We start from the raw sequence: 119,092 nt of genomic DNA, 5'->3' as shown, positions 1-119,092 counted from the left end.
TTAGAAGAGAGAGAGGATGCTGGATTACAGATATTGATGTTATTGAACTAGGTGGGTACTATACACATGTTTTTCCAAGACGTACTGGGAAAGGAAGCGCAGTTTTACATGTAAGAACTATTTAAAAATGTATTTTGTTCAGTTGAAAATATTGTGAATTGTATCTTTTGGGTAAAACTTAACTATGATGAAAAGTCTATATTTTTATGTTTTTGCTATTTCCCTCCAGAAAATTATTTATTTATAAAAATTGTGATGTTCATATTATTGTGCTCTTGAAGTGTCAATTAGCCGTTACAAAACCAATGGAAATGTACATGTTACCGGCGACTGTAATGCTAGAACAGGGACTAGATCGGATTTTATAGTAAATGATGGCCTCAATAACAACATGATAGATTCTATTTATTACAGTAATGATTAAAATATTTAAAATCGTAGTAACATTGATACAATTGTTAACACTTCTGGCCGAAATTTACTTTCATTGTGTAAAACTACAAGTATGGGTGTAGTAAGCGGCCGTTATATAGGTGAAAAAACTTACTCTTTGTTGTAACAATTGCACAAGACTTATTGATTACTCATTAGTTGACTCAGAGACGTATATAACACATGTGATATATACGTCTCTGGTTGACTCTAATGATATTTTAAAGTTATAAACTTAAGCACGGGTAGCTTTAATACCCTTTTGACCACTCACCCTTAGATTTGTCCGTCAATACCAGGACATGTAGCTATAGTACTACGGATGGCTAGAATGGTGTGTCATATACAGGTAAGACATTTAAACATGTAAGATAATGTACATAAAATATGTAATGGCCTTAATGTAATAGCTGAAGAACTCCTTGAAATGTGTGATATGCCGTTACGTACTCCAGAAGCATTTCATCCTGTGAATGTGGTCATCCTTTTGAGAATGTCTTTCACTATTTTATTCAAGGTTCAACGTTTCTCGAACGAAATGCGTATTTTAGTTTAAAATTAAATAATCGGAACGATGTGTTAGATAAAGAAATTCTTTTGTTTGGCAATTCTCAATTTTCTGTGGACCTTAATGCAAACATTTTTAAATCTGTGCAAAACAATATTAAATCCAGCAAGAGATTTTGATGCCAATGTGTAACAATAATTGTATATTTGTATTGTCATGATTGTAATGTCATTTATAATGTATATTGGGAGAAGGCGTTGATAAGTTGTAATAACTTGTGCTTAATCCTTTGGCAATAAATATATTTAAACTAAAGAATTTGATAGATTTGGAGCAAGCTTTTGTAGTGATATAAATGACGTAGCTTTACCTAACTGTGACGTTAAAATATCAAAAGGCACAACACATTATCCCCGTCAACATAAGGTGGAGAGAGAGGACAACCCGTGGTTTACCTTACTGTTACGTTAAAATATCAAAAGGCACAACACATTATCCCCGTCAACATAAGGTGGAGAGAGAGGACAACCCGTGGTTTACCTTACTGTTACGTTAAAATATCAAAAGGCACAACACATTATCCCCGTCAACATAAGGTGGAGACAGATAACAAACCGTGGTTTACTGAAGAATGTAAAGTAAGGTATAGCCAGTATGAAAATGCATTGTTTAATTTAATGCTTCTAAATACAGTGATAAACTACTTATAAGTAAAACCCGGGTTTACACAAAGTTAGCATATAGACTCAAACGACAATATCAACGACAGGAAGGCGATATGGTTGAGTTTCTTAGAAAGAATAATCTGAAGGAGTTTTATAAATATTTTTCAAATTGTAAAAATAGAACATCCCAATCTAAAATTAGTATCGATGAATTTTCCAAATATTTTAAAAGCGTTAGCGGTAACACTGGTGATATTGATGTTATACTATACAGGATGCATACGACGACATAGATTTATGTTATACTATACAGGATGCATACGACTACATAGATTTATGTTATACTATACAGGATGCATACGACGACATAGATTTAACAATATTTGAAGCGTTAGAACAAAATTACAGAACATGAAGTTCATTTCGCAACCAGAAATCTGAAAAGAGATGAAAGCTGTAGTGAAGATTTGATTTTAAATCAAATTTTAATGGATTGAGAAGACATTTTTTAACTCCTCGTATCGCATAGCTTTTCAGCCATATATTTGAATCAGGTCTCTTTCCGGAAGTGTAGTCATGTGGCTGTATTGTCCTTGTACACAGCTGTATGGGCAAACTTTTCACTGCAGTTTTAAACAGAAGACTTGTACAATGGGACAGAGAACATTTGATTATTACTGATGTGTAGTTTGATGTTAAAGCTGATCGCTCCACTGTAGATTATTTGTAATTAACTCATTAATTAAAAGATCTCTAAGTAAAACGAAAAGGTTAACTGTTGTTCCGTTGATTACAAAAAGGCTTTCAAAGCTTGTCCTTAATGTAGAAAAAAATAAAATTGTAGTTTTCAGGAATGTTGGTATTGTAAAACATGACAAGAAATGGTTTTAGGACAATAGCGAAGTAGAGGTTGATACTGAATTCAATTATCTTGTTATGCTTTTTAATTTTAACGGAAAATTTTATAAAAATCAACAAGTAGAAGAAAATGGAAGGAAAGCCTATTTTGTATTATCAAGTAAATTAAAGAACAACAAATTTACTGCTGTATTATTACGTTCTGTAGAGGCACCACGTTTAGTTCAACAACACATCTAATGAACCTAGTGTTTTTTTTATTAAAATGATCCTGATTCCGAATCACTATAGCTGCTATCACATATTGGACCATTCCTTGGCTAAAGATTGAAACCAATCCTTAACATTTACTGCAAAATTGGACAAAATCTGCCTGGAACCATTCCTGGACATAAACAAAATGGTTATATTCACTTTTCTTGAATTGCACGAGGTTTTAGTCATATATAACGTGCTGGTTATAAACTTTCCCACTAGATGTTTATGCCAATTGAGAAAATCTCCAATGTATTACTTTATAATGAGACAAGACAAGATTCTTAACCGCGTGTGTCGCTTCCCTGTCGAAATCAACAGTTCCGCTAATTTTGTGATAGATTTACAAGAACTTCTGGGGGAAAATGACCGATAGTGAGATAGAGATTAAAAAGGCAATACAAGCATCGAGAAGGTGACATGATAGAATATCTAAGAAAGTCTAATCCAAAAACATTTTATAAATATTTTTCAAAGGGTTGAAGCAGTGTACCGAAGTCAAATCTAAACTTGAAAGATTTTGTAGAACATTTCAAAGACTTGGGAGATGGTAATATGAATAATATTGACAATCCAAGTATGTTATCGGTAAACGTTGATTCTGCTGTATTCGAAGAACTAGATAAGCCATTCACAGAAGACGAAGTACGTATTGCCATTCGTAAGCTGAAACGAGATCAAAGTTGTAGCGAAGATTGTATTTTTAATGAACTTTTCATAGACTTTGAGGAAATTTTGCTTCCTTGCATTACAAGACTCTTTGGAAAATTATTTGATTCTGGATTTTTCCCAGAAATGTGATCACGTGGTTGCGTAATACCAATCTACAAAAATGGCGACGCTAACGACACAGGTAATTATAGAGGCATAACTTTGGTTAGTTGCATGGGTAAATTGTTTACATCTGTTCTTAATAGAAGACTTCTGAATTGGGACAAAGACAATAACATTATTTCTGACGTTCAATTTGGTTTCAAGGAGGGTAGTTCAACTGTAGATGCAATATTTGCACTCCAGTCATTGATCAATAAAACTTTAAAAAATAAACGAAGATTATATTGCTGTTTTGTAGACTATAAAAAAGCCTTTGACCACATCGATAGAAGTAGTTTATGGAGTAAGCTAATAGAACAAGGAATTCAAGGGAAGTTATTAAATATCATAAAATCATTGTACGATAATGTCGAATCTTGTGTCAAATATAAAGGTCATATTTCAGAATATCATCCTAACAGAATCGGTCTCTTTCAAGGGGAAATTTTATCGCCAATTTTGTATAGTCTTTATGTAAACGATTGTGAAATCAATTTCATTAACCAAAGTTGTCCATCTATTGAATTAGGTATGATATCTATATTTTTACTGATGTACGCTGATGACTCGGTTCTCATAGCTGAATCACCAAGCGGGTTGCAATCAATGCTCGATGCACTGCTTATTTATAATGATAAATGGAAACTTCAACTTAATGTACTTAAAACAAAAATAGTAATTTTTCGAAATGGCGGGCGCATTAAAGATGATGAAAAATGGTATTACAACGATGTTGAAATTGAAGTTGTGAACAAATTTAATTATCTGGGTATGCTTTTCAATTTTAATGGTAAATTTAAAGCCCCAATATACGTAAAAATCACTATAAAAACAAACTTTATCTTATTTTCCCCGTAATATATGTAACAAAACAAATACCTTCCTTTAATTAAACAAAATAAAACGGACTGTTTTCAATTGAAATAAAAATTGAAAAAATCGGAAAATAAACAATGTGGGACCCACAATAATTCATACATTACCGCTCGTAGCGATGACATTGTGCATGCGCATATTCCGCGTGTAAACATGGCAGACACAATACAGACGTCCACCAGTCGCTTCCTTTCTTTCCAATCATACATCAGGCCAGTTCTGAATTCTTACGTTATAATTGTGCGTCGTATCGTTTCTAAACTAATTATTCCTTCTAATAATTTCCCAAAAAACTGAATGTTTATCACAGGAATACCTCAAGTCTACGACAAGACTTCGCAAACAATGTTTGTAAACAAAAACTTACCGTAGACATATCTGCATGTGCTTCCTCTATAAGTAGAAACCTCAACTCTCGCGAGATCAGGTCATGAACTTTCCGACGTGTGCGACAACAATCGTAATTTCGATGGCGGCGTGTTTAAAATGGAGGTGTGTTTACAAATAGCGAGTTTCAACTGCTCATATATCAATACTTTATGCACAAAGTCATGGTAACTATTGTTTGAATAACTTAATTTTAACTACATCTTAGAGACTATCTCAATAATTATGTGTAATTCTACACTAAAGTTTTGGTGAATGTTACGTATATTGGGGCTTTAACAAACGCAGCAACATGCCACAGAAAAGGGGAGAAAATCGTATTTTAGACTGCCAAACAAAATGAAAAATCATAACTTTAATGTTGAAACGTTATGCTCAGTTTTTGATACTTATGTCAGTAGTGTATTAACATATGCAAGTGAAGTGTGGGGATTCCATAAAGCTACTGATATTGAAAAAGTACATTCACATTTTTGTAAAAATATTTTAGGTGTTGCGAAAAGTACATATCATGATTTAGTTTATTTTGAATTAGGAAGATTACCAATGTATATTGTGAGAAAATTGAAAATAATGAAATACTGGACTAAAATCAAAGATACAGATAATTGTGTGTTGAAAGCATGCTATGAACAAAGATTATTAGATAATGATGAGTGGATTGTAAATATTAAGTTAGAACTAGATAAATTAGGATTAGGGTACTTATGGAACAGCAGTCTTGACAGAAAACTAGTATACAAGTTAATTGAGTGTAAGTTTCAAGAAATTCATATATTTATATCAGCATTTGATAGACAATTTTGGGCTGCAGTTTCATTTAAGGAAACCTATCGACTATCGATTCAAGAAATGTATATCAAAAATAAGATTATCATCACATCAGCTCAATATTGAAAGTTGTAGATATTTGAACGTAGCCAGAGAAAATAGGATCTGTACACTATGTAATAATAGAGATATTGAAGACGAATTCTATTTTATTTTAAAATGTCCCTTTTATGTAGATTTCCGAACTACATATTTGAAATCATATTATTTTCGCACACCTAGTGTGTTCAAATTAATTCAGCTTTTAAGTATAAACAATGTAAAGAAATTAGATAACCTCGGAAAATTTATTCATTATGCATTTAAACGACGATCTGAAGTATTATAAGCATATTATAAGCAAAACCATTATTAGATTTGATTTGTAAGGAGTTCAGTTTTTCATACACAACATTGTTTACTCCATTGATTGACTTAGTTGATAATTCTGAAAGATAAGGGGTATGTGCGGATTCGCACGTAAGTGAGTGAGTACTGGAGTGTTTTCACTTAAGCAAGTGTGCTTACATGTATGTGAACATGTGAGGGTGTGTGTGATTATTGTTATTAGGGATTAACGACCATAATAGAGGACGTTGGTTCCAAACAATAATTAAAATAATAGTAATAGGTGTGTGTGAGAACGTACTTTATGATTTGTTTACGTTCTGGATATGTATTTATGTGAAGTTGTACATGTTTATTATACATTATTAAGCATACTCGTCAAGGGAGGTCACTCTCCATATACATTATATGGCAATTATAACATATTTATGAATGTATGCATAATATTCATGTAAACCTATAGGCTGTAAGGTTGGGGGGGGGGTGATGATGTGTGATGGTGTGTGTGTGTGTGAGGGTGAGGGTGGATGTGGTAGTGCGTATGAGTGTATGCTAAATGGATGTATTACATATTATATATATTTACGTATATGTTCTACTTTTGTGCCTATGAGTCGTAAGGCTCGGGGCTAATAAAGAAAGAAAGAAAGATGGCGTAGTGTGCTGTTTGCACATTATCATGTTTTCAAAAGTGTTTGCCGTTGTCTAAATATCGTTAGAAACAACAGATATACAAGTTTGAAATGGACACCTACCTTTTGCTGATTGAACCCGCCGCCATCTTCAATAAAAACATTCCTTGGCGGGTACACGACAGTGAGTGTGTCCTGACCATATAACAAAATATGCGTCAGGGACATATTTTTTTATCGCAGTTTTAAAAATATTTATTTTGTCACCTTCATTTTTTAACCATAACAATTTCTTTTTTATTATATTGGTGCACAGATTAGTTTCAATATGTGTTCTATCACCAGGTAAGATTTGAAAGGAAATGAAATCATCTGAAGTAGTTTTCCAACTACTTGAAGTATACTAATAGTGCATAATTTTGGGATTGAAGAAAAAAAATCAAATTTGTATTGGTATGTGGTTATACAAATATTTTAAGGTAGAAAACGTTGGGATTTTCTGTATTTTCGGAACCAGGCTAACTCCGAAGATATACAAACTTGATATGGTACAAGTTTTGTCCATCATTTTGATATACTTAAAATTTAGTTTAATTGTTGAATTAAACATATGTTATTGCAAAAATTATTACAACAGGATACGGTACAAGTTATTACAACTTATGAAACATGTGTTCTGTCAGCTGTTGAAATTTGAAGTTGTTTTATCACTACTTAAACGCTAATTGTGCATATTTTTGGATTTAAAGAATTGTCTACAGTTTATAAAAAAAATCACCTTATTATTTTGATTTTTTCTAAAAATTACCCATGTGTACAGAGGATACATATAACGTAGTTTTGAAATGATTTTAAATCGTGGACAAAAATTGAGATCTGATCAATTGAAAAAAATACTCCTTTTTCTCCCTCTAATTGACTTATCATTCCAGAATGATAATTATTGATGTAGACATGAAGTATCAACAGAGTAAAAATATGTCCTAAAATGAAGAGAATGTGCATCTTTACAACACTTAATGATATATAATGGAAAATTACCAGATCTGTGCACTTACATTTCACAGCTGGTAAAGGAATGATTCAGGCATCGATTAGAAATTCTCATCAAACCACCATTGTTGATAACTACTTTGTCATTAATGAAGGTGAATATTGTCGTGACACTGAACTGTGTTATTCTATTGACATGACCAACTCCAAAAAATGTTCATAAACATTTTTAGGTTGGTTTTATTGTACTTTAAATGAGGGAAGTTCTAAAAAATTCGGAGGGCGTTGGTTTTTGGAACTCTATCTGTGCATCTCATAGTATTGACCACAATGCAATGGTTCTCAGTCAGAGCCTATTTCTTCATATCAACGTTGTGTTATTAGTTTTTATTTTGAGTGACTGTACACGTCATGTAGGGTTAGAGAAAAAAATATGAGGTCAGAGGCCAACAGACGTAGATGTCAATTTTACGGTTTAGTTCAGTAAACACCAAGTTCATCTATTGAAACACATGACATTCTCTTAAATACGTTATTTACAACAGATTTTCTTCCAAGAGGAGGAATGTACCAAGTGGCGTGGTCGTGCTGTACCAAGTGGGCAGGGGACCACGTGCCCCAAGCATTTCACCTTTCCCGCTCAAACTGGAAACCTTCCTGCGCATGGCGAAGATACCATATATGGTAAGAGTATATTTTTACTATTGTTATAAATGGTTTTTTGTTGCTGACCATCCCAAGTATGGCAGATAATATAAATTAGAGTTGTCTCCCTTTACTTAGAATGATCACTCGTCCAAGTTCTCCACGAAGCAGAAAACGCCGTGGATGGAGTACAATGGCATATCTGTGGCAGACTCGCAGTTTTGTATAGAGTATCTGAAGAGGGAGACAGGCAAGAACGTCAATAGTCATCTTACCCCTGCCCAAGAGGGCGTGGCCAGGGCTTTCCTGAAACTAACTGAGGAAAATCTTTACTGGTAAGTCAAATAATAATGTTCTGTCTGTCAAACACCAACGAGGACAACTTCATACCGTAATGTCTCCATGTACTTAGCTATACTTAGATAAAATGACTATATTTACATATTCACCTGTTTGATAAACGAAATCCCGATTGCTATAATAATTGCATTTTCTTTCGTTCACGTTTGGTCGATACAAATCGTTTTCACAACCCTAGTAGAATTACACGCCGGTCCCGAGATATCACACCATGAGATTCAAAACCACTAATAGAACATGACCAAGACGTTTTCAACGAATCCATTCTTTCATTCTACCTCAAGAACAATCATTTTAAAAAATAAAGCAGGGGAAATTTGTAAAATATCAACATTGAAGAAAGCATATATTTCCTTCACCACATCCTAAACGCAATAAAATGTCGTCATGTGAAATAATGTAAAATTTTATCTCAAATCTGTATACGTCACCATCATATGTTACCTAATGACAGGACGATGTGTTCGGAGATGTTTGGAGCTGACACGACAGCCGTTAAATCAGTTATTCCTTATCGGGGTCTTAAATTATGGCTGCTCCTGTCTTTCCTCCGCCGCGTGCTGCGTAAGGAGATGTGGGGACACGGGATCGGACGTCATACCCCAGATGAGATCTGGTCTATAGCGGTAGGGGACATGAAGGCTCTGTCACACTTCATAGGTAAGTCTTGGCTCTGCTTCCTGGCCCGTGAGGTTGTACAAAAGACACAAGTGAATGACAACTTTCAATACCAATTTAGAATTAGATATGGGAGCCCCAAAAACTGAATTACACCCACTACAATTATTTGACACCAAACCTACTGCTGTTGGGATTAAGTCAAGAGACGTAGATAATTAAACAAATTGCGAAAACAAATTTAGAAGTTTGACGGATGAGAAATTTCTCTTTTTGGGAGGAGAGGGGTAAATGACCCCGTTTAGAGTCGAACTCTCATGACTTCATATACTAGTCGGGTGCTCTTCCGAGTGTTCATATAATGTTATATAGTTCATCATCGTCATAAACACTCTTTATGCATTTTTTATTACCAGGAAGCTTTATTACAAATAATTTCAAATCTGCTCACTTTGTAAAAGGAAATATGTGCTTTTTGTAGGTGACAAGGCGTTCCTGTTGGGAGACGAGCCGTGCGAGGCGGACTGTGCTGTATTCGGGATGCTGGCAATGATGATTGAACATATGCCTACTTCACGACACGAGCGACTAATCAAAGGTACCTAAATGAATACTCTTACACTTAAGAATACTGAAACTGTTAAACGTCTTCTTGTCCATCATCATATTCCACTAATTTCTTCTAAGTATTTTTGTAAAACACGCGGTAAATTCCTCCCAATCCATAAAGGTAAGCAGCAATACAAAGCTGCCCAGAATAGTATCGGGTTGCATGTAGTGTTGATCTTCGGTAAGTCGCGAGTTCGAATCGTGGTCTTCCCGAACACATTTCCTTAATTTACGTATTAGTGTTATTGTTTTTAATGCTTTTTAATGTTGTAGATGAGCTGACTAACCTAGTTTCCTACTGTGATCGGATGAAGGCCCGATATTGGCCCGACTGGGACCAGTGTGTCCTTACCGGTAAAGGTTACGTCGATGATAGTGGCAAGATCTACAGGTTTGACAACTAAGTACGTGACGTCACAGGATCTACAGGTTTGACAACTAAGTACGTGACGTCACAGGATCTACAGGTTTGACAACTAAGTACGTGACGTCACAGGGTCTACAGGTTTGACAACTAAGTATGTGACGTCACAGGATCTACAGGTTTGACAACTTGGTACGTGACGTCACAGGATCTACAGGTTTGACAATTAAGTACATGACGTCACAAGATCTACAGGTTTGACAACTAAGTAAGTGACGTCACAGGATCTACAGAGTTGAAAACTAAGTAAGTGACGTCACAGGATCTACAGAGTTGAAAACTAAGTAAGTGATGTCACAGGATCTACAGAGTTGAAAACTAAAGGAGGTGACATCAATGAAGTGGCATTATTTGCTGGTTTGACAACTAAAGAAAGTGACAACGATACTGGCGAGTTCTATAGATTTAAAAACTAATGGGAATGACGTGTATGTAAGAGGCAAAATCTGCTGCTTTCACAACTAAAGGAACTGACGTTTGTGGCAGATTCTAGAAGAAAGAGAGTGGAACTACTAAAGTTCACAATGTAATCCACATCTTGACGACGTTGTTAAGAGATGGATGGAAATCATGGATGCACGGCAGGCTAAGTTGTTATTTACTTAACGGGAAATGTCGATCTGAAATCACATAATATAATTTCTTATATATTTGTTTTAGATATCTCATACGCTTCACGTCTTCAAAGTATATATATACCACATAACGGGTGTTATTCAACTCTCAAGGCACCAATGGTTCATTCCAACTGTTGTATATATGTTATACCAATTAGCATGTTTTAATTGGCTGACAGGATGAACTTTGACGTTTCACGCACTCGGAGAATGCATCCATTATATTACGAGTATTTGTTGATGATTTAAATTTTGTTCGAATTTTTTTCCTTTTTTCGTTTGAAGATAAAAACCGTTTTATTTTCTAGGCATAATTTTTATTGTGTAATATATCTCGATGTGTTCCTGAAATTGTCAGTTATGCAATTAATTAGCGACATGTCACTGAAGGTCGTATCAATACGTTCAAACTGATGACGTAAACAAAACCTGGGTGCAGAATATGTCAATTCAACTTGAGCAGTTTTTTTATTATGATAGGAACAGGTCACACCAACTCGTGGCTATGTTAGTATTTCTTTCACTCTCGTTAGTTATTTTCATGAAGGTACTTTTTAGCTTTTGAATAAAACTCGTGTGAAAGAAATACAATATACCACGATCACACCTTGTGTAACCTGTCTTTATCACACAAGAACGCTTATATGATTAAGTGGAGCTATGAGAAATTACATGGTTTCCACTATGACCTCAAAACGCCATGGCGTCGTATGCATCGAGAAATTCGCGAACTCATGTCATCAATCTCATATGGATGAAAACACTGTAGGTACCCAATGTATTTCATCAATTTTTCCCTTCAGGTGTGTAAATAACGAATCGTTTATCTTTATTTTGAGTGTTGTTCGTAATCAACGAGAAACAAAATACCTGTGTACACAATATGAAATGTAATATTGAAGATACAAAATTTAGCTAATTAATACTGATCCTTGAATTCTCACTTGACAACCTAGTTTCATGATAAAACTCTTACTTTTTGAGCTCTGTCAATATTTTGGAAGTCATGTTGATGTCGACGGACTATTCCGGGTAGTGATTGGGTAGGCCTCGGTCTTAATGATAAACGGACTATTCCGGGTAGTGATTGGGTAGGCCTCGGTCTTAATGATAGACGGACTATTCCGGGTAGTGATTGGGTAGGCCTCGGTCTTAATGATAGACGGACTATTTCGGGTAGTGATTGGGTAGGTCTCGGTCTTAATGATAGACGGACTATTCCGGGTAGTGATTGGGTAGGTCTCGGTCTTAATGATAGACGGACTATTCCGGGTAGTGATTGGGTAGGTCTCGGTCTTAATGATAGACGGACTATTCCGGGTAGTGATTGGGTAGGCCTCGGTCTTAATGATAAACGGACTATTCCGGGTAGTGATTGGGTAGGCCTCGGTCTTAATGATAGACTGACTATTCCGGGTAGTGATTGGGTAGGCCTCGGTCTTAATGATAGACGGACTATTCCGGGTAGTGTGTGTGTAGGCCTCGGTCTTAATGATAGACGGACTATTCCGGGTAGTGTTTGGGTAGGCCTCGGCCATAATGATAGACGCACTATTCCGGGAAGTGACAGGGTAGGCATCGGTAATGATAGACGGACTATTCCGGGTAGTGATTGGGTAGGCCTCGGTCTTAATGATAGACGGACTATTCCGGGTAGTGATTGGGTAGGCCTCGGTCTTAATGATAGACGGACTATTTCGGGTAGTGATTGGGTAGGCCTCGGTCTTAATGATAGACGGACTATTCCGGGTATTGATTGGGTAGGCCTCGGTCTTAATGATAGACGGATTATTCCGGGTAGTGTTTGGGTAGGCCTCGGTCTTAATGATAGACGGACTATTCCGGGTAGTGATTGGGTAGGCCTCGGTCTTAATGATAGACTGACTATTCCGGGTAGTGATTGGGTAGGCCTCGGTCTTAATGATAGACGGACTATTCCGGGTAGTGATTGGGTAGGCCTAGGTTGGGTAGGCCTCGGTCTTAATGATAGACGGACTATTCCGGGTAGTGATTGGGTAGGCCTCGGTCTTAATGATAGACGGACTATTCCGGGTAGTGATTGGGTAGGCCTCGGTCTTAATGATAGACGGACTATTCCGGGTAGTGATTGGGTAGGCCTCGGTCTTAATGATAGACTGACTATTCCGGGTAGTGATTGGGTAGGTCTCGGTCTTAATGATAGACGGACTATTCCGGGTAGTGATTGGATAGGCCTCGGTTGGGTAGGCCTCGGTCTTAATGATAGACGGATTATTCCGGGTAGTGATTGGGTAGGCCTCGGTCTTATTGATAGACGGACTATTCCGGGAAGTGATTGGGTAGGCCTCGGTTGGGTAGGCCTCGGTCTTAATGATAGACGGACTATTCCGGGTAGTGTTTGGGTAGGCCTCGGCCATAATGATAGACGGACTATTCCGGGTAGTGATTGGGTAGGCCTCGGTTTGGTAGGCCTCGGTCTTAATGATGGACGGACTATTCCGGGTAGTGATTGGGTAGGCCTCGGTTGGGTAGGCCTCGGTCTTAATGATAGACGGACTATTCCGGGTAGTGATTGGGTAGGCCTCGGTCTTAATGATAGACGGACTATTCCGGGTAGTGATTGGGTAGGCCTCGGTCTTCCGGGTAATGATAGACGGACTATCCCGGGTAGTGATTGGGTAGGCCTCGGTTGGGTACGCCTCGGTCTTAATGATAGACGGACTATTCCGGGTAGTGATTGGGTAGGCCTCGGTCTTAATGATAGACGGACTATTTCGGGTAGTGATTGGGTAGGCCTCGGTCTTAATGATAGACGGATTATTCCGGGTAGTGATTGGGTAGGCCTCGGTCTTATTGATAGACGGACTATTCCGGGAAGTGATTGGGTAGGCCTCGGTCTTAATGATAGACGGACTATTCCGGGTAGTGATTGGGTAGGCCTCGGCCTTGATGATAGACGGACTATTCCGGGTAGTGATTGGGTAGGCCTCTGCCTTAATGATCGCACTATTCCGGGCAGTGACAGGGTAGGCATCGGTTGGGTAGGTCTCGGTCTTAATGATCGACGGAATATCCCGGGTAGTGATTGGGTAGGCCTCGGTTGGGTAGGCCTCGGTCTTAATGATAGACGGAATATTCCGGGTAGTGATTGGGTAGGCCTCGGTCTTAATGATAGACGGACTATTCCGGGTAGTGATTGGGTAGGCCTCGGTCTTAATGATAGACGGACTATTCCGGGTAGTGATTGGGTAGGCCTCGGTCTTAATGATAGACGGACTATTCCGGGTAGTGATTGGGTAGGCCTCGGTTGGGTAGGCCTCGGTCTTAATGATGGACGGACTATTCCGGGTAGTGATTGGGTAGGCCTCGGTTGGGTAGGCCTCAGTCTTAATGATAGACGGACTATTCCGGGTAGTGATTGGGTAGGCCTCGGTCTTAATGATAGACGGACTATTCTGGGTAGTGATTGGGTAGGCCTCGGTCTTAATGATGGACGGACTATTCCGGGTAGTGATTGGGTAGGCCTCGGTTGGGTAGGCCTCGGTCTTAATGATAGACGGACTATTCCGGGTAGTGATTGGGTAGGCCTCGGTCTTAATGATAGACGGACTATTCCGGGAAGAGATTGGGTAGGCCTCGGACTTAATGATAGACTGACTATTCCGGGTAGTGATTGGGTAGGCCTCGGTTGGGTAGGCCTCGGTCTTAATGATAGACGGACTATTCTGGGTAGTGATTTGGTAGGCCTCGGTCTTAATGATGGACGGAATATCCCGGGTAATGATTGGGTAGGCCTCGGTTGGGTAGGCCTCGGTCTTAATGATAGACGGACTATTCTGGGTAGTGATTGGGTAGGCCTCGGTCTTAATGATAGACGGACTATTCCGGGTAGTGATTGGGTAGGCCTCGGTCTTAATGATAGACGGACTATTCCGGGTAGTGATTGGGTAGGCCTCGGTCTTAATGTTTGGGTAGGCCTCGGTCTTAATGATAGACTGACTATTCCGGGTAGTGATTGGGTAGGCCTCGGTCTTAATGATAGACGGACTATTCCGGGTAGTGATTGGGTAGGCCTCGGTCTTAATGATGGACGGACTATTCCGGGTAGTGATTGGGTAGGCCTCGGTCTTAATGATGGACGGAATATCCCGGGTAATGATTGGGTAGGCCTCGGTTGGGTAGGACTCGGTCTTAATGATAGACGGACTATTCTGGGTAGTGATTGGGTAGGCCTCGGTCTTAATGATAGACGGACTATTCTGGGTAGTGATTGGGTAGGTCTCGGTCTTAATGATAGACGGACTATTCCGGGCAGTGATTGGGTAGGCCTCGGTCTTAATGATCGATTTTTACATGAAATCTGTTCATTGTTTCTTAGGAGCGTTTATCTCCATCTAATATCAATTTTAGAACAAAAAAAATCCGGTTGATCGTTGAATATAGATGGTTAAAGTTCACTATGATTAGTTCCCGAAGGTCCTAGGCTCGATGGATCGATCTTTCTCAAGTTTAAAATCAGTATTTCAAGGCTTCCATTACCTTGTCAGGTCCCATTACATTGTCAGGTCCACTTTGGAGACTGATCAGCTGATTAAAATGGCCGACATATTAGATTTTGGTCGTACAAATTTCTTATTTTTTGCTGTTTCTCAGAAAGTGACTCAGGATGGATTGTTGAATAATTTTTTAGTTAATATTTAATTTTGTATATGAAAGGTGGTGACGATGTATCTAGGAATTAGACGTTTTTGAAGTATAGCAGTACCAGTTGTATTAACTTTGTGGATGGCTTATTGTCATATTTTATTGGTAGATGTTCCTTGTTGAATGATGATGCAGATCATGATTATTTATGTCAATAGAAATTATAAAGAGGAAATGAGAGAAAAGAAGATATAGAATCAATAACGATCATACAAATGTGGTGCCAGGATCCCTCTGTATGATGTCATACCTTAGGTAGGATAGTACAAGGTGCGTGACTAGACAATGGTGGTGCCAGGATCCCTCTGTATGATGTCATACCTTAGGTAGGATAGTACAAGGTGCGTGACTAGACAATGGTGGTGCCAGGATCCCTCTGTATGATGTCATACCTTAGGTAGGATAGTACAAGGTGCGTGACTAGACAATGGTGGTGCCAGGATCCCTCTGTATGATGTCATACCTTAGGTAGGATAGCACAAGGTGTGTGACTAGACAATGGTAGTGCCAGGATCCCTCTATATGATGTCATATGGTAGGATAGCACAAGGTGAGTGACTAGACAATGGTAGTGCCAGGATCCCTCTATATGATGTCATATGGTAGGATAGCACAAGGTGCGTGACTAGACAATGGTGGTGCCAGGATCCCTCTGTATGATGTCATACCTTAGGTAGGATAGTACAAGGTGCGTGACTAGACAATGGTGGTGCCAGGATCCCTCTGTATGATGTCATACCTTAGGTAGGATAGTACAAGGTGCGTGACTAGACAATGGTGGTGCCAGGATCCCTCTGTATGATGTCATACCTTAGGTAGGATAGCACAAGGTGTGTGACTAGACAATGGTAGTGCCAGGATCCCTCTATATGATGTCATATGGTAGGATAGCACAAGGTGAGTGACTAGACAATGGTAGTGCCAGGATCCCTCTATATGATGTCATATGGTAGGATAGCACAAGGTGCGTGACTAGACAATTGTGACTAGACAATTGTGCAACAATCATAATACTCAGTAGTTTTATTTATTTAGAAGAATTATTGTGAAAGTTATTTTTACATAATAACCAAAGACGTTAATAAAAACAATGTATTTTCTCCGGAGTTTCTTCTCGATTATTTGTAAAACCACATCTAATACAACCAACATTTAATTACCATGGATATTGATAGAGTGATAAATCCCAGCAAGCAACTTCACGCGCGCACTTTATCAAGTTTTCAAAGACATGAGTGTTCATGGATGACTATAAATAATGGTAGTTATTGTGTTATCACGAAGTGTGAGATAATCATTAACTTGTCAGGAGCTCCAGAATTAGACGTCAAATGGACATGGGGTTAACGAAGCAGGACATACCGGAATAGGGACTGACAGAGCAGGATATACCGGGATAGGGACTGACAGAGCAGGATATACCGGGATAGGTAGCTGACGGAGAAGGATATACCGGGATAGGGGGCTGACGGAGAAGGATATACCGGGATAGGGGGCTGACGGAGAAGAATATACCGGGATAGGGGCTGACGGAGTAGGATATAAGGGGATAGGGGGCTGACGGAGAAGGGTATACCGGGATAGGGACTGACAGAGCAGGATATACCGGGATAGGAGGCTGACAGAGCAGGATATACCGGATAGGAGGCTGACAGAGCAGGATATACCGGATAGGGACTGACAGAGCAGGATATACCGGGATAGGTAGCTGACGGAGGATATACCGGGATAGGGGGCTGATGGAGAAGAATATACCGGGATAGGGACTGACGGAGTAGGATATACCGGGATAGGGGGCTGATGGAGAAGAATATACCGGGATAGGGGCTGACGGAGTAGGATATACCGGGATAGGAGCTGACGGAGAAGGATATACCGCGATAGGGGGCTGACGGAGCAGGATATACCGGATAGGAGGCTGACAGAGCAGGATATACCGGGATAGGGACTGACAGAGCAGGATATACCGGGATAGGTAGCTGACTGAGAAGGATATACCGGGATAGGGACTGACAGAGAAGGATATACCGGATAGGAGGCTGACAGAGCAGGATATACCGGGATAGGGACTGACAGAGCAGGATATACCGGGATAGGTAGCTGACTGAGAAGGATATACCGGGATAGGGACTGACAGAGCAGGATATACCGGGATAGACGGCCGACAGAGAAGGGTACACCGGGATAGGGGGCTGATGGAGCAGGATATACCGGGATAGGGGGCTGACGGAGAACGGTATACCGGGATAGGGACTGACAGAGCAGGATATACCGGATAGAGACTGACAGAGCAGGATATACCGGGATAGGTAGCTGACGGAGGATATACCGGGATAGGGGCTGACGGAGGATATACCGGGATAGGGGGCTGATGGAGAAGAATATACCGGGATAGGGACTGACGGAGTAGGATATACCGGGATAGGGGGCTGATGGAGAAGAATATACCGGGATAGGGGCTGACGGAGTAGGATATACAGGGATAGGAGCTGACGGAGAAGGATATACCGCGATAGGGGGCTGACGGAGCAGGATATACCGGATAGGTAGCTGACTGAGAAGGATATACCGGGATAGGGACTGACAGAGAAGGATATACCGGATAGGAGGCTGACAGAGCAGGATATACCGGGATAGGGACTGACAGAAGGATATACCGGGATAGGGACTGACAGAGCAGGATATACCGGTATAGGTAGCTGACTGAGAAGGATATACCGGGATAGGGACTAACAGAGAAGCATATACCGGATAGGAGGCTGACAGAGCAGGATATACCGGGATAGGGACTGACGGAGCAGGATATACCGGGATAGGAGGCTGACAGAGCAGGATATACCGGGATAGGGACTGACAGCAGGATATACCGGGATAGGAGGCTGACAGAGCAGGATATACCGGGATAGGGACTGACAGAGCAGGATATACCGGGATAGGTAGCTGACGGAGGATATACCGGGATAGGGGCTGACGGAGGATATACCGGGATAGGGGGCTGATGGAGAAGAATATACCGGGATAGGGACTGACGGAGTAGGATATACCGGGATAGGGGGCTGATGGAGAAGAATATACCGGGATAGGGACTGACGGAGTAGGATATACCGGGATAGGGGGCTGATGGAGAAGGATATACCGCGATAGGGGGCTGACGGAGCAGGATATACCGGATAGGAGGCTGACAGAGCAGGATATACCGGGATAGGGACTGACAGCAGGATATACCGGGATAGGGACTGACAGAGCAGGATGTACCGGGATAGGTAGCTGACTGAGAAGGATATACCGGGATAGGGACTAACAGAGAAGGATATACCGGATAGGAGGCTGACAGAGCAGGATATACCGGGAAAGGGACCGACAGAGTAGGATATACCGGGATAGGTAGCTGACAGAGCAGGATATACCGGGATAGGTAGCTGACGGAGGATATACCGGGATAGGGGCTGACGGAGGATATACCGGGATAGGGGGCTGATGGAGAAGAATATACCGGGATAGGGACTGACGGAGTAGGATATACCGGGATAGGGGGCTGATGGAGAAGAATATACCGGGATAGGGGCTGACGGAGTAGGCTATACCGGGATAGGAGCTGACGGAGAAGGATATACCGCGATAGGGGGCTGACGGAGCAGGATATACCGGATAGGAGGCTGACAGAGCAGGATATACCGGGATAGGTAGCTGACTGAGAAGGATATACCGGGATAGGGACTGACAGAGAAGGATATACCGGATAGGAGGCTGACAGAGCAGGATATACCGGGATAGGGACTGACAGAGAAGGATATACCGGATAGGGACTGACAGAGCAGGGTATACCGCGATAGGGGGCTGACGGAGCAGGATATACCGGGATAGGAGGTTGACAGAGCAGGATATACCGGGATAGGGACTGACAGCAGGATATACCGGGATAGGAGGCTGACAGAGCAGGATATACCGGGATAGGGACTGACAGAGCAGGATATACCGGGATAGGTAGCTGACTGAGCAGGATATACCGGGATAGGGACTGACAGAGCAGGACATACCGGGATAGGGACTGACAGAGCAGGATATACCGGGATAGGGGGCTGACGGAGCAGGATATACCGGGATAGGAGGCTGACAGAGCAGGATATACCGGGATAGGGACTGACAGAAGGATATACCGGGATAGGAGGCTGACAGAGCAGGATATACCGGGATAGGGACTGACAGAGCAGGATATCCCGGGATAGGTAGCTGACTGAGAAGGTTATACCGGGATAGGGACTGACAGAGCAGGATATACCGGGATAGGGGGCTGACGGAGCAGGATATACCGGGATAGGAGGCTGACAGAGCAGGATATACCGGGATAGGGACTGACAGCAGGATATACCGGGATAGGAGGCTGACAGAGCAGGATATACCGGGATAGGGACTGACAGAGCAGGATATACCGGGATAGGTAGCTGACAAAGCTTGGAAACGAGTAGGGGTATCCCAGGTTATGAAAGCTTGGAACCTGTCAAGCGGGTTATAGTCCGGCGGACGGTGGCCGTGTGAGGACTGTCCACTCTCGCACGCTCAAGATCCCACTGTTGCTTTTCGAAATGGAGCAAGCGTGTTAATGCCGGTCCAGGGGCTTAGGGATACTGTAAGGTTAAACAATTTTTGAAGGCATTAGACGGACCCCACCTAAACCAAATCTATGTAAGCCCTCATTTCTTCATTTCCTTTTCGAGGCATGTTTCAGACTGCTCGAATTAGGATAAGGCATTATTAGATCATGGAGCCGTTTTACTGAAACTAGCATAACCAAACATTCACCGCTACAGACGGTACGATCACTCCGATGGTGATGCAGGTCGCCCCCTCACGTCGCCAGAACGCTGACGTTCGTCGGTGAGACGATATACGGCAATGGGAGGAGTCATGGAGACGAAAAACCTGCCAACCAACCAATCAAACCGGTTATTGTTTCAACATTAGCCGCCCGAAATGAAACTCACCTGTATATTATGATAACACTTACACGTGACCAATAAAATGTGCACTGACCTTAGAACCTTAAAGTTACGTGAAAGTGATCAGTACTTCTCAGCTATCCAAAACAATATTTTTTAAAAATATATATATAATGAAACTGAAAATACAGCAACTCCCTACAGTCCATCTCATGTCTTCTGTAACACGTGCATGAGCACTAAACTCTAGACACGACCAATTTTACTATGTCAATGAAGCGCTTTAAATATTCCGTAGACCCAATCTTGGTCGTGTAAGTGCTTTACTATTGAAAAGCATACCAATTTTTACCTGTCGTAGACTGTGTTGTAAAATTTGACCAGGAACTTTTTTTCAGAACCAAATAAACGGAAATAGTAAAGGTTATAATACGGAAATTTTGTTTCTGTACACTGGAAGAACAAGGTAGGTGTTCAAATGGAAGCAAATGTTCCTATGTAATCTATCTGTCTATGTATGTAAATAGATTAGTCGCATAACGCCGTCATTGAAATAATAACTGGTTTGACAGGTGTCATGCCTTTTTTCACTAGCAAAGCTTGGACTAAAATATCTGCCATTTTCTTAGATACGATGTCCGAGAGATATCATTTACCAAGGGAAAGAAATAAGGGGTGGAGGGGGTAGTTTCGCGAAGTATTCTAAAACCTTTTTGTTAACTCTCAAAATTGACATTTTGCATTGTCAGTTTTAAGCAATGAATGTAATTATGTAATGCTATCGCTGACAAACGAAAAAAGACTCTAAGTGCATAAAACATTCGTTGTTTATGCTCAAGTTTTATGGGATTGTAATCACTATCAACTTATATACATATATCGGTCTGGAAGTGAGGGAAATAAGCGACTCGTGGCATTCAAACAATCATTGTTTCTATACTAGACATTAAATTAGGCAATACCATTCACAGGACGTAAACTTGCTCTACCTAACTTCGAACTAGTTTTGTGTTTGTCCTTCTTCAAACAACGTTTGCTATCCATCAATTGTTTATTTCATTCAAGATTTAAAAAGAGAGAGAACTACCGAAGATCACTAAAGTGTTTTAGAGTTTGAAGCTTTTATTTTCGTCTGGGTTATTTTTGTAATAAACATTTCATAAATTTGGTAAATACCCTGGGTATCGCGATATCTCTTTAAACCACCACGTTGAAAAGTTCATCACCAAATTTTCCGTTCTAACACTCATCAACTCCAGACTCACAGACTGATATAAAAATGAAGTCGATAGAGCCCCGGAATAATTCGGACTTAATCTTTATTATTATTTTTAGACTAACGCTGCGGTTTTCATACTGACTCCGGCGTGCGGAGATTTCGAGCAGCCAGGTTAGAGTGGTCACAATGAGATCGATGACGTAATCAGGGGACCACAGGTTGTTGACAGATAATTGATTGAACGTTGATGATGTTTAACATGATAATGCCGAAATCGTTTATCATTCATAAACACAGCTTCGTCCTCTCGTTGATATATAAAACATCTCCATTCTTCATAAACTAAACGAACAACTCAAACATTACAAATCTCCATTGCTTTATACATCACTCATAGAAATGTTTCCAGATTTACAGTAATATCAAATAATGTCATTTTAACACCAATTATCGCACAACCAAATCTGATTAAATTACAACACATATGTACGATGTGTTTACGTGTTTATGCAATCGTCACAACTCCATTTACTATAAGATAAGTTTGCTTGTGGTATACACATGTAAAATGATATAAATCCCACTGTGAAGTTCAAATTATGTGTATATATATATATATATAGCTTATATACAGATAACGGTGATATGCTTTCAAACGTCAACAGAGTACCAGAATAAGTTCAGGTTCACACAGACACTGGCGTTAGAGATCCATCAATAATGTAAAAAAAGGTGTTTGAAGAGGTCATAGATACATTTACAAGACATTCCTGCAATGGCGCGTTTACTAGAGTCAGAGGTGGAGTTATCTACCCTACCGCGTATAAAATGTGTAAGCAGTTTGCACCTATGAAACGTCTATCAGACAGTACAAATTCTAGTGCTGTATTAGCAAATTAATAATTACTCGAACTTCACGATAATTCAAAATTTTGATTTAGTGGATATGATATTCAGTCCCCTCTCCCAAATTTTTCGTTCTCCCTCTCTCCAACTTCCTTTCGCTCAATCTCATCCTTCCTTCAGCCATTCTCTCTCTTTTGTCTCAACTCTCTCTCTAATGGAATGTCATGTGGCAGCTAGAACGTCGAACCACGTTGGCAAAAGGTCATAAAAAGCACCGACAATGCTATTTGATACAGGCAGCTGACTATACTATCTCATTAACTTAATTTTTCAATTACATACTTGTGTAATTTATATAAAAAGCAAGAGATTATCATTTTGATATTCAAAGTCTACAGGTCTACATTTACTGAATTAGCATCGTCATGTAACAATCGGGGACACGCCAAATATTAGCGGCGTCAGACATCCATCTACGACACTCAAACTAATACCGACGTCAGGTAACCACCAACAGTACGCCAACTAATACCGACGTCAGGTAACCACCGACAGCACGCCGACTAATATCGTCATCAGGTAACCACCAACAACACGCCGACTAATATCGTCATCAGGTAACCACCAACAGCACGCCAACTGATACCGACGTCAGGTAACCACCGACAGCACGTCATCTAATATCGTCATCAGGTAACCACCACCAACACGCCGACTAATACCAACGTCAGGTAACCACCAACAGCACGCCAACTATTACCGACGTCAGGTAACCACCAACAGCACGCCAACTGATACCGACGGCAGGTAACCACCGACAGCACGCCATCTAATATCGTCATCAGGTAACCACCAACAACACGCCGACTAATACCGACGTCAGGTAACCACCAACAGCACGCCAACGAATACCGATGCCAGGTAATCACCGACAGCACGCCATCTAATATCGTCATCAGGTAACCACCAACAACACGCCGACTAATACCGACGTCAGGTAACCACCAACAGCACGCCAACGAATACCGATGCCAGGTAACCACCGACAGCACGCCATCTCATATCGTCATCAGGTACCGGTAACCACCAACAACACACCGACTAATACCAGCGTCAGGTAACCACCAACAGCACGCCAACTATTAACGACGTCAGGTAACCACCAACAGCAAGCCAACTGATACCGACGTCAGGTAACCACCGACAGCACGCCATCTAATATCGTCATCAGGTAATCACCAACAATAGGCCAACTAATTCCGACGCCAGTTAACCACCAACAGCACGCCAACTAATACCGACGTCAGGTAATCACCCACAACACGTCGACTAATACCGACGTAAGGTAACCGCCAACAACACATCAACAAATACCAACATAAGGTAACCACCGACAGCACGCCAACTGATATCGTCATCAGGTAACCACCAACAACACGCCGACTAATACCAACGTCAGGTAACCACCAACAGCACGCCGACGAATACCGACGCCAGGTAACCACCGACAGCACGCCATCTAATATCGTCATCAGGTAACCACCAACAGCACGCCAACTGATACCGACGTCAGGTAACCACCAAGAGCACGCCATTTAATGCCGAAGTCAGGTTACCGCGAACAACACGCCAACTAATATCGACATCAGGTAACCGCCAACTAATACCGACGTCTAGTAAGCACCAGCAACACGCCAACTAATACCGACGTCAGGTAACCACCGACAACACGCCAACTGATATCGTCATCAGGTAACCACCAACAACACGCCGACTAATACCAACGTCAGGTAACCACCAACAGCACGCCAACTGATACCGACGTCAGGTAACCAACAAGACCACGCCAACTGATACCGACGTCAGGTTACCACTGACAGCACGCCACTTAATACCGACGATAGGTAACCGCCAACAACACACCAAGTAATACCGACGTCAGGTAACTACCGACAGATCGCCATTTAATGCCGATGTCAGGTTACCGCGAACAACACGCCAACTAATATCGACATCAGGTAACCGCCAACTAATACCGACGTCTAGTAACCAACAGCAACACACCAACTAATACCGACGTCAGGTAACCACCGACAACACGCCAACTAATACCGACGCCAGGTAACCATCGGTAGCACGCAATTTAATACCCACGTCAGGTAATCACCAACAACACGCAAACTTTTGCCGACGTCAGGTAATCACCAACAACACCCCAAATTCAGTCGGCGTCAGATAACCACCGACGACACACTAAATATTTGCAGCGTCAGACATCAAACAAGTTTCAAAAGTTCTGAAGATCGTTACAGACAAATATTTCCGGAAATAATATTAGTTTTATCCTTGAAAGTTTACATTATGAAATTCAATATATTACATTTCCATAATCCGTTACAGAGGCGTTCGATTATCGTGGAATATTGACGTGCCATCATGACCGTTTCAACCAGTTTACGTGAAAACAGATGCAGGCATTGAGATTCTCTGCAAAGGCTTTAAAAAAAAATTGGGAACACTATTCTCGTCTTTATTTCATTACAACCGGTTAACTGGTTGGACTAAAGTAAACGAAATCGACCCAGACAGCTGAAATAGGTACAATGTGAGAGTTCTGATAATTTCAATGTCGCTAAATAGATTAAAAGTTTTGAAGGAAAAGAAATTTGTCAAGATGATAAATTACTTTCAGCACATATATTCCCTTCCCGGCCCCATTATATATATACAGGCACCAATTCGTGATAGGCGCCATTAAAGATTATCTCACAAACAAAACCCTCTTGTCACTGCCTTTACCATCCTCGATACTCCAAGGGTTACGATCACTTAAGCTTTTTGCACCATTGAACAATGTCATGACAAAATTGAAGGTTCCATGTGCGACTCCTTGTGGACAAGACGAACAGACGTTTGATCCTTTGATGTACATCAAATGAATCTCGAGGTCGCATAACGTATATCGTAATGACTTTGATGTTGCGTAATCTTTGTAATCTTTCCCCTTCAACGTTGCCATGACATGTTCCAAGGGTGCAGAGAGCGAAAGCGACTGTAACCCGTGGAGTATCGAGGGCGTGTCTTTACTATCAAATCCTCGAAAACTGTTATATCTTGGCGATATCCGTGTTGCTGTCTGGGGCTTTCATCACCACTTCCGTTTCCGTTTTGTCGAGTGTGTTTGTTTTACTGGCGGGTTTGGAAGGGTGTAGACCCGTGTTTGTTGTGTCCGAAACGTCATAATCATTCGTGCTGTCTGTTGTCCGCAAACTGTCTGTCTTTAAGGCGTGGATTAAGCGCTGTGGAAATAAACATACAAAATTTGTTGTATAATGCATTAATACAATTTAGAACTCATGGAACAGAACAATTACGTACACTCTTTAACCACAAATCTCTCCCAGAGTGCATTTGGGTACTCTACTATAAGGAACCACAACTCTGGTAAACATTGTATTGTCCCGTTATCAAAGACACCTACCTGACGTAGCGTGCCCTTCTCGTTAAAGACGGCATGTAATGCCCCGAAGATGAGTCCCAGTATGATGGGCGCGGCGGCAATGCACCATCCCACCGTTTCAGCTTTCCGCTGGTCATACCCCACGACCGGGAATGGGTAAACGTACACCGCGAAGTAGTAAATCAGCATTGCCTGTAATATACAGTATACAATAATCAGCGTCATCGTCTGTAATACAGTATAGAATCAGTGTCGGCACCGTCTGTAATACAGTATAGAATCAGTGTCGGCATCGTCTGTAATACAGTATAAGATCAGTGTCGGCATCGTCTGTAATATAGTATAGAATCAGTGTCGGCATCGTCTGTAATATAGTATAGAATCAGCGTCGGCATCGTCTGTAATATAGTATAGAATCAGCGTCGGCATCGTCTGTAATATAGTATAGAATCAGCGTCGGCATCGTCTGTAATATAGTATAGAATCAGTGTCGGCATCGTCTGTAATATAGTATAGAATCAGTGTCGGCACCGTCTGTAATACAGTACAGAATCAGTGTCGGCATCGCCTGTAATACAGTACAGAATCAGTGTCGGCATCGCCTGTAATACAGTATAGAATCAGTGTCGGCACTGCCTGTAATACAGTATAGAATATCAGTGTCGGCACCGTCTGTACTGCAGTATAGAATCAGTGTCGGTATTGTCTGTAATACAGTATAAAATCAGTGTCGGCATCGCCTGTAATGCAATGGAGTATCGGCATCGCCTGGACATATGGTCGGACAGGGGGTCGAACGGATGAAACGCGCGTGCGCTACTATGAATGTATCATCCAACGATCCACTCACAAGGGCACCAGCTTCGCTGCCGTAGATCCGTTAAGGAATGGTCTATCCGAGAGGAAAACGATCATGAAAGGTAGTTGCTCACTTTAAGCTAAAAGTTCAGTGGTTAATGAAAGTACCATGCTAAACTCAGAAGCAATTGAAATTTGATATGAACAAAAGCCTGAACGACGAATTCAGCCTCGATGCCAAATTCAACAGTTCGCTCAACTGTACGAAGGGCTTGAAACAATTTCTAAATTAAACAGCAACAAAGAGATACTGTAATACAAATTTCGAGTGTTTCTGAGTTGGGCTTGGTACTTGGCCAGGTTAGATTGTATTTATAAATCAGTGGTTTTGTAAGGTGAGCACCTGCTTTTTGTAACAGCCTTCCTCCGTCGTCTTTGAAAAGCCGTTCCTTATCGGGTACACGACCGTGAGCTTAGAAGCTCAAAAAGGGAGTTAGAGTTGATAATTCACAAACCTAAAATGGGAACTAGAAATGATAATTCACAAACTTTCCCAAGAAACTAGAAATGATAATTCACAAACCAGAGAACTAGAGAAGATAATTCACAAACTCTGATGATTATTAAAAAACTTACAGAGGGAACTAGTGAATATAATTCACAAATTTACCACGGGAACTAGAAATGATCATTCACATAGAGATGCTATACTTACGGAAGGAACCAGGGAGGATAATCCGTACCACAGACTCATACAGGCGCGCTCTACTGGCAGATACAGGCACTCCTGTTTAACTGTTCAAGGAAGACAACACATTTCAAAATGTTGTTACAAAAATAGAACAATAGAAAACCTGTGTTATATAGAATGCATCAACGTTTCACCCATACTGACATCTATGTTATTTCGTCACATAAAATATAAAATTTGGGGAAGCAAATGAAATACTTTTCTCCTACGACGTTCTTTTGTTCTAAGAAAATTTTGCCTTTAATTTATTTTTGACTGTTTCAGAAGCAAAACCTATCGGCCTATCATATATTGATACTACATACAAGGTTCTTAAATTAGATCCAATTTTGAATTGTTCTTTTGTGGTTACTGTAAGTAGCCTGGTATCTTACTTACTGTAGCCAGTGATGAACGGCACCATGCTGATGATAATAAGGGTGAAAATGAGACGGTCGACGTAGCTGTTAACGACCATGTAGATAAAAATTCCGGCCTATAAACACAGCATAAACACCATCAATGTACTCGTAGCATTAATGTCAACATCTCGTAAACCTGCATTTTATCATCAATTTTTTTTCTTCCTGCACGACTCCATCGTTCGTCAACCAGACAGAACATTAAACAGGTGGATGTTTAAAGATAAAAACTTGATTGAAACATCTTTTAATTTGCGCTTGCAGATTTAAAAAAAAAAAAACAACGTTTACATATAAACATTTTCCTGAAGGCGCTATCCTGCACAAATTCAGCAAACCATTTGTAAGGTTAGATATGTCAAATGTAAAAACATATATACATGTCCTACCTGTGACGCGAACGGTAGACTTATAAGCATGGAGACAACACAAGCGATGGCAACGAGACACTCCCGTCGTCTAACGATCCTCATAACCGGAAGTGGAATGACGGGCAGGAGAGTTTCCCAGATCGTTACTAAATGTACCGCCTGGTGGACCACTCCGAAAAGGAAGGAGATCAGATATACGCTAAATGCAACGAACGGTAGGTGGCGCAACTTGGCGTACATCCCCACCAACAGATGTGAAAGCCCTGGATACAGAGACAGAACATGGTTCCATTATTACCATACATCCATCGTTCCGCTACAGAATATCTAACTAAACCGTATGAATGAACCATGTTTAAATTGTATTGTACCCGACAATTATCTTAATTTTGACGATGGTAAACTTTTGTGTACGCTCCTGGTTTCCCTTACCTTCATAGGCCAGTTTGAAAATTACTAGGTTTGACCACTACGTTCCTGTGCTTACCTGATTTGACCGCGTTATACCTGGTTTGCACGTTACTTACCTGGTTTGACCGCTATACCTGGTTTGGACGTTACTTACCTGATTTGACCGCTATATACCTTGTTTGGACGTTACTTACCTGATTTGACCGCGTTATACCTGGTTTGCACGTTACTTACCTGATTTGACCGCTATATACCTTGTTTGGACGTTACTTACCTGGTTTGACCGCTATATACCTGGTTTGGACGTTACTTACCTGATTTGACAGCTATATACCTTGTTTGGACGTTACTTACCTGATTTGACCGCTATATACCTTGTTTGGACGGTGCTTACCTGATTTGACCGCTATATACCTGGTTTGGACGTTACTTACCTGATTTGACAGCTATATACCTTGTTTGGACGTTACTTCCCTGATTTGACCGCTATATACCTTGTTTGGACGGTGCTTACCTGATTTGACCGCTATATACCTTGTTTGGACGGTGCTTACCTGATTTGACCGCTATATACCTGGTTTGAACGTTACTTACCTGATTTGACCGCTATATACCTGGTTTGAACGTTACTTACCTGATTTGACCGCTATATACCTTGTTTGGACGTTACTTACCTGATCTAACCGCTATATACCTGGTTTGAACGTTACTTACCTGATTTGACCGCTATATACCTTGTTTGGACGTTACTTACCAGATTTGACCGCTATATACCTGGTCTGGGCGTTACGTACCTGGTTTGACTCCATTGGCCACTGCTATGAAGCCAGAGTTACTGGCTGCTTGGAAAAACTGATCAAACGCCAACATGACAAGGACCGGAAGTGTACCGTAGATTGCCAACAAAATGATCCACGATCTACGGAAAGGAAAAACAATACCTAGATACAAATGATCATTATGAGCCTTATTGTCGGAGGACGTGAGAAAGGATACGTGCACGTTTTATTGTTTGACGAAAGGTATCTCAAGACAGACAGATGATTTCATTTTGTCAGGACACTGAACAACTTTGATAGTGTTATGCGAGTATTGCAAGTTAGTGGACTACTAAGGTATATCACCTATGTAAAATGTAGGCCTCTAGCCGATGGCACCATCAACATCAGTTACTGATTCACGGAATTTGGAAAAGATTTGTTGTAATTCCATAAACTTGGAATAAGGAACTACGGATAACGGACATCTGATCGTGTTTCATGGTAAGGTTTAGACATCCACAACTTACGCGTTGATGATCTTCTTGCTGTTGTACAACTGCGCTCCCAGGGACGGTAGGATCCCGGCCCACAACCCCACACTACTCATGTGTATCAGAAGGGCGCTTACCCACGGCTGTAACAACGATAAGCAACGATGTCATTCCACGACATAAACGCAGATATTGATCTATCAAGATCTACTTACTGCAACATATTCTGCAGATTTTTAACTGTAGTGAGAAACTGACTTCCTGATGTATTTTCTATGTTTGACTGATATTACAAACCTTTGGATGAGCTAGATCTGACAAAGTTCTTGTCTCACTGGGATCCTCTTCCACTATGACGTCACTTGTGTTAACTTTTGATGGGATCACGCGATAATGACGAAACTCCCGTGGGATGTCTAATTGATGCGGCCCGGCGATGAATGCATACATGAAAACGACAAAGGCTAAGACGAGACCCACGGGAATCAGTCCATAAACAATCTGAAAAGATATACACTCAAGCTCATTATTCCAACACTTCGGACAGGAAAGAACAACATAATTTGATATATATTCAGTAAACCTTTACAAAACCCAGCCGGCCCATTTTTAGCAATTTAAGGTTCTCAACCCTAATAAAGTTTCAGTATCCAAAATGAGAAAAGAGAAAGTCTGCGTTACAGGTCGTCAGGTAAATAGTATACAAGAGGTACGTCCAGACAAGTGATTCTTTGTAAACAAAGTGCCATAACTCTGTTAATAGATACTCACTTACAAATTCTGACACCATTTTGAAGTCACTGACGTTTTGTAATTTTGGTCCAAATAATCGGTAGAGACATTTTCCGTGTTCTATCCGAATCAAGAACTAACTTATTTTAAACTTCAGTTTTGAGATAAAGCGATGTAATTTAATAGAACTTTGAAGTATGTTTCGTAACAGAATCACCATGACCGTCCCTAAAGTGTCTATGTAAATGGTCACCATGTCCAGCCTCTGAAGTGTCTGGTGTAACAAACCCACCTTGTCCAGTCACTGAAGTATTTGGTAAAACAAATTTATCCTGCCAAGCCACAGAAGTGTTTGGTGTAACAAACTCACCCTGCCTAGCCTCTGAAGTGTTTGGTATAACAAACTCACCCTGCCCAGCCTCTGAAGTGTTTGGTATAACAAACTCACCTCGTCCAGCCCTTGAAGTGTCTGGAGTAACAGACTCACCCTTTCGAGCCCCAGTAGTGTTTAGTGTACTAAACTTACCTTTCCCAGTCCCTGGAATCCTTTGAATGTCATAAGATACGTAACCGTCCATGTAGCCAAGAGACAGAGGGCGATATACCAGACCACGTGACCACCCTGGCCAATATGTTGGGAACGTTGCAGAAACCGTTCACTGGAACACCGCAAATGTATATTGTTGTCGTAAATCATTTTACACATTTACTGATCTTTGAATTCATCATCTTAAAATTATCTTTTTTCATTATCAGTAAAGCCTTCTAACAGTAACCGTGTGAAATCTGCGAGTCTTAAGGCATCCTTAAACTGTGTAACGACAGAAATTTGCATCATTTTCATGTTAACTGATGTTCTCGTTATCGTTGAAACCCCTCCCAATAGTTCTATATCAGTCCTGTTGTAAGCCTGTAACCGTATCCTGTGGTATCTTACACCAGTTCTGTTATAGACCTACAGAATATAACTTAAAATCGTTCATTATATTTGAAAGTGGCCGTAATAGATAGTAATCGTTTGGTAGGTAATGTCGCATTGATTTTAATAAAATGACAATACTTACTGAAAGAGTATCGATGCGTAGTTTGGATTGTCGTCTCGTACACTATAAATACAAACATACTCTCATTAGAATTAGTATTCACATTTCTGCTTGCTGCCCATACGGAATCTCGGGGTTTATTTGTTCGAGAGAGCTAAAACAATAATAGGACAAGTTATTTCGTGATATTGTAACAGATAAAGATTAAAATTAAGATGCTCTAGGGATGATTCATCACAGTACGAAAACGAGGTAAATATTTCTCAGTTGTAATTCAACGAAGCAACGTTTCTTTTTTTCTTTTTAAAAATGAAAAAAATCCGACTTCGTCCAGAATTTCAAAAACAAAGACCAATAACATATTCGGACAACGTGAAGGTCAAAGGGACGTATAATTTTACACTGCTAGCATCAAACCTCATTAACAATTTACATGAGATATGATTTTAACGCGTGCAATAAGATATCACGCGAACATATCAAACTGTGTGGTTAAGAGACTGAAGGCGTTACCTAAGGCTACTAAAACTCCCAAACTGAGAAGGACACAAATAATACTTACCCCAGAGAATCGTTCTTGAACGCCGCAAACATGTAATAAAGGGTATAGCTGAGTTCAAGGCCGTTCACGAGGGACCGGATATACGTCATCAATAATATGGCCACTGCTGAACCTAAATTTAAGAACAAGGACATGATAGCATGCATTGGTGAGTTAGGGGCGATTTGTCGATGATGAAAATGGAAATGTTATAGGAAGCTGTCAAGAATATGCCGATGGTTATGTTTGTAAAAGATCAAAATAAAGACGAAAATCACCTGATGCTGATAAGCTCAGCATCAAAAACCAAACTCACGCGACAAGGAAACGCGATTTACATATTTAGATTAAAGCTGTCTCCGGTCCACGCAAGATATATACATATGGGTCCGTTATCAAATGACATTTTCCCATTAAGATGAAACTGCATTCTCTCTGTAATATTTGTACCACAGTCTGGCTACTAATGGACGGAATACACTGGAGATCTGTTTTTTCCGCCAATAATTCGGTCGTGTGTCGTGATCCCGATTTGATCAACTAGCCGACAAACCATTTTGTCGATCTGAATTGTTGTCAAGCCCATTCGTGGAAGGGAATATGCCTTGTATGTAGCAGGACCTCTTACAGACTTGAAGTTTCTGTGATCTGACACAGGTCTATACGATAGATATTAACACTATATTGGAGCGTTGCATTCTGATCAAACAGTATTGATCTATGATATGATTCAATCGTGAAACGTGCTGCATCTGAAGTGCCATTGGAAACTAGGTTCCGAAAAAAACAACAATAAAGAAGTTTTTATCATTTCATTCGTGCTGTGCCGTCGATACAATTAATCTGATACCACGGTTTAATGACGAACCTGAGTAAGTGACAACATCCATAACGATTAAGATATTTGGTGTAAATGGATTGTAGATGGCCCTCTCACATTTGGGTAAATCTTGCGCTAAGTTACATGTTTCCATACAATAATTCTAATGCTAAAGATTAAGATATCATTTATCCTTGAGAGTTTCCGCCGTACTTAACAACATTTGGTCTGCTTCTGAACATTCCAAAAAGACAAAACACTTTATCAACAATACATTGTATGCTGAATTGTTATATAAAACGGTGAAATCAACAAGTTTCGATTTTGTTTATTACTACTTTATTCGCTGGTAGCATAGTTTCATGACAAACTCACCTTTGAGAATCGGGACAAGATGGCTGAAGATACCCACAATGCCCCGCCGATAGATGGCGCCTAATTTGATTTGTACGTAGCAGACGGGTATACATATCAGGATCAACAATACGTAGTAGGCAATCAGGAATACCTCTGTAATTATACAATGTAATCATATACTTAGGAACACTTCTGTAATTATACAATGTAATCATACACTTAGGAATACCTCTGTAATTATACAATGTAATCATATACTTAGGAACACTTCTGTAATTATACAATGTAATCATACACTTAGGAATACCTCTGTAATTATACAATGTAATCATATACTTAGGAACACTTCTGTAATTATACAATGTAATCATACACTTAGGAACACCTCTATAATTATACACTGTAATCATACACTTAGGAACACTTCTGTAATTATACACTGTAATCATACACTTAGAAACACTTCTGTAATTATACACTGTAATCATACACCTAGGAACACTTCTGTAATTATACAATGTAATCATACACTTAGGAACACTTCTGTAGTTATACAATGTAATCATACTAGGAACACCTCTGTAATTATACAATGTAATCATACTAGGAACACCTCTGTAATTATACAATGTAATCATACACTTAGGAACACTTCTGTAGTTATACAATGTAATCATATACTTAGGAACATTTCTGTAATTATACAATGTAATCATACACTTAGCAACACCTCTCTAATTATACACTGTAATCATACACTTAGGAACACTTCTGTAATTATACACTGTAATCATACACTTAGGAACACTTCTGTAATTATACACTGTAATCATACACTTAGGAACACTTCTGTAATTATATACTGTAATCATACACCTAGGAACACTTCTGTAATTATACAATGTAATCATACACTTAGGAACACTTCTGTAGTTATACAATGTAATCATACACTTAGGAACACTTCTGTAATTATACAATGTAATCATACACTTAGGAACACCTCTGTAATTATACAATGTAATCATACTAGGAACACCTCTGTAATTATACAATGTAATCATACTAGGAACACTTCTGTAATTATACATTAATCATAGGAACACCTCTGTAATTATACAATGTAATCATACACTTAGGAACACTTCTGTAATTATACAATGTAATCATATACACTTAGGAACACTTCTGTAATTATACAATGTAATCATACACTTAGGAACACTTCTCTAATTATATACTGTAATCATACACTTAGGAACACTTCTGTAATTATACACTGTAATCATACACTTAGGAACACTTCTGTAATTATACACTGTAATCATACACTTAGGAACACTTCTGTAATTATACACTGTAATCATACACTTAGGAACACTTCTGTAATTATACACTGTAATCATACACTTAGGAACACTTCTGTAATTATTCACTGTAATCATACACTTAGGAACACTTCTGTAATTATACATTTAAGAACACTTCTGTAACTATACAATGTAATCATACACTTAGGAACACTTCTGTAATTATATACTTAGGAACACTTCTGTAATTATACACTTAGGAACACTTCTGTAATTAAACAATGTAATCATACTAGGAACACCTCTGTAATTATACAATGTAATCGTACACTTAGGAACACTTCTATAATTATACAATGTAATACAATGTAATCATACACCTAGGAACACTTCTGTAATTATACAATGTAATCATACACTTAGGAACACATCTGTAATTATACGATGTAATCATACACTTAGGAACATTTCTGTAATTATACACGTAGGAACACTTCTGTAATTATACAATGTAATTATACACTTAGGAACACCTCTGTAATTATACAATGTAATCATACACTTAGGAACACTTCTGTAATTATACAATGTAATCATACACTTAGGAACACTTCTGTAATTATACACTGTAATCATACACTTAGGAACACTTCTGTAATTATACAATGTAATCATACACTTAGGAACACTTCTGTAATTATACATTTATGAACACTTCTGTAATTATACAATGTAATCATACACTTAGGAACACTTCTGTAATTATACAATGTAATCATACACTTAGGAACACTTCTGTAATTATACAATGTAATAATACACTTAAGAACACTTCTGTAATTATACACTTAGGAACACTTCTGTAATCATACACTTAGGAACACTTCTGCAATTATACACTTAGGAACACTTCTGTAATTATACACTTAGGAACACTTCTGTAATTATACAATGTAATCATACACTTAGGAACATTTCTGTAATTATACACTTAGGAACACTTCTGTAATTATACAATGTAATCATACACTTAGGAACATTTCTGTAATTATACACTGTAATCATACACTTAGGAACACTTCTGTAATTATTCACTGTAATCATACACTTAGGAACACTTCTGTAATTATACAATGTAATCATACACTTAGGAACACTTCTCTTATTATACAATGTAATCATACACCTAGGAACACTTCTGTAATTATACAATGTAATCATACACTTAGGAACACATCTGTAATTATACAATGTAATCATACACTTAGGAACACTTCTGTAATTATACATTTAGGAACACTTCTGTAATTTTACAATGTAATCATACACTTAGAAACACTTCTGTAATTATACAATGTAATCATACACTTAGGAACACTTCTGTAATTATACAATGTAATAATACTAGGAACACTTCTGTAATTATACAATGTAATCATACACTTAGGAACACTTCTGTAATTATACACTTAGGAACACTTCTGTAATTATACAATGTAATTATACACTTAAGAACACTTCTGTAATTATACACTTAGGAACACTTCTGTAATTATACAATGTAATCATACACTTAGGGACATTTCTGTAATTATACACTTAGGAACACTTCTGTAATTATACAATGTAATCATACACTTAGGAACATTTCTGTAATTATACACTTAGGAACACCTCTGTAATTTTACAATGTAATCATACACTTAGGAACACTTCTGTAATTATACAATGTAATCATACACTTAGGAACACTTCTGTAATTATACAATGTAATCATACACTTAGGAACACTTCTGTTATTATACAATGTAATCATACACTTAGGAACACTTCTGTAATCATACACTTAGGAACACCTCTGTAATTATTACAATGTAATCATACACTTAGGAACACTTCTGTAATTATACAATGTAATCATACACTTAGGAACACTTCTGTATTATACAATGTAATCATACACTTAGGAACACTTCTGTAATTATACACTTAGGAACACCTCTGTAATTTTACAATGTAATCATACACTTAGGAACACTTCTGTAATTATACACTTAGGAACACTTCTGTAATTATACACTTAGGAACACTTCTGTAATTACACAATGTAATCATACACTTAGGAACACTTCTGTAATTATACAATGTAATCATACACTTAGGAACACTTCTGTAATTATATACTTAGGAACACTTCTGTAATTATACACTTAGGAACACTTCTGTAATTATACACTGTAATCATACACTTAGGAACACTTCTGTAATTATACACTGTAATCATACACTTAGGAACACTTCTGTAATTATTCACTGTAATCATACACTTAGGAACACTTCTGTAATTATACATTTAAGAACACTTCTGTAACTATACAATGTAATCATACACTTAGGAACACTTCTGTAATTATACACTTAGGAACACTTCTGTAATTATACAATGTAATCATACACTTAGGAACATTTCTGTAATTATACACGTAGGAACACTTCTGTAATTATACAATGTAATTATACACTTAGGAACACCTCTGTAATTATACAATGTAATCATACACTTAGGAACACTTCTGTAATTATACAATGTAATCATACACTTAGGAACATTTCTGTAATTATACACTTAGGAACACTTCTGTAATTATACAATGTAATCATACACTTAGGAACACTTCTGTTATTATACAATGTAATCATACACTTAGGAACACTTCTGTAATTATACATTTAGGAACACTTCTGTAATTTTACAATGTAATCATACACTTAGGAACACTTCTGTAATTATACAATGTAATCATACACTTAGGAACACTTCTGTAATTATACATTTAGGAACACTTCTGTAATTTTACAATGTAATCATACACTTAGGAACACCTCTGTAATTATACAATGTAATAATACTAGGAACACTTCTGTAATTATACACTCAGGAACACTTCTGTAATTATACACTTAGGAACACTTCTGTAATTATACAATGTAATCATACACTTAGGAACATTTCTGTAATTATACACTTAGGAACACTTCTGTAATTATACAATGTAATCATACACTTAGGAACATTTCTGTAATTATACACTTAGGAACACCTCTGTAATTTTACAATGTAATCATACACTTAGGAACATTTCTGTAATTATACACTTAGGAACACCTCTGTAATTTTACAATGTAATCATACACTTAGGAACACTTCTGTAATTATACAAGGTAATCATACACTTAGGAACACTTCTGTAATTATACAATGTAATCATACACTTAGGAACACTTCTGTTATTATACAATGTAATCATACACTTAGGAACACTTCTGTAATCATACACTTAGGAACACCTCTGTAATTTTACAATGTAATCATACACTTAGGAACACTTCTGTAATTATACACTGTAATCATACACTTAGGAACACTTCTGCAATTATACACTTAGGAACACTTCTGTAATTATACACTTAGGAACACTTCTGTAATTACTTAGGAACACCTCTGTAATTATACAATGTAATCATACTAGGAACACCTCTGTAATTATACAATGTAATCATACTAGGAACACCTCTGTAATTATACAATGTAATCATACTAGGAACACCTCTGTAATTATACAATGTAATCATACACTTAGGAACACTTCTATAATTATACAATAAGGAACACTTCTCTTATTATAGAATGTAATCATACACTTAGAAACACTTCTGTAATTATACAATGTAATCATACACTTAGGAACACCTCTGTAATTATACACTTAGGAATACTTCTGTAATTATACAATGTAATCATACACTTAGGAACACTTCTGTAATCATACACTTAGGAACACTTCTGTAATTATACAATGTAATCATACACTTAGGAACACTTCTGTAATTATATAATGTAATCATACACTTAGGAACACCTCTGTAATTATACAATCATGATCACCTCTGTATATATATATCAGGAACACCACAGTTATTATACAATTAATTTTACAATTCTATCGTTACATAAATAGTTATTACTAGCAGTAATTATTTGATAACAAAGGTCTTCATTTGAATTAAAAAATTAAAATACTATTCTCTGGTACTAACGGCTCTTTTTTTTTTTACCACGGAACCATTTTTGTCATTTACGGTTTGAAAGTCTAATATTAGTGGTGTTTGGTAAATAGTTTTTTAGTCCACATTCAAGGTTCTTTGCCCAAAATCACAAATTTCTTTTGGCGGACAACTAAGGCTCTTGCGCACGTTCACTGCTCTTAGCCCACAAATACGGCCCTCAGGATCACCGCTTTGGCCTACGATCACTGTTCTTGACCATGTTAACTGCTATTGGTCCGTATTCATTGCTCATTGTTGTTAGTATTATTGAAATAGGGACGGGGCAATTTCATTTTTCAAGTGACGTATTTGATTGGTCAATGAATAAAAGCGACCAATTATATATATCCATCGAAAAATCGCCCCGTTTCTATTTATATAATGTTAACAACATCGGCAGCTGATTTGATTTGAATGAAGTACTATACGAACAGAAATCTGTTTTCTGAGACAATTTTTTTTATCTGGATACTTGTCATAGGGTTCGTGATTTGTAAATGCATATATGTAACCAGGAGATATCACCAGAAACCGAGTTAAATACATGCCACCTGCGTTTTCATGTGATACTAGCCTTATTTGACTTAGATTTCAGCGGACAGACAAAGCTACATCGGGGAATTCACCGATCTTGTTTCGCATTCACAGTTAGCAAGATGTGTACACATTTAGTCTGTTTTATTTCAAATTGTGTTTTCCAAGTATGTGATTTATTTGTAATCATTTTGGTACCAGAGCAATAAAGAAATTAACAGTATTTGGCTGATGAATTTCTCTCTGGTATTTCGTTGGTTCCGTGCAGTAGTTATAGTCTACCATACAAACCCTCACCCTACAGAAACATTGCTACAGACCCGCGTAGGTTTATACATCGTTAACTGACAGTATTTTTGCGTCACTAAGCCGTTTATTTCCTCTTTCTGTTTCCTGTCACAGACAGCTTTAAGTTGTTGTTACCTCCAGTCTAGATGGGAGGTTGAAAGTAAGGAAATAAACAACGGTAATAAACACCTAAAAACTGACTTGTTGAATCTTGAATGTATCCCTCAGAATAGTAAAATATCGACCCGTCTACCGTAACACACTGCATATCACATATTGATGTGCCTGCAAATTAGGTCTAAATCGAATCTCTTCGGTTTCATTAATAAGTCATGAATATGCCTTAGCGGAGCATGAAAGTGATTAATCGACTCGATGAAAGTACTATTTATGACCTTGCGGGCTAATCAGTGTGACAGAGATGAAAGAATTGACCGATTTTTAAACATTCGTACCGTACTTTTTGTAAATTGAAATAACGCCGGTAAATATGTAATTTGCATTTTAGCTTTATAGCCATTAAGTATCTATATGTACATACTGAGATATACGATATCAGTCGACATCCTTTGTTATCACTTATGTCGGTTTCTTTCGGTAGTGTTTGAAAAAAAGGCCAAAAATGGAGCCTGTAGTTGGTTCCCAGTTCCTAGTTCCATTTTAGAAAAACGAAACTGTGAACCAAAATGGAAGCGGGTTAAGAGATTCTAGTTCTGTTTAAGTGATTATGTGTCAACACTAACTTTTTTATTAAACGGAACTAGGGTCTGGTTCCCAGTTCCGTTAAACCTTAAACGAAACTAGAGTTCCGTGTTAGAACAATTCCCAATATAAAAGCTATGGTAATCGTAATTTCTATCTGAAAGGTTGTGGTTTCGATTCCTTATTGGACTTAACTGGGAACCATGTTCAGGCTCCCAAAAATATGGTATGGTTATATTGCGTTCATACTCTCAAGAATGTTTTGAAGTACAGAGCGTTGTTAGCGGTTGACACCAGCCTTCTCATTATAACCTTATCAATAAATGTATGAGTTTCGAATGTCCCTATGTGACGTGCAAGCCCGAGACGCCATTCCTCTCGTGATAGCTGCACGTGCATATTTGTCGACATATAAATAACACATAAACATACCCAGAAGTTTTGGAAATTCAACTATTAAGGAAATCATAGATCACGTTTTGTCAACACATTTTTTGTTCAAACAAACCTCAACCGAACCAGCAATTTACAAACACCTTTACTCACGAGAAGGTACCAACTGATTCAGAAAGCAAGCAAGCAAATACAGACATCCTGTCCAGCTCGATATAGTTTATTTTAAAGGTATTGTCAATCCGACACCAAATTGGTAGAGAGAAAGCCATAAAATATTGAAGGAGAGGACGGTGAAGTAATCCGTTATTGGTTTAGTAAACCACTTATCTGAGTTGAGCGGAAACTAGTCCGACTTGAAAATAGTTTGTATTGATCGAGAGAAGTGAATTTTAAAAACAAATGCTTATGACAAGGATCGTCGAAGAAAATGTTACAGTTTTTAAGAAAACGATCTACAATTTCATAGATCCTGTTCAGTTCTTTAGACCTGCTTTCACTGCCCTTTGCAGATATCAAACAGAAAACCTTCATGTCTAGACAACAACCAAATATGGTCAGGATAAATTAACGTTCATCACTATTGACGACATGCTCAAGTGATCACGTGCTTACTACATTCCAATAGAAACGGGGCTTTCTCAAATGGGAATAATTTTTCTTTTCAACACTTTCAACACAAACGTCAACGGCCAAATATACAATAGCTCGTCGGTGACTTTTCATCATCATTTATGTCTGTCAATGATAAGTGTACAAGTGGAAGTTTATGTGATAATTTTACTTGCATCAAAGATGTATGCGACACGCTCTAGATCACTTGTTGTTTGGTAAAACTAGGGTGAAGGTTAAATGTTGGTGACAATGGAGATCATCTACTCCAGTCAAGGGTTACGACCTGTCTAAACGTTAGTAAATTCTAAAGATGCAATATGTGTTGGTTGCGTCCAATCAGAACATACCTTTCAGTCAATTTCGAACCAATCTATGAAAAAGGGAACTGTTAACAGTATTGGTACGTGTACATCGCAGTTTATGTTACAAATATTTGCTGTTACAGAACGATAATCTTCGATACAACGTCTAACAGTTTTCACTAGGGACACCCGTCATTGCGAATGGACAGTGGTTGGTCAAACGTGCACTGCCTGGCTGAATGATTACAATGCAATGACGAATTACCGTCGACCGTCATGGACGATCAGTTATAGCAAAGCAGTGTTGTCATAAGACGGTCCCTCAAGAAATCATAATTTCTTGATAAACACAGTCCCCCGATCAAACGACTAGTAGAAAACAAATTAGAAGTTTTGATCTTGTTGGTAATGTTCAGGATGTCACAGCGAAATACTGGTATAGTTCGATCCGCCATGCAATCCATAACATTGGTTCTTATAATCAAAGAAAGATCTGGTGAACGTTTCCATCGTATTAAGTATACAGTCAGCATTGCCTTAGCCAAGTTTGTAGAAGTTTAGAAAGAATAGAGAAAAGATTTCTGTTGTGGATGCAGTATATATCATCAACAACGATTATTGAAGAAAGAGCAGTGATTTGTTTGTAGATAATCTACCTGGCTCAGTAACGATGATTCTGTCATTTTTATGATGAAACCTTAACATTGATCATTTCTTGATATAAAAGATTTAAACGGTGTGATGCACTATAAAACATTTAAATGGTGTGATACGTGAAAAAACATTAAAATGACGTGTTACGTCATAAAACATTTGAATGATGTCTTACGTCATAAAAAACATTAAAATGACGTGTTACGTCACACCACATTTAAATGATGTGTTAAGTCATAAAACATTGAAATGATGTGTAACGATATAAAAAAAAATTAAATGACGTGTTACGTCACACAAGATTTAAATGTGTTATGTCATAAACATTTAAATGATGTGTTACGTCAGAAAACATTTACATAATGTGTTACGTCAGAAAACATTGAAATGATGTGTAACGACATAAAAAATTTAATGATGTGTTACGTCATTAAACATTTAATTGATGTGTTACGTCATATAATATTGAAATATTGTGTTACGTCAGAAAACATTAAAATATTGTGTTACGTCAGAAAACGGTAAAATATTGTGTTACATCAGAAAACAATAAAATATTGTGTTACGTCAGAAAACGGTAAAATATTGTGTTACATCAGAAAACATTAAAATATTGTGTTACGTCAGAAAACATTAAAATATCGTGTTACGTCAGAAAACGTTATAATAGTGTGTGACACCTTTAATGGGTTTCCTATTTTATAGCGCATCGTTTCCTGTTTTCTTATCGTTTTTCCGTAGAAACCCATCACAGTGCAGTTTTGACATGACAAGTCGTAATCTTGTTTCCAGAAACAACAGTGTGTTTGTACGGCCACCAAATGCAATGGTTTACACAATTTTGTAGAATGCTGCCTATAAACAAAGCCGTTGGGGACCATCTGTCTGCCATACATACTCGTCCCTAACAAAACGTTATGGCCCTCCGTATCGATCGGAGAACCCCTCAACCTGACATGTAAGTTTCTTTTCCTCCCAAACACCTCCACACATGACTATTGATCGTCATGATGTCGAACTCGTTGCTCTTGTCTATTAAATTCCATTCCGACATGCATCTCAATATGGCGATCGATCCTGAGTCTTGGCATAATATCAGGAGTATCACCAATAAACTGCTTCAATAATCCAAAAATGAGTAATATCTACATACTCGTAAAGAATTGAGCTTATATTTAATTTTTTTTCATATTCATACCAGTATATATAAGTGAGTAATAATTTCAAAATCACGCCCACCTACCACCCTAACAATGGAACCCAGTCTACCAAGAAGGCATTGTGAAACGCTGTTGTTCATACACGGGATGAAATTATGATACACTTTGTCCCTCCTATAATATAATTTCAGTATATACATACCATTACAACTATTTCTTTCTATTCCATTCCCAGAGTATCTACAATTCCCGATATCATTGTGAGCACCGTGCCTCGTGTATCGATCTGGTATCGATCATTTTCATTTCATATGACTCATCCTCTCCAATACTGTCAGTGTCATTTTGCTCTTATTGATACTTCGGAGTTCTCGAGATCGTCATCAGATAACTAAAACCAACAGTTCGGAACATCCAGCTCTTTTAAGTCAATATCATAATTCCTCCCCGTATGATATGTCAGAATGGCCTTGTCCGTTACCTGGGTAACCTCGCAAGTTGTGACGAGTAATCTATATAATCTCATACAAGTGATGTATCTAATTTACATACTGTTGCGTTTGGGGCTGTCTTCTGATTTCTGAAACGTTAATCGGTTTTCTGGGGTAACAACGAGTCACGAGATACGTTTTAAGATATAAACATAAATATATATTTGGTGACTGCAAGATTAGATATGTAGTATCAAAACTGTAAATGTCAGTTTGTCAACCTTATATTGTATCGTAAAATGTGAAACGTTAGACGAGAAAGGGAGGCCATACAGTATTTTATAATACGACCCATTGATGGATATAGAAGACTTTGTCGAGTTAAAATCGTTTCCCCGAGGTCAGCGGCGTCCCCGCTATACAAACACTTCGTTTCTAAGAAATCTTGATAACAATGATTAGTCAACAGAAAAATTGGCGAGGTTCTCCGGCGAGCTAATTACATGAATGGTTCACGTTTTCATTCATCTGCTCTACATTTAAAAGTAAGAACAGATAATCGATATTTCTTTCACACACTGACAGGCTATGTACCAGGTTGGTGATGCTTTATATCTACTAGTGAGTTAAAAAAAATCGTACAACTGTATCTCAGTCATCACAGCTAAGTATATCAGGTTTACATTCACAATCAATCGATCGATCGATCCATAAATCGATCAACCAACCATTCAATCAATCAATGAATCGATCAATTAATTAATCAATAAATCAATCAATCAGTTTTTTGTCTTTAATCTTGAAGATTAAACAAAGAAATACATCTGTACCTCACGTAGATGTAAAGCGTTGTAGGAGGATGATTTATTATAATGATAAGCTCTTGAAACCTGATGTTGATTCGGATATTTGGTCATTGGAATGGCGAGAAGCACTGACCATGTCCTGTCGGAAATCACATGATCACGCGGTATGGTAACGCGTAACATGCTCAGATCTGTAGAGTCATCTCATAAATATTGAACATGTCATTTGTCAAGGAAAACATCAACCAAGATAATTCTACATCGAGCTTACTCGCCTCCATGTTAAAACCGGCGTCAACACTAGTGTCATAGTCACAACGGTAACAAAACACAGACAATGTCCACGTGTCATAGTCATAGGGGTCACAAAACATAGACAATGATCCACGTGTCATAGTCATAGGGGTCACAATACAACGGCAATAATCCACGTGTCATAGTCATAGGGGTCACAATACAACGGCAATGATCCACGTGTCATAGTCATAGGGGTCACAAAACAACGGCAATGATCCACGTGTCATAGTCATAGGGGTCACAAACAACGACAAAGTCCACGTGTCATAGTCATAGGGGTCACAAAACATACAACGGCAATGATCACACAACGTGTCGTGTCATAGTCATAGGGGTCACAATACAACGGCAATGATCCACGTGTCATAGTCATAGGGGTCACAATACAACGGCAATGATCCACGTGTCATAGTCATAGGGGTCACAAAACATAGACAATGATCCACGTGTCATAGTCATAGGGGTCACAAAACAACGGCAATGATCCACGTGTCATAGTCATAGGGGTCACAAAACATAGACAATGATCCACGTGTCATAGTCATAGGGGTCACAATACAACGGCAATGATCCACGTGTCATAGTCATAGGGGTCACAATACAACGGCAATGATCCACGTGCCATAGTCATAGGGGTCACAAAACATAGACAATGTCCACGTGTCATAGTCATAGGGATCACAATACAACGGCAATGATCCACGTGTCATAGTCATAGGGGTCACAAAACATAGACAATGATCCACGTGTCATAGTCATAGGGGTCACAAAACAACGGCAATGATCAACGTGTCATAGTCATAGGGGTCACAAAACAACGGCAATGATCCACGTGTCATAGTCATAGGGGTCACAAAACAACGGCAATGATCCACGTGTCATAGTCATAGGGGTCACAAAACAATAGTCGGCAATGATCCACGTGTCATAGTCATAGGGGTCACAATACAACGGCAATGATCCACGTGTCATAGTCATAGGGGTCACAATACAACGGCAATGATCCACGTGCCATAGTCATAGGGGTCACAATACAACGACAATGATCCACGTGTCATAGTCATAGGGGTCACAAAACAACGGCAATGATCAACGTGTCATAGTCATAGGGGTCACAATACAACGGCAATGATCCACGTGTCATAGTCATAGGGGTCACAAAACATAGACAATGTCCACGTGTCATAGTCATAGGGGTCACAAAACAACGGCAATGATCCACGTGTCATAGTCATAGGGATCACAATACAACGGCAATGATCCACGTGTCATAGTCATAGGGGTCACAATACAACGGCAATGATCCACGTGTCATAGTCATAGGGGTCACAATACAACGGCAATGATCCACGTGTCATAGTCATAGGGGTCACAAAACAACAATGATCCACGTGTCATAGTCATAGGGGTACAACATAGGCAATGATCCACGTGTCATAGTCATAGGGGTCACAAAACATAGACAATGATCCACGTGTCATAGTCATAGGGGTCACAAAACAACGGCAATGATCCACGTGTCATAGTCATAGGGGTCACAATACAACGGCAATGATCCACGTGTCATAGTCATCAACACAATGTCCACGTGTCATAGTCATAGGGGTCACAAAACAACGGCAATGATCGACGTGTCATAGTCATAGGGGTCACAATACAACGGCAATGATCGACGTGTCATAGCCATAGGGGTCACAATACAACGGCAATGATCCACGTGTCATAGTCATAATACAACGGGGTCACAAAACATACAATAGTCATAGGGGTCACAAAACAACGGCAATGACATAGGGGTCACAAAACAACGCAATGATCCACGTGTCATAGTCATAGGGGTCACAAAACAACGGCAATGATCCACGTGTCATAGTCATAGGGGTCACAAAACAACGGCAATGATCCACGTGTCATAGTCATAGGGGTCACAATACAACGGCAATGATCCACGTGTCATAGTCATAGGGGTCACAAAACAACGGCAATGATCCACGTGTCATAGTCATAGGGGTCACAAAACAACGGCAATGATCCACGTGTCATAGTCATAGGGGTCACAATACAACGGCAATGATCCACGTGTCATAGTCATAGGGGTCACAATACATAGTCACGGCAATGATCCACGTGTCATAGTCATAGGGGTCACAATCATCCACGTGGTCATAGGGGTCACAAAACAACGGCAATGATCCACGTGTCATAGTCATAGGGGTCACAATACAACGGCAATGATCCACGTGTCATAGTCATAGGGGTCAACATAAAAAGGCAATAATCCATGTGTCATAGTCATAGGGGTCACAATACAACGGGTCACAAGGGGTACAACAATGACAATGATCCACGTGTCAATGACAATCCACGTGTCATAGTCATAGGGGTCACAAAACAACGGCAATGATCCACGTGTCATAGTCATATAGTCATAGGGGTCACAAAACAACGGCAATGATCCACGTGTCATAGTCATAGGGGTCACAATCAACGGCAATGATCCACGTGTCATAGTCATAGGGGTCACAATACAACGGCAATGATCCACGGCAATGATCCACGCAATGATCCACGTGTCATAGTCATAGGGGTCACAAGACAATGATCCACGTGTCATAGTCATAGGGGTCACAAAACAACGGCAATGATCCACGTGTCATAGTCATAGGGGTCACAATACAACGGCAATGATCCACGTGTCATAGTCATAGGGGTCACAATACAACGGCAATGATCCACGTGTCATAGTCATAGGGGTCACAAAACAACGGCAATGATCCACGTGTCATAGTCATAGGGGTCACAATACAACGGCAATGATCCACGTGTCATAGTCATAGGGGTCACAAAACATAGACAATGTCCACGTGTCATAGGCATAGGGGTCACAAAACAACGGCAATGATCCATGTGTCATAGTCATAAGGGTCACAATACAACGACAAAGTCCACGTGTCATAGTCATAGGGGTCACAAAACATAGACAATGATCCACGTGTCATAGTCATAGGGATCACAATACAACGGCAATGATCCACGTGTCATAGTCATAGGGGTCACAATACAACGGCAATGATCCACGTGTCATAGTCATAGGGGTCACAATACAACGACAATGATCCACGTGTCATAGTCATAGGGGTCACAATACAACGGCAATGATCCACGTGTCATAGTCATAGGGGTCACAATACAACGGCAATGATCCACGTGTCATAGTCATAGGGGTCACAATACAACGGCAATGATCCACGTGTCATAGTCATAGGGGTCACAAAACAACGGCACGGTGACGTAAGCCAATTAGGTGAGGTGAATGGAGGACGTGGGGTCAATGAAGTAAGGTCAGTGACGTAAAGCCAATAAGGTAAGGTGAAGGACGCGGGGTCAATAAAGTAAGGTCAGTGACGTAAAGCCAATAAGGTAAGGTGAAGGACATGGGGTCAATGAAGTAAGGTCAGTGACGTAAGCCAATTAGGTAAGGTGAAGGACGCGGGGTCAATAAAGTAAGGTCAGTGACGTAAAGCCAATAAGGTAAGGTGAAGGACATGGGGTCAATTAAGTAAGGTCAGTGATGTAAAGTCAATTAGGTAAGGTGAAGGACGGGAGGTCAATTAAGTAAGGTCACTGACTTAAAACCAATTAGTTAAGGTGAAGGAATTGAAGTCAGTGAGGTAAAATCATGTGATCGAACGGTCAGAAGAGGAAGTCAACGATAGTTACGTGCCTCTAAAAGATGTTATAGTATTTAACTGAAATGTTTCGTGTGTAACCAAACAGGCTATTATCAAATGGTCATATGTAGGTCCTGGAGCACGTGCCTTACCTGTGTGAATAAAGGAGAAGTGGGGGAGACTAGTCGTGCCATGTATCCCGACCGTAAAACAACATACTAGTGAGAACTGTAATAAATTCCAGCGGCTCCCTGTATTAGCCGGTTCCGATAGAACTGTGTCCGTCATTTTTCCACTAAAAAATAATTTCCTTTTACTATAATCCACCCGGAATGGAGCACAATCTCACCACTCAACCAACCGGACTGGTTTACAGCTTCGAAGTTACGTCTACCCGTAACCCGCACTTTGCTCTTAGCGCTAGGTACACTGTCGCTCCTGATGTATCAGTGTATGGCTCATACTAGGCTCACGGCCACTGAATCATGCTTAGTCTGCTTCTCTCATCCACTACGCATGCTCACAGGCAGGATCCGACCGCAAATCCTACGGGACACGCGTGTTCATGCACGAAGCAATGTCATTTACTTCGGTGGGGGAGTATCGATAAAAGACTTGATGGCCTCAAGGTGAGACCTCAGCAGCACTGCTGTATGATTAATCATGGTACACACAAAAGTGACAAAAGACTTCAAACATGCAGCAGAGCAGTAGAGAAAATATATACATAAACTAAAGTGTGTTATACCTCCACTGATTTCTGCTCTTTGAAAGTAAAATAAACTAACTAAAGCACAAGATAGTACATTACTGAAAAAGAATCTTGACTCTCACACCTCGCAGTGTGTAGTTTACCTACATTGCTCTGGATAGCATGTGATGGATCTTCCCCATGTTGTTCAGCGAGGTAGTCAAAAGAAACATGGTAAATTTAATGCATTATCTGCCATATCACTCACAAATCGGTAGGGAAATTGATATATAAACAAAGGCTTTGTTGACGAAGAAAAGAAAGAAAAGTTTATATGTGTGAACAAGCTACAGCGTTTCCACTTAGGTGTTTACGACTGTAGCTCTCAGTGGAACTCGTCCTTTGCATAAACGAATATTTGTTCTCAGAACAGCGTGATTCCTAAAAATTATACATAGTTATGCATAGAATGACAATGGAAATACATGCTGAATTTCACGTAATTTATACGTAATGTTTTTGTCGAATTTATCTTTGTTATTAACAAATGTTACCTTTGTTCTGGCAATAAACTGAGTTTCATTCTTGTATGTTTACAAACATCCATGTACTTTTATAAATATAGTGTAATTGGTAATAGGAATTTAAAAAAAAATAAAAAGTGTCCTCCCCGGCGGGGAATTGAACCCCGGTCTCCCGCGTGACAGGCGGGGATACTTACCACTATACTACCGAGGACGTTGCAGAAATTGCCGATAATTTTTATAATGCACATGAAATGCATAAATGTGTGATTAATTAGATGACGCAATGTTGAACCAACACAATACGTTATTCTGACAAAATGTTTCGAAAAACTAGTATAACGTATACTTTTCAATTAACAGGAAGAATATTTTCTCATACAAACAGCTTGACTAAAACGAAAGATACCAAGAGTTATTCCCCGTCGCCTACAACGTAATAGAACGTAATGCTACAGTGCATACTTCGACAAGCAATCTCAAAACCGGTCTCCACGATTGTGACCAAATGTAATGATAAATTTATTGAGATAAAAATTCACTTTTTAATAGTATGAAAAAAGGGTCACTTCACATATGTAACACGAAGCGCCCAAACTTAAATACATGATTATGCATGAATAATCCGACTCGTTAGAGCAACTCCCCAATTAGATCTCGATATCTCTCATTTCATTTTGGATTTTTATTAGAATTAAATTTTAGACTGTATGATCAGGAACGTATTACCTAGATATAATATACGTTCATGGTATGATGCAGTTTAATTAGTATTATTTGTCTCTACTGTAGACTGATTCTAAACTTGTATTCATTTACAACATGTCTATTGTTCGGTTTTATGTAGTCTAATTTTCCCTTTGTTCGTTTTAGTTCCCAATACAGCGATCAGTAATAGGTTTATTAACGAGATCAACATTTTGTTATTATTCATCGTACTTAATAGGCAATAAATTTATATAGATACCAAGTGTGAATTTAATGTATTTTAACTGGTAATCTGTGTATTTAAACATAGGTCTGAAAGTCTACAATAGCATTGGACATGTTTTTCACGTGTTACTCTTCAACTAAGGAATGCTTCGTATAAGACTTTGACTCACACCAAGTACTTTTGTTAAAGCATACAAAAAATTAAGGGTTGTCCATCGTTTCCCTGGCGCACAGTCTCATAAAATCTTACACTTATTGTTTACAGCAATTTTTTTTATTTGTGTTGTGCACTGTAAAAACAAGAAAATATATTACTATGTATATTGGCTTACTATCAAATTAAATGACAACGGAAATTCACGAATATTTAACAACTGATGGTCGTTGACTGTCGAATGACTGTAAATCTGAGAAAACATTACAAAATAGTTCGGTTTCATCATCTGGTAAAATAGTCTGTATTAAAACATATACACAAAGGGATGACATAAAAATGTAGATGTTTAAACTCAAGGATTGAAATTATTTTTTATTCGCTTGTGAGTTGGAATTCTCGCCCGATATGTCTGGTACCCTCTCTCTCTCTCTCTCTCTCTCTCTCTCAAGTGATGTCATAATTCAGTGAATTTGAATAATTCGGAAACGAAACACCGTTGAATTTATGAAATTCTGTTAATATAATGTACGAGAAAAAAATCTTTTATCCGTACATGTTCGATATCGATTAATCTTAATTTGGGGCTGACATTTGTACATCTCAACCACGGCTTTCCCTCGAATCAAATTTGGTTACAGAAAGTCAGCCTTCGACTGGCATTTATACAATATTTCCCTAGCTCTAGGACAGAGAGCCTTCAACCGCGGGGAGATTCTTGACCGTCTAAACCGAGACTTTACCATGGTTAGACAGTCTCTTCAAATGGCAAACATTTCTCTATCTAACTATTAGGTGTTGGAAGAATCAATTTACTATCCCATTTCCCCATATATCATGAAAAATACAACATTTGGACACTTGTGAGTTCTACAAATAACGATTTTGTTTTGTGACTGATGTGTCAATATTTGTATTATGATAAGGAATTCCTCAATTACTACAGAGATGTTACACAGCATGTAATTACAATTATTCAATGAAAATAATGGTATACCTACGATATGACGTCAGCAATTTTCTCACTAATTATGAAATCCGGATAGCGATTGTCAATGACGTCAATTTCCACTCTCAAAGTCACAACTAAAAATGGTCACAAATGAAAATGCCACACCGGTTTTGGAGTTGACATTTAACGTCTTGGCGTGTGTTTGCTAATCACAAGACGAAGCCTAGGGATAATGCGATAGTGCGATAAAAATAACTGAACCAATTTCTTAACAGTAAACTGAGTGCCTAACTTTTATGAAATGTGTTTTCTACAATCTATAAATGACTATGTGGAAGATATGTTTCTGTACCAAGTTTTACGTTGGAGAAAGTATAATGGGTCTATTTTCGATATCAATTGATCATAGTCTGAATACAACACCAGGTTTGTAGGTTAACTGACCCTTTTTTTTCGTCATACGTCGTCCGTTAGCTTTTCATATTTTTATCTTCTCACAAACCGCTGAGCCGATTCAAACCAAACGCGGTCACTGCATCCATACCCCGCAGGGACAGAATTGGTGTTCCCCATCTTCTGGAGTTTACAGCGCGGGTCAAATACAGTTATACATTCTATTTTAATCATCTCTCCTCAAGACAAATAATTTCTTTATCTAGTACTTAATATGGTTGTGATGTCAAAAAACAGCTCGCGCAAAATAGTCACGTGATTGTCTTGATGTAACATTTAGTCTCCAGGAATGGAGGATTTTTTTTGGACGAAGCCAATATACTGAAATAGCATAAAAATTCCAATTCGTTTGAAAATCGTCAGCTTTTCGTATAAGCACATGCTTTGAAAGTTTTAGGAAGTAATGCAAAGATTTTGTTCGTCAAGCTGTATGGTCACCTGGTCAAAAGCTATCAACATTTCTTTCTAAAATCTTCAACATTTTGTATAAGCCTTAATCAACACCTTTGCCTGTGTGCCACATGATGGTTAGGTATGGGTATAACAGTTTAAGGTTTCTAGGAAACCCGACTACCCTGAAAAACCTACATGGAGACGTTGGGATTTTAACTATCTGCCTTTTCTTATTCTGCTTTTATCACATATCACTAAGATATCTTGTCGTCTTCATTCATAAGTTTAATAATATTACTGATTCATTCATTACTTATTGTAAAGGAGAAATACGATTCCAACGTCGAAATGATATTAAAGATATTCTGCCAACTATCCTGCCCTAAAACTGTTAGGGATCAATGATACTTCTACTGTATACAGTCTCTCGGAAAATCCGCTTTGTCTTTGGTTTGGCGGTAGAGGTACATTTACATCTACATTACTGTACATGTTTTATGAGGAAAATTTGGTACTGAACTTTCTATTTCATCAGTACCGACAATGTGTAAATGAAGTATCATTATTATTGGTACAGGAACTTATTTAGACTGGACTTCTATATATTCCGAAGAGCGTTCAGAAATAACGTTTAATACGTGTAACTGACAACAAATAAACAGTCTTAAAATAACATGAATTTTGTGTCTTTTGACATGTTTTCGTTCTTGTTTTCAACCCGCGATATTCACGTTTTTTTCTCTTTCATTTGAACTTGTGCCAGATCCTTTCGTCACTGTTTTGGCAAATACATGAATATCTATCATAATAAATTAACGGGAAATAACTCTGAATATCCTTACTTTCCTCGTGTGTTTACAGGTATATTTTGTGCTGGAGGTACAAATTGCAATATACTGATCTCCTTTTAAAGACTTTATTTTCATATTTCGCGCGAAAAATGAACTTTTTACTTTCATAGTCCATAACATTTAGATGCTCGAAAAAGGAAAAGCATATCGTATCATAAATACAAACTTGTATCAGAAAACGAGTTTGTAGTACTCTTCTTAAAATCTATATGAAGTTTCACCATAGATGATAACTTCAAAATTCTTCAACTAACCCTATATGCAGTGTCAACAAAAAAAAGCTATAATGAAATGCATTTTTGTGGTTTTGTGGAGTCCAATGGTGATGATGCTGTTGAGTTAGTGTAGTGATGGCATTGAAATCCAACTTCAGATTTACATGTTTATTTTAGCATGTATATATACATATCTTTACAAAGAACATCCATGTATTTACAAATTACATTCTGATATACTTCAGATAAAAAAGCCAGAGTGAGCGGCCGCCCCGCCTCTCATCCGTCTTTCCTGTGTGGCATTCCCTCTTCTAGTTGATCAAGAGTGTTCTATTCATACCAAACGCTTGACAGACACATATGTTAAATGTGGCAAACTAGGCAATAATTTGGTTTTAAGAGATGAGATGAAATCAAATATCGGTTTTAATTGATCTTACATGAACAATGTATATGTACTTCGTCAGTACAACCAAGCCTCAAGCATATTAGATAAAAAAATATGACAGTTAACTTAATGATCATGTTAATGTAATATTTCAAATTTCTAAAAAGGGTTTTAACTCAGATAAATAATATAAACATTTTTATAGGTCGAAGTGTAGAAAAATATTATTTGAAAAGAGACGGGAAAAGTTATCTGTATCATAACCATCCATTTGTTGTATTGGAGAGACAGAGAGCTAAAGGTTGTTATACATGTAGAATGAAAAATATCTAGGATAAGTTGATAAAATTTGGAAAGAGAAAATGAAGAGTTTCTCTTTCGTGTACACGTCTTTTCAATATTGTTTTTTAATACTTGATTAATTCGCCTTTCTAACATGCGTATTACAGGATGGCATGTGTCGAAATTTCTGCTAAATATTACTGGAGAACATAGTTAAATGAGCCGAAAGGTCCAGAGGAAAGATAGGATAAATGCGGCAAGACAAAGAACACCTTAATGGAAGTCACAACTCATTGAGAAAGATGATGACGAGAATGTAAATCCATCTACATAGATGGCGTCATTACTCAAATCACATACAAGCGGTAAAGATGTCGAGTTTCTTCCCTTTTCGTTTAAGCACGCGGAGACAACAGTTTATAGATTAAATATAACTGCTCATTTCGGGGGTGGAGAACCAATGGCGAGCAAACGTTTAGAACATATAACGTTTAATTTAGCTCCACAACAAAGAAGTATGGCACGTAACAGCCTCAGTCGGCCGAAATGTCACGAACATTGAAAGGAGGGGCTTTTCTGTCTTTTTTCCGTATATATGTATTTTTTTTTATTTTAACAATCTTGATGAGACATATCCGGGTAATTATCAGAAATCATATGTCGTTTGTTTTTTCACAAGATTTTCAAAGTTGCAACCTTGAGCAATTGAAATGCTTTTTCTGCACACATGTTCCAACTTTTAAAAACTGAATTTAATCCATGCAGTATGATAAGAAAACACGTAGAGTGTACCCAGAGTGAAAACATTAATTAATATATTATCATTTATGATCCTAAATCAAAAAGGTTGAAACCCGCATCAAACTCAGCTATCCTCAAAAATTGACACAAGCGTGCGCAAATATCGGAAAATTAGATTGGACTAAAATATATCGAGTTTATGCTTTCCATCTGGAATTAAGAATTAAAATGAGAATGGTTTCTTTATTCCTCTATACCATAGGTAATAAGACGTGTGTCGTGTTTTATCGAATCACACGTTAGTTTGTCTACTTTTATTTCATTTTAATACACCTCTTTTATGAACTCATTCTAGTAGCAAGTTGATTGGATTTGATACAAGTCGCAGCGCCTATCTACCACGACCTTATTTTCTCCGATGATTGAGTTGTATGATGGTGCTAGTGTTAAAGAATCCTAATAAATGAATAGTGTTGGAGACGTGGAAAAATATCCTCTTTAAGATTACTCGTATTTAAAACGTCACACAAATAATATTTTTACATTTTCTTGTACTTTTCCCAGTTTAGACATAATATTGACAGAGTCATACACGGTACATGTTCTGTTATTCCAAAAGTTGAGTCTGAAAGCACTTTTACCTGTCATTAATACTATATTTTACTTCAACTGAAACAAGTGCTCCAAATTAAGTAACGCCATACCTCTTTACCGTATAAACTGGGAAAAATAAAGTACTTTCAAGTAGTGTAACGATGAAATAATCTACGACTGAACCACAATTGTGGGTACCACAAAAGTTTATTCTTCAATCTGCTACATAACATATATCAATGTGTTACAAATATCATCTGGGGCGTAGGGTGAACAGTATGGTTGTGAAGGGTGTGTGTTGTGAAGGGTGCGTGTTGTGAAGGGTGTGCGTTGTGAAGGGTGCGTGTTGTGAAGGGTGTGCGTTGTGAAGGGTGTGCGTTGTGAAGGGTGACCGTTGTGAAGGGTGTGTGTTGTGAAGGGTACGTGTTGTGAATGGTTTTCGTTATGAACGATGAGCTGTTAAGGGTGCGTAATTTGATGTGTGTTGTGAAGGGTGACCGTTGTGAAGGGTGTGTGTTGTGAAGGGTTATCCCCAATATGGTCACTTAGCTCAGTTGCAACTATAAACAGGACGGACATCTAGTTGGTGAGGTTTTTTAATCGGTTTTTATAGTAGGTTTTGCATATCTGTTTGATTTTCTACCAGTGTTTCTCTTGGCCACTTTGCACGGTGTTTGGGTATGACCTAGTGTGGTAATGAATACCTTTCGGGGACATGGTATAAAGTAATAATATCACGTGTTCAGTAGCACAGACCCAGGTGTGCGAATTCTATTAACCAATTCCGTCACACTTTGACTTCAGCACCCCGAAAGGATGTGGTGCTTTTGTTATCCTGATTTCTTCACAGCTTTTATACAGGTAAATGTAGAGCCCACAAAGGACACACAAAAACAAATATACAACACTTTGCTGTGGAAACGAATTCATCCTGATGCTTACAACAGAACACCGACATTGCTTATATTTCTTGAAAAAGACAAATCCACAGCGCCCCCAGATGGACACTTATGTACCAGGATTTCGATAATTACATCAGCACAGAAAGATATAAACTGATTTTCTACTCCCCCGAGTGGACATATATCGTCACTTACTAACCGGTTTAAAATATCATATCATGTCTAAGTATCAATATATACGCCACATCGTAGTGTCGTTCCAAATCGAGGCACCAGGAAGCTACCTGTATAGCTGCCAAAGCGCAATTCCAATATGAACGCAATGATCACTTATCGGACCCAAAGTGAACAGCCACCCCGGCATTATATATCACAAATAACACTCCTTCTTCATTCTTAACACTCGGGTAAATAGCACTCCTTTATAGCACTAGATGCTGTTATCCAAAAGTAATAATCCTCCTTTATGACTTAAGACGCTGTACTCTGATGATAACTTTCGATTATTGTTCTACGCGGTGAAGTAACCCTCCGTGTTGCTTCTAGACATTGAACTCCGGTTAAGACACTGTCGTGAATCTAGATGTTGTAATCCTTTGGGACACTGGATTCTTTACTCCGATAAAAGTCCTCCTTTATGGTTCTAGAAGTTGTACATTGACGTTGTACACCGGTGACATTCATTGTGGTTCTAGACACTATACTCTAGAAGAGAGGAAAAGCGACTCTGTTCTACATCGTAGCTCGCCACTAGAACGATCCTGGATGGAGCTTCCTGGTTAGGAACGAGTTCTACTTTGCCTTCCCATACTCCGGAATCGTCCTGGTCAAGGCGAGTCCAGTCTTGGTCCACCACAACCGCCACTGTGAACGCTTTTGGAATCCGTACACGGAATGGAATTAGCTCCGTTTCCGTCTTGGGTGGGATGGCTAGTGGCTCCCACATGTAGCAACCCTCCTTCCAGTAGCCGAACTGTTTTGGGTAGCGCACCACTGGGGCGGTAAGCTGTTTACAATGTATCAGGTAGTTATATAAACCTGGTATCTGCTGACTGTTGTCCTCGAATAGGTTACCATGGATACATAAAGCAAAGAAGCCTTCTTGCGGAAGGAGCACGCATAGACGGATTCCTTCACTAATAGACTGTATAAATATGAACTCGGAACATTCCCGTTTTGTTTCAATTTCGTTCATGCTGGAGGTGAAGCGCATGCCCTTTGACGTGTGAAACTCTATTTCGACGTAATTTCCGTCGAGATGCATGATGGGATCTGGATGAGTAGCAGGGATGATTCCGTGTTTAACCAACATCGGCTGCTCTCCGAGGAAACCTGACGGAAGACGGGGCAGTTGCATAGGCTTGACTTCTTCATCACAGACGACAAGATACTGTGCTACATGACGCATCTTCTTGGAGTCTATATCCGGGTCTTTGGCATATATTTCGAAACCATACTCACCACGTCCCGGGGCTGTGATAGAGAATTTGGTCGCGTTACCAGATGTTCGGTGAATGACATAACCCTCAAAATCAGTTGCGTCCTGGAACTGAACCAGCCTCGTTCTGTACTGCATGATCTTAGGCGTGGTAACGATTAGAGTGGCCTGTCCTTGTTGAGTTGAGATGATAGCGTTTGTGTGCTCAGTAAACATGCCGAATAGGTAGAATGCAGACCCAGGTCCCCAACTTTGGTAGGCACACGGAGGGTAAGGCTTGGCAACCGGTGACAGAACCTCCTCTTGGATAATCTTATACTCACACACCTGGGCGAACATGCTGTCTTTTTTCTCTGGTGAGTCTTCTTTAGCATAAACAAAGAACGTATACGAACCCGTCTCTGGTAGACGAAGCCTAAAGGTGATTATACCATCATGTGCTTCAAGCATACCATAGCGATTCAATTTTTGACCCTCGCCCTCGTCGTTCTTCACATCAGGTTGTATGCTGAAGGTGAAGTGGAATGGAGGACAGTTGGTGGGGTAACGTAATGTGATGGTTGTCTCTCCTTTACTGATAACTTGGTAAGTATCGTGACTGAAGATGTCGAGACCGAGGAGGAAAAAATGTGGGGTCATGACTGGCATGTTTGAGAACTCCTCCATGGTAACATGCGGTTCCAGTAGCTGCCACTGTTGATCATCAGGGAAGTGAGTGTATATAAACCTAGAGGGAATAGTTAGGAAGAAATGGTCGTCCAGACCGTGCTGGATGTCACCTGATGTCGTTAGGTTACTGATGATTGGTCGCCGGGCAAACCGAATGTCAACAAAGTACCAATGACCGTCCACGTTAACGACGTTCCACGTGTGGAAGTTTGAGCCTGGTCCGCCCATGGTCTGTCCGGGCTTGTAGTCTGTACCTTTCGCCTGGCCGGTCAAAACTCGGGAGGGGATTCCACTGTACCTGGTGACGCAAAATAGATAGGAAATAATTACCTGCATTTTAAACTTTTCATTACCAATATCTATTTTTATAATATTAGCTAAATCTTGTTTATTATTATATATGAATTATAAATAGTTGAACAATATTTTAAATCTGGAGGACATCTACTCTCACACCTTACTTCAACTACAAGGGAAATGTATGTAATCAAAATATGGATTGGGTGCTTCTCTTGTATATAACATCATCTTGAAAAGGCTCTCAATATCCGACTTTTTAAGTATAGAGTATAGAACAGCTACATATCTATGTATCAGTCCTGTCTTTCTCGTCTACAACTTGTCAACAGGGCAGATTCATGCGAGGTTTTACCTGCATAGGGTATGAAAAGCCATGGCGTACGTGGTTCGGCCCGTGTGTAGACAGTGGAGTGTCTCCTCCGGACTTCCCTCTGTGACATCTTCAAACGTGATGTCCTGCACTTTCTTGGTAGCCAGCCACAGGTACAGGATTCTTGAAGAGTAAAGCACATTCAGGACCTCATTGGGAAGTAAGAGCATAAACCTGTATGTACTTAATATAATCTTCATCAAATACAAAGATACAAGGTCAACACAAAAGGACAATTAGAGCTATGGAGACACGTAGCGAAACCAGAAAATATGGAGACACGAAATCATAACAGGAAGCAAAGAGGCAGGGAATGACAACATAAACTATAGACGCACGTAAAGGTAACAAGACATATCATCACACGAAAGGACAACTGGAAGTAAGGTAACATGAAACGGCTACTGGAACTGTGGTAAGATGAACGGGCAGCGGACAATATGGAGACATAACAGGACAAAAGAACATTGGAAACATGAAAACACAGAAAGACTTTTATAGATAGAAAATAACGAGGGAATTACATAGATACGAAGACATAAATGGGAACTTTGGAAATGAATAGAAACAATACAGCTTATAGAAGCATATAAATACAACAGATACGTGAGACTTGTTATTGGATTTTGGAGAAACGAATTCATGTAGGACATATTTATATATAGCACGACATTTAAAATAAGTATGATGGATAACATAAAGGAATCTTATATCAAGAAAATTTGTAGACGGGTTTTAATTAAATCACACTTAAATCTACTTCTTTTACAACCCAAATCGTATTAGTTTTGACTTTCGATTCCATGCGTCTGCGTATTTTGTTTATCTTAGCATGTACAGCCAATTTGTTACACAAACCACTTTCAAAACACTAGTGCATGTCTACCTGGTTAAGTGGCGAATGCTTTGTTTGAATCACGTGTAGAAGTGTCTAGCTCCTATGAAACGCCCGAGTAAAGAACAGTGTAAATAAAATACAACATCTTGGAAACAGGCTATTTATACCATTACATCCGCTTCAACAATTACCGATAAGTACTGTATATTTACAAAAGAATATAACAGTTCTCACCCAAACATAGAGTTAGGTGCTTGACCCCACATTCACTACCCTCTCAATGTGTCTCGGGACTTTAAAAAATCTCCTCTACCTTTGTGCATATACCTAACTAATCTAGTGTCTCACATGCTGTATTTGTAACGTTCTTGACCCGGCATGTACTTGATATAGTGTCTCCGGCTAACATTATATATATCGTGTTACGTCCTGGACCCGACATGTACCTGATATAGTGTCTCAGGCTAACATTATATCGTGTAACGTCCTTGACCCGACATGTACCTAATATATTGTCTCAGGCTAACATTATATCGTGTAACGTCCTGGACCCGACATGTACCTGATATTGCGTCTCCGGCTAACATTATATCTTGTAACGTCCTGGACCCGACATGTACCTGATATATTGTCTCAGGCAAACGTTATATCGTGTAACGTCCTTGACCCGACATGTACCTGATATAGTGTTTCCGGCTAACGTTATATCGTGTAACGTCCTTGACTAGACATGTACCTGATATAGTGTCTCAGGCTAACGTTATATCGTGTAACGTCCTTGACCCGACATGTACCTAATATATTGTCTCAGGCTAACATTATATCGTGTAACGTCCTTGACCCGACATGTACCTGATATAGTGTCTCATGCTAACGTTATATCGTGTAACGTCCTTGACCCGACATGCACCTGATAGTGTCTCAGGCTAACGTTATATCGTGTAACGTCCTTGACCCGACAATTGTACCTAATATATTGTCTCAGGCTAACATTATATCGTGTAACGTCCTTGACCCGACATGTACCTGATATAGTGTCTCATGCTAACGTTATATCGTGTAACGTCCTTGACCCGACATGTACCTGATATTGCGTCTCCGGCTAACATTATATCGTGTAACGTCCTTGACCCGACATGTACCTGATATTGCGTCTCCGGCTAACGTTATATCGTGTAACGTCCTTGACCCGACATGTACCTGATATATTGTCTCAGACAAACGTTATATCGTGTAACGTCCTTGACCCGACATGTACCTGATACAGTGTTTCCGGCTAACGTTATATCGTGTAACGTCCTTGACTAGACATGTACCTGATATAGTGTCTCGGGCTAACGTTATATCGTGTAACGTCCTTGACCCGACATGTACCTAATATATTGTCTCAGGCTAACATTATATCGTGTAACGTCCTTGACCCGACATGTACCTGATATAGTGTCTCATGCTAACGTTATATCGTGTAACGTCCTTGACCCGACATGCACCTGATAGTGTCTCAGGCTAACGTTATATCGTGTAACGTCCTTGACCCGACAATTGTACCTAATATATTGTCTCAGGCTAACATTATATCGTGTAACGTCCTTGACCCGACATGTACCTGATATAGTGCCTCATGCTAACGTTATATCGTGTAACGTCCTTGACCCGACATGTACCTAATATATTGTCTCATGCTTACGTTATATCGTGTAACGTTCTTGACCCGACATGTACCTGATATAGTGTCTCAGGCTAACGTTATATCTGTAACGTTCGTGACACCACACATACCTTATCTTGAGTGACACACCAATTTTATATCCCTAAGGTCTATCTCTTTCATACTAACCTAATGTCGTGTCTCCAGCACGTCATATTGTGTAATATCTTTGACCCGATACCTATTTGATCGTGTGACATCAATGTCATACAACTTGTGACATCCTTAACTGGCCATCTACTGAATCTAGTGTCTCACGCAAATGTTATATATATAATGTCCTTAACGCTGTACCAACTTAATCGCGCGTCTCAGCGGCGTTTAATCGTGTAACGTCCTTGACCCGACACCTACGTAATCCAGTCTTTCACAGAAATGTTACGCATCGTGTAACGTCCTTGACCCAACACCTACCTAATCCAGTCTTTCACAGAAATGTTACGCATTATGTAACGTCCTTGACCTGACACATACCTAATCTAGAATCAGACTAACGTTATATCGTGTGATGTCTCTGAACCAGCGACTACTTAATCTAGTCTCTCACAATGACGTAAATCATCACGTGACGTCCTTTACCCAACACCTACCTGACCTTGGTAAACGGATCCTCTACAGGTTTACAAGACAGCAGATCCCACAACAGGTCTCGGAATGTCGCGTGGTGTTTTTCACAGACCTATGCAAAAATCGATCAGTTATCGCATACATTTGTCCACATATATTATACTATAGAGATAGTGATAATGACGGGGCCAATTCAAATATGGTTTTATACATAAGGTCACCATCGTTTCTGTAAAAACATACAATTGGTAGATAATGGGGTGTTAACTAATGCATAAAAAGCGAAAATCGGTTTTTTCTTCTTCTATTTTAATTCCTAACTGCTGGAGGTTTTATTACCGACATATCCGAATGTCACTTAAATATATATCTTCTCATATGCAATGTACGTGAATCCATGATGTAAGTAACATATACAGGTGTACACAACACGTGAAGACACGTGTTGCACATTGTTTAGAAGCATGCGCATGTTACATCGTAACTTGGCAAAGCTAAACAGATCTACACCAGATGCGCACCTCTAAGTAAACGAATTGCAAAAAATGAAGGTATGAGAAATTAGGACGAGCCTACAACCAAAGGATAAATATTTTCTTCTTCTGTAGAATATCAAATAAAAAGTCAGCTATCTACTTAATTATAACGCACAGATACAAACGAATAAAGACTTTAAATGCTACTGAGATTGTAACATGTTATACTGTTAGAACATGTTTGTAGACCATAATAGTGACATTGGAAGAGTGATTTCGGTTTCCCTGTAGTGAAATTTCCATTTCTAGATAGTAATACACTAATATTGCAACTGATGTTCACGGACTTGTTCCCAATACATGTATACCGTGTAAGATACCAGATAAAACCATAATGGGTGCATGTTGATTAAGATTGTAGGGAAGTATTGTAACCCAGATAAAATCATAATGGGTGCAGGTTGATTAAGATTGTAGGGAGTTGTAACTCAAATAAAACCATAATTAGTGCAGGTTGATTTCGGTAAGGTTACACTATAGACTATCTACACAACGGGGAAACATTGCCATATATGCTGTACCGCCGTTTTCATTTGTTATGTAGTCAGTTACTGACCCGCTTTGTGGCAACAGATGATCACTAAGATTTATAGGGGGCGAATATGGAGCCTGAACACGTTCTTAGAACATTGACGTTCGTATATAAAACAAAACCTGGTAATAGAAGGAGTCAGGAAGCTGGGAGCCGTAACCTATATACACACCTCTCTAGCATATCCGTCCATTTCGCGCATGCTCTCCTTATGTTTGTCCAGTATAATTGTATAATCGGCTGATGACACCGTAACCGGAAGTGTACCATCTAATTCATCGTCAGTCACAGGTTTGGGATCAAAGGTGGATGGTGCTTCGCCAGGATTCGATACTTCCGGGCCTCCATTAGTCTGTAATAGAGGAAAAGAAACGTTATGCACCAGATATATTCAAAAGTTAGTGAAGTGTGCTGACTTCCTGATTCTTGAGTCTCTTTTCTCCACATAGAATTTGAACGCGATGACATATAAATACAAAATGAAATGTGGATTTCAGAATCAATAAAACTATGATTTTATAATTTGGGCATGTCACCATGAATCCGAAACTTATACATTTAACTTCTACAAATAAAAGAAAGACCTTCTGACTATTACAGGCTGGCATGTGTGAAAATTTTCCCTCGAAACTTTTAAGGACAAATATGCAAATTTGTTAAGCAGACGATCAAAGGAAACTAATAACCATTATGTAATATATTCAATTCAGATATAGTCCCGATTTGTAAATTCCTAACATTTTAATGTAAATTAATATATACTGTAAAACAATAGGTATATTGATATCAGTCTTCCTACTCTGTTAATGACACCCATGTGACAATGTAAGCAATTTCCGAACACCTGAAATGATTTTTAAATGTATGAAGCAAGTTCTACACCTCCACAACCGTATGTCAGAACCGTGACTGCCACTGATCCAGCGTCAGAATTGCGTCTGTTACCCAACCAGTGCCAGAGCAGTGCGTGCCATACAACCAGTGCTGGAACTTTTGATTAGAACCAACCCAGTTTACCGGCCCTCTGCCAGTATCATTCTTGCCACACATTCAGTGCAAGAATCGCGCCTGTCAACCAACCCGTGTACCAGACTTAGCCTTAAAGAATCAAGAATCGCCTTATCTCGTATCTAACTAATCAATATATATATATATATATAAGGAAAACAGTTATCATACCATTGGCTTGTCTGCGATCTGCATAGGTGGTCGTTTGTCGTTCCGGACAAGAAATTTTTCTATTACGGAGTCGTCCAATTCTTCATCTCTCCTCTGACAGGAAATGAAATACTGACATATGTGAGTATAAGCTACTTCCGGTTTAGAAGGTATAAAAGCATAAAGTTCAAGTCCGTATTCTCCCGCCATGGGTAAAGTGATCGAAACGTAAGCTTTTGTGTCGTTGTCCTGGACAACTTTTACACATTTCTGCAGTTCCGAATCCTTCCAGCCATTCCGACAGAACCGGTAGAGTAGATGAACTGGTCTAGTTTTGTTGATTTCTAAGTTGATAGATTTTTCACTTGTAGTAATGTTACCACGTTTCTGAACAGGGTAGATACAGAATCGTTCTGTCCTCTCCCCCGGACCCCATGTGTGATCCCAGCATCTTGGTAGAGGATCGTCTTCGATACAAGATTTGTCTATCTGAACCTTGTATTCCAGAACCTCAAGAAACCGACTCCGATTTATGGACCTTTCTTCTTGGCGCTTGGCAAACAGTTTTAAGTAATATGTACCCGGAAGGGGAGACCTGAGTATGAAACTAGCACGGCCATTCTGGATTTCGTGGAATATAAAATCCTTCAAGTTAACATCACCACACTGCTCCTGACGAGTCTCGGAGGATACGAGTTTATACGAGAACTTGACTGGGGTTCCCAGACCGATGTCCCATTTCACCTGCCCCCGACGTGTCTCAATGACTGCCTTCACGTTTGATATAAAATTGAGTCCACACTTGAAGAAGTGGGGCTTAACAAAGGGTAAATGTTCAAATTCAGACGAACTGATTGGACGATCGACTAGCTGCCAGCTGGGTACATCTGACCAATGACTCAGCTGTAGTTGGTCCGGGTCAGTCAGGAAATAGAAATCACTGTAACTATCCGATCTCTCCTGCGATGAAAAAAAAAAACATTTGCTAAACAAAGTTCACAGCTCAATCAAGTATCGCACAAAAAAATCCGGTTTAACAGACATCTGGGGAGAATACACATATTCACAGACTTTTGTGATCTACAGATATAAGTTTGGTGTGCTTGACGAGAAGAGGAAAAAAAATATGGCGAATAGATATGAGCGGAGTGCTTTATTTTAAAGCATTCTCTTTCTTACGTTTGACACTTGACGGCTTCCCCATTTCGCATCAACAGGAAACCAGTTTTCTTTGATGAACACCACATTCCAGCAATGCCGGAACTTGTCGAGAGCGCATGCTTGACCAGGAAAATAGTCCTTACCCTTAGCAACACCCGTGACAACTTTGCAGTATATACCAGAATACCTAGAAAGTGTAGAAAGAGGCATGTGTAACGATAGCAAAGTTCATATTACAACGTCGATACAGTGTTTCCTTTCAAAACAAAACACCGTGTCAACAAACATTATATTTTGTAAAACAAAAGACAGTCCATATCAAAACCTTAACGAAATATGGTTTATGTTGTGCTCACGATAAACGCCATATATATATATATAGATAGATATCTAATTGCTGTGTGGAAGGGGGATACCTCCTGTATTACACACATACAACACTAGAGAAAAATCCAGACTTCTATGCCCGCTAGAATCACACACACACATAAAATATTGTAGAAAGTATGTTGCATACATCTGTATCGTTACCTCTTATGTGAAACTTATATGTATTAACAAAGTGTAGTATGAATTGTTCGCCCACATGTAGACAGAGCACATCATTTCAGCTTGAAAGTGACATGGTGTATGTGTCTATGTAGATTACAGCATAAAACAATAATTGTACAAAAAACACACAAGTGAATACAGTAGACCCCAACGGTGAATCAAACTGCATTATACCGCTAGTTTGCTCTTCTAGGATTCGTCAGTGATGCTATGGGCCTAAATGTTTAAAGCCAAGGAGGTGACTGAGGAAAATCCAAAATGACAGGAAGAAAAGTCTAAATCTAAACGGAGAGGTGCAGCAGCCCCATAATTAAATACATTTCGTAATTTTCATATATCAGATAATTTTAGAACAACGCCAAGTACATGTATGTATTCTGAACCTAGCCACTATACGAATTTTTCACTGGACTAAAGGCATGTGCATAAGATTGTGAAGACTGGCACAACGGGCCAAACCCAATCAACTCTACAATATCTGGCGCTTTCATATATATTTCTCATGCAATGAATACAAAATTGGAGTTTTTCTTTGTAGAAATGGATTATAGCCTGCGGGGAGATTCTCCTGTATTTACATTGGTCTGAGAAATAGCATGAGACAACGTGATGGAACAATACACGTACAGACAAATTATCTGGAAAATCTGTGCATGAGTTCTCTGTCCTTGCTGAAACTCTTTCATAATGTATTCCACGGTGTTGTTAGCCGTTTCTTCTGTGAAAAACGGGCGGTTGAGATCCCGTAGAGTTAGCCATTGGAATATTGCCCTGAAATAGAGAGGAATCCCGTATAAACATTATACCACCATAAAGAGTGAAATAGTAACCCTTTGAGCTCGACACGTCTGACCGTGAATTAAAGTTTATGCCAGACTCACGCGCAGCAAGAGGACAACACGAGTACACTGTAAACATCACTTAGTTGTGTCAGTTTACTTAAGTTACCAGCGATCAATACAATGCCATTTCCGCCATTACGATACCAAATAACCAATGCCGATTTCCCGGCACCTGGCCTCCTTTCCGTTATTTGGCTAGACTTGTTACTCTATTTGTATTGATAATTCCATGGTGCCCTGAATAAAGATTATAGCAAGTCCATAAATCCATAGACGGTTTTAAATGTAGTATAATCATTTAGTTTCGGGTTTGTCGAATCATTGATATTTTTTGTCACGATAAATTATTTTTTGCTTTAGCATGGTTCTCATGGTGGTGCTAACACATGTAAATTTATGAGAAAAAAAACGGAAATCGTCCACAATCTGAGTGTCAAATAGTGTCACCTGGTGTGATGCTGAAACTACCGGAGGTTGATTGTATCTACAAAAGCGACAAAATTACAGTCACCTGCGTATTAAAATCCCTCCTCATATTCAATGTGCGTGTCTGTGTGTGTGTGGGAGTTGGGGGGGGGGGGGGGGGGGGGGGGGGGGGGGGGGGTTGTTGCAATACTCCGGAAGACATTCAAGACACCAGGTTTTAGCTGATTGCTGAAACTTCGATGGAAGTGCCTTTTTTCTGACAATTAATGACCCTGTTGAGAATAGGAGAATGTTTCACGAGACATACTAACGACATTGTATCAAATCTCAGTGCTTGTCCACCATACGGTCCACAATTAAAACGGATTTTTTAACAATGTCACAATATATCTAAAAACCAGGATTAATTTTGTGTAAGATGGCAATGATTAATTGCACAATTTAATTTTATTTCTTATATATTTATAATTTCATTAATCATATGTATATCTAAAGTAATCTATCTTGTTTTTTCACATACAATTCGTAGAAATTGGGACTGTATAAGAGCAGTAGATGACAGTACCTGCAGGGTATATAAACATATGTGGAAATGATAAAAATATCCATTATGCAGCTAACTGCTAAATCAACGCTATTTTAATTGAGTCAACGACGACTTTCCGTCCTCATAATGTAAATATATTGCAATGATAAAACATATAACCATAATTTGTCATGGTAACAGCTGATAGAATCGTAGTACACAACACCAGCTGTGATGGTAAATGGGATGTGAATTTGTAAGATAAGCTATAAGCTTAATCTGAATCCAAGGAGTCCTTCGCCATTTCCTACGAAATAATGTAGGTACATGGCAGCTGTATTATTTGACGTGTTTACGACATTATTATAACATTCGGTATCTGCCAAATCACTCTTAAATAACATTGATTAAAGATATCCTAGGTGTGTGTACAACTGATGACAACAAAGGAATCGAGATGAGTGACCATACCTGAATTTGTTATTATAAATTCATATATTTTCATAGCGCTCAATGTCGTAAAAAATCTCTTTCGTGGTGATTTGATTTCGTGGATAAATATAACACAATAAATCTACTTGTACTAGTTTAATATAGTTCTAGACATACAAGTTCGTGGATTAAGAAAACCGATAATATCAACAACAACGAAAATTAATGTTTTTACAGTATAAGAAATCGTATACCTGACTTTGTCCAAGTCTGTTTTAACAGCCGCACAACTGTGGATGAGCTGCCAGATCAACTCGCGGAAGAATCGATGGGTGGAGCCAGCAACCTAAAAATACAGAAATGTGACGGCTTGCACGTGACTCCTGTTGACATTGTTATCTATCTAGTGGTAACAATACCTTCACAATAGATGTACAGAAATGTTTTATTAGATCATATAAATAAAATACAGGTAAATTGATAATTAAATAGACCAATAACCGTACCCTAAGTAGGTCAAACACCTACAACATCCTAACTACGCTCAATTTTGTTAATCCCAATATTTTGGCCGACTCGATCAGATATTCTCAGCAAAGGGTTGAAAGTTATTCCATCATCGGCCAAGCAGTAATTCAAGTTTTTTTTACAGGAACATGATGGCATGTACCTCTATATTTAGATAGTGTGTGGGCAAACAAAGCACATTTTAAACCATTACACTGCTATCAATTGTTAGTAAACGTATATTAAACATAGGGTGGCTGTTGAAGGCCTGCCATTTATCGTGTAATCCACAGGGGTATCTTTGTTACCAATACAGAGGCTCTTCTGATAACGTTAAGGTGCAGTGGTCATAATGACACATCTAAAAAGAAAAAAACCCATGCTGGTGATTTAATATGTATACGATATCAAGACCTAGATAAATTTAGTCCTAGATAAAAATACCTCCTGACTATTAAATCCCAGACAAACTCAGTCCCAAACAAAGCCAGTCCCAGACAAACCCAGTCCCAGACAAAGCCAGTCCCAGACAAAGCCAATCCCAGACAAACCCAGTCCCAAACAAAGCCAGTCCCAGACAAACCCAGTCCCAGACAAAGCCAGTCCCAAACAAAGCTAGTCCCAGACAAACCCCGTCATAGACAAAGTCAGTCTCAGATAAACCCCGTCCCAGACAAACCCCGTCCTAGACAAAGCCAGTCCCAGACAAACCCAGTCTCAGACAAAGCCAGTCCCAGACAAACCCCGTCCCGCACAAAGCCAGTCCTAGACAAACCCCGTCCCAGACAAACCCAGTTCCAGACAAACCCAGTCTCAGATAAGGGGACCTTATTGGTCATCTGAAATAACATCAGCAGCAGTAGTGGGAACATTTGTTAAATAATTGTAACAGTTCAAAATATGTTAAATAATTGTAACAGTTCAAAATATCTTATCAGTGAAGGCAAAAAAGAAAAGAAAACAACAACATTCTTCAATTTAATTTCTCAACATTCCAACAAAATTACCGCTCAATGGTACATGGAGGAAAGTTTATTAGAAAGCGAAAATGGTGGTCATGACGACTATACTGAATTTCGAATCAACCCGAAAAACACTTGCTTGGAACCATCTCAGAATCGTCACAGGTAAGCTTCAGCTGAATTTGTCGAACTTGAGAAGAAGAAGAAGAACCTTAAAATATAAACAAAAATGCACGGCGCACGACGCCATGCGAAACACGATGGCTATTGGTCATCTTGACCGGGTCAGATCAAATGACCAAACGAATGTTATTAATGGTAAGTATCGTCCAGCATACTGAACCGAGCTATTTAGTAGTAGTGTCATATTGTCAGGTATAAGAAAAGCTGATTTTACCTTTGATATAATATCGCGAAAAAAAACCAGACAAAACAAAATAACAACGTGGTTTTCGCTAAGGGTATATGTGTCATGTTAATTTTACATGTTTCTGTTCATATTCTGTCGTGCTGTTATTTCTATGTCGCTAGCATTACAAACATTTTGTAGCACGTTTCCGTGTAATGTTTCCGTTGCTATATTTATAACGTCATCATAAAATGATGTCATTATTATAGTATACTGTACACATTCCCATGGATAATGCATCCATGATGTCAGCCTTACACAACAAGTTCCCGTAAGTGGTTTATCTGTGACGTCAGTATTACCAATCGCTGCTGCAATATCCATGGAAATATGCATGTTCTTGTCTGAAGTAGCAAAGCCTAAATGAACCACTTTCTTCAAATGTCAGAGCTAAATCGTTTATTATCACAACGTATTTAGCCATTAGGTTACACACTATCGTTTGATCAACACGAAAGAGTGTGATTCTGCCAGAGTTATCTCCCTTCACATCAAAAGATGGCGCTGAGTTAGGAATGTGGGGTACGGAACACTGCAATGCCATATACAAAACTACCAATATAATCAAGCTGTCGGTTACGCCAGTGTATAAAGGTATCAAGAGATTTTTTACATTTTGATTCAATATTCACAGTAGATCTATGTTGCTGGTGGAGCTAGTGAGCACAAACAAACGTCGGATTCTTTTCATTAGAGCGCTTCAGATGTAAGCGTCCTCTGTAGCGGCCGTAACCTAAGAAGACTTTTTGTTGGTGAAGGTCTTTATAATTACGGAGGCTGTATCGTACGTAGAATTAAGGTGTAATGGGTAAATCGTATATGGGTTACCATAACTTATTAATACGCCATATCTATCTGCCGAGTTGTTTGATGTACGGCTGTCGGAGCCCTGTAGCATATTCCGTTTTAATGAGGTGGATGTTCAATCATTTTTACAAGAAATAATGAACGAAAAGTATAGCGATCAGCATAGCAGGCAGGGATCCGACCCAGAAATCTTGGCATAATTATACCCTTGGTGTGTTTAATCACAACTAGAACGACAAAGAGAAACCTCTATTATAACGGCAATGAAAAAGCATATGAAATCAGTTGCTGATAAATAAAGGTAGATGTGAATAGTTCTATTGTCAACAATCTGATCCTGGTATGATGATACGGTATGATTACACTTGTGTTCATTCTAGCCTGCTCGTAGATCGTGTTGGTCCTAGCTATTATGATGTAAAGCATGCGTGTTCTTATCCTGATTTGACTGCCGTGTACGCTTGAATACGCTTCAGCTAATCCTAGTATGTTTATAGAATACGCTAGAGCTAATCCTAGTATGTTTATAGAATACTCTAGAGCTAATCCTAGTATGTTAATAGAATACTCTAGAGCTAATCCTAGTATGTTTATAGAATACTCTAGAGCTAATCCTGGTATGTTAATAGAATACTCTAGAGCTAATCCTAGTATGTTTATAGAATACGCTAGAGCTAATCCTAGTATGTTTATAGAATACGCTAGAGCTAATCCTAGTATGTTTATAGAATACTCTAGAGCTAATCCTAGTATGTTAATAGAACACTCTAGAGCTAATCCTAGTATGTTTATAGAATACTCTAGAGCTAATCCTGGTATGTTAATAGAATACTCTAGAGCTAATCCTAGTATGTTTATAGAATACTCTAAAGCTAACCCTAGCATGTTTATAGAATACGCCAGATCTAATCCTAGCATGTTTATAGAATAAGCTAGAGCTAATCCTAGTATGTTTATAGAATACGTTAATGCTAATCCTAATATGTTTATAGAATACTCTAATGCTAATCCTAGTATGTTAATAGAATACTCTAGAACTAATTCTAATATGTTTATAGAATGAGCTAGAGCTAATCCAAGTATGTTTATAGAATATGCTAGTGCTAATCCTAATATGTTTATAGAATGAGCTAAAGCTAATCCTAGTATGTCTATAGAATATGTTTGTACTATTTCTGGTAAAATTATAAAATAGCTGGTACTTATCCTAGTATCATTATCGCAAGAAACCTTGTGACAATCCTAGCAATAAAATAGAGTTCACTCGTGCTAATCCTATCATACTCACCGAGTACGCTCGTGCTAATCCTATCATACTCGCCGAGTACGCTCGTGCAAATCCTATCATACTCGCCGAGTACGCTCGTGCTAATCCTATCATACTCGCCGAGTACGCTCGTGATAATCCTATCATACTTGCCGAGTACGCTCGTGCTAATCCTATCATACTCGCCGAGTACGCTCGTGCTAATCCTATCATACTCGCCGAGTACGCTAGTGATAATCCTATCATACTCGCCGAGTACGCTCGTGATAATCCTATCATACTCGCCGAGTACGCTCGTGATAATCCTATCATACTCGCCGAGTACGCTCGTGATAATACTTACATTAAGATATATTAGGCTATAGCTTATCCTGTTACGATGACCGAGTTTACGATAGTGTGTATCCTACATGTGTAAATGACCGATACGCTGCTGTTTGGTTTCCGTACTCTGTATAACTACAACTGTCGATTTTATGAGATGTAATTGACTTTATTCAAGTTATATTCACTTTAAGCAATTTCCTCAATTTTACAGACATGCATGGATTTTCCAGACGCGTGCTGGAATTTGTCAGAGAAATATCGGCAAGTGATCCATCCATTTTGCAACGTCGCGGAGACAGACAGACCTAATGGTTCGCCGCCGGTTTACTCTGTAATAAGGCTAGTGTAAAAATGGCTTTAATGTACGCATTTTACAGGACAGATAAACAAAGTGAATTACAATTCGAGCATGTGAATGCCATCGTATTCATCCCAAGAGGAATTCCAACTATTCCGATAACGGACACATTACTACAACATAGCAATTTGATGTGATATACGTAACAACCCTTGGCATGTCCTTCACAGAGCTGCAAGTTCAATACATGCTGTTCACTTAATCATTATCATAACTTTATCTTACCTTAGCCGCATGCTCGTCGACATCTTTGAACTTGGACACGTCTTGAATGAGCTCACATTTCCGGATCCGGGGTTTCTTTGGGTGAGGCAACGGTCCCTTCTCCTGGAGGATATTCTTCAGCTCAAACGTACCGGGAACAATAAGTTTCTTCGTCATAGTGTGGATGTTTGTGTTAGTCCAGTGTCATTCTCGACTGAAAAATAAACAAATTCGGTAAGAAACTGTTCAAATACTACTGAGTATTTATGTAAGAAGTTTTATATACTTAATTACTGTCCATCTGTATGGACTAGATTACTTATCGATAACGAATAATACCGTCACACTTACGTTGTTTGCTGTTCATTTAAGTAATCTAAAGTTAAACTCTATCAATATTGTGAATAAAAGACAGGAAGCAAATATTTTAGTATCTTACTATTGGATACAATAGTTACCAGATACACAATGTCACGATAGTTTCTGTATAACAATGTTTAATAACCTGATTCGGTGACCAGTAATGTCAGAACCTGACCAATCAGTGATCTTGATGGTCAATTTCTCTTTGACCGTACCAATATAATGCTGTATTCCAGATTTATATGCGGAACTGTGGATTGTGTTGATTGCCACATCGCACTGCTATCGGTATGCTGCTCACGTTAAGATACAGACTCTGTCAACTGTGCGTCGTGGTTATTCATGACACTACAGAAATGCTGTACAATACTATCAAAGATTAAACGCCGGTATTAACAGTCAACAACAAACTCACAACCTAACTACAACTTCAAACGTCCAATCGACAGCCATACAGAAATTTTCAAGCACCAAATTGTCAACCATACCGAAACTTCAAGCATCATATTGACAACCCTACAGAAACTTCAACCACCTAATTGACATCCATAAATCGACTTCAATCATCAAATCGACAAACCTACGTCAACTTTACACTTAAAAACAAATTCACACGAAGGTTTGATATTGAGCAATTAGTTAAAACAAAACATATTCATATAAATAAAAATGAATGCTGGGGCAGTTCAAATTTGTAAATGACAACCAAAAATCAAATCGGCAGCACTTGAATGGTTTTGATGACATTGCCACCTAAGCAAATACTCACTTGACCTTGACTTGAACCCCAACTTACAGTTTTCGGTACGCTTATTAACGTTGCTACAATACCTCTTCTTCTTAGAAAGAACCTTCTGTCGGTCGACCATTCATAAATGAACGACTTAATCGCTAATCCAAATGTCAGAATATTCACAATGTATTTTTCCTTGTGTGCACGTGAACCCAAGGTCATTAACCGCCGTACCGGAAGTGCAATACAATATACACCTCCCTTGTACATAAACAATACCTGTGCCATACACTTGTCTCCCTACCGACAGCTTCTGTCATAGCCTGTCAGATCCAAACCAAACCAACGGTTAAGCATTCCTGTCATCTGGCAGGGTGACATAGTGTAGGATTGGTGTTAAATACAGGTTTGGACCAAGGGAACTAACTACAGAAACATGTGTTAACTTTGGGACCAGGAAAGCATCAGAGTTAGGTTCGATGTAGCTACAAGCCACGATCGCGAGAACTATAGTATTCCGCCAGGAACTACCGGTAAGGACAGAAGATGTTTTCTGTGTTCCGCCAGGAACGTAGCCTAATTACCAGACAGGACCGAGATAGATTTCAGCATTCCGCAATCATCGTTCCGCCCGTTCAATATTTCGAACCATTCTTTCTTTACTCGACATTTCATTATTTCTCATAATCAGCTATACTAATAAAAACGTGTTTAGTGAACGGTAGTCACTGTAAAGAATTTCATTTAGAAATACGATAACTTAAAACAGTGTTAGGGAGTGTCGAGAAACATTAAGTAGTTACGAACAATGTTGCCCCGAATTCTCTTGATATTACTGAAACTCGAATACTTAAAAATGTTTCGAATTATTTTGATAATATGGGAAATTTAATGCAGTCTCGAATTATCGTGTTATTGTGGCAGAGTGTTATTTCTATAACAACAGCTGTTTTTGTTTCGCTGTCATCTTTATGAAGTCCTATGAGAATCACATGGGACCCAGCACGGTATGGTGTGTTGCTCTCTGTTATAGCCTCGATCTTCCAACATGAGGTAATGACTCTCGCAGATCCACAGTTAGGAGTTTATTATTTACATCACTTGGCGTGTTAAATAAACAAAACCCCAGACAAAGCCAGTATATTTTTAAATAGTCCGCGATCAGACAACTGATTACACATCAGGAAGTGTGTTTTATTTCACGACTGTTGGTGACTTTACAATGCTTCAGATACATCGCCAATAGTGCAAAACATGACAACACTGAGAGTATAGTCAAGTTGATGGTGGTTCAGGAATTCACACAAACAAAACCAAGAAAGGGAAAGCATACATACTTTGTTCAACAGTACCACAACATTATACTATTGATAACTTTTTCATAACGAAGTTGGATATGAGTTCTATCTATCTAACCAAGTTTACCATACACAACAATGGCGGGCTGGAGTCCTTAAAGTACAGTGTTCTGAAACATAGGATGGCGTTGTCCGTTATTGGTAGGTTTGTCGTAAACTAAGAGCTATCTACACAGCGGGAAATGAGGGAAAATACCACAATTGTGTCGATGTCCTAGCGTGACCGTGAACTTTGTGTATATCGCTGTGCGTTTTGATTATGTATATTATTATGTATTGATTTGTGGCTGTGACAAATATCCAGAAAGCGTTGGAAGAAGGTGCACAGTAAACAGAGGCAGATTGTACATGACATGTGAGCTTTATCACTCACGGCAGGACACATATAGGAGACCTATCTTAAAAGTACATCTGGCTTCACAAGTCCACTGTTTAGAAGGAATAACAACGTATTTACACCGAACAGTTTTATGATACGATCTCGAAAAACAAAAAAACTATTGTAGAAAATAGAGGTTATAGAGGCTGTTAGTGCTACCCAGACCTACAGATACCGGGACTGTGAATGATATCCAGACCTACAGATACCGGGACTGTGAGTGATATTCAGACCTACAGATACCGGGACTGTGAGTGCTTCCCAGACCTACAGATACCGGGACTGTGAATGATATCCAGACCTACAGATACCGGGACTGTGAGTGATATTCAGACCTACAGATACCGGGACTGTGAGTGCTTCCCAGACCTACAGATACCGGGACTGTGAGTGATATCCAGACCTACAGATACCGGGACTGTGAGTGCTACCCAGACCTACAGATACCGGGACTGTGAGTGCTACCCAGACCTACAGATACCGGGACTGTGAGTGATATCCAGACCTACAGATACCGGGACTGTGAGTGCTACCCAGACCTACAGATACCGGGACTGTGAGTGCTACCCAGACCTACAGATACCGGGACTGTGAGTGATATCCAGACCTACAGATACCGGGACTGTGAGTGCTACCCAGACCTACAGATACCGGGACTGTGAGTGCTTCCCAGACCTACAGATACCGGGACTGTGAGTGATATCCAGACCTACAGATACCGGGACTGTGAGTGCTACCCAGACCTACAGATACCGGGACTGTGAGTGCTACCCAGACCTACAGATACCGGGACTGTGAGTGATATCCAGACCTACAGATACCGGGACTGTGAGTGCTACCCAGACCTACAGATACCGGGACTGTGAGTGATATCCAGACCTACAGATACTGGGACTGCGAGTGATATTCAGACCTACAGATACTGGGACTGCGAGTGATATTCAGACCTACAGATACTGGGACTGCGAGTGATATCTAGACCTACAGATACTGGGACTGGGAGTGATATCCAGACCCACAGATACTGGGACTGTGAGTGATATCCAGACCTACAGATACGGGGACTGTGAGTGCTACCCAGACCTACAGATACTGGGACTGCGAGTGATATCCAGACCTACAGATACTGGGACTGCGAGTGATATTCAGACCTACAGATACTGGGACTGCGAGTGATATTCAGACCTACAGATACTGGGACTGCGAGTGATATCTAGACCTACAGATACTGGGACTGGGAGTGATATCCAGACCCACAGATACTGGGACTGTGAGTGATATCCAGACCTACAGATGCGGGGACTGTGAGTGATACCCAGACCTACAGATACTGGGACTGTGAGTGATATCCAGACCTAAAGATACTGGGACTGGGAGTGATATCCCGACCTACAGATACTGGGACTGTGAGTGATATCCAGACCTACAGATACTGGGACTGCGAGTGATATCCAGACCTACAGATACGGGGACTGGGAGTGATATCCAGACCTACAGATACTGGGACTGCGAGTGATATCCAGACCTACAGATACTGGGACTGGGAGTGATATCCAGACGCACAGATACTGGAACTGTGAGTGATATCCATACGTACAGATACTGGGACTATGAGTGATATCCATACCTACAGATACTGGGACTGTGAGTGATATCCAGACCTAAAGATACTGGTACTGGGAGTGATATCCAGACCTACAGATACTGGGACTGGGAGTGATATCCAGACCTACAGATACTGGGACTGCGAGTGATATCCAGACCTACAGATACGGGGACTGTGAGTGATACCCAGACCTGTGAATGAAAAGACTTGAAGCATTACCCAGACCTGTAAAAATACATACAGGGCTGGGAGTGGTATCCAGATCTGCAGAGAGGAATGCTTGATACCCAGACCTGTATAGACAGGGAGGTTGGGGTGGTACCCAGACCTGTAGATACGGAGGTTGGGGGCGGTACCCAGAACTGTATATACGAAGGTTGGGGCCGGTACCCAGACCTGTAGATACAAAAGTTGGGGCGCTACCCAGACCTGTAGACATTGAGGTTGGAGGCGGTATCCAGACCAGTAGATACGGGGGTTGGGGTTGGTATCCAGACCTGTAGATACGGAGGTTGGGGTGGTATCCAGACCGGTAGACACGGAGGTTGGGGGCGGTACCCAGACCTGTAGATACGGAGGTTAGGGGCGGTACCCAGACATGTAGACGGGGAGGTTGGGGCGGTACCCAGACCTGTAGATACGAAGGCTTAAAGTGGTACCTAGACTTGTAAATACAAAAGTTGGAGTAGTACCCCAGACCTGCAGACACGGAGGTTGGGGGCGGTACCCAGACCTTGTAGACACGGAGGTTGGTGGAGGTACCCAGACCTGTAGACAGGGAGGTTGGGGTGGTACCCAGACCTGTAGACACGGAGGTTGGTGGAGGTACCCAGACCTGTAGACAGGGAGGTTGGGGTGGTACCCAGACCTGTAGACAGGGAGGTTGGTGGAGGTACCCAGACCTGTAGACAAGGAGGTTGGTGGAGGTACCCAGACCTGTAGACACGGAGGTTGGTGGAGGTACCCAGACCTGTAGACAGGGAGGTTGGGGTGGTACCCAGACCTGTAGACACGGAGGTTGGTGGAGGTACCCAGACCTGTAGACAGGGAGGTTGGGGTGGTACCCAGACCTGTAGACACGGAGGTTGGTGGAGGTACCCAGACCTGTAGACAGGGAGGTTGGGGTGGTACCCAGACCTGTAGACAGGGAGGTTGGTGGAGGTACCCAGACCTGTAGACAAGGAGGTTGGTGGAGGTACCCAGACCTGTAGACACGGAGGTTGGTGGAGGTACCCAGACCTGTAGACAGGGAGGTTGGGGTGGTACCCAGACCTGTAGACACGGAGGTTGGTGGAGGTACCCAGACCTGTAGACAGGGAGGTTGGGGTGGTACCCAGACCTGTAAATACGGATGCTGGGAGCGGTACCCCAACCGACAGATACGGGCGGTATCCTGACCTGTAGATAAGGAGAATGGAAGCGATTTCCAGGCCTGGAGGCGATGAGCCTGCGAGTGGAACGCAGACCTGTATATACGGAGGCTGGTGGCGGTAATAGACCTGTAGACACGGAGGCATGGGTGGAACCCAGACCTGTAGATACGGAGGTTGGGTGGTACCCAGGCCTGTAGACAGGGAGGTTTGGGGCGGTGCCCAGACCTGTAGACACCCAGGTATGTCGATTTAAAGGCTAGGTGCAGTAATTACGTAAGCTGGGACTGAGGTATCCACACCTTAACCTGATGATAGGGAAACTGTTAACAGTAACCAGATCTACAGACCCGGAGGCAGGGACTGTGGTACCCAGACCTGATGATAGGGAAACTGTGAACAGTAATCATATCTACAGACCCGGAGGCAGGGACTGTGGTACCCAGACCTGATGATAGGGAAACTGTGAACAGTAACCAGATCTACAGACCCGGAGGCAGGGACTGTGGTACCCAGACCTGATGATAGGCAAGCTAGAACTGTGGCTCCCAGATCTATAGACCCTGAGGCTGGGACTGTGGTACCCAGACCTAATGATAGGGAAACTGTGAACAGTAACCAGATCTACAGACCCGGAGGCAGGGACTGTGGTACCCAGACCTGATGATAGGCAAGCTAGAACTGTGGCTCCCAGATCTATAGACCCTGAGGCTGGGACTGTGGTACCCAGACCTAATGATAGGGAAACTGTGAACAGTAACCAGATCTACAGACCCGGAGGCAGGGACTGTGGTACCCAGACCTAATGATAGGGAAACTGTGAACAGTAACCAGATCTACAGACCCGGAGGCAGGGACTGTGGTACCCAGACATAATGATAGGGAAACTGTGAACAGTAACCAGATCTACAGACCCGGAGGCAGGGACTGTGGTACCCAGACCTGATGATAGGCAAGCTATAACTGTGGCTCCCATATCTAAAGACCCGGAGGCTGGGACTGTGGCACACAGGCTTGTAGATACGGTGGCTGGGATAGGTTACACAGGTGTAACAGGTGGCTGTACCATATGGTGACACTTGACTGCTATTAGTGCGAAGAAAATAAAAATGTTGATGATGCGAAGTTGATGATAAAGCCTGATACACGGGGTGTAAGTAACCGGAAGTTTTACTACAGCTGTACCCAACAACCGGTCACATGTCAATACACGTTATAACAAAGAGAAATACTTCGTCGGTTTCTACAGGTCTCGTGTTTCTATGATAAACGTATCTTTTTCAAAATTAAGTGAGAGGTGGTATACGTGTTCGTAGGAAACTATCGTCAGTCGAGTTCAGTACATTTATCGTTTACTTGGCAGAAATCTATACACCTAATACGTTTACTTCATGTATATCATCAAAAATAAGACAAAATAGGACCAAATTCTCTTGCTTTTACATCAAATCTACGTATGTTATTTATGTCATGTACATAATATTGGCAGTAAATGAGAAACAAGACCGTATAACGTCTACACCATAACGCTGTTCTATACTATATATAATATCAAAGTACTCTGGGAAGCATTTAGCCAGATGGGCCGATAGTAAACACTTCAGCTTCCATGAGATATTGGAAAGCTAGAACAGACTAGACAACATTCTTGACTTTTCTTACTTACCGCTATCGCCTCGATATATAAGAAATTCCGTCTTTGAAATTTGATAAAACACACAATCCCTTTTAATAACAGCTTATCCGTTGGAGAAAACAAACGCTGGTGTTGCTATATCCTTTCTGTTTTAACTTTCACAACAATCTGTTTTTGTTTTCATGTTGCTGTCTTGTCTACCATATTGCAAACCGGAAGTGTGCCATTCCTAGACGTCGTCTGTCGATCAAATATGCACGTGCTACTGGTGTTGATTTCTGAGTCATGTGACAAACGTTAACGACCGTGTCATGCTGCTTTGTAAAAACTGTAAATAAATCCAGTATGTGAAGCAACAAGATTAGCTGATCTTCCTCAAACAAATTGCTAACATTTTGTTTATGCACTGTAACTTTAAGTGAAATCAACATTTTCTACACTGCAGTGCATTTCGTTTACAAGCGCAATTAAACAGATTAACACGATACATATCGTTGGTTTGACACTGAAGTGGTAGCATACCTATCGCCATGCACTTACGACACCGTATCCGACCTGTTGATAAGGACGGCCATTCTTCAAGAATCCGTGAATGAAATTAACGATAAGAACAGACACCTAATCCCACGGGACTATGAACGGACAGGAAATAGTTAACAGTGACTGTTGGAAAAATATCCCAACCACACGCCACATGGAACAGAAACGAAGCTCTCATCCCGCCCAAGTACACCCTGCTGAACAGGACTCCACAGGCGCTAGTGCTAGCGAACCGCGGCGAACCCTGCTATCAGCACTGATTGAACGGTTGTACATGTATTTCCAGTGAAGCGAGGGAAGGTTCCTGGGTAACATATACGTATGGTTGGAGAGAAATAAACACACACCAGTAAAAAGTGAACCATATATAACATTATCGTTCTAATGATAACTTGTTTTAAAAGGCGCAATCATAACCATCTGTGATACGTTACGTCAAAGTTCGACATCTTTGTCGATGGTTTTGTCATTAAAACCACGTGTTTCTGCCCGACCAACTGTTGGTAACTTACTGGATTTTACGACTCGCGATAAACATTCACCGGTATTTAATATCAAATCGTACAATAAAATTGACTTGGCAAAATGCTTCTATAAAGATTATATTTGTTTTATAGATAACTTAAGTTATCAACGGAAGCCTTCTTCAGTTTTTAATTGGTTTGGCTGATACAAGGTTTTGACAGCAGTCATTCTGGTTCTTCTGTATGCATTGACTGTACCGAGATGATTGGAACGAGTTTACATGTAGATATATAGTGATATAATTCCCCTAGCCAGGTCCAAAAGGTCAGGTGACACATCGGATGTTGAGAGAGCACGGACAGGTCTGCCGGGGACACACAGGAAGTCTTGAGAGTAGGGGCATGTCTGGCCTGGTCAGAAAGGCCCTATGACCATCGAAAGTTGTGAGAACATGAACAGGTCTAGCCGGGTCAGAAAAGCTGTGACACATCGGAAGTTGTAAAAGCACGGACAGGTCTGCCGGGTCCGAAAGGCTGTGACACATCGGAAGTTGTAAAAGCACGGACAGGTCTGCCGGGTCCGAAAGGCTGTGACACATCGGAAGTTGTAACAGCACGGACAGGTCTGCCGGGTCCGAAAGGCTGTGACACATCGGAAGTTGTAACAGCACGGACAGGTCTGCCGGGTCCGAAAGGCTGTGACACATCGGAAGTTGTAACAGCACGGACAGGTCTGCCGGGTCCGAAAGGCTGTGACACATCGGAAGTTGTAACAGCACGGACAGGTCTGCCGGGTCCGAAAGGCTGTGACACATCGGAAGTTGTAACAGCACGGACAGGTCTGCCGGGTCCGAAAGGCTGTGACACATCGGAAGTTGTAACAGCACGGACATGTTATTTGGCTCTAGAGACGAAGGGTGTTTTAAGGCGACAAGTTCCTGTTTGTTTGAGAATAACTAAATCAAGCTCCCGTACAATTCCTTTCTTCTATTACCGAGAACAAGACTTGAATATCTATATCAAATTCAAGGAAGGGTTTTTGATTATGTTCTATAAGACTTTATGTTTATATAGAGGTTACACAATAAACCGTTGTCGTATAATGTTGTTGTATGTCACCCTCGTTTGTTATTTTCCATTATGCCTTGGGAGTCGATTAATAAACACCGCCCCCCCCCCACCCTCGCCCCTGCCCCCTGCCCCCTGCTGTTGAGGTAGGAATCACATAGCTTGCTTATGTCTATATAAAGATGTTTATGGTCTGTGATACTCTTTGTCTACATCCAGTTAACAACCGAGAACGGTCCTATTGTTGTCACCCAAAGACCTCCCCTGTTACGGCACACACGAGTAGCTGACGGTCATGACGCTTCCCTTTAAAAAGGCTAACCAATACATAACTGAGCTCAAAACGTGGGACATCTATTTCTAGATATTTCTATATGTAGATGGGCGTTTTGGTTGTTTCTATCTTACCTTTACAACAAGTATTGAATCAGTGTACGGGTTTGTAAAATGTTTGGTGGTAAAGGAAACCATGTGCGAGCTAAAGATTTCCATTAATACTATTTTGAACCATTCTTACATTTTCAAGAAAAATGGCCGATCCCGACAATTACGATCGACACATTTAGATCGAAAGACTACACGTGAACGATGACTCTATGTAGTTACGATGACAAAGCGATAAAGCTAGGCGGTGTTACGTACCTGTTTGTTGGTTTAGACCAAATCCTGGAATTATATAAGCAGTTTATCAACTCTCACATCTGTACATTCTGCTTTCTGTTCTATATATATGTCTACAAACACCACAGCCACCAAGACAAATAAGTATTTTTAGACAATAGATTTTTGGCAGATTTCGAAATATAGATAAAGCAAAACTTGTTGTTTGATGAGACGATGTATCTATTTTAAGCTGCAGATGTTTTATGATTTGTAAGATGGATACAAACCTAATTACTTACAACAGTATAAGTGTACATACAACGTTTCGCTTACTGCAGTGACGAATTGGGGAGAGGTAGCTACTGTCGGTTGTCATTCTCCCGACAGTGCTAAGACAACATGATGGAGAAACAGTTGTTTTACACTTCCGGGTGGTAGTAGCATTAGGTATGACAAGCTACTTAAATTGCATTTAACAAACTCTGCAGATTCGCTGACATTTCGACATGTTGAAACTTTTGGAATATTTAGAAGTCATGGGCGCAGATAAGAAAATAGTAATGGCCCGATTTAATGTCTGCCCAGAACGTCTTAACGATGGGAGGGACCTACAGTTTGATGTCGACACGCTTCCAGTAATACAGGTTTTATACATGGTATGTTTCCAGGATTAGTTGTATAGGGAACAGATCAGTGTCAAGCTCTGTTGTCTTTGATGACGTAGTGCACAAAATACGTCGTGCTTTAATTAATTTGGGATGATTAAATCAAGGGCGATAACTGTAGTACCCATGTACAGTAGTTTACACACTGTAAACGTTAGACCAACACTAGCGGTCGACAGCTATAACATCAACCTTGAAGGGATCCGATAACTGCCAAGTTATGTAATATGGAAGGTGACCGACAAGAATATAAACAGATAAACCCATCATCTTTTATCTATAATCTAAACAAAGACTTTCCGTGAACTTTTTACTCTATAAACAAACCAACAGCTCTTAAGCCTGACAAACTTAAAAATACGTTCCATTGATTTCGCTACACTATCGACATTAATTTTAGATAAATATTAAACTGAATGTAATAAAATACGCCATAAACGTCTATAAAACGTACTAAGAAACACTCGCATAAATTTGATACTATCACCTTATAATCAGAATCAGTTATATAAACAAATCAACCTTATCACGGCCCGTCCCTGTAATACAACACTAAATGCTGTGTACATATGGCAGACATTGTGTTGATGTAATATCGGGAGCATGCCATTTCTTGGTATAATAATATATACCGGTAGGCCGGGAAAACATGCACGTGTACCCTTGACCGGATATGGCTTTAATGCACGTGCTGGTGCTGTGGTATATTTGTGGCGGACGCTCAAGTTAATAAGATAAAAAAGTAAATATAGAAGTACTATTTACCGTTAAACAAATTAAGGAACTCTTGGATCTCGTGTGCGTGATTTCCGCGTCCTTGTGGGAGTTTTACAAGTGATGATCAGTTCCTGACAAACACCACTCAAAATCCTTAAAGAGATGATTACATATCTTATTAGTTACCACTCTGTTCCGGTGTTCGTACTGTGGTTGCTCTCGGTCATTGAGCTGCTGTATTGGCACATAAACTTTGTGTACACAACACACAGACCAAATGATCACAGAAAGCACACGAGGAAGTCACAGGCAAGAAAGAACATTTAAAACAGACACAAGAGAAATCTTGGGATGACCCGACATCACTTCGGAACCTCTTTTGATATAATGACTGATTGGTCGGTCAAAAAAACAATAATGAACATGTAACACAGCATAATTCCTTCACTTTCTTTGTGTTCGTGTCCGATTGTTTTTTAGGTCATTAGCTGATGGAAGAGATATGGTCATTATTTGATCGGTGAGCTGTGTTCACTACCCATTTACCAAGTTTCAAGTTTTCAAGTCTTATTATATCCTAATGCAATACAGCATATAGGTACAAGTACATTATATACGTAATTAAATGATCAAAATTCATGTATGTACCGTACAAATGACAAGACATGTGACAAGACATGTGACAATGTTTTTAGACCTCTTCAAAGCATTGCCCCAAACTACCACCCACCACTGCCAACAGGTGTTATGTATACCCTCCCGTTTGCCTGTCCCCTGTGTGAGATATGTCTCTTTTTCCCAACCAATACTCAATACAACGGGTTGCTGGATTATAACGCATTAACATAAAGTTAGTTATCTTGTCCCGCGAGATCAAAAGCCGTCCGCGCCTGGAATTTCTATGTGCTGCCAACTGCGTGAAACTCCATCAATCCGTGACATTCTAGCTATGCTGGGGAACTTTTGCAGTCGAATAGTTATACAATTACCCGTATTGAAAAGCCGTGTTTGTAATTTTAGACTATATTTGTAAGTTTATAACACGATTAAAATTACACACCAACATTTTATTCTAGTTTCCATCTGATCTGCCTCGTCAGTAAGGCAAATGTGTAGTGAGTTCTCTCAAGAAAAACTACGAAATTGTATAAAATGAGTTCTCCCTCGATGATACCTCGCCTTAAACCAAAACGTGTACACAAGTTCTCCCCGATACATCAAAATGTGTACTCAATGAGTTTTATCATGATAAGCCAAGAAATGGTATACATAAAATTTTCCATCAATATATACCAATACAATATCAACAAGGAGCTCTCATTGGATGAACAAAAAACGTAAACAATGAGTTATCATTTGATAACGAAAATGTTAACAATGAACTCTCCCTCAACATACCACAAAATTATAACAATGAATTCTCCATCGATACGCTAATACATTTATAAAATAAGTCCTCCCTCAATATACCAAAGCGTGTAAACAATGATTCCTCCCTAAATATACCAAAGCGTGTAAACACTGATTCCTCCCTCAATATATCAAAACGTGTAAACAATGATTCCTCCCTCAATATACCAAAGCGTGTAAACACTGATTCCCCCCTCAATATACCAAAACGTGTAAACACTGATTCCTCCCTAAATATATCAAAACGTGTAAACAATGATTCCCCCCTCAATATACCAAAACGTGTAAACACTGATTCCTCCCTAAATATATCAAAACGTGTAAACAATGAGTTATCCCTCAATATACCAAAGAGTGTAAACACTGATTCCTCCTTAAATATATATAAAAAGTGTAAACAATGATTCCTCCCTCAATATACCAAAGCGTGTAAACACTGATTCCCCCCTCAATATACCAAAACGTGTAAACACTGATTCCTCCCTCAATATACCAAAACGTGTAAACACTGATTCCTCCCTCAATATACCAAAACGTGTAAACACTGATTCCCCCCTCAATATACCAAAACGTGTAAACACTGATTCCTCCCTCAATATACCAAAACGTGTAAACACTGATTCCTCCCTCAATATACCAAAACGTGTAAACACTGATTCCTCCCTTGACCTACCAAAGCGTGTAAACACTGATTCCTCCCTCAATATACCAAAACGTGTAAACACTGATTCCCCCTCAATATACCAAAACGTGTAAACACTGATTCCTCCCTAAATATATCAAAACGTGTAAACAATGATTCCTCCCTCAATATACCAAAGCGTGTAAACACTGATTCCTCCCTTAATATATCAAAACGTGTAAACAATGATTCCTCCCTCAATATACCAAAACGTGTAAACACTGATTCCTCCCTTGACCTACCAAAGCGTGTAAACACTGATTCCTCCCTCAATATACCAAAACGTGTAAACACTGATTCCCCCCTCAATATACCAAAACGTTTAAACACTGATTCCCCCCTCAATATATCAAAACGTGTAAACACTGATCCCCCCTCAATATACCAAAACGTGTAAACACTGATTCCCCCCTCAATATACCAAAGCGTGTAAACACTGATTCCTCCCTAAATATATCAAAACGTGTAAACAATGATTCCTCCCTCAATATACCAAAGCGTGTAAACACTGATTCCTCCCTAAATATATCAAAACGTGTAAACAATGATTCCTCCCTCAATATACCAAAACGTGTAAACACTGATTCCTCCCTTGACCTACCAAAGCGTGTAAACACTGATTCCTCCCTTGACCTACCAAAGCGTGTAAACACTGATTCCTCCCTCAATATACCAAAACGTGTAAACACTGATTCCCCCCCTCAATCTACCAAAACGTGTTAACACTGATTCCCCCCTCAATATACCAAAACGTGTAAACACTGATTCCTCCCTAAATATATCAAAACGTGTAACCAATGATTCCTCCCTCAATATACCAAAGCGTGTAAACACTGATTCCCCCCTCAATATATCAAAACGTGTAAACACTGATTCCTCCCTCAATATATCAAAACGTGTAAACACTGATTCCTCCCTCAATATACCAAAACGTGTAAACACTAATTCCTCCCTTGACCTACCAAAGCGTGTAAACACTGATTCCTCCCTTGACCTACCAAAGCGTGTAAACACTAATTCCTCCCTCAATATACCAAAACGTGTAAACACTGATTCCTCCCTTGACCTACCAAAGCGTGTAAACACTGATTCCTCCCTTGACCTACCAAAGCGTGTAAACAATGATTCCTCCCTCAATATACCAAAACGTGTAAACACTGATTCCCTCCTCAATCTACCAAAACGTGTTAACACTGATTCCCTCCTCAATATACCAAAACGTGTATACATTGAGTTATCCCTCAATATACCTAAACGTGTATACATTGAGTTATCCCTCAATCTACCAAAACGTGTATACATTGAGTTATCCCTCAATCTACCAAAACGTAATTCCTCGATTCATCAAAATGTGTATACATTGAGTTACCCCTTCATCTACAAAAACGTGTATACATTGAGTTATCTCCAGATGTTCCAAAACGTGTATACATTGAGTTACCCCTTCATCTACAAAAACATGTATACATTGAGTTATCCCTCAATCTACCAAAACGTAATTCCTCGATTCATCAAAATGTGTATACATTGAGTTACCCCTTCATCTACAAAAACGTGTATACATTGAGTTATCTCCAGATGTTCCAAAACGTGTATACATTGAGTTACCCCTTCATCTACAAAAACATGTATACATTGAGTTATCTCCCGATGTTCCAAAACGTGTATATATTGAGTTATCCCTTCATCTACAAAAACATGTATACACTGAGTTATCTTCCAATGTTCCAAAACATGTATACATTGAGTTATCCCTCAATCTACCAAAACGTTTATACATTGAGTTATCTCCCGATGTTCCAAAACGTGTATATATTGAGTTACCCCTTCATCTACAAAAACATGTATACATTGAGTTATCTCCCGATGTTCCAAAACGTGTATACATTGAGTTATCCCTCAATCTACCAAAACGTGTATACATTGAGTTACCCCTTCATCTACAAAAACATGTATACACCGAGTTATCTCCCGATGTTCCAAAACGTGTATACATTGAGTTACCCCTCAATCTACTAAAACGTGTATACATTGAGTTACCCATCGATCTTGTTCTCCCTTCAGTGTCCAGGGTAGTAAAATACATTTTCTTTCGCCACACAAGTTCAGTGACTTTCGGTGACTTGTTGTCAGTCATGTCACAGCTTTTATGTTAAAACAAACCTACCCAGTAATATGTTGTGCCAATAGAACAAATACGATCCAAAGAGACATGAACATGTTGTTTTACGTAAACGAGCCCACAATCCAAACCAATACCTTAATAAAACATATATTAGATACCTTACCGACTGTTAAGTTTATCAGATTTAGAGTGACGGGTCAGGACATCTATTGACACTAACGCTCGACAAATATTTGAATTTCAATTCGAATCCGTTTACTTGTGTGTGTCTGTTCATACGTGTCAACTTGTATATATAAATAGCCAGTCGAAGTATTAATTAAATGCAGTATACAAATGGGTTTCTTAAGCAATTCAAGCCCTCTCACTCTGTTTGTCGATATAGAGAACATCTCCGTTCTGACTAGCGATGACGTGTCAGTATTAACATTTATAACTTCGTGAGCTTCTAAACGTTCCCTATGCTCTTAACAAAAAATCTGTTTCTGTTTTTAACAAGTCAAAAAGGAAAGGAGAAGTCTCCTATTTAAAGTTTTCATTATAAGAAATGTTTTCTTCTATGTCACAAACAGTGTCATAACACAACCCCAATCACCTATTGACACGTGTCTGCTCACGTGATCAGTCATGAAAGCTTGTATTTTGAAACCTAAAACAAATAAAATGGTGTGCACACCTCGTTTTGGTCCAATCATATTTTTGGAACATATCGACAAAACCAAGAAATGTAATATCTGGATGTGTTAAAGGGGAGATGAGTGCAGGCTGTTTTGTTGCAAAAGAGCCAAACACTAACCCGATTTGACCTACTGAAATGCTTCTAGTGACTGGCAGACATTGCAGGGACGAACCAAAGCGCCTTTATATTTTCTTTACAGTTCTATAAAGCGAAATAGTGGATGAAATCGGTAAATCTAACAAACGTTGTACTTATCCCTGTCTTAACTATCATCGATCACACAGATACAAGATAACAACATATACAATATGAAGCCATGAGACCTGGGATGTCAGTTTCATCAGCAAACCAGCTGTGAACGTTTGTTGAAGCCAAAATTAGCACGAGATTGCACCAGCGTTGTTTGATCAACAATAGCACTTTGTATACCTGTGCGCTCATGTTACGTATATACACACAATAAAAATCTCCTTGTCTTAATTGGCTCCATGTATTTAAAACCATACCCAATTACCGACAGTCCCGTCTACACAAGTATTACCATTTAAATCAAGAAGGTAATGTTGTAGCTATTTATTACTTAATCAAACCACATTTCTTCATCCGTGCCGTATAACTTAAGACCTGAGGCGAAACTTCTTTCTCTTTTTCTCGCCGGAACAATCGTTTAATTCTCGTCTATGCGTGATTTACAGTCGATTATTCGTGTGCATTATCCGGTAGTGGTAAATCGATGTTGGATTTTATCACAGGAACAATGCTGATAACTCGACTTAACCAATACTCTTGTAATAGGGCTGGGATATTAAAGACGGGCTCGTTAAACTGGTTTATTATTAACAGTTGTATTCCGAGTGACGCCGGGCGTCGGGAAACCCTGTCGGGAGATTAGGACAGTAATCTACATATTGGATTTGTGAGATAAGTTTTTGATGTATTTACACATCAAGCTTCTGGTATAATAGCTGAAGCGGCAGGCAAGTGTTTGTGATCATACTCCCATTACTGGTGATATATCAGTACAGTTATTCCGGAGACAGCCACTGAAAGACGAGGAGTTCCGAATGTTAATGGGTAGAAACTTTAAGTGACCATACTTCCTATCACTTGTCGGGTCAGAGTAATGTAAACCATTGAAGAGACTGTGGTTGGTTGGGTGGTTGACAGGTTTTCGTCTCCGCGACTCCCGGGTCCGAGTTTATCGTCTCAACAACGAATTTCAGTGTTTTGGCGACGTAAGGGGGCGACCTACATCCCCCTCAGTGGGATGGAACCGTCTGTAGCGTTTGTGTTACGGCAATTTTGAAGTCCGTCTCAATGACTTAAAATTATATAGTCTGACACTATCCCAAGACCGGCGTTATCACGCCTACTCTTTTTACGAAAAGTCACAGGTGTACCTCTAGTGTATGAGAGTGGACAATCCTCACACGGGCCGAGACAGTTGTAATGATGTGCAGTATTCATCATGATACCTGGTTGTTTGTTAAAGAGTTCTTACGACAACTAACACTGATTGCAAAATACCGGAAGTAAAGCTAGTTTAGGTAGGAGTACATTGTATCTGGTCAGGGTATTGCCGAAATATCTTCCTTGTATAATAAAACACGACCGAGAAGCTAGTACCCGTAAAACAAGCGCCAAGTTGCAGTTTTATACAGCTGGTAACATTTACAAGCGTTTTTTTCATAAATGAAAAGCAAATTTTCGCTATCACGTAAACACGAAAAATACATCGCCTCGGAAGTAACCGGTTAATGGTAACGATTTTTTAAACATTCTATAAAAAGTGTAAAAAACTTCGCCAGTGCAGGGAAGTATTTGAAAGCATTGTTATCTCGGCACGCATCGCGAGATCTAACGAGCGATGAAAAGGCAGGTTGATGAACTTCAAGTGTCACAAGAGGGCAACGTATCAGTAGAGTTGTCTTCACTGTTTTCATTGGGGGAAGGGTTGGGGATGGATGTCACCTGCAGAAGCATCACACAAGCTTGCAAAATGTTTAGAAATATTTCTTGGCAATCCGGTCATTGTTGAACATTTTTGTTATTTCTGATGGAACAACATTATCTTACCATTCAATAGAGACAAAACTTGAACCAAGTTAGGATAAAAAACATCTGTTGGTGTTATGCGGACCACTTTCTGATGTCTACCGTCCCTATTACATAATAAGTAAACTCCGCGTCAGGCGTGACATTAGAAAATAGTGGCGGAGTGCATCATGCTAATGATAAACGGTCGCTATTTATTTTTGGTATGATTACCGTGGAGGCCAGTGTCGTGAACCGTGAGAATTACTCTGTACATAGATGTCAGCCATTTGTAGTCAGTCAAAACACATACATAACGGGGAGATTCGGTAATTGGCATTTTATCGTAATGCCAGATAATGACGAACATTAATGGGTGTGCAAGCCTCCAAAAACATCTAATGACGTCACCGTGACATTTTAGTATTCATAATCAGTGAATATGTGTATATTTCAAAGTGCATTCCCGTAATTATGTATCAGCACAGAGGACATATTAGAGAAGTCATACACCACTGTGTATCGTTATATACACTCCAATCAGCGCATATTAACTCAATTAATCTTGTGTGTAGACTTAATGCCAGCAGGAAATCGTCCATGTACCTGCACCTAAACAAAATATCAGTATACAACTAAACCTTACAAATGAGACTTGACAGACACGCAAGAATATATATCTACATAGTACTCACATAAATAATTACAGAAAATATCTATAAAGTGACTGGTGGTGGAGACTGGCATGTACATGCGTGCACATTGTACCAATAATATTTAATCTTCTAGATAATTACAAAAACGAGACAGAAATCAAAGGAAAGAGTTGTGATAATAGAAATAAGAAAGAAACAAGATTGCTGAAAACAAGCGACATGAAGAGAAGATCGTCGAAATTTCCAAAACATGGATTTCAAATGAATTAACATTTTCGATAATGTAGCTAGACAGTAAATGACTGCTTAAAAGATGTTGTACTTTTTTCTAGGAAGTGTTCAGCAAAAATATTATTACATTGTTGAATTCTAGTCTCAATGTAAACCGTTCTCGCACGATATGATGGCTACTTGTCTTCTATTGTGCGGTTAATGCAGTACAAACATCGCAAAACAGATTTGTTTAATAATTTTTCAACATTATTGGATCGGAAAATTTAGCACACCTTCGGTGACTTTCAGACTATAATCTATGTCATTGACGGAACGAACCAAAATCGTATTCAAATATGACCTCGGAATGACCTAGAGCACGAGACTGGACCAAGCCGGTGAAACTGCGTTCTGATATCAACAACGGCAATGTCCTATCGATCTCTTCCTGTAGGGGTATTTAAATGACAGCTGTATGCTCTCGATTCTACTTTGTAGAACTTTAAAACGTTTAATGGCAACTTGTCGACGATAAAGATAAATCGTTTTAATTTTATGCGTTTTTTTAGAATCTAACAAGATTCGCCGGCTACGTTCATTCAGGGTTCAAACTGGGATTTGATTGCGATCACTATTTACACAAAAATTACGTTTTCATAACATCATGTACAATAATGAGACGGGTAGTGTGAACAGTTTTCCCAGCAGTGTATGTGTATCACTCTACAGACAGAAAAGCAAACGATATCATGTAAATTTCAACAAAAATATAATCTTGCCATGGTGGTCATCACGGATTTCGGAATGACTAAATAATACATTGAGTACGATCATTGCAGTAGTGAAAAAGTGAGACTAAACACTATAAGTATACTTAAGTATTTCAAAATGGCCGTCATAGATCGATTGATAGATGAATTGAGGGTATACGTTCTCACAGCGGCCATAGTCATTTTGAAGACAGTGTTCATGGATATGGGTCCAATGACACCGTTATAGCGCTAGCAGGCTGAAATATCACAACGTGGCCACGTAGCATGATACCACATCCGGTCACGTTATACCGAAAACCATGTTGGTATGTCACAACTGAAAGAAAGAACTCATAGCTGCCCTCGCTACGTTCAATACAAGGGCCAAAAGGTTACTAGTGGGTGATATCTGGACACCCATTTAAAAAACGATATGGAGAAGAGAGAAATATATCGTCCCCACCTTACGATCCATACACCCTTGTTTGTAAGGCAGTTGAGGCCGTGGAGACAACCTATGAATCCAAGCCGACAGCAATACAACAGCACAATCTCACAACTTTTCATGGTAAGCGTTAAATATACCACTCATAGATTCAAAATATCCCCATCTAGGTTTGGCTAAATTACATAGAATTTCATTGAAAAATTGATAGGTTTTATGAATATGGTTCAATCTTTCGACAGACACAGAAAACAATACTTGATCAATCAGATCTTAAGGAAAGCATTTGAGAAATTTGACATGAATTTTATTTACAGAAATCAAGATGCCATACCTATCACATGGAACTCCTGATTCAGTTGCAAAGTGGGAATATTTCTACTTTGGGTAATTTCACTAATTTGCGTTGTTTGAACTTGAGAAGTTAAGATACGTGATTTATGTTTTCCAATAAAGTCTCAAAGCATCATTTTAAAGTTAATTAAGATTAAAGATGTAACAACATTTGGTCAGGGGTTCTCCTTGGTAAATGTTCACTCAATACTACTGACAGAATACCATGAGGACCTTCATATCTAATGGCTATCAAACTGCACAGCCGGTGTTCCTGAACTGTTCGAACTTCGAGAGAAGTAACAATAACCCACAAATCGGGATATGAGACAAACAGAACCACATTTATCCTGTTGTAGGATGACAGACGAACCCGATGATAAAGGTTCTTTCATTTCCGATATAAAATCTTAATGAACTATATATACCTGTGTAACACATATCACAACATGTATAACGTATATATACCTATATAACGTATATATACCTATACAACATGTATATACCTATATAACATATATATACCTATACAACATATATATATACCTATATAACATATATAAGTACCTGTATTTCTACATGTATATCATATCTATATACCTATATAACGTATATATACCTATACAACATGTATATACCTATATAACATATATAAGTACCTGTATTTCTACATGTATTGCATATATATACCTATATAACATATATATACCTACATAACATATATAAATACCTGTATTTCTACATGTATATCATATATATATACCTATATAACGTGTATCTCTACCTTAACAACGTGCAATATATCCGTAGATCATACCTGTCTGTCTACCAGCATAACGTAATAATATACAACGAAAATATCTACCTACGAGAAATACGTGAGTAGTACTTACCTAAGTTATTGAAGGAACATTTCAAATAATTTCCACGAAACTAGAATATTCCAGTTAGTTAAAGGGCCAACTCAGCAGATCTACTCTGTAGGATCCAATGTTAGTACAAGTTAGTGGAGTTCTCCGCTACATCCCCATCAGTAACAATGGGCCGTCTTGTTATGCCCGTCTCGCGGATTCATTAGTGTATGTGTATATAGGTAAACATATAGGAATATAACTGTATATTTGACAAAACATGTGTGCGAGTGAAATCCGGTTTGTTAATATAGACATACACGACCACCACTCCGAAATAAATGTGTGTTCAGTAGCCGATCACCGACCGACCAGTCAGTGTGTAAAACAGTCCACTGAAGTGACCGTATCAAATATCTTACAGGCTGTACTTTATACTCTTGTGTTACACAGGTTACCGTTCACAGGTTACCGAATTCGTCCAAGTTCATACCTGATCGCGAAAAATATAGTACACGATTCAGGTATATATGTATGTATACATATGTATACAATTGACAAAAATGCAGTCGACTCGACAGGCGTTTAACAGCAACATACATTGTATAATGTTTTGTGGTTTACAATATCTCACCTGTGCCTGTAGCTGTTCGGTGTTCTCGCCCAGGGATCGGAGCATGTGGACGGGATGAAGTTTACATATCCGGTTCAAACCTCAGATAAAAGTTTTTCACCAAATTACGAAGTCCAGATTGTGTTGGGTAAGATAGCGGTCCAGGTAAACTATACCTGTCTGATATTGTATCTACCTGTAATGATCCCATCCCTGAAGTCACGATCACCCATGGAGAACGAGTTCATAGATATATCCCAAATGAAAACAGATCACACATAGAAGGCCTATTGAGCACAACAGAGGTGAAACTTACTAACACAATCCTAACAAAACTTATTAAACGCTTACCTGACGAGGAAATAATTGGTCGTGTGTTTGTAAGTCGTCATAAGTCGACAAGGATTTGAATTTTAGTAGCTTTATGCTAATTTAAAGCGATACATGACACTAGCCACCACCTGTGACCCAAACAGGACACGCCCTCTTCAGACAACAAATCGTTGATGGAACCTCCATCATCATACGATGTAAATGATATTTATTGATTGGGAGAGAGAATGAAATCGCTCAAATTTTCTCAAATTCCACTGAACCAGACACATAATACGTCGTACCTGTAAGTGATCTGTATGGCATACCCAAAGTACCAGTATCATAACACTGCTGCTACGTTGTTCGTTCGTAGCATTAAGCTAACCATGCGTTGACAAAGAAGTCTTCATCTTAAAAAGAATTCAATTACAGTGTCCTCCAGGGAACGCGACGACCGCGTGTTAACGACGACGTACAAAAGACCCCCATGTGTCCTTTCTCCTACCCGAATCCTGTTTTTGTTCCATTTTCAAAAACAATTTGAATGACTAAAAATTTCAATAATTTGTGAAATAAGGTAATATATTTACAGATTTCTCAGGCCAGGACGACGGATATTACAAACGTTTGAAAAAGTGCAAACTTTTTCACAATCTACAATACCAAGTCTACATTTCAGCACTATTCACCGAACGTCATTGTCGACAGTTATGTCTTCTTTTGAATACATTCATACAACAGTGCAATCACAGGGCCGCGGGAATTCTCTCGAGAATATGAGTGCAACCACATGGACTTTCAACCTGACACGGCCTGTAGTCACAGGGACCTGCGACCTGACAGGGCGATTCAGTCCGTATGATGTTACAGTGGTCTGCGACCTGACAGGGCGATTCAGTCCGTGTGATGGTACAGGGGTCTGCGACCTGACAGAGGGATTCAGTTCGTGTGATGTTGCAGGGGTCTGCGACCTGACAGAGGGATTCAGTCCATGTGATGTTACAGGGGTCTGCGACCTGACAGGGCGATTCAGTCCATGTTATATTACAGCGGTCTGCGACCTGACAGGGCGATTCAGTCCGCGTGATGTTACAGGAGTCTGCGACCTGGCAGGGCGATTCAGTCCGTGTGAGTGATGGTACAGGGGTCTGCGACCTGACAGGGCGATTCAGTCCGTGTGATGGTACAGGGGTCTGCGACCTGACAGGGCGATTCAGTCCATGTGATGTTACAGGGGTCTGCGACCTGACAGGGCGACCTGACAGGGCGATTCAGTCCATGTTATATTACAGCGGTCTGCGACCTGACAGGGCGATTCAGTCCGTGTGATGGTACAGGGGTCTGCGACCTGACAGGGCGATTCAGACCGTGTGATGTTACAGGGGTCTGCGACCTGACAGGGCGACTCAGTCCGTGTGATGTTACAGGGTCTACGACCTGACAGGGCGACTCAGTCCGTGTGATGTTACAGGGGTCTGCGACCTGACAGGGCGATTCAGTCCGTGTGATGTTACAGTGGTCTGCGACCTGACAGGGCGATTCAGTCCGTGTTATATTACAGCGGTCTGCGACCTGACAGGGCGATTCAATCCGTGTGATGTTACAGGGGTCTGCGACCTGACAGGGCGATTCAGTCCGTGTGATGTTACAGTGGTCTGCAACCTGACAGGGCGATTCAGTCCCTGTGATGTTACAGGGGTCTGCGATCTGACAGGGCGATTTAGACCGGATGACGTTACTTGGGTCTTTGAATTGAATGGGCAATGGAGGCAGAGTAACGTAATATGGGTCTAGGAAATGATTTGGAGATAGAGGTCGGGTGACGTTACATGGGCCTGTGAACCGCGTGGTGTTACATGGGCCTGTGAAATGATTGGGCGATAGAGGTCGGATGTCGTTACATGGGCCTGTGAGCTGATTGGGAGATAGAGGTCGGATAACGTTACATGGGCCTGTGAAATGATTGGGCCATAGAGGTCGGGTGACGTTACATTGGCCTGTGAACCGCGTGATGTTACATGGGCCTGTGAACTGATTGGGTGATAGAGGTCGGGTGACGTTACATTGGCCTGTGAACCGTGTGATGTTACATGGGCCTGTGAACTGATTGGGTGATAGAAGTCGGGTAACATTACATTGGCCTGTGAACCGCGTGGTGTTACATGGGCCTGTGAAATGATTGGGCGATAGAGGTCGGGTGATGTTACATGGGCCTGTGAACTGATTGGGCGATAGAGGTCGGGTGACGTTTCAGTGGCCTTTGAACCGCGTGATGTTACATGGGCCTGTGAACTGATTGGACGATAGAGGTCGGGTGACGTTTCAGTGGCCTGTGAACCGCGTGACGTTACATTGGCCAGTGAACTGATTGGGCGATAGAAGTCGAGTGACGTTATAGGGGTCTAGAATCTGATTTGGCTACAAAGGTCAGATGATGTTACAGGGGTCTGCGAACTGACTGGGTGATAGAGGTCGGATGTCGTTACATGGGCCTGTGAACTGACTGGTGTTACATGGGCCTGTGAAATGATGTACACAGGTATTCAATACAAGTATTGACTACATGTATGGGGTACACAGTATCATTGACTACAGAGTATTTACACAGTATTGACTACAGAGTATGGTGTACACAGGTATACAGTATTGACTACAGAGTATGGGGTATACAGTATTGACTACAGAGTATGGGGTACACAGTATTGACTACAGAGTATGGGGTATACAGGTACACAGTATTGACTACAGAGTATGGGGTATACAGTATTGACTACAGAGTATGGGGTACACAGTATTGACTACAGAGTATGGGGTATACAGTATTGTCTACTGTGTATGTGGTGTTCTGTATTGACTACAGTGTATGGGGTACACAGTATTGACTACAGAGTATTGGGTATTGAGAGTATGGGGTACACAGTAGTATTGACTACAGAGTATGGGGTACACAGGTACACAATATTGACTACAGAGTATGGGGTACACAGTATGAGGTACACAATATTGACCACAGAGTATGGGGTACACAGTATTGACTACAGAGTATGGGGTACACAGGTACACAGTATTGACTACAGAGTATGGGGTACACAGTATTGACTACAGAGTATGGGGTATACAGGTACACAGTATTGACTACAGAGTATGGGGTACACAGTATTGACTACAGAGTATGGGGTACACAGGTACACAGTATTGACTACAGAGTATGGGGTACACAGTATTGACTACAGAGTATGGGGTACACAGTATTGACTACAGAGTATGGGGTACACAGGTACACAGTATTGACTACAGAGTATGGGGTACACAGGTACACAGTATTGACTACAGAGTATGGGGTACACAGTATTGACTACAGAGTATGGGGTACACAGTATTGACACAGTATTGACTACAGAGTATGGGGTACACAGGTACACAGTATTGACTACAGAGTATGGGGTACACAGGTATACAGTATTGACTACAGAGTATGGGGTACACAGTATTGACTACAGAGTATGGGGTACACAGGTACACAGTATTGACTACAGAGTATGGGGTACACAGGTACACAGTATTGACTACAGAGTATGGGGTACACAGTATTGACTACAGAGTATGGGGTACACAGTATTGACTACAGAGTATGGGGTACACAGTATTGACTACAGAGTATGGGGTACACAGTATTGACACTACAGAGTATGGGGTACACAGTATAACACAGTATTGACTAAAGATTATTGACTACAGAGTATGGGGTACACAGTATTGACTACAGAGTATGGGGTACACAGTATTGACTACAGAGTATGGGGTATACAGGTACACAGTATTGACTACAGAGTATGGGGTACACAGTTATGGGGTACACAGTATTGACTACAGAGTATGGGGTATACAGTATTGACTACAGAGTATGGGGTACACAGTATTGACTACAGAGTATGGGGTACACAGTATTGACTACAGAGTATGGGGTACACAGGTATGGGGTACACAGTATTGACTACAGAGTATGGGGTACACAGTATTGACTACAGAGTATGGGGTACACAGTATTGACTACAGAGTATGGGGTACACAGGTACACAGTATTGACTACAGAGTATGGGGTATACAGTATTGACTACAGAGTATGGGGTACACAGGTACAGTATTGACTACAGAGTATGGGGTACACAGTATTGACTACAGAGTATGGGGTACACAGTATTGACTACAGAGTATGGGGTACACAGGTATGGGGTACACAGTATTGACTACAGAGTATGGGGTATACAGGTACACAGTATTGACTACAGAGTATGGGGTACACAGTATTGACTACAGAGTATGGGGTACACAGTATTGACTACAGAGTATGGGGTATACAGTATTGACTACAGAGTATGGGGTATACAGTATTGACTACAGAGTATGGGGTACACAGTATTGACTACAGAGTATGGGGTACACAGAGTATGGGGTATACAGTACACAGTATTGATTGACTACAGAGTATGGGGTACACAGTACACAGTATTGACTACAGAGTATGGGGTACACAGTATTGACTACAGAGTATGGGGTACACAGTACTACAGAGTATGGGGTACACAGTACTACAGAGTATGGGGTACACAGGTATTGTATTGACTACAGAGTATGGGGTACACAGTATTGACTACAGAGTATGGGGTACACAGTATTGACTACAGAGTATGGGGTACACAGGTACACAGTATTGACTACAGAGTATGGGGTACACAGGTACACAGTATTGACTACAGAGTATGGGGTACACAGGTACACAGTATTGACTACAGAGTATGGGGTACACAGGTACACAGTATTGACTACAGAGTATGGGGTACACAGGTATGGGGTACACAGTATTGACTACAGAGTATGGGGTATACAGGTACACAGTATTGACTACAGAGTATGGGGTACACAGGTACACAGTATTGACTACAGAGTATGGGGTACACAGTATTGACTACAGAGTATGGGGTATACAGGTACACAGTATTGACTACAGAGTATGGGGTATACAGGTACACAGTATTGACTACAGAGTATGGGGTACACAGGTACACAGTATTGACTACAGAGTATTGGGTACACAGTATTGTCTACAGAGTATGGGATACACAGTATTGACTACAGAGTATGGGGTACACAGAGTATTGGGTACACAGTATTGACTACAGAGTATTGGGTACACAGTATTGACTACAGAGTATGGGGTACACAATATTGACTACAGAGTATGGGGTACACAGTATTGACTACAGAGTATGGGGTACACAGTATTGACTACAGAGTATGGGGTACACAGTATTGACTACAGAGTATGGGGTACACAGTATTGACTACAGAGTATGGGGTACACAGTATTGACTACAGAGTATGGGGTATACAGGTACAGTGTATTGACTACAGAGTAAACAGTATTGGGGGTACACAGGTACACAGTATTGACTACAGAGTATGGCCTGTATATTGACTACAGAGTATGGGGTACACAGTATTTACAGAGTATGGACTACAGGTATGGGGTATACAGACTACAGAGTATGTACACAGTATATAGTACAGACTACTACAGAGTATGGGGTACACAGTATTGACTACAGAGTATGGGGTATTCATTCGTCATTCATTCGTCGTGTATTTTATATCACCTGTTCAGTACACTCCTGTGTGTGAGTAAGCATACCTGTTTGTTTGTAAACATTATCTTTTGTCAACACGATAGTAAAGCCACCTTACAGACCGGACCTTCACGGGTGTCCTCCAACAGTTGTAATAACACACCACTCCATGTGTGTACATAAGCCTGCTGGATACCGACCGTACTGCGGGGTTCCTGGTAGTTCTGGATCTGAAAGAGGTAGTGATATTACCAGCAAGTGTTCTATTGAACACCGAAAAAACACAGTAAAATAACGGAAGTACCAATAAGTATTCCGGATACACAAACCAAAAATCTTGGCGCTGGAATTCCCTGCACGCATTTCGGATACCGATCACAGTCGTGGGATGCCTAGCAAGTATTCCGGAACTCGATACCGCTTGCAGATTCCTAACGCGAGCTCCCGTACACTAGCATAAAATGAAGACTTACATTGTGTCTTACTTGAGAAAGAAGGCTGCTTGTTATATCATTTTGAATATGATACGAAAGGGGCGACATGTCTCTCTCGATAAGTGACATTCTGGGGAGAACAGAATGGTATGCTCGTGTATTCTGCTCCGGTGATACAGACATTGGTGAGACCACGACATCTGTTGGCACCATTGCCTATGCTACTACAATAAACCCTGACAATCACGCCGAAACCCTGAAACTTACAACTTATATGTGCCAATATATCATCTATAATTATAAATACTTACCTCGAATACCACAATTTGAATTCATTTACTTGGGGTAAAACATAGTAGAGTTATGTCCCTTGCCAGAACATGCTATTTCATTTTATGCCATGGTCCATGTATCTAAATAGTTCGATTCCTCTGTCTGCCCGCCCTGTCTATGCGCTGCTGTCTTCTCAACAAACTCTATATCAATTACTCCGAGAAATGTTCATTGTAACGATGATCCATATCTGTCATCGGCCGACCCATCTCCTGTATCATCGGTCAGTTTTGTTGGACTGAATTGGCAGAAAGAACCCTCAGGAAACGACCATTTACATCCGTCGGGCGGACATATTAAGTATCCGGAAAGACATTTTCATAATCAAGAAAACAAATTATATAGCTTACATATCGCACATCCTAAAAAATGGCTTCGCTTGCAATAGTTTCGAGGAACTTCATAGAATGAATTTGGCTGATGAAAGCCATTTCTTTGAATATCTATCTGAGTGTCAATGTGTGTGATTGACCTAGAGGAAACGTTTGACCTCTTCATTATATAGCAATGACAAAAATAAAACTAAAAAGTCTGATTTGGGTATTTTTGTCAATAATAGCGAGATGTCTAGTTTGAGATAGAAATATACGCACAATTGTTTTGTTGTTGTTTTTGTTGTATTTATGACTGAAGGACCTTCAACAACTGCCTCTCATACACTCATGTTGCTTACATTGCGCGCGATCTTAGGCATCACATATTTCCTATTGTGTTGTTAGTAATGGCTATTACTGGAGAGAAGAAGGAAGTTCAAATTCTGTTTTTAAAAATCGACTTTTGTATGCTTAGGAAATTTTCATATTTGAAAACAGTTTTCGCCGCTAGTTCCTTAGAAGTTCATCGTTCGGCCCTCCACTGAAGATAGCTTACACTCAACTTGTTTGTGAAACTCCGTAAATAGCTACCTATAATTCATATGATAGTCCTATTACAGGTAGTTCTCCTATAATCGTCTCCCTCTACACCACGTTCTCATTACAAGATGTACCCAGATCTGACCAGACCTTCATCATGTATGACCGCAGGCCCTGAACGCCATTCCTACTATATCAGTAGGGTTATCGGTCTGACCTGATAATGGCAGGCGTGTAAAGGCTATCTGATTTTGGTGTTAAGGATCAAGGTCTCGTATAGTTTGCATAGCGATCATTCCTTGTCAAATTACCGACACGATCTCATTGACAGAACGTGGAAGGATAAAGATTTCTGCCGTGTAAATTAGACAGCTTGGTGTAATTATGACTTTAACATACAGCTAGTACTAAGTGTTTCGGTAGTGCTTATGAGTGTCACACAGGTATTCATAACAGAAATGAGTTTGGCGATCTTATTCTCTTTCATTAATAGAATCAGCGGTTAAATGCTAAACGTGTTTTGTGATGTCTCTCTCTCTCTCTTCTCTCTCTCTCTCTCTCTCTCTCTCTCTGTGGGAAAAACTATCATGGACATATACATATATATGTTACCACTGACCTTAAGTCCAAGACACATCCAACCACGTCAAAATGGAACACAGAATTATTTCCTGGTACAAATTGTACACATGATAATTCATATCATATGTCATATTTATCTATCATATTTTATGACAATGAATTCGCCTTTTTATAGCAAAGCCCGTTAATGCCTACTTCTGTCGACACCATTGCTAAACTGATACTGTCTACTAAAACAAAGATAAGGATTGTATACAATTAACGTTGTACTGAAACTTGTATGCAGTCAGTTTGCCGTTAGTAGTGTTCGGAAAAACAGTGTTTTTTAAAGTCTAATAAGAAAAAAAACTTTTTAAAACACATCATTATCTACAAGATTTTACTTTGTCTTAAAGACAAAAGATAACACAAAGATAAGATATCAAATCAGAAGGACGAAGAGCCGATAAAAAGTCTGAAAGTGAACGCCCCGTCCCGAGACATATTTCTCCCATTTGAAGCTATATTTTGATGAGTTGAAGAAGAATCTATGTCGTCAATTCATCAAAATGTCTAAATACAAAGAAGGCGCAGTTAGACGTGTGTCGATCAATCATACGTGACGTTGGTCACGTGACAATGCGTTCAATAGAGAAACATCCATCACAGCGGGAAGCTGAGGTCAGTGGAGGGTGAAAGAGTGATGAGTTAGGAATAGGTGTCGGGGGATTGTCACGAGAGGGATGTAAGGAGAGGTAGAAAGTAAAGGGTGGAGTCAAAGGGCGGGTGTTTCAGGGAGGGTGCGAGTGGAGGTAGAATGTGAAGGGTGGCGTCAGAGGGAGGGTGTACTGTTTCAGGAGAGATGTAAAAGGGGGTAGAAAGATAAGGATAGAGTCAAAGGGCGGATGTTTCAGTTGGGATGTGAGAGGAGGTAAAAAGTGAAGGGTGGAGACAGAGGGAGGGTGTACTGTTTCAGGAGGGGTGTGAGAGGGGATAGAAAGAGAAAGGTGGAGTCAGAGGGAAGGTGTTTCAGGAATGGTATGAGAGGAGGTCGAAAGTGAAAGATGGCGTCAGAGGGAGGGTGTACTGTTTCAGGAGGGGTGTGAGATGAGGAAGAATGTGAAGGGTGGAGTCAAAGGGTGAGTGTTTCAGGAGGGGTGTGAGAGGAGGTAGAAAGTGAAAGATGGCGTCAGAGGGAGGGTGTACTGTTTCAGGAGGGGAGGGGTGTGAGAGGAGGGTGAGTGTTTCCGGAGGGGTGTGAGAGGAGGTAGAATGTGAAGGATGGAGTCAACAGAGGTGTAAGACGGGGTAGAAAGACAAAGTCACAGTTTGGCATGGATGACAGAGAGAGATGGATGTTACAACATGGATGTTAGAGGGATTAGAAAGAGAATGAAGGGTTTAGGCAGAGATAATAATGGGAGGATGTTACGGGAGGGGTATGAGAGGATAAATAGAACGTGGAATTATCAAAATGTCTACTGCACCTTCCACGTACCGTAAACAACTTTATCTAACAAGACTGGTATTCATGACGCCATTGTATTCTGTTTTCGACTCAATTATTGTCAGAACAATGTTTCTAGACTTGTTTCCTACTCACGCCATTATATTAACGTCTGTATAACCATGGTTATTACGTAATTGTCTACACAACGCTCAAAGTGGAATCCGGGCAATTAGTCCGGATAGTAAAATACGATACGAATTTCCTAGCTCTCAATAAGGCGGCATATCCAATCAAAGTGGAGACTCAGTCCGTACAATCTCGTCGGAGGAGATTGTGGGGACTGAACGTCAATAGTATATAAAGTAATGACAAGCAATGTACACGTAAACAGTTTTTGTGTCATCTATATCGTATTGTCAATGACAACAGTCGTTTCGTGCTTTCTTCGTGAAATGGTAATTACTATCTTCTCACAGCGACAAAAAGAGCAACGAAGAAGAACAAGAGGGCCATGGCCCTTAACGGTCATCTGAGAATCGATGAATGGATGGACAAACCATAGAATTTGCAGATGATAGTCTGACAAATCTGATGATATTTCAGACCACATTTGGTATAAATCCATTCAAGTATTAAGGATGAATGTCGTTTTGAAGCAAAATCATTGACTAACTTTCCCATTTGGGGCCCCGTCTCCAGGTCCCTAGGGGTCGAATCAATTTCTAAATTTAAGAAATGCTACCCCACCTGCAATACTGTTTCAAATCAAATTTGGTTGAACTCTACCCAGGCATTAAGAAGAATTAGCATTTTGAGAGAAAACAGTATCTAACTTCCCCTTTTGGAGTCCCTAGCAACTTTCTGAATTTAAGAAATGTTTCTCCACCGTCAATAGTGTTTAAAGCATTAAGGAAGAATACCATTTTGAAGTAAAATATTGACTAATTTCCCCCAAAATCTGTAGGGGTCGAATCCACTTTCTGAATTTAAGAAATAATAACCAACCCCTATAGGTGTTTCAGGCAAAATTTGAATGAAATCCGTTCGAGCATTAAGGAGGAGTAGCATTTTGAAGCATAGTATTGTCTAACCTTATGGGGCCCCATCCCCAGGTCCCTAGAAGTCAAAGAAAAATTCTGAATTTAAGGAATAATTCCCCACCCCAAATGATGTTTCAGATCAAATTTGTTTGAAATCTGCTCAGACGTTAAGCAGGAGTATTGTTTTAAGGGAAAAGTTTACGGATGACGGACGGCGGGCGACGGACGACGGAAGATGCATGATAGCAATGGGTCAGAAAACCTAAAACGCCTGGCGAAATTCCGGAAACACAAAATAGCTGTGAAGTATAAATACTTTTTACTCCATCTTCTTATCTTTTCTTTCGATTTGCATCCTTTATTCGCAGCGACAGAACAGGAAAACACGAAGTCGCTTGTCTCGACATATTTCGCACGGCTAATCGCAGAGAAATAATTATTCATTTCTGTTCCACAAATTATCGGGTTATTTTTGTTTCGATCTAGCCGAGACGAAGGAAGCGACTATATCGATTAGTATACAGGATGTCTATTATTTTTTTGCAATCAGAAAAAAATGACCACGACTTCATGTAACGTTATTTTGTTTACGTTTTTGGTCTGTTAAAGACAGTGCTTTGTAATGTTATAAGACAGATTTTTTAACTACCGTGCTTTGGATTCGATTCAGATTTGCGTTGTGAAAAAGCTTAGTGAATATAAACCTACATCAAAATTTAAGAGAGACGTTGATTTACTGACGTTATAAACTATAGCAACCCCACTGTAAAGAAAGTTTTTTTTAAATATCCTTTACCACTGTGGAACTTGTCCAGCAGATAAGTAAGTTATTATTTGGCGTGCTCTGAGAAAGTATATATGTAGGTGTACAATTTACTTAGAGATGATAAAATAAACCGCCTTTTCTTACTGCAGAGTTATCTACTCTTGCGAGCAGGTATTAAAAGTTGTTACGCCCACATTAGTTTGTAAAAGAAAATAACTTTGTTTTGTCATTTCTTACACACATGTGACGTAACAGCCAATATCTGCTTTCACGGGCGTATAACTCTGTAAAACGGAATGCTGGTGTCAAATGTTAGCAACCTACAGATCCTGTGTGAAACGTCTCGTGAAAGGTCAATATATCATATATATAGCGAGGGTAGTGTAAGGGACTTAAGAGTTTACTACAGAATATTCTAACATAGTGAACATAGAATATTATAAGGTAACATAAAAAACAATTTTTAATATTAATACAAAACGATTTATAATGCTTATACAACATGATTTAAAATACAAATACAATATGAAACCAAAGCAATAGATAATTTTTTGACACTAAAAATAGCAATCACGATACAATACGAATTATTGTATGATGTGAGATGATGATAGCAGTTGATAAGTGAACGTTTGGGTCTATAATTCTGTCCATATGAATAGGAGAGGAGTGTGTACCTTTTTCGAGGAGGACACATTTTAAACAACTTTTCGTTGGATATTATGATTTACTTAACCAATCAAAATACCGAAATTTTCGATGTCATTAAACCAGAATTCAGGTGAAATTTATTTGAATTCAGCCTTATATTATTTTTTCAACAAATGTTTGGCAAGACGTGTTTCAAAACATTATTTCTGTGTTTGTTAAGTTTTTTAAAAACTATTTAAGACATTTAGTCTGTTGTCCCCACGTGTACACTTAAAAAATGTATTTCACAGTTCGTACTGCGTTAAAACTTCTAACGATCCAAATGTTCACACATAGCTTATTTTTGTCGAGTTCCCATAAAGCTCTGTCTTTCTGCCCCCTAAATAAACTTCAATTGGCAACATGCACCCGGATCTTCATCCTATCCCAGTTATTTTAACTAAGACTGCACCACGGCCTTACACCTGTGATAACCACCCCACGCACCACGCACGAGCTGTCCTCTAGAATGCTAATGGTACCCCGGGTTTACGACTATTTCATATTTTACAAAATAATAACAAAACAGACGAGGACAAGGAACATCACCCCTACCCATTAACGGAGACTTCGTGCCTTGTTGAGACAGGTACACGTACTATAAACTATTAGCGATATACACCCACCACTCACATATTCAGATACATATGTATATATATATATATTATTGTGTGATAATATCTACATTTGTAGATGATCACTTATCACATATATATTGGTGATAATGCTACATTAACGTGTTATCTGGGGTGAAAATCCAGCTATTACGAGATGCACACATTTTATGCATAATTTGAGGGGTTGAAGGGTTGAAATATCGTATAACCATATATCATGAAATAAAGCGAAAATTATAAACAACTATCAAGTGCGGACGGACGGACGACAATCATGGACAGGACGAGCGACCGGAAGGGCGCCCGTACTCCTGTAAATCAATGTAGGGATTGCTGTACTAACATGTTTTTTTAAGGGCCAGGAAAGTTTATCAACATATGCTCCTGTAGCTGTGACGCCGAACATGATACAATCAGATGGAGGCGTTCACATTCTTTTCTTCTACATTCCGTGCATTCTCGTGTCCGGGAAGGATGATGTGAGCATGTTATATCTGTCAAAACTTGCCAGTCAGTTTGAAGATAACCGTTTTTTCACTATTTGAAAAAAAGACATTCCAGAAGCTTGTATTTGAATATTTTGAACGTAGTAAAGTTTCCTTAAGAGGTTGACGGCGTCTTGGTTACCAGATGTTGTTCCAATATTGCTCTACATGTTATCATAAGATGAAATTACTCCGGGGAACATTGGTATGGTATGAAAATAATATATTTCATTTAAAGGGGTAATTTGTACAAAAAACATGTTTGTTTCTTAAAATATTATTGGCATTGTACGGTGGACTGACTGTAGCTACTACCGAAGCGGCGAGAACGAAAACAAGTCCGTACAATTACTTAACATTAATTTACCTTTCACAATCGTTTTAAAAATGTTCACCAGTACTATTGAAACACAAAATCGGTAGATCATATTATACAAGTAGTGTCTGACAGAACTAAAACCCTTTTAAGTCATATCTATGTTTGTTAATGACTGAACCATGTGTTAGAGTTACCCTTTTACTCTGGTCCGGCTTACATGCGACGGGCCTTCCGAATGATGTTCAGTGAGGTAGCCAGCAGCGAGGAACCCCTGCTTCAAAATGGCCCTTGCTGTTCACGGAACGATAAACCAAACATAAAACTTAAATTAACAGACACCAGGTGTGGGGTTAATTTAGTTCAATTTCTATAACAGAAGTACGGCGGTTATGAATCAATGTTTAGGTTATGAAAGCTCTTTGGCAAGTAATTGAAGGGATTTTCTTACCTTATATTCTTCTCGGCGCTTCGATGGTAGTTATATCCGGTCCACCGTACAGTGCGGATGATATAATAAAAATGGGTTGTCGAATAATACAATAATGAAAAATCATCCAAAACATGTTAACACGAACATATATCTTTTTCGTTGAGAGTGACATTTCAGCCAAAATGTGTGAGAATTTGGCTTGTCAACAATTTGTAAATTGTTAGAAACCTTTTTATAGTGCCGTCATAAATGTCCCATGAAATGTGCATCGAAACTGATGACGTTATCAACTTGCGACATGAGCACGCTACATAAACGCTACCCTATTATGATGGCGTAATATTCCATGGAAGCTGTCTTTCCCTACCCTATGTGAAATACAGTATAACCTTCCAGCCTCTTGGAGGGATCGCAAGCCAGAGGAAAATCTGATTAAATAATTAACGTGATGTCATAGATACGAAAAGGTTGATGTGACGCTCGTAAATTGTTACTGTGACGTCATACCCATCCTGACGAGGGAACTCCGCTCTTATCTTAACTGTAGCTAAAACTTTTGTATTGTGGTTTAAATTATTTTCAAATCCAGAGTTATTGCAGTTCAGAGAAGTCGGTAGTAATATTTACACAAACAAAAGTACATTTTCTCAAATGAAATCAATCTGGATTGAACTGGAATTTTAATTATCAACTTCGGAAAAAACAGCAGGTGCATGTATTTTCATACAACAGGGAAGATACACGCATATGATACTTCCTTGGTTGAAAACTGACAACTGATAGGCCTCTATCGGATAAGCAAGCTATGTTTGATCTAGGGGAGGGGGTTAGAATTATATTCATTGACCGATTTTCTCCTATGGAATTTCCGGTTATGTGACCCGGCCACAGTAATTAATGTGAAAATTGCACTCATCTTACATCGCTCTGTATCGTGAACATGTGCATGTATTTCATGTTTCTCCAGTCAGCTGTTATCAAAAGAGACAGATTTCGAGTCAGTCAGAAAGAACAAGGAAATATCTCAGAAATGATGTATATAGGGACAGGCCACTGGAAGATTGGGGAACATGCTGAAATAGGGACAGGCCAACGGAAGATTGGGGGAACATGCTGAAATAGGGACAGGCCAACGTAATATTGGGGGAACTTGCTGAAAAAGGGACAGGCCAACGGAAGATTGGGGGAACATGCTGAAATAGGGACAGGCCAACGGAAGATTTGGGGAACATGCTGAAATAGGGACAGGCCAACGGAAGATTGGGGGAACTTGCTGAAAAAGGGACAGGCCAACGGAAGATTGGGGGAACATGCTGAAATAGGGACAGACCAACGGAAGATTGGGGAACATGCTGAAATAGGGACAGGCCAACGGAATATTGGGGGAATATGCTGAAATAGGGACAGACCAACGGAATATTGGGGGAACATGCTGAAATAGGGACAGGCAAATGGAAGATAGGGGGAACATGCTGAAATAGGGACAGGCCAACGGAATATTGGGGGAACATGCTGAAATAGGGACAGGCCACTGGGAGATTGGGGGAACATGCAGAAACAGGGACATATCACACCCGTCTTTGAACTTCTTCTCTGCACTTCTATCAGATTACACCAGATCGTGATTGTAGCCCTTGTGCAGCCTTGTTTTGGTATTTATCTTTTTGCTAAAGACCGAATAGAGATAAATAAACCACCTTTGATTCGAACTCTTTATTGTTTATAAGGAACGGGAACCAGCAGGCATGACAACGTTTATAGCCGTCTCGGTGTATTAGGCTATCATGTAAAATACCATTCTATCAAGAGCCTCGGAGAACTGCACCATATTGAACTTTTCAGAAAGTTTAGAAACAATTTGGGCAATTAGATGAGGAAAAAAGAGAAACAAATTAGACGAGAATAAAGATGTACGATTTGACATGATTATACGTCAACAAGAGTGATGTCCCTTCTCGCTCTGACGGTGTTAAATGACCTTGGATAGGTGCAAAGCATTCGGCACTTTTTACACCATATCAAGATATACGATACCGAGAGTTCCCGGTAACAATTTCGGAAAGCTCGCAGAGCTAGATGGATTGATGGCCGGTGTTGATTGTCGCTGGCACACTTGGCAGGTTGTAAAGCTAGTAGGCTGTAGCTGCTATAAAAATTGGCATGGTGTCGCTAGGCATGTTAATCTGAAATACTTATGAGGTAATCACACTGGGTCAAAATGTAACACGTCTAAGGCTCTACCGGAGTTGTCGTTCTTTACAGCTACACTGTTGGTACTGTAATGTACTATAGAAGATATTGCCCAGTACCTACCAAAGGTTTGTTACCCTGGAATCAGTTAAAGAGATTTTCAGGTTATAGTTAATCCCATAATATGTTCTGACATTGTATTCATACAATTTATAACCTTATATTTTGAGCACTGAGCTATTGTAGAAGGTGACGTTAATTACATGCAGTACCAACAGTTCAAAGGCGAAGTCGATTCATACAAAAGTACCAAATGAACCCTTTATGTCATAAAATAAAACTATTCCACATATATCATTGGTGAAAATCAAAGGGTAACTGTTGTAGACGTTTAAAATGAACTCTTCTGTAACATTAGCCAAGTAACCTATCACCACACGACCCGAGAAGATGATCCTGCGTCAGACTTCACGTGCTCAACAACAGTATGTCAGGAAAACTATCCATATAGTCTGCGGGGAAAGATGTCGTAAAACAAATTTTCCGGGCCGAATCGGAATGGTTATTACACAAGCCCCGCCCCTCCCCCTCCTATGTATGTCTAACAATGCTGATAGAAATACGCCACATAGAAATTTGTATTCTAGTACAGCATCCTTAACGCAATGAAATGCATCCAGATTCTTGTTATAGGTTAGCTTATAACATATCAATCAATCCCTGTAATTATGTACATATCTGTAGATAACAAATGAGCAGAGTTAAAATCGTTACAGAAGCTAACTCCTGAACTGCGAATGACCACATGGACATGATCTGCATTTTTACTAGACCGTGAATTCAATCAACATGATTTCCAGCTAACTATTTGAAAAGTTGTGTTATTTCAGTGTGACGCTATACTGTCATACTAACAACAATAAAATTATTTTACAGCCATACAACAGTCAGCATCTCACATCCTAGAAATACCTTCAGCAGTTTTGGCACGATTGTTAAAACGCCGGCGGAGTTTCTTTCAGTATCCATCTATGATGTTTTTTCCCTTACTCATTTAACATTTATTTTGATAAAAACAAGACTTGGAATGTTCCTTATCTTGCCAGCTGACGTCATCTCCATAATTTTTTTAATTGTTAATTTGATCAACGGAAGAATACCTATCATCGTCTACTTACGGAAATGACTCCAAACAACAATCTGATGGAACATCGTCATATCCTTACTATATATTATTTTGTAACATGCTTGTCATCGTTATCTTGGTGAAAAGCGGATGACTAAAATAACGTGTCTATCTCCTCCAACTTTCCAATCATACTTAAGTTGGATACTTTATTTTACTAACCCCAGAATATTGCGATATTTTGGTCCTACATAAATTTCTGTGTTATAGTTATCCCAACAAATTCCTGTCTTATAATCATCCTCACAAGTTTGTGTTACCTAGTCCTCAAAAACCTCTCGGCTTTCGTAATTTGGTGTATCTACAGCCCATTACGGTTGTAGCAAACCTCATAACCATATACAACTTTGTCCGGTAACATATCCTAAAATCCCCGGAATGTCATGTCATTTGCATATGCATGCCTCAAAAGTTTATGTCATTTGGTTCCGGAAACCGCACAGCGTCATATCAATTGAACCTATAATCTCCTTCAAGGCGCCCAAACCCAAAATACCAAATTCATTAATTTTTATTAACCCAACACGTCGTGTCATTTCCTTCCGCAACAAACGTCATTATATCAAAGCATTACATCGTACAAGCTCAACAGAGTTGTATCACGTGATCCAACACACCCCAAAACGCCATCTAATTTCTCCCACAACAAACACCGTAAAACCACAGCATTACATCGTACAAACGTGGTCCTACAAACTCAACATCGTCACGCCGTACCAAACGTAACATCGCTTACTGTCGGTGAAACTCGTCAGAACATTATCAAAATCGACACATAGCTTTGTCGCATCACTTCGATGTGTGTTACAATTCTCCAAACTCATTCGGTTTGTATTTGTTCTGAAACCTCGTCGCGCCCCTACCATTTGCTCAAACATTCTGCAATTATGATGCTAGCGTCAAAGGTGGGTACGAAAGTGACGCGTTATTTTCTGTCCTTATTCCGTTGTCGATTGTATTTGACTGCATCCCCATACATCAAAGGAGGCCAACAGTCGGAACCTCTGATTGAATCAAACATCCTGACAGCACCCCGTTATAACACTGAGTGACGAGTCCGGAGACTCCTACCAATCTCGCTATTTCCATTCTTTATGACGCTCACGCGTATGTGCTCTATTACCAAATTAAACTATGTACAATTAAGGCCTTCTGTTGAATGGAACGAGTCTTGTTATTGGTTTTAGTGAAAACATAATTTACGACAATCATCTAATTAATAAAATTTCCATTTTCACTTAAGTACCCATGTCACTCCGTTTTGTGAACCTCTATTAAATAAAGTATTGAACGCGTGGAGCAACAAAGTCGATAGCTATGCCATGTGTCGGACTTGTAATTTCGAGATTGAATTTTGTGTTTATAGTGTTTTATTAACAGTGCTGTTGTACCACAGATATTGTTTCCCCAGATTATTCCTGTCGTTCTTTGTGAGTACGTATGCCTGGATATGACGGCAGGAAATTAGAGTAAACCCACTTGCTGTAAAAGTAATATAATCAACATTAAGTTGTCATCAGCGAATGGACAACAGTTCAGTGTCAATCAGGAACCCAATCACGTGGTCCTGTAGGATAAAATAATGACTATCAATAATCTTTTAGCTATTAGATTCTCGTTAGATTTCTGGGCTGAATAACGAAGAATGAACGTAGCAGAGTTCTAATAATTGACACATACACTGAAAAAATATATACAACATGCAATACATGGAAAATATTCCTTTTAGAAATCAATTTAATCGGTCACTTTTCAGAACCCTTACAGAAAAAAAACCATTTACGTGAAGAAATGCCAAACGAGTCGTAACGCGAATATTGACTGGTAGTTACAGATGTCTGCTCTGTCCAAACTCTAGAATACACGATCTACGGAGCCACTTCAATACAATCACTACTCGGAGTTGTCTCCCCTATAACTAACTAAAAGTGAATGCACCCCAGAATTGTCCTTCGTTATACTACCTGAGAGTGAGTGTACCCCAGAGTACTAACTGACAGTAAGTGTACCCCAGAGTACTAACTGACAGTGTGTGTACCTCAGAGTACTAACTGAGAGTGAGTGTACCCAAGAGTACTAACTGAGAGTGAGTGTACCCCAGAGTACTAACTGACAGTGAGCGTACCCCAGAGTACTAGCTCACAGTGTATATGCCCCAGAGTACTAACTGACAGTGAGTGTACCCCAGAGTACTAGCTCACAGTGTATGTACCCCAGAGTACTAACTGACAGTAAGTGTACCCCAGAGTACTAACTGACAGTGTGTGTACCTCAGAGTACTAACTGAGAGTGAGTGTACCCCAGAGTACTAACTGAGAGTGAGTGTACCCCAGAGTACTAACTGACGGTGAGTGTACCCCAGAGTACTAACTGAGAGTGAGTGTGCCCCAGAGTAATAACTGACAGTGAGTGTATCCCAGAGTACTGACAGTGAGTGTACCCCAGAGTACTAACTGAGAGTGAGTGTACCCCAGAGTACTGAGAGTGAGTGTACCCAAGAGTACTAACTGAGAGTGAGAGTACCCCAGAGTACTAACTGACAGTGAGTGTACCCCAAAGTACTAACTGACAGTGAGTGTACCCCAGAGTACTAACTGACGGTGAGTGTACCCCAGAGTACTAACTGAGAGTGAGTGTGCCCCAGAGTAATAACTGACAGTGAGTGTACACCAGAGTACTAACTGACAGTAATTGTACCACAGAGTACTAACTGACAGTGAGTGTACCCCAAAGTACTAACTGAGAGTGAGTGTACCCCAGAGTACTAACTGAGAGTGAGTGTACCCCAGAGTACTAACTGACGGTGAGTGTACCCCAGAGTACTAACTGAGAGTGAGTGTGCCCCAGAGTAATAACTGACAGTGAGTGTATCCCAGAGTACTGACAGTGAGTGTACCCCAGAGTACTAACTGAGAGTGAGTGTACCCCAGAGTACTGAGAGTGAGTGTACCCCAGAGTACTAACTGACAGTGTGTGTACCTCAGAGTACTAACTGAGAGTGAGTGTACCCCAGAGTACTAACTGAGAGTGAGTGTACCCCAGAGTACTAACTGACAGTGAGCGTACCCCAGAGTACTAGCTCACAGTGTATATGCCCCAGAGTACTAACTGACAGTGAGTGTACCCCAGAGTACTAACTGACAGTGAGTGTACCCCAGAGTACTAACTGACAGTGAGCGTACCCCAGAGTAATAGCTCACAGTGTATGTACCCCAGAGTACTAACTGACAGTGAGTGTACCCCAGAGTACTAGCTCACAGTATATGTACCCCAGAGTACTAACTGACAGTAAGTGTACCCCAGAGTACTAACTGACAGTGTGTGTACCTCAGAGTACTAACTGAGAGTGAGTGTACCCCAGAGTACTAACTGACAGTGAGCGTACCCCAGAGTACTAGCTCACAGTGTATATACCCCAGAGTACTAACTGACAGTGAGTGTACCCCAGAGTACTAGCTCACAGTGTATGTACCCCAGAGTACTAACTGACAGTAAGTGTACCCCAGAGTACTAACTGACAGTGTGTGTACCTCAGAGTACTAACTGAGAGTGAGTGTACCCCAGAGTACTAACTGAGAGTGAGTGTACCCCAGAGTACTAACTGACGGTGAGTGTACCCCAGAGTACTAACTGAGAGTGAGTGTGCCCCAGAGTAATAACTGACAGTGAGTGTATCCCAGAGTACTGACAGTGAGTGTACCCCAGAGTACTAACTGAGAGTGAGTGTACCCCAGAGTACTGAGAGTGAGTGTACCCAAGAGTACTAACTGAGAGTGAGAGTACCCCAGAGTACTAACTGACAGTGAGTGTACCCCAAAGTACTAACTGACAGTGAGTGTACCCCAGAGTACTAACTGACGGTGAGTGTACCCCAGAGTACTAACTGAGAGTGAGCGTGCCCCAGAGTAATAACTGACAGTGAGTGTACACCAGAGTACTAACTGACAGTAATTGTACCACAGAGTACTAACTGACAGTGAGTGTACCCCAAAGTACTAACTGAGAGTGGGTGTACCCCAGAGTACTGACAGTGAGTGTACCCCAGAGTACTAACTGAGAGTGAGTGTACCCAAGAGTACTAATTGACAGTGAGTGTACCCCAGAGTATAGGCATGGACTCTTCTAACAATCAGAATATACAGGTATGGAATGGACTCTTCTAACAATCGGAATATATAGGTATGGAGTGGACTCTTCTAACAATAGGAATATATAGGTATGGAGTGGACTCTTCGAACAATCGGAATATACAGGTATATAGGGTACTCTTCTAACAATCAGAGTACACAGGTATGGAGTGAACTCTGCAAACAATCAGAATATACAGGTATGGGTTGGACTCTTCTAACAATCAGAATATACAGGTATGGAGTGGACTCTACAAACAATCAGAATAAACAGGTATGGAGTGGACTCTTCGAACAATCAGAATATATAGGTATGGAGTGGACTCTTCTAACAATCAGAATATATAGGTATGGAGTGGACTCTTCTAACAATCAGAATATACAGGTATGGAGGGCAGTCTTCAAACAGTCAGAATATATCCGGTATAGAGTGGACTCTTCTAACAGTCAGAATATATCCGGTATAGAGTGGACTCTTCTAACAGTCAGAATATATCCGGTATAGAGTGTATTCTTCCAACAGTCCGAATATATCCGGTATAGAGTGGACTCTTCAATCAGTCAGAATATATCCGGTATAGAGTGGACTCTTCTAACAGTCAGAATATATCCGGTATAGAGTGGACTCTTCAAACAGAACATATCTAATTTAACTTAAAACAGCACTTTCGTGTATACAACTGATATGGGGAGGATGAGTAGCACCACATTAGATCAAAAGTTGCATCAGTACTAGTAACTTGTGATAGAAGACACGCTATTATTGTACTTGTAACCTTCACCAGAATTCAGCATATATTTAGAGACACTGGCCTTGTAATCAATTCACGCTATCGAAACTGTAACAAATTGTGCTTGAAAACAAAATAAATACCGATTAGTTAACAAAAGTTCAAACTCAGAACTGATGAAACAAACTCAGAACTGATGAAACAAACTCAGAATTGATGAAACAAACTCAGAACTGATGAAACAAACTCAGAACTGATGAAACAAACGAAAAAGAACCAGGAAAATAAGGTCAGGTGGTCTGCTCCATTGACGATGATGTGAATCACGTCTTACTTAATATCGCTCAATGACACAAAATATTTCAGTGAGATAATAGTGACGCAATGAAACATTGTCTTCAACAACCTGTTTCCCTCGAAACCCAGTGTTGTTGTAGGTGTGATATTGGGAACTAACCATTGAGTATGGAACAGTGACATGAAAACACTGTATGTTGGACCGGTAGCAAAATAGTAACTTTTCAGAAATGGAAATTTAGTTTACAAAAGAGAAATCGAATCATCTCGTTTATCACACCTGCCGATGTCGTGTCTTTGATCAAGGTCTGATCAGTAAACATGATTGAAACACTAATGATGCTTATGTTATTTAAAGAAAAGACATGGTCAATATATCTAAAGCTTAAACTGAAGGACTACAATTAGACAAAACATCCCCAGAACTCCAATTACAATGGGACAAAACATCTCCAGGACTCTAACTACAATGGGACAAAACATCTCCAGGACTCCAATTACAATGGGACAAAACATCTCCAGGACTCCAATTACAATGGGAAAAAACATCTCCAGGACTCCAATTACAATGGGACAAAACATCTCCAGGACTCCAATTACAATGGGACACAATATCTCCAGGACTCCACTTACAATG

General features: G+C 39.8%; 4 protein-coding genes and 1 non-coding gene across 8 annotated transcripts; 1 reads left to right on the top strand and 4 right to left on the bottom strand.

Annotated features, from left to right (window-relative positions):
• Nucleotides 1-255: 255 nt before the first annotated feature.
• Nucleotides 256-10,213, top strand: LOC132556536 (failed axon connections homolog). Its single transcript, XM_060220949.1, is given in 7 exon segments — nucleotides 256-280; nucleotides 7,140-7,166; nucleotides 8,101-8,261; nucleotides 8,361-8,557; nucleotides 9,037-9,242; nucleotides 9,682-9,798; nucleotides 10,083-10,213. Coding segments are annotated over 7 exon segments (864 nt in total).
• A 2,595-nt stretch (nucleotides 10,214-12,808) lies between these two features.
• Nucleotides 12,809-15,852, bottom strand: LOC132556528 (uncharacterized). The gene is made up of 2 exons (XM_060220942.1): nucleotides 15,784-15,852; nucleotides 12,809-15,163 (listed from the first exon to the last, which is right to left on the bottom strand). The coding sequence occupies exons 1-2, from the start codon at nucleotides 15,850-15,852 to the stop codon at nucleotides 12,809-12,811; spliced, it is 2,424 nt and encodes an 807-aa protein (XP_060076925.1).
• A 9,790-nt stretch (nucleotides 15,853-25,642) lies between these two features.
• Nucleotides 25,643-49,030, bottom strand: LOC132556542 (sodium-dependent neutral amino acid transporter B(0)AT1-like). The gene is made up of 13 exons (XM_060220954.1): nucleotides 48,895-49,030; nucleotides 33,491-33,625; nucleotides 32,317-32,428; nucleotides 31,776-31,817; nucleotides 31,238-31,370; nucleotides 30,277-30,480; nucleotides 30,016-30,122; nucleotides 29,522-29,646; nucleotides 28,335-28,579; nucleotides 27,923-28,019; nucleotides 27,509-27,588; nucleotides 26,017-26,187; nucleotides 25,643-25,834 (listed from the first exon to the last, which is right to left on the bottom strand). The coding sequence occupies exons 1-13, from the start codon at nucleotides 49,028-49,030 to the stop codon at nucleotides 25,643-25,645; spliced, it is 1,779 nt and encodes a 592-aa protein (XP_060076937.1).
• A 1,069-nt stretch (nucleotides 49,031-50,099) lies between these two features.
• Nucleotides 50,100-50,171, bottom strand: Trnad-guc (transfer RNA aspartic acid (anticodon GUC)). The gene has a single exon. It is a non-coding gene; the product is annotated as a tRNA-Asp (tRNA).
• Nucleotides 50,172-56,101: 5,930 nt separating this feature from the next.
• Nucleotides 56,102-96,047, bottom strand: LOC132556513 (uncharacterized). 4 transcript variants are annotated; one of them, XM_060220927.1, is made up of 10 exons: nucleotides 96,028-96,047; nucleotides 73,733-73,925; nucleotides 69,125-69,216; nucleotides 67,272-67,415; nucleotides 66,111-66,279; nucleotides 64,953-65,891; nucleotides 63,946-64,125; nucleotides 62,729-62,817; nucleotides 59,575-59,715; nucleotides 56,102-59,220 (listed from the first exon to the last, which is right to left on the bottom strand). In XM_060220927.1, the coding sequence occupies exons 2-10, from the start codon at nucleotides 73,886-73,888 to the stop codon at nucleotides 57,507-57,509; spliced, it is 3,624 nt and encodes a 1,207-aa protein (XP_060076910.1). In that variant the 5' UTR covers nucleotides 73,889-73,925; nucleotides 96,028-96,047; the 3' UTR covers nucleotides 56,102-57,506. The 4 variants fall into 4 exon arrangements, with proteins under 4 accessions (XP_060076910.1, XP_060076907.1, XP_060076908.1 ...); XM_060220924.1 differs by lacking the exon at nucleotides 96,028-96,047 and adding an exon at nucleotides 95,436-95,929; XM_060220925.1 differs by lacking the exon at nucleotides 96,028-96,047 and adding an exon at nucleotides 81,187-81,879.
• Nucleotides 96,048-119,092: the final 23,045 nt, after the last annotated feature.

The sequence above is a fragment of the Ylistrum balloti genome, unplaced genomic scaffold (genome assembly GCF_031769215.1).
Source record: "Ylistrum balloti isolate Yb309-2 unplaced genomic scaffold, AGI_CSIRO_Ybal_v1 Utg370574, whole genome shotgun sequence".
NCBI lineage: Eukaryota > Metazoa > Mollusca > Bivalvia > Pectinida > Pectinidae > Ylistrum > Ylistrum balloti.
The sequence above is the reverse complement of the archived record's forward strand: the minus strand, read 5'-3'. Positions and strand labels throughout refer to the sequence as shown.

Bases quoted from the DNA above. Each gene is read 5' to 3' on its own strand.
- LOC132556528 (XM_060220942.1), bottom strand. From the start codon at position 15,852: ATGACATCATACAGAGGGATCCTGGCACCACCATTGTCTAGTCACGCA. The intron at 15,164-15,783 runs GTATGACATCAT...TCGATCATTAAG, and splicing joins CTTGTACTATCCTACCTAAG to ACCGAGGCCTACCCAATCAC.
- LOC132556513 (XM_060220927.1), bottom strand. From the start codon at position 73,888: ATGACGAAGAAACTTATTGTTCCCGGTACGTTTGAGCTGAAGAATATC. The intron at 67,416-69,124 runs GTATACGATTTC...TCTCTATTTCAG, and splicing joins ACAGACTTGGACAAAGTCAG to GGCAATATTCCAATGGCTAA. The intron at 59,716-62,728 runs GTAGGTGTTGGG...TTACTCTTCAAG, and splicing joins GATCCGTTTACCAAGGTCAG to AATCCTGTACCTGTGGCTGG.
- LOC132556542 (XM_060220954.1), bottom strand. From the start codon at position 49,030: ATGACGGACACAGTTCTATCGGAACCGGCTAATACAGGGAGCCGCTGG. The intron at 30,481-31,237 runs GTAAGTTTAGTA...ATATCTTTTCAG, and splicing joins GATTCCAGGGACTGGGAAAG to ATTGTTTATGGACTGATTCC. The intron at 26,188-27,508 runs GTAAGTATAGCA...TGTATATTACAG, and splicing joins TATCCTCCCTGGTTCCTTCC to GCAATGCTGATTTACTACTT.